Genomic DNA, 116,653 nt, shown 5'->3' with positions numbered 1-116,653 from the left:
CTCACACCCCTGGGGGGGGGGGCACCCATGTTGAGGGTGACAGGAGAGGGAAGTGCAGTTGTGCATCCTAACTGTCTGAGGTCTGTTGGTTCGGAAGTTCAGCAACCAGCTGTACAGCGGTGTATTTAGGCTGTTCAAAGCCTGTGGGAAAATACATTTAATAGTTAAATGGAAACAAATCATAGTTAAAGAGCTCAGAATTGGGCCTTCAGCTCCCTCTGCTCATGTTAAACATCATCTACCCATTTATACCGAACCAATTCTCTAGCACTTCTAAGCCTTGTTAATTCAAGTGCAAGTCTAGATATTTCTAATATTGTGTGTGTGCGCGCGTGTGTGTCTGCCTCAATTTGCCTCTTATAATTAGGGTCTGATCGCCTCTAAACCTCTTCTCCTTTACCTAAAACCATGTCCTTTAGTTTTAGACATTTCTGCTCTGTAGAGAAAAGTTGTTATTTTCATCTTCTATCTATACCCTTTGCAATTTTGAATCCCTCTGTCAGGTTTTCCCTGCTGCCCGCTACTCCAAGGAGAATAAACCCAACCCAGCTCCTCATACATTAAAATGCATCTTCCTGGCAGCACCCTGGTGAATTCCCTCTGTGCAATCGTTCCCTTATGGTATGACTAGCATAGCAGTGCACAGTACTTCAGCAGCAGCCGAACCAATATTTTATAAAGTTGTACCATAACCTTGTATTCTTTTTCCCAGCATATGAAGGCAAGCATCCAGTATGCTCCCTTAACTTCCTTTTATATATGTTCAGCCACCTTCCGGGCTCTAGTACCAATGTCTCTATCCCTCTAGAACCCTGCCATTCATTGTGTAAATCCTATCTCTGTCAGTCATTCCAAAGTCCATAACTTTGCCGTCATCAACAATGAATTCCATCAGCCATTGCTCTTCCCATCTTACTCACTAATCAATATCATTCTGACTATCAATATGTTGAAATATTAATATAATCTGACTATCCTCTGTACGATCAAAACCCACCAATTTTTGTCATGTGTGAACTTACCAGTTATCATCATTCATATCCAAGTTGTTAATGTTTGTAGCAAACAAAACAGATACAGAATGAGTCAATGTGACACATACTGGTCATAGGGTTCCAATCTGAAAAATGACCCTCCACTATCACCCATCTCATCTTGGATCCAATTTGCCTTGGATGCCATTGTGCTCTAACTTTTTGGACCAGTATCTCATGTGGGACTCTGTCAAAGGCCTTACTGATGTTCCTGCAGACTGCACCAATTATCCATAGAACATAGAATAGTACAGCACATTACAGGCCCTTCGGCCCACAATGTTCTGCCAACCCTCAAAGCCTACCTCCCATATAACCCCCCACCTTAAATTCCTCCATATACCTGTCTAGTAGTCTCTTAAACTTCAGGAGTGTATCTGCCTTCACCACTGACTCAGGCAGTACTTTCCACGCACCAACCACTCTCTGAATAAAAAACCTTCCTCTAATATCCCCCTTGAACTTCCCACCCCTTACCTTAAAGCCATGTCCTCTTGTATTGAGCAGTGGTGCCCTGGGGAAGAGGCGCTGGCTGTCTACTCTATCTATTCCTCTTATTATCTTGTACACCTCTATCATGTTTCCTCTCATCCTCCTTCTCTCCAAAGAGTAAAGCCCTATCTCCCTTAATCTCTGATCATAATGCATACGCTCTAAACCAGGCAGCATCCCGGTAAATCTCCTCTGTACCCTTTCCAATGCTTCCACATCCTTCCTACAGTGAGGCGACCAGAACTAGACACAGTACTCCAAGTGTGGCCTAACCAGAGTTTTATAGAGCTGCATCATTACATCGCGACTCTTAAACTCTATCCCTTGACTTATGAAAGCTAACACCCCATAAGCTTTCTTAACTATCCTATCTACCTGTGAGGCAACTTTCAGGGATCTGTGGACATGTACCCCCAGATCCCTCTGCTCCTCCACACTACTAAGTATCCTGCCATTTACTTTGTACTCTGCCTTGGAGTTTGTCCTTCCAAAGTGTACCACCTCACACTTCTCCAGGTTGAACTCCATCTGCCACTTCTCAGCCCACTTCTGTATCCTATCAATGTCTCTCTGCAATCTTTGACAATCCTCTACACTATCTACAACACCACCAACCTTTGTCATCTGCAAACTTGCCAACCCACCCTTCTACCCCCACATCCAGGTCGTTAATAAAAATCACAAAAAGTAGAGGTCACAGAACAGATCCTTGTGGGACACCACTAGTCACAACCCTCCAATCTGAATGTACTCCCTCCACCACGACCCTCTGCCTTCTGCAGGCAAGCCAATTCTGAATCCACCTGGCCAAACTTCCCTGGATCCCATGCCTTCGGACTTTCTTGTCAAATGCCTTACTAAAGATGAGAATTTCACAGAGTGAAAGATTCCCTTTTTCCATTAACATTGACTGTTTATTCCTCTCCTGAGATGCTGCATTCCCTGAGTTCTTCCAGCATTTTGTTTGAGTTGCTATTTATTTCCACTGTTTGAAATCCATGAAGATCACTTTTTAATGGTGTTTTAGAAAACATTTTGCAACACAAACACAGCTTTTTGATACTGATATGCAGTGAAGAAAATGATTAACTGCAAAATCAACAGTTTTTATGTACAATACTCTCAACATATTCTGAGAAGTCGTGGACCTTCACTTACATGATTGTCTCCAAGCTCTGGTTTGCTGAATACGGGGAGAGGTGACCAAATGACTTTCTTCTCCTTTTGCCTTTCTATTGTATACCTTGTGCATCAAACAGATTATTAATTTAGCAACATGAAGAAATGCCGTTGCTAACTTTATTGTACTTGTAAAAAATGTTAGGAAAGAATTTCCACAAGAATGTAAATGTCGACTCAGTGGGGAATAGCAATATACTGTAGTTGAACATTGATCGAAGCTCTGATGTAATTAAAAACTTTGAGATGAAATTGCTAAAAATTAAACTTAATTCTGCAAAACTGCCTTCTGAAGACAAATGTAACAACAGGAGTTTCAAATATGTAGTCTTAGAACCATATACTAACATAGTGGAAAAACAGATCCTTTTGTCCATCATGTCCATGCTAAGTACTATCCACACTAATCCTTATTTTCCAGCACCTGGCCCATAGCCTATGTGTTTGTGATTCAAAAGCTCATCCGGTTACTTAAGAGTTTCTACATTCACTAAGTTCTTGGACAGAGTGTTCTGTGTAGGTGGTGGGGGGAGCCCTTGCAAAGGCAAAGAAAATTTTTAGGTTGTTCTGATGGTTGAGTGTAACAGTTTTCTACCAGTCCAGATTTTACTAATCTAAAAACAGCAATACTTTTAACTTTTTTTGTTAAATATTTAGACAGTAAACATAATATGGTATCAAAAGTTAACTTCGGCCTGTAATGATTGAACAGTCCAGCAAGCTTCACATTGTGCTTTATAGTAATCCAAGTTATAGCATCAATAACCCTGATAACTATACCTTCATGAAGTGCATCGAACTGCAGCTCCTTCGAGGCAGTGTTCAGGAATGAGACCTTCAGCTCGAGAACCTTTGGCTCATACAGGAGAATGAGGACAAGATAGATACAGGAGACAGGTACCTGGGTGACTGCCAGGAGAGGGAAAGGGAATAGGCAGCCAGTGCAGAGTATCCCTGTGGCTGTTCACCTCAGTAAGTATACCACTTTGGATACTGTTGGGGGAACCGCCTACTGGGAAAAACCATAGCGACAGGGTCTCTGGCACAGAATCTGGCTATGTGCCTCAGAAGGGAAGGTGGGGAGAAGAGGAGGGCTAGGGGATTCCATAGTTAGAGAAGCAGACAGGAGATGTTGTGAATGTGAAAGGGACACCCAGATGGTATGTTGCCTCCCATGTACCAGGGTCAGGGGTGTCTTGGATCACATCCACTACATCATAAAAGGGGAGGTGAACAGTCCGAGGTTATGCTACATATTGGTATCAACAACATAGGTAGGAAAAGGGAGGAGGTCCTGAAGAGAGAATGTGGGGAGTTAGGCAGAAAGCTGAGGAGCAAGACCTCAAGGGCAATAATCTGGTTTGCTGCCTGTGCCATGCGCTATTGAGGGTAAGAAAAAGATGACTTGGCAGATAAATGCATGGCTGAAGAATTGGTGCATAGGGCAGGGTTTTAGATTTTTGGATCATTGGGGTCTCTCCTGGGAAAGATATTACCTGTACAAAAAGGATGGCTTCGACCTGCTCTCAAGGGGGACAAATACCCTTGCGGGCAGGTTTGCTACAGCTGTGAGGGGAGGGTTTAAGCTGATCTGGCAGGGGGATGGGAACCACAGGCAGATGATGGGGCAGTTGGCATACAAGCAGATGCAGTGTGTAGAGAAACTGTAGGGAAGGACTGGGAGATAATAGGGTAAAATTGCAGTCAGTGAATAGTAATATGGGGCAAAAATGAAAAGCGTGATGAATACAGGATTGAATGTACACAGTATATGGAATAAGGGAGATGATCTTGGAGTCATTGAGTATATTGAAAGTGTAGATTGATAAGTTCTAGATTAGTCACAGTGTAAAAGGTTACAGGGAGAAGGCAGGAGAATGGGGTTGAGAGGGATAATAAGTCAGCCATGATGGAATGGCAGAGCAGATCGATGGGCCAAATGGCTTAATTCTGCTTGTCTTGTGATTAATCTTCAATTAAACAGGACCAACATTGAAACTTAACACTCATCGCAAACTTTACATGAGGTATATCAGAATTAAATTGCATAATTGAATAATACTACATGCAACAACAAATGTATAAAATGGTAGAGAGCAAGTTGTACAATTCTCCTGCTAAGCATCTGAGCAATTCCATTTGCAATAAATAACTAACTATAATTCCTTTAAATATATTTAGCAATTTGAATTATTATCTACCTCACAAATCCCAGTTATTTATTAGGGAGAAAGATGAGAAATTGTTTTGAATTCACAATGTTGATCACTGTTTCAGGATCTAGGATCTTACTTCCACTCCAGTTGTGTGTGTTCTGGGTTGACTGATGAGTCCAAAGTGGGAACCAGCATCTTTTTCCAAAGGCGATGCATCAAATGTGACCTGTTACATCAACATGAATTTTGTGTTGGATTCCGCTGTAGTGCTTCTTCTCAGTGGCATAACTTGATGTTGCAGAGTTACACAAAAGCATTAGCTCTGATACTTCGTCATTATGTGAGTTCTGTCTTGAAGGGAGGATGAGATGGGAATTGAAGCTCAGAACGGGAATGTTCTTCAAAACCTTAGTTTTAATTAAATCTGCTTTAGTAAGTCTTTCACTTGATTACTCATTTAATTAACAAATGACGATGAAGTACATGATGAACCATTTCTCTTTGATGGCATTATGACAAATATACACAATGCCAATGATTCCTTTCCTCGCTGAAGGAAAGTAGTCAACCACTTTTCCTCAATGTCAATATGGATTCTATTAATGGGCTGACTTACTGTCTTTTACACCATTAGAATTTAGGGCAACAGTGAAGATCCTCCATCTCTGGCAGTGTTCGAGGTTTTGTTTATCATGTCAGTAGCTTCCTCTTGGTTTCCACTATCGTTAGCCATGCAAGTCCCTGGTGGAGGATCAGGAATACCGCTGCACTGAGATGTAGAAGGATTCTTCATTGCTATTTATATAACAATTTTATTTTACCAGTCCAGCCCTGAGCTGAACCTCCGAATCTAGAGGACTGGTGGACCACTACCCTCTACCCTTTAACCTTTAACATGGGTGATGCTGCCAAGAGCCAAAACATAAAGCCCTCACTTCAGCCAACACAGGTCTCCAGATCACTGAGGCACCCAAGCCTCCCAACCACGATAAGGTTGTGGTCCTCATGGAGTATCAGTGGGCTGAAGTGCCAAGTAAAAAGCATCATTAAGCATCAATTTTCCTATAGTTAGAGTTTAAATATGCTCTGTGTGGTATCATTCCTTATTTAACAAAGGTGTATTCTGCTATATTATTACCATCTGATCATGCGTGATAGCTACCATTGCAAGCTCAACATTAAGATAACCATTTACTAATTACCAGCTCAAAATTTAAACAATAAGTGATATCTAAGCTTGTTTACAATACAAAACTGATCACTGGTTGAAATGTCACTCCAACCTTGTAGTGTGTGGAGAAAATGGCATTGGGTAACATATCTAATTAGTGTGACACTAAATGGGTCATGGGCAAGGCTCCAAAACTTACAGACAGGGTGCTGCAGATCACAGCTGTCCCTCCTGACTCCCAAATGAAATCACAATATAGTATTAGAAGCAAGAAAGGCAGTGAATGTAGCAATCTGCCAATAACGCTCCTAATCAATTTGTGCCACTTAGTGGCTGAAAGATTTCATTTTTGCTTTAACTCCACTGACTGAAGCTACTGTCAATTATATTACAGTACTCTACAACAGTGGGAAGTAAGAATAATGCATGTTTTGTTTTGATGTACAACAGAATTATGAAGTGTCCATACCAAAAAAATGAAAGTACTAATTTGTGTCTTTTGAGAACTTTTAAATTATTACCTTTTTTAATAAAATGAAAATCAACCATCTCTTAAATTAATAAGATGAAAATAATATTGTTTGTAAATGTTTTTAGTTTCTGTAAAGATTCTAGGATAAAACCACAGGCAACCACTGTGAGAAAGTAAGGGTGAATACCCTTTTTTGCTCATGAATATTGAACCAGTAATTATCTAAGCGAACAGTGGCAGGGTGCACTGAAGTACTTTGCCACACCGAGCTACATATTGACCAACAGTTTCCGGTCAGTATCCAAGAGTACAACAGATGCTGTTTTGTTATGCCTCAGTAGAAACATTTTACTAATAGAATTAGGAACTGTTGTCAACTGATGCTACTACTGGCCTGAAAATCAAATCTGCTCAGAGCACAATGCTGCCTTGCTAGTCAAGAATTTTGCTGAATGGGGGAAGATTGCTCATAAATTAAATGAATAAGGTTTTAAGATGGGGATTGTCATTGTATTGAGGAAATTCCCCAAAATTCAAACAGATGTACTTTGTTGTCACTTCAGGTACCATCTTGTCTATATCTATTCTTAATTTCCCCATTCATGACCACCTCCTTGAACAGCTGTGATCATTCTAATGAAATTGGGTAGCCAGGTCTAGGATTTAGGCACAGTAATATATTTACAAATGACACTGTTTCTGTTCAGAACACTTTAAAAATTATAATTGGCTGATAGTTCGCTTCTGAATTCATCTGCTTGGTGAAAGTCATCTGAGCTCTCTTCTCAAGAGAATTGAAAGCTGCAAAATTAGTTTAGAACGAAGGCAATCCAAAGTGTCTATGTGACATCTAACATGGTGCCACCTAAAAGGTGTTTTCCTCACTAGGCTGTATAAGAAATGCAAACAACAGGAATTCTGCAGATGCTGGAAATTCAAGCAACACACATCAAAGTTGCTGGTGAACGCAGCAGGCCAGGCAGCATCTCTAGGAAGAGGTACAGTCGACGTTTCAGGCCGAGACCCTTCGTCAGGACTAACTGAAGGAAGAGCTAGTAAGAGATTTGAAAGTGGGAGGGGGAGGGGGAGATCCAAAATGATAGGAGAAGACAGGAGGGGGAGGGATGGAGCCAAGAGCTGGACAGGGATATGAGAGGATCATGGGACAGAAGGTCCGGGGAGAAAGACAAGGGGTGGGGGGAACCAGAGGATGGGCAAGGGGTATAGTCAGAGGGACAGATGGAGAAAAAGGAGAGCGAGAGAAAGAATGTGTGTATATAAATAAATAATGGATGGGGTACGAGGGAGAGGTGGGGCATTAGCAGAAGTTAGAAAAGTCGATGTTCATGCCATCAGGTTGGAGGCTACCCAGACGGAATATAAGGTGTTGTTCCTCCAATCTGAGTGTGGCTTCATCTTTACAGTAGAGGAGGCCGTGGATAGACATGTCAGAATGGGAATGGGATGTGGAATTAAAATGTGTGGCCACTGGGAGATCCTGCTTTCTCTGGCGGACAGAGCATAGGTGTTCAGCAAAGCGGTCTCCCAGTCTGCGTCGGGTCTCGCCAATATATAAAAGGCCACATCGGGAGCACCGGACGCAGTATATCACCCCAGCCGACTCACAGGTGAAGTGCTGCCTCACCTGGAAGGACTGTTTAGGGCCCTGAATGGTGGTAAGAGAGGAAGTGTAATGGCATGTGTAGCACTTGTTCCGCTTACATGGATAATTGCCAGGAGGGATGGGGGGGGGGGAACGAATGGACAAGGGAGTCGCGTAGGGAGCGATCCCTGCGGAAAGCGGGGGGGGGGGGGAGGGAAAGAGGGAAAGATCCCGTTGGAGGTGGCGGAAGTTACGGAGAATAATATGTTGGACCCGGAGGCTGGTTGGGTGGTAGGTGAGGATCAGGGGAACCCTATTCCTAGTGGGGTGGCGGGAGGATGGAGTGAGAGCAGATGTGCGTGAAATGGGGGAGATGCATTTGAGAGCAGAGTTGATGGTGGAGGAAGGGAAGCCCCTTTCTTTTAAAAAGGAGGACATCTCCCTCATCCTAGAATGAAAAGCCTCATCCTGAGAGCAGATGTGGCGGAGACAGAGGAATTACGAGAAGGGGATGGCATTTTTGCAAGAGACAGGGTGAGAAGAGGAATAGTCCAGATAGCTGTGAGAGTCAGTAGGCTTATAGTGGACATCAGTGGATAAGTATAAGAAATGCACGTTTGTTTAAAATATAGCTTCCACAGAAATCTGATTGTTGCATTGAAGGAGTTACCCTGTACATAATAATCTGATGGGAGACCTGCTGTAACATGTTGCCTGAACAAGGGATTATGAGTAAGAAATTCATGATTGACAAGAATTTCCCCAATTCAAAAGCATTCAACACATTTCCTAATATTAAATTGTACCGTTTTCATATTGATATTTAATATCTGTATATCAATAAACCATCCTAATATTTTTGCTTGATCATTTCAGCAAATTCTGAATAGATATTTAAATTGCTTTAACCTGTAAAATGATTGATGCTATTAACATTTTGGAAGATTGCAAGTAAAGTATACTAATTATGTTAATCTAGTGCAGCATGGTAAACAATTCTATAACAAAGACCCAATTCTGGGGATTCTGAAGGCTATAATAGGACCACTTTGCAGTTAAATCACTGTGCAATGATTACATTAATATGACAGAACAATTTTCCCCTGTTTTGTTTGATTCTCCTCAGATTAGCTTTCTTTATTTAATAAAACATGTTAACTGAGCTGATAATTGTTTTTGATCCAACTATTCATGTGACTTAGCCCATTAATGACTAATAGTTTATGCTTCAAATATTTATCAATCTCACTCAAGGCACAGTGAATGGTTTTACAGTACCCTGTTCTTATAAGAAATGTAAGATTAGGGTTTTACCTTTCATTTCTGGGTTTTAGACAGATTATAAAACTGTCATTTTAAACCTTTCTAAATGTGATTCTTAAGTTTGGCCAGCAAGATGTGATGAATGAGTAGTCTCAAAAACGAGCAAAAACACATTGATTACATTAAATGCAGGCTAATAATTAATAGTAGCAAATTCTTATTGCAGAATGGGTTAACTAGAATCAGCTTGAATGAGGCTTGTTGAACAAAGTCAATGGGTAAATCTTGATAACTTTAAAGGAATGGTTTGTGGAAGGCAGCCAAAGTAAATATTATAAGAGTAAATATCAGACTTTGACAATAGACTAATTGCCTCTGGGAGCCAGCATGGTTGATGGGCTGAATGTCCTCCTGTGTAAACTATAAAGTTCCATGTAAACCTGTGTTTTGGATTCAGGAACAAAGCAAATGTTTAAGTAGAATTTAAAATTGATACCAGAACTTAAATGTGCAAAAGAATCAGATAAAGGGTTGTTCAGTGTTTATTTAAAGGGTTACTGGATTTTGTTTTCTGTATGATGCTGGCACCATAACCTTGAAAATTAGCAGTGTTATCAGATGACAACCTGTTCAGTAGGAATTGAACTATCTTCATTTTTCTAAGTTATAAACTGGTTTCTTGTCAATTGCTACTGTACGTTATGTGAATAATTTATCAGTGTGCATTTTGAAATGACTGAGGAAAAATGGTGTATTTTCTTAACTAGATAATTTTAAGTCACATTAGTATGTCTATGATTATTGAAGTTCAACTTAATATATGTTATCTTGTTAGGAATGGGAGCAGTAATCTTAGAGAAATGTTTTAAATTGAAGACATGGATCACAGATTTATTCCAAATGAGTTGCTCAGTTGAATACAATTTTTTTAAAACAGTGCAAGATAATTTTCGAAAGTCATTATCTGGATGCGAATGTATCATTGACTCCACTTCCACTCCAGTGTTTTCACTCCAAAATAGTAATGTTATATTCTACACACTCAAATGTATGAAGGCAAGCATGATACCTGCCGCCTTCAGCCCTATCTACTATGTTTCACTTCATGGCAACTATGTTCTTCAACCCCAAGGTCTCTGTTTATCAACACTAACCTCCCATTTATGATGAATGTCCAATCCCTATTTCGGTCTGTAAAGTCTCAGCTATTTGAAAGAACTTACTGTACAAAAAATACCTTCATAAAAACATGCAAAACAGCAATTTCAAAAACTTACAATTCATTGTAACTCAGATACATATTCACATAGATTCCCATTTAAACCATTTATACTTGGGTGTTCATTTGAATAGCTCGATTTTTTCCTAATTTTGGAAACAGCTGTTTTCACCTATCTTTTATATATCTGGCACACTGTTTGTCTTCTGAACTATTGTGTATGGTCAAAATTGGGAATTAAATGGCTATATTTGCCACTGGAATTAAAACAAACCTTTGTTCAATTATTCCTTTGAGCAATTATCATTTTCAAGGGTCACTAAAAGCTTGAGAATATGCACATCCTTGCGCAGATGTGGCAAAATATCTTTGGAGAGATCATGGAATAGTATGAGGGTAAGTCTTGGAGATGACCTTGAGATAAAAACTTTTGTTATGCAGAATGAACAGTGAAAATAGGGGTCAACTAGAAACCCATTGTCCATTGAAGGATCCCTTATTTAAAAATAAATAATGATAAATGATTTTGATAAATAATTAGATGCCAATGAAATAAAAGTTCATTTATTTTAAAGAGAGACACTGGAGAGAAGAACAGTTCCCAACCTTAAACTGCCACCCCACTCAACCCCAATAAAACGGGAATTACCATGTCAGCTATGGCCCAGTTTCACCTCTGAACCAGAAGGCGCTGGCTTTAAATCGAAATCTGAAGTACTTTGCACAGAAGTTCCAGGCTCACATTGTGTTGCAACACTTTGACAGAGATATGTTAAACTGTTGCCTTGCTTGCTCAGATGGATAAGAAAGATGTAACTGCAATATTTCGAGAAAATTGAGAAGTTACTCTGAGCCAATGTGTCCCTAAATCAAAGCCATAGAACAGGACAGTTGGTGGGAGCTTAATGCAATTAGGTTAATAGGATCTGGTGGAAATGAAGCTAAAATCAATAATCAGCTTATTTGTGAATATTGATTTTTGGGTCTCTGACTTCGATCTCGAGATATTTGAATGTATGTAACACAAGGCCAAATTCTGGGTTTATCTCTCAGCACTAGTGACTAATTTTTTCTACTGTCTTAATTTAGTTTACATATTTTGCCTGCCAAGATGAGGCTATCCAACACTGAACTTTTGTTCTTCAAAGTTGGAACGAAATGTTGGAAAGTAGTTGCAGAGGGAGAAAATAAAGCCAGATGCATCAGTATTACAGTGGAGTGAAGGGGATTATAGAGGCATGAGAGGAGCTGGCCAAAGTTGATTGGAAAGGGAGATGCTGAATACACTAGCAGAGATGACGCCAGAACAGGAATGACGAGTTGTTGGGGACAATTGGGAAAGTGCAGGATAGGTACATACCAAAGATGAAGTAGTACTTTAAAGGGAGGATGAAGCAGCCGTGGCTGACTGGGGAAGTCCAAGTACAGTACAGCATAAGGGGAAACATATAGCAAAAATTAGTGGGAAGTAGGGTTGGGAAGCTTTTAAAAACGAACAGAAGGGAACTAAAAAAGCCATAAAGACATAAGCTAACCAATAATATAAAAGAGGATACCAAATGTTTTTCAGATAGATAAAGAGTGAAAGAGAGGTGAGGGGATATCGGGCTCTGGATAAAACCCTGGAGAGGAATTAGTAATGATCTTTCAAGAATCACTAGATTCTGGAATGGTTTTGGAAGACTGGAAAACTGCAAATGTCACTGCACTCTTTAAGAAGGGAGGGAGGCAGAAGAACAGAAGTTATAGGCCAGTTAGCCTGACTTCGGTGGTTAGAATTATGTTGTAGTCTGTTATTAAGGATAAGGTTGTTTTGGGATACTTGGAACCACATAGGACCACAAGACATGGGAGCAGAATTAGGCCATTCAGCCCATTGAGTCTGCTCTGCCATTTTATCATGGCTGATCCCAAATCCCACTCAACCTCATACACTTGCCTTCTCACCTTATCATTTGACTCCCTAACCAATCAGCTTCTACCTTAAATATATGCAGAACTTGGCCTCCACTGCAGCCTGTGGCAGAGCATTCCACAGATTTACCACTCTGGATAAAAAAAAATTCTCATAGTAAAACAGGCCAACGTGAGCATGGTTTTCTAAAGAGGAAATCTTGCCTGACAAATCTGGTGGAATTACTTGAGGAAATAACAAGCTGGGTAGACAAAGGAGAGTCAGTGGATGCTGTTTATTTGGATTTTCAGAAGGCCTTTGACAAGGTGCTGCACATGAGGCTGCTAAATAAGATAGGAGCACATGGTATTACAGGAAAAATACTAGCATGCATAGAAGTTTGGCTGAGTGGTAGGAGGCAAAGAGTGGGAATAAAGGGGGCCTTTGCTGTTTGGCTGCCAGTGATTAGTGGTGTTCTGCAGGGGTTGCTATTGGATTGCTTCTTTTCATGTTATATGTCAATGATTTGGATGCCTTTGTGGCCAAGATGGTGAATGTTAGAAAGAAAGGTGGAATAGCAGGTAGTGTTGAAGAAGAAGGAAGTCTGCAGAAGGACATAGACATATTGGGAGAATGGGCAAAGAGGTGACAGATAGAATATAGTATAGGGAAGTGTAATGGTCTTGCACTTTGGTAGAAGGAATAAAGACTAAGACTATTTTCTAAATGGGAAGAAAATTCAAAATTCAGTGGCGCACATGGAATTAGAAGCCCTTGTGCAGGATTCCCTAAAGGTTAAATTACAGGTTGAGATGGTAGTGAGGAAAGCAAATGGAAAGTTAATATTCATTCTGAGAGGACTAGAATACAAGAGCTAGGATATAATTTTCTGCCTTTATCAGGCAATGGTCAGACCACACATGGAGTATTGTTAGGAGTTTTGGGCTCCTTATCTATGAAAGGCTGTGCTAGCATTGGAGGCAGTCCAGAGGAGGTTCAGGAGAATGATTCTGGGAATGAAAGTGTTAACATATGAGGAGCATTTGGTAGCTCTGGGCCTGAGCATGCTTGAGTTTAGAAAAATGAGGGCAAGCTCGTTGAAGCCTATCAAATATTGAAAGAACCGGACAGTGTAAATGTGAAGGGGATGTTTCTTATAGCAGGTGAGTCTAGGATCAGCGACTACAGCCTCATTGCCTGAATTCATGAAAAATAAGGTTTATTTAGGTTTATCAACATCACAATAAATAGAAAACTAATAATTATTTTGCTTCAGCCAGGTTTGTACCTCAGTACCTGGAAGTATCAGGGAGATACTCGTCTTTATTTATTGTTATTAAACTCGTACATGAGTATTGACCAATGGAGTATTCAGAATTGCACTCATTTCCATTGACTGAAGAGGAACTCAACATGCAGAGATGAAACACATACCATACATGTCACCATGCAAGACGAACCTTAGGGTTGTATATGGTGACATACAGTGCCTATAAAAAGTATTCACCACCCCCTCCCCAGAAGTTGATTTAATTTGGCATTTTTGACACTGATTAACAGAAAAGACTGTCAAAGTGAAAACAAATTTCTATAAATTATCCAAGTTTATTACAATTATTAAACACAAAATTGATTGCATAATTACTCACCCCCTTCAAGTCAGTATTTAGTAGATGCACCTTTAGCAGCAATTACAGCCTTAAGTGGGTGGATAGGTTTCTATCAGCTTCACACACCTAGAGAATGAATTTTTTGCCTATTTTTCTTTACAAAACTGCTCAAGCTCTGTCAGGTTGCATGGGGATTGTGAGTGAACAGCCCTTTCCAAATCCAGCCACAAATTCTCAATTGGATTGAGGTCTGGACTCTCACCTGGCCATTCTTGCTTGTCCAGGACATTAACTGTGGTGTTTTTAAACCATTCCTGGGTAACTTTGGCTTTATGCTTGGGGTTGTCAACTTGCTGGGAAACAAATTTCCCAATTCACTGTTCTCATACAGACTGCATTAGGTTTTACCCCCCATGTTTTCACTGTATTTTGCCCTCTACCTTCACAAGCCTTCCAAGGTATGCTGCACATATCCCACAGCATGATGCAGCTACTACCATTCTTCATGGTAGGGATGGTGTGCTTTTGATGATATGCAGTGCTTGGCTTACAACAAACATAGCATTTAGTCTGATGGCCAAAAAGCACAATTTTGGTTTAATCAGACCACAGAACCTTCTTCCTGCTGAATTCAGAGTCTCCCACATGCTTGCTGGCAAACTCTAACCAAAATTTCATGTGAGTTTTTAAATCAACAGTGGCTTTCTCTTTACCACTCTCCCATAAAGCTGCAACTGGTGAAACACCCAGGCAACAGCTGTTCTTTGCATAGTTTCTCCCATCTCAGCCACTGAAGCTTATAACTCCTCCAGAGTTGTCATAGGTCACCTTGGTGGCCTCCCTCACTCATACCCTTCTTGCACAGTCACTCAGCTTTTGAGGACAGCCTGCTTCAGACAGATTCACAACTGTGCCATATTCTTTCATTTCTTGATGATTGGCTTAACTGTACTCCAAAGAATATTCAATGACTTGGAAATTTTCTTGTATCTATCTCCTGACTTGTGCTTTTCAATAACTTTTTCAGAGTTGCTTGGAGTGTTCTTTTATCTTCATGGTGTAGTTTTTGCCAGGATACTGACTCACCAGCAGTTGGACTTGTCTGTCTGTATCTTGTTTTACGGCGGTTGGCATCCAGCTTAATGGTGCATTACCGCCACCCTCTGCTCCAGAATGTGCACTAGACATACATTCTAAATCCCTTCACCCAATCTCTCACACACACACACATACACACACACTTCACCCTCCCATCTTTGACCATCCTAGTATCCTATTCCTGTTTATTCGTCATATTCTATAAAAAAACCCTTTACTCCTTAAAAATGCTAAAAATACCCGGACTTGTGCTCTCTCACCCATGCCCAGCAACCCTTTTAATGTGAATTCCTGCATCCCCAACTCCCTTAATTTATTTCTCATCATCTCTCTCTGTATCCCATACTTCCTGCAACTCAGAACTACATGTTCTACTGACTCCTCTTCCTGACATTCCTCACACAATCCTGTCTGGTGTTTCCCTATCATTTTCAATGTTTTGTTTAATGCACAATGCCCCAGCCTTAACCTAGTCCACACAATTTCCTCTCTTCTGTTTCCATTACCTACCCTAGTAACTGCAACACTCTTTTGTATTTGATATAAATGCCTCCCTTTCCCCTCCCTGTCCCATTTTTCTTGCCACATTCAGTTGACTTTTTCCCAGATTACACACTTAACCTCTGCTTTACTGATACTAATGTGCATTTCCACATTTTCTTTCTTTAACGCCCTCTTTGCCAACTCATCCACCTTCTCATTCCCCTTCACCCCTACATGTGCTGGAACCCATAGAAATTTTACCTGACCTCCCTGATTTGCAATTCTTGTAACTAACTGAAGGACTTCATAAAGTACATCTTGCCGACTGTTTGTGTGAAAAGACCTTAAACTTGCTAGAACTGAGGATGAATCTGAACATGTCAATGCTTTGACTTGTCTGGCTTTCTGCACCCATTGCAACGCAACCAACACTGCCAGCATCTCCACTGTAAACACTCCTAACTTATTAGATGTTCTTCTGCTGATTCCAATTTCTTTTGCTGGTATAACCACCCCAAACCCTGTCACTCCTGTTGCAGGTTCCTTCACACCATCCATATAAATGTGAGTATAATCGCTATACTTTTCCATCACATGACAGTTAAATGCATTTACCAAATCTGTTTTATATCTTTCTTTCCTTTTTACCTCTAACAAATGCCAGTCTATGTCAGGCCATACAAGCTTCCATGGAGCTACAACCGGATAAACTACTGAAGGACTTATCCTCAGATCAAACACTCCACATTCTTTCGCGATATCATTTCCTACCCGACTAAAGGTATCCCTCTGAAACCTCCCATTTTCCCAGCACTCCTGCAACGCTCCTTTAGTAGGGTGAGAATCATTGTGCCCCTGCAAGTTAGCCCAGTAGTTTGCCATCAGTTGCATCCTTCTTAGTTCCAAAGGCATTATTCCCATTTCTACCTGTAGGGCTGACACTGGTGACGTTTTAAAAGCCCCACTGCACACTCTCAAGTCCTGAGCCTGAATCACATCCAGTTTCCTTATAAGAGACCTAGCTGCTGATCCATATACTATATTTCTATAATCCAATACAGATCTTACTAAAGCCACATACATTCTCTTCAAAGCTGAACAACTTGCTCCCCATTCCCTACCAGTCAAACATCTCATCACATTTATTACTTTTTTACATTTCTCCTCAACTTTCCTGATATGGTCTGCCCATGTTAATCGTGAATCAAATACAACGACCAGAAATTTAAATGATGCAACCCTTTCTAATTCAACCCCATACATCCTTAACTTCTTCCCTACCTCAACCCTTTTCCTGGTAAAAAATACAGATTGAGTTTTGTCTACTGAAAATCTACATCCCCAATCATAACCCCACTCCACCACTTCATCAATTGCTTCTTGTAGTTTCCTGATTACATGGTCCATGTTCCTGCCTCTTTTCCACAAGGCCCCATCATCCGCAAACAGTGACCTACCTATATCCACTGGTACCTTTGTGAAGACATCATTGATCATAATCATGAAAAGTAATGGGCTAATCACACTACCTTGAGGTGTGCCATTTTCCACTATGTACTGTTTTGATAATTCTGATCCAATCCGAACTTGAATTTTTCTACCAAACAAAAAAATCTTTAATCCAATTAAAAACTCTCCCACCAACCCCCATTTTGTGCAGTTTAATTAATAATCCTTCCTTCCACATCATATCATAGGCTTTTTCAATGTCAAAGAACACTGCCACTACTGACTCTCTATTTGCCTGGGCCTTCCTTATTTCAGTCTTCTAACATAATCACTGAGTCCATGGAATTCCTTCCCTTTCTAAAACCACTCTGATAACTTGCCAGCATTCCCCTTTTCTCAAGCTCATATGATAACCTTTCTGTTATCATCCTTTCCATTATCTTACATATACTTGATGTTAATGCAATTGGTCTGTAGCTAGCAGGTTTTGACAGATCCTTGCCAGGCTTCCTTATTGGAATTACTACTGCTTCTTTCCATGCACTTGGTAATCTTCCCTCCTCCCACACTCTGTTATAAAAATGCAGCAACTTCAAGAGCGCTCCTTCTCCTAGATTTTTTAGCATCACAGAGCATATCAGATCTTTCCCTGGGGAGGTCTCTTTATTGCTCTCACCATTTCTGCTAATGTAAATGGATCATCAATTATATCATCTGTTCCTTCCCTCCTGCTTAACACACCTGGGTGTTGGCTCATTATTCTTTCCCTTCTTCAGACAAATTTTCTGAACTGTGTATCAGTACAAATGACTTGGCCATGACCTCAGCCTTATCCCTACTGGAGACTGCAGTTTCCTCCTCAGATATCATTACTGGATATTCCCATTCCCTTCTATCTCCTCCCATCCTCTTAATCATTCCCCATATCTCTCCCACAGGTGTTGTTCTTCCTACCTTGTCACAAAAACTCCTCCAAATTGCCCTTTTAGCTTGACGTATAGTTCTTCTCACCACTGCCTGTGCTTTCTTATATTGAACCAAATGCTGCATATTATGGGTTCTTTTAACTAGCCTGAATGCTCTATTTCTGTTTTTTTACAGCCTGACAACATTCCTCTGTCCACCATGGTACCAGTTTTCTATTCATCCTATTTTTACTCCTAGGTATAGATCCTTCTGCTGCCATGATAATTGCTGAAGTCACCTGACTGTTTAATTCATCTAAATTTCCAGAAATATCAATCTTTGTCAACTCTTCTTCACTCAACTTCTGGAACTTACCCCAATCAGCTTTTTCAAACACCCACTTTGGGGTTCCGCCACCTGGTCTTACTTCAACTCTTTCACCCACTGAACACAAAACTGGGTAGTGATCACTGCCTACTGTTGAAGCAGTCCAAACTCCCCAGTTACTAATGCCAGCCAAGGTATTAGACACTAACGTAATATCTAACACTGACTCAGTTCCTGTTGTTATATCTATCCTTGTGCCGCTACCATCATTCATACACACCAAATCCCTTTCTTCCATCAAATCTTCAATTACCTTTCCATTTGGATCTGTAATCTGATCCCCCCATATTGTGCTATGAGCATTGAAATCTGCACACCACACTACTTTGTCTGTTTTGTCCTTGTATCTTTAATAGGCTGTCCAAATCCAACCTTTTACATGGATTGTAGTAGTTAATTATAACCACTCCCTCCCCTCTCTCCCACACTTCCACCACTATGTATTCCTGATCATCTCCTTTTTCCAGTACCCTATATGGTATACCTTGCTTGATTAACATAGCACAACCCCCTCCTCCCCCTAGATTTCTATCTTAACTTATCATTGTATACCCATATACCACAAAGTCTAAAGTTGGTTTCAACCAAGTTTCCTGAATACACACTACATCCGGTTTTATAACCATTTCTTTAATAAAGTGCTTGAATTCCCGGCTATTGGCCAGTAAGCTCCTTACATTCCATTGTAAAAGAATCACCATAATTAGTATTAACCAACACATGACACTTCCTGGCTTGACTGATTACTGAGGTTCTCCCTCACTTCCTCCCATGTCAGTCCTACTAACCCTAAATGGTTTACTGCTGCTTTTACCACCAGCTGAATTTTGTCACTTTCTGACTTTACCTCAGCCGTACTATTAATCACTCCTGCAATAAATGTTAACAGAGCCTTTTTGTCTACATAAATCCTGTCATTTGTTCTTTGTTTCATCTCTCGTATCCCTATTGCTCCCTGTTCATTAGGAGCATTATTCTGTTCTCTTGACATTCTTACAGCTTCTGCATAAGTGATCTTTCTTTTCACTCTTATTTCTTGAATTTTAGTCTCCCGTCTCACAACCGCACACCCACTATATGCAACATTATGAGCTCCTCCACAATTGCAGCATTTTGGTTGAACTCCTGTTCCGCATTTTCCATATTCATGATCACCCCCACATCTAGCACATCTCCTCTGCCTTTTACAGTTTTTAGCCACGTGTTCAAACCTTTGACAATTATAGCACCTCAGTGGCTTTGGCACATACACCCTTACTGGGTAACTCATGAAACCCAGGAACACCTTCCTTGGCACTCTTTCTTCTTCAAATTCAATCAATACTGATTCACTTTCCTTTTTCACTCCCTCCTTTGTTGTTTTCAGTCTTTGAACATTCATCACTTTCCCTCCTTTGATATTCCTCTTTATCTACTCCACATTTATACTCATTGGTATCCCCATGATCACTCCTTTACAAACACTGTTTTGTGCTCCCACCCTCCCAGTGTATTCCACCTTGCATTTTCCTATCTCTTTTAGCTGGAGTGCTTTCTCAAGTTGTTCCTCATTCACACATCTTACCAATAAGTTGCCATCATTAAGGACTTTTGCAAATACTATTTCCCCTGTCTTATTTGTCAGAGTTGTTGTTAGCACAAATGGGTTAATTTTCTTCATATGCCCCTGAGCCTTCTCATTAAACCTAATTATGACAACACCTCCTCTCTGAACTTGTTCATCTTCCTCACTTTCAGAGCTTTCTCCACTATCATCTCTTATTCTTTTATTCCCTTTGTCTTGGTTTTTATTCATCCAACCCCTCACTACCTCCTCATTCCCTTTATTTTTCCCTTCACAATAATCCACCTCTCCCCAGCTGCCTACCTCTGGTCCCAAGTCTCTATCCCTCTCCTTCTCCACTTTCTTTCCCTCAACCCCACCTCTTATCTTGTCCGCCATTACCAGACCCACACAACCCCCTCCCAGCAATTTCCATTCCTTCCCCACTCTCTTTCTCGCAACAGGTTCCAAAACACACCCACACATCAAGCAAAACACAGCCAACTTCCAGTCAAGCCAACTCAGCCACCCTAGTGAGATCTCCACTCTCCTCTCCCAGCAGGTGGACCTTCCAGATACAGGTGTATTTTTACTACAATCAATTGAAACACCTTGACTGCACATAGGTGGTCTCCATTTAACTAATTATGTGACTTCTAAAACCAATTGACTGCACCAGTGATGATTTGGTATGTCATATTAAAGGGGTTGAAGACTTATGCTATCAATTATTTAGTGTTTTATATTTGTAATTAAGTTAGATCACGTTGTAGAGAACTGATTTCACTTTGACACGAAAGAGTTTTTTTCTGTTGCTTAGTTTAATCCACTGTGATTCAATGTTGTAAAACAATAAAACATGAAAACTTATAGGGGTTGGGGGGGGTTGAATACCTTTTATAGCCACTGTATATGTTCTTTGATACAAACAATTTCTGATAACTTTTGTACCAGACATATTTCTCTCACATTCATTTTTATAAACAAGATTGGGTACAACCACCAATCAGAGAACTCTGCATTTAAGCAGAATTGCATTGAAGCTTCTGAAACCAAAAGGTCTGTCTTCCCACACAAAGTACATTTCCCTTTAAGTACCAGTATTCACTTTACCCTTAGATGTTTTATTTAACAAGAGTTTAAATTTCACATTGAATAACTGCAGAGTGTGCCTTTGATGGGAATATCCAACCGTGAACTTAAGGTGAATACAATCTCTGTTAATCCACATCTCAGAGTATAGTATACACTCTGTATGGTGAAGAAACAGCCACCTTGAAAACTGGAGGACTTTTATTTCCTTTTTAATGTTTTGAATTTGGCTTTTTATATTCTGGTGCTGTATGCTGTCTTTGTCGTACTTAAATTTTATTCTTTTGATATTTATTGCACAAATTTTCATTCAAACAACTAAATGCACATTATTTAACATGCTTGCAGAGATTTTTTGTTATTTTTTAAATAGGCTTCTGCTTTGTAATGTTGTCCTTTCTCTGTCCTGCCCAAATAACAATAGAGAGTTTTACCCACGGTCACCTTTGTGGAGTTTCCCTTGGTTGCAGAGTGTTAGGAACACGGTATTGATCCCCATGACTGTCATATCCAGAGGGATGAAGGTGATGGATTTTTCAGTGTCAGGTTGCATTAACTGCTCTAATCATCAAGCCTGCAAACATTGAACAATCAGCCTCCTAACAAACTACTTTTGACATGCTCTTCACATCCCCACAAAATCACTGAACAAATGGTTCCCTAAGTTTCTTTCAAATGAACACTTGGTAATCAGACTCCCTCAATTACAGACATACACACACACACACACACACACACACACCATTCCTGTGCTTTAGACTTCATTCAGTTTCATATTCAGTGTACTTAAAAATATTACACTTACATTCCAACTGACCATAATGTTTTGTGAAAAACTAAATTGTTTGGAACTCTAAATAATCTTGGCTGCTTTCTCACTTTAGACATCCAACACCTGACTTTGACATTTGCTTGTCTTGTAGCAGTGCTCTCTCCCTGATTAGTTCTCTATGAGTTCATAGGATAATTTACAGAAAACTAATAGTATGAATCAGGGGAAAAGATACAGCATTATAATCATTACCCTAACAGTAACTCATACACATCTGCACCCTTATGCAAAAGTAGGCAGTATGATTGCAGAATAAAACTATCTCACTTTTGTTGGCATTACGAATAATGAAACCATGAGAAGGCCAGCTAGCATAGCTGACACGATTCTTACTCTGCAATGACTAGTTGTTCCTCTTTTGTCTTCTTGTCTATTCATGAAAATGGCATGAATGATTGTTCAGAGGACCTCAGCCAGTCGAGGTGGGGGAGGCGAGTGTATACCGAACCAGGATGTGTGTATTTAGGTGGCTCCATTTAGGAGACATTTACGTTCTCATTTGATATTTCCAATGACCAACTGAACAAACACAGGTTGCAAGGACATGTATGGAGAATTTATTAGTTTATTGTGAGGGGTTGACAGCGGAGGGGGGAATGTTTTCCATACACTCCAAGCTTTTTGCTGATGTTGAAAGGTGACCGGAAGTGATAAGTACAGGTCGACCTTCACTAATCTGGCACCATTGGGACCTGAGGAGTGCCGGATTAGTGAAAATGCCAAATTACAGAAGGATCATTTTAAGCATAATCAGTAATTCAATCCAGATTATCGAAGGAACTGGATTACAGGTAGTCGGATTAGTGAAGGTCGACTGTATTTTCATTCTATTCCTACTTCTCACCTGCTCCCCATCCCACAGAGAGCACATCATGTTATCTCCTCTCCCAATTTCTGTTTGTCGACCAACAAGAGTATGTTGATGAATGCTTAAGAGGTTTCAAAAGAGAAGGCAAGGACCAAAAGCTTCACACCATCAGGGCAGGAATCTCAGCCAAAGCCACAGTGGAATGACAATATTGAAGCCTTAGGAAATGTAAGTGAAAACATCTGGATTTAACCAAGAGAATTCATGTGGTGGCTGCCATATGTAATGTTTCAGAAATATGCCAGAAACTTCAGTGATTATCTTTGCTTTCACACGTAACTCAGAACAGTATATAGTGTGCAAAGAGACTTTTCACATGTTTTATAATCAGGATGTCCACAAATGGTTGGACTGTTGGGTTAACCTACATATTGCATGTATAATTAAGGAGTGGTTTTGTGCGGAGTAGTGTTGGGGGATTAGTAATTGGGCTTACGGGCAGTGGTGGTGTGGGGGACATCGATGGTGGGACTTTCATTCATTTTTGTTTCCTAATCAAAATAACTCAAATGTACCATTGAACTTGAGGAAATCCTACAGTAACTGCCCAAAGTTTCACTTCCCGTGCCCCTCTTCAGTTTCCTCTTTATCAGTTCTATACGTACCTTGGTTGGGCCGCACCTCTAGCCCTTAGCACTGTGTGATGTTGTGGGTGTTACCGCACTTGCTGTGATTTAACAAATCAGTGGTGGTACAGCAGAAGACCAGCTCTAGACATATCTGCACACTGGAAGAACACCTTCGTTATGGTTATGCCTTGTCCAGTCAACCCCCCTGTAGGTGTCCTGAGACATGTTTAAAATGTACCTCCCTTTTATGGTCCTGAGCTGGACATAAAGTCATAGCATTGTACAGCACAGAAACAAGCCCTTCAACCCACCATATCCATGATGGCCTCTATTTTGCCCATCAACACTATTCCAATTTACTTGCATGAGCTGTGTCTTTCTATGCTTCCCCTAATTTAATGGTTATCTAAATGTCTCTTAAACATAGTGATTGCCTCTGACTCCACCATTGCAACGGATAAGGGTAACAAAGAGTTTGATTTTGATTATGCTTTGACCTAAATGAGTTAATTTAATATGGAGTTAATGATTTTTAGTGTCCTTTCAGTTTTAAAATTTGTTCAAACAGTTGAAGATATTTTTTTAAATTAACAATATTTTTATAATGAAATTTATTAGTCACTTCTGAGTGCTTGTGAATATCAGATATGGTTGTCAAACTAAATGTGTGACTATATTAATGACCAGAAGGCCCTGTACTGTGTGGGACCTAGCCAATCAGCACATAGTCAGTTTCCTGGAGTAAGTTGGTAGCGGGTAAGAAAACTCACGTGTGTGATTTAAGTGGATAGGGAGCCAGCCCACCTTGATACTGTCCTTAAATCTGGAAAAATTCCAAGTCCTCAAATCACTGAAGATTAAATTGCACTTGCTGTAAGGAAACCTTCTCTAATACCTTGAATGCGCTGAATCATGAGGAGTGGAGAGTGAGGAACACAGCACCGTGTACACAGAGTGTTTGAAATGCCCTACAGAATGGGGACTATTTTAAACTTATGTAGAAACCAATGCGCAGGGTAAGTATGGACTATGCTGCGATTTGGCAGTATCTTTAATAGCATCTGAAAAAGACCACTAAAACAGTAGCCTAAATGGCATAAGGTTTTAGCTTGTTGAACTTAAGAGAGAAAAGCCTTTTAAATTAATTGTGGGAGAGGAGCACAAAGAGGACTCCATGATCATGAAGAGTACCCTTGTTCTTTCTGAATGAGGATAAACTCTGAAGTGGAACTAGGAGATGTAATTCTAAATAAAAATTATTGCGGACTCAATGTAATTCATTTTTGCATCATTGAAGTGTATATCTTAAGGAACTAATTCACACTCACTGAGATAATTCAGTCTTAAATGAAACATTTTACAAAGTGTCTGCAAACCACAGGACAGAGGTATGTCAGCTAATGCTTAAGTGGTGACAATGTCCTATTGGTCTTGAATAGTGAGTTAAATAATTGGAGTAGTTCAGTTGCATAGTTTCCTATTTTGTGATCAAGAACTTTATACATTTCCATAAGATCATTTTAATAGTGCTGGTGAATTCAGTTTGGATATCTTCTGTTCTGCATATTGATTGATGAAAGATTTATCTTTCAATTGTTTGATTTGTTCTGGTAAATGTAGTTGATGGATGTTACATTAACAACAAAGCCAATCATTTAGCAGATTCTAGCCAGGATTGTTTTTAGCAGTCATTGTTTTAAAATGATCATTTAGTGAGAAGCATGTTTATAGGTTGTTGAGGAAGAAATGTGTTCAATAAACACCTAACAGAAATTGTCATTTTATAATGGATAGGTAAGACAGAGGTCATTTTCTGGCCAACAAAATCTGAGTGATATTCTGAAATATTATTAAATACCGTCAATGAAATAATTTGTTTCATTTCTAAAACTCGGGTCAAAGCTTAGAAAATGAAGTGGAAAAACAGCTTTTACAAATTCCTCAGGTTTCTTTAGAATTGCATTTGGGTGATCTAAATGCATGGACTGCCCCGATGGTACATATTGGGAGAAAGGGTAGTCCCCAATAGTGGGAATCTGGCCTTGAAAATAAAGTTGTATTTTATCAAAATACCAGCAGGGCAGTTTCTACCAATTAGAACGGACAAGGCAGGAATTTCTTTCTGTGGCAGTATCAAATGGTGAAGAATCGTAACAGTAAAAACATAGCAACACACATCAAAGTTGCTGGTGAACGCAGCAGGCCAGGCAGCATCTGTAGGAAGAGGTGCAGTCGACATTTCAGGCCGAGACCCTTCGTCAGGACTAACTGAAGGAAGAGTGAGTAAGGGATTTGAAAGTTGGAGGGGGAGGGGAGATCCAAAATGATAGGAGAAGACAGGAGGGGGAGGGATGGAGCCAAGAGCTGGACAGGTGATGGGCAAAAGGGGACACGAGAGGATCATGGGACAGGAGGTCTGGGAAGAAAGACAAGGGGTGGGGACCCAGAGGATGGGCAAGAGGTATATTCAGAGGGGCAGAGGGAGAAAAAGGAGAGTGAGAGAAAGAATGTGTGCATAAAAATAAGTAACAGATGGGGTACGAGGGGGAGGTGGGGCCTAGCGGAAGTTAGAGAAGTTGATGTTCATGCCATCAGGTTGGAGGCTACCCAGACGGAATATAAGGTGTTGTTCCTCCAACCTGAGTGTGGCTTCATCTTTACAGTAGAGGAGGCCGTGGGTAGACATGTCAGAATGGGAATGGGATGTGGAATTAAAATGTGTGGCCACTGGGAGATCCTGCTTTCTCTGGCGGACAGAGCGTAGATGTTCAGCAAAGCGGTCTCCCAGTCTGCGTCGGGTCTCGCCAATATATAAAAGGCCACATCGGGAGCACCGGACGCAGTATATCACCCCAGTCGACTCACAGGTGAAGTGTTGCCTCACCTGGAAGGACTGTTTGGGGCCCTGAATGGTGGTAAGGGAGGAAGTGTAAGGGCATGTGTAGCACTTGTTCCGCTTACACGGATAAGTGCCAGGAGGGAGATCAGTGGGGAGGAATGGGGGGGACGAATGGACAAGGGAGTTGTGTAGGGAGCGATCCCTGCGGAATGCAGAGAGAGGGGGAGAGGGAAAGATGTGCTTAGTGGTGGGATCCGGTTGGAGGTGGCTGAAGTTATGGAGAATAATATGCTGGACCTGGAGGCTGGTGGGGTGGTAGGTAAAAACATACATTGTTAATATGGTGGTCACTGTCCTTCCCAACAGTAAAATCGTAATCAAAGTCTGAAATATAAGTAACAGTTAAAGAGAAGAAATTATAACATTTTACAACATTATTATTTTTGAAGCATTACTGATAAATAAACGGGCCATTCAATACATTGCTAAAACTGCATATTCCCATTTTTAGTAGGTTTTTTAAAGCGATGTGTTTATTTAAATAGAACTACAGGAATTTAGGGTGCGCATTTCCTTCACTGTTTGAACTTAAAAGACGTTATCAGGACATGGGAATTTGCAGGACTGCTGGGCAATTTAGTTAAGTGGGTAAATGCCCATGCCTGTTCTCGGTCCTCATCCTCAATGATCAATGTGTGTTCGATGTTTTCCGCACAAAGTGCTTCCTGATGCTTGTATAGGTGGGCACTAGGACCGCGCGTAACTCAATGGCCAAAGTGCTGAAAGTCAAAGCGATGGTTGCTCGGTGAACGGGCGTTTTGGTGATTCTGGATATCTGCAGAGTAGTGCTCACCATCTGCACTGTTTACGGTAAACCTGCAATTTTGCGAACGGGAAATTAAACAGAAAACTGAGTACTTTTTGTAATAAACTAGTAAGCGGGAAAGGCAAGGGGGTCGTATGCTAGGGTATTAAAAAGTAGAAACGGCGAGAACCTACGGTAATGGAGATACTAAAGTTAGCTACCGAAGAGAATATGGTAATATATTTGAGCTTTAAAAAAGTAGAAAGTAAAAAGGATTAATAAACTAGGAAAGGGGGATAGAGAGATGGCAATGGTGAAACAGCGGGAACCACGGTAACTGGGGAAAATGGCCTAAAGCAGAAAGGCCAAGGGAAGAGTGGGGAACCCTATTTACAAACTGAGATAAAGGAGTGAGATCAGGAACGATCTTTACCGAGTGGAGGATCTGTAGAAAAACAAGGATAAGAACGGGAAAAGAATTGAATGAACGCGTTGAATAAAACAATATAATTTTTTCTTGCAGAAAAAGTGAAATAATAGAGAAAGATATTGAAATTCTGGAGTGTACAAAATAAGCCAAGGAATTGTTTTAAAGGACCAGTCTACGAGTGCGCAGTTACATTGGAGAATGGGGAATTAACCACAAGAATAAAAGTCCAATACTGTATATTGAATAACAGGAGAAGGAAAGGAGTGACGAAATATGACAGAAATGGGTGAACTTACAGAAGAGGATCTGGACTTTTACCTCCAGAATCAGGTTGGTAGAGATTTGTGTGAGATGGAATATGCTGAACACCAGCAACAGAACAAAATATTTATGTTAAAAAGGAATTATTTGTATAGCCAGAATTATATTTTGTGCATTTTGTTAATAATATGCATCTGTATCCCTACACTTGTTGAACTTTCATCCATTCCGACAAATAATTTTTCATGGTTACTGCAACTCATTATTGCTGTAAATGTCGAGTTTCCATAACCAAAAGGAATTTTATATATCACAACTGGCATTTCCAACACACTGATAACAAGATTTAAAAAAAAAAAAATCCCAAGAAGAGTGTGATATCTGGGAATGAAACAAAATTGGCACCAAGCCAAGGGAATGATACTGGGGCAATTGAACAGATCCCCAGTCGAAGAAAGAGGTTTAAGTATATACCTTGAAGGAGAGAGATTTTGCAAAGGGAATTGGGACACTGAAAAGGTGATGGCCCAGCCTCCAAGTAATGGGTGAGATGAGATGCGATGCAGACAAGTTCAGAGTTAGAGAGGCCTGGTCTTTGCAGAGGTCTGTGGGGCAAGAGGAGGAAGAGAGAGAAGGACGAGGCCATGGAGGGATTAAACAAGAGCACGATGATTATAAAATTGAGATCCTGGTGGATTGAATCTAATACAGGTCAGCTAGATCTTGCAATTCCTAAACAAACTCTTGTGTAAGTTCGGATATGGGAAGCAGACATTATGGATAAGTTTATGGAAGAGACAAGGCCTGGAAAGCTTTGTGATGGGTTGATGGATTTACTGGAAGTTATAGTAGGTGGTCTTTTTAGTGGGGAGAATAGTCTTTAGTTCATCATCCAAGGCTCCAAGTTTCAAAGTGCCCAGTTCAGCTTCTCATCTCAGAGAATCTATCCTGGGCCCAACATATTGATGCAGTCACGACGAAGGCACGCCAGAGGCTGTACTTCATTAGGAGTTTGAAGAGATCCGTCATGTCAGCAGACACTCCAGCAAATTTCTACAGATGTGCTGTGGAGAGGTTGCATCGCAGTCGAGTATGGAGGCTCCAGTGCGCAGGATTGCAGGTTCAGCTTGCCCCATCATGGGCACAAGCCTTCCTACTAATGGAGAACTCTTCAAAAGCTGGTGCTTCGAGGAAGGTGGCATCCTCACCATCTGGGACATGCCCTCGTAACTACCGTCAGAGAGGAGAGCCAGGGGTCTGAAGATGCACACTCTCACTCTTTCATTAAGTTTCTTCCCCTTTGCCATCAGATTACTGAATGGCTGATGACCTCACAAGCACTGCCTTGCTTTTCCTCTTCTGCAGTGCTTGTGTGTTTTGTTGTTGTAACTTGTAGTAATTTGTTCTGCCTGTGCTGTACTTCTGCCGCAAAACAACAAATTTCACAACTTGTATCGGTGACAAGAAGTCTGATTCTGATTCAGCTAGAGAAACTGAACAGCAAGAATGTTTGTGTTTGCACCTTTACAAGATGTGGTTTTGCTAACCAATTGACATTGGCCAGCCCTGGCTGCTCTTGAACTCTCACAGTCGTTGTGATCAAGGGACTCCTCTGGTGCCATTGAGTAAGGAGTTTCAGGATGTGAGCACGTGCAATGAAAGGGCAGCCCTCATTTTCCAAGGTAGAGTGGTATATGACCTGAAAGGTTGCTTGCAGGTAGTGACATTCACATGCTTCTGGTTAGCATGACACCCACTCACGGTTTTGGGTGATGCTTTGGTAAGTGCTGTGGTGCACTTTGTAGATGAGCAACTCATGTCGGACTAACCCTATTGAGGTGTTTTGAATAGGTGGCTAAAATGATAGTCTGATATCCATGCAATGTACTTGTATAAACTTCCAGAGAGTATCTGATGTGGCTCTTTAAAAGATACTGTTGCTAAAATTTGTTTATTAAGCCAAAATCAATAGATTCTGGAAATCTGAAATGGTAATACAGATCAGTTAGCACCTGTGGAGAGAAAAACAGTTTTGTTTCAGGTTAATGCTTATGCTAGGCAAGTCATTGGTTGACTGAGAGACGTCAGGATGTAATGGCAAATTGCAAAAATCCTCAATAGAAGCCTCAACTACTTGTAAATAAATTGGGTAGAGTCTTTCTCCGCCAGATATGGTAATGGCTCAGGCTGTATTGTTTTAATACCATTTTAAGTTTTAAATTGCAATTAATAAACTATTGAGCAAAGTTATAGCAAATGGAATTCAATGCAGACAAATCTGAAGTCATCTATTTTGTACCAGACAAATGCAAAACAGAGTACTTTCTAAATGGTGATAAACTGGAAATATAAGTCCAGGGAGAACCAATGGTTGGAGTGATTGATGTCTGTGTCAAAGATTGGTTAAGAAAATAACCTCAACAAAGTGACATCTGGTCCTTAATATCTGGAATTTTTCTTCTTACAAAATTATGGTGTCACTCATTAGGCCGGTATTTTACATCCACCCCAAAATAATCTTAGATTGAGCGGCTTGACGTGTTCCATAGTCATGTGAAAATTAGACTGGGCAAGGATGTCAAATTTCCTCCCCTGCAGAATATTAGTGAATGTGGGATCTCTTTTACCACAATCAATTGTTTAGTGGTCGCCATGTTAGACTTTTATTCCAGAATGTGTTTGCTTAATCCAATTTAAATTTCACAGCTGCTGTAGCAGGATTTAGACTGGTGTCTCCAAATACTTTATAGAGGCTTCTGCAGTTTAACTGTTTGTTTTACTGCACCCCTCTTACAAAATATTGCAGCGGGGCTGCATCTATAGAACGTACAGGGTACATCTGTAGGTTTTCGCAAATAAAACGACTTTTCATTTATCGTACTCCAAAACCTGAACACAAAGCGTGGTAACCGAACTTCACATAATTATGTCATCACATCAAACCAGCCTCTTAGAGTGAGCCCCAACTCAATGTCGGTGGTTGTGAATTATATACTTTTTCACCAATTACATTACCGTACAATATCATTGCAAACAGTTGTAGGCACCAAGCCTTATGAAAGATGTTTTGGATTTGGAGAGAAGTCCATAAGATTACCAGGAAAATACCCCAAACCATTGAGGAAAACTGTTATGAGAGGTTACACCTTCCATGAAAGTATTCCTTGGAATTTGAAAAGTTAGATTGAAGGGAATTAAGAGAAGCTGAGGCAATGGATGGAAAGAAGCTATTTCCACTGGTAGAGCATACGATTGAGCTGCGCTGTTCAGTAGTGAAGATTCGGGATACCTTTCTAGCAATCGCAATTTATGATAAGTTAATTTTTAAGTTTATACCCGTGCTAGATATAACCGACCAAAAGTATTAATGAATATCTGAAACAAAACTGAAGAATGCTGTAAATTCTCTTTCTTTCTTTCTTTATTAATCTTTTTATTGATTCAGAAAGAGCATATATACAAACAAGAGAATTATCTCAAATATATATATCAATAACAATACAAACAGAAAGTGAAATAGACATTATCAAAATCATACATAGAATTAAGCAAATATGTAATATATAATAAAAAAGAAAGACAACTAATTCTCTTATCAATTCGTAGAGAGAGAGAAAAAAACCTTAAATTTTTAAAATGAGAAGATAAAAAAACCCACTACATAGGAAAAAAAGGGGACTGGGCAGTCCATTCTGAGGATACGACTTTCTGATCAAATCTAAAACTTTGAAAAGAAATGATTGGAAGAGTAATAAATCAAATTAAATGAAAATATTGAATAAAAGGTTGCCAGATTTGCTCAAATTTAAAGGATGTATCAAATGTGTGGGCACGTGGGGAGGGAGGGAGGGAACGTCGACTCAGACCATGAGGAGCCTGTGTCAGGCATTTTCATGCCTTACAAGGTGCAGATTGGAAGTCTATGTGGGGCGCCACTCCTCGCACAGACACTAGAGCAATGTGTGATTAAGTGCCTTGCTCAAGGGCACAAACGCGCTGCCACAGCTGAGGCCTGAACTAGCGACCTTGAGATAACTAGACGAATGGCTTAACCACTTGGCCACGTGGCTAAGGTCACTGAAGGTCGTGAGTTCGGGCCCCAGCCGAGGCAGCGTATTGTGTCCTTGAGCAAGGCACTTAACCACACTGTGCTCTGGAACTAGCTAGTGCTCATGATGGAGCTGCCAACTCTCTGCAGCTTATTTTGATCCTGTGCAGTAGCCCCAACCCGTAACAGACAGTGATGCATCCAGTTGGAATGCCAAGGAGAATGAAATAATTATTACTCTGGATCTGATGCAGCGCAAAAAAAAATGCAATAAGATAAATAACACAATAAATATTAATACTTAAGATAACTTATATACATAGATTGAATGCATATCTATAAAGTGATGCTAGGCACAGGGGTGCTTGTAAATAACGTGACTAAAGTAGTGGTGGTGAGGATTATAGAGAGGTGTGTTAGTGGGTGGAGGTGTTGATCAGCCTTACTGCCTGGGGAAAGTAACTGTTTTTGAGTCTGGTGGTCCTGGTATGGACGCTATGTAGCCTCCTCCTTGATGGGAGTGAGACAGACAGTCCATGAGCAGGGTGGGTGTGATCCTTCTTATGTTCCTGTTCCTTTTCTGGCGCCCTTCTGTATATATATCCTAGATGATGGTTCGGCAAGAGCCGGTGATGTGTTGCGCAGTTTACCCTACCTGTTGTAGAGATTTTGATTGGGTAAAGCCGGGATAACCATGGAGATAAGTTGCAAACATGGTTATCTGATCAATGAATGAATGGGAGAGCTTAAAGGATGAGAAAATAGACCAAAGAATGTAAGAGTTACAAACTACAGACCAGGAGGACAAGGAAGCAGCAGGTCAAGCCAGACATGTCCTTCACTCCCAGAGAGGGAAAAATGGAAGGGGCAAAAGAGAAATTGAGCTAATATTACTGATATGTGACTGATACAGACCAAGGCAACAAGGATCTGAAGTTATAGAGTTCAAAATTGAGTCCAGAAGGCCCAGATGGAAACTTAGCTTCTGTTCCTGAAGCTTGCATTGGGTTTGACTGTGACCGTGCAGGATAGGTTAGAGTGGGAGTGGGTGAGGAGTTAAAGTGGCAGACTCAGAGTCACCATCGGGAAATAAGCACAGGCGCTCTGCAAAGCATTCACCCACTCTGCATTGGTTTCCTCGGTGCAGATGAGAACATATTGTGAACACTGAATAGGTACACACGGCTGAAAGAAGTGCAAGTGGATCATTGTCAACCTGGAAATACTGTCTGGGTCTCTGGATGGTGGAAAGGGAAGGAGTGAAAGGACATTGCCTGCACTTGTAAGGAAAAGTGGTATAAGAAGGGAAGGGGGATGGATGGTAGATTGGGGTAGTAGGAACAGGGGAGTGGAGCAACGAGATCATATAAAGAACCCTGTCTCTGTGAAATGCTGAAAGGGAAGGGGGGAGAAGGGACAAGCTGTCCGGTGGTAGACTCTCTGTGAAAGTAGTGGAAATTGTGGAGAATGATAATTGAATGCAGTGGCTGGTGAAGTCTGGGGAACTCTATCCTTGTTCTAGCCCAGATGAAAGAAGGTAGGAAATGGATGAGATGTGGTCAAGGCTTAATTGAATGAATATGGAGTAAAGGTTGAAGGTATGAAGTTGGGCTACGGAACGTGCTTTAAGGCATAGGTTGATATTCTTCAAATTCACTTTTGGGAATGGAGCTGATGGGAAGGAACCCATTCCATAAATAACATCGCAAACACGAGGAAATCTGCAGATGCTGGAATTTCAAGCAACACAAGCTGGTGAACATAGCAGGCCAGGCAGCATCTCTAGGAAGAGGTGCAGTCGATGTTCCAGGCCTAGACCCTTCGTCAGGACTAACTGAAGGAAGAGTTAGTAAGAGATTTGAAAGTGGGAGGGGGAGATCGGAAATGATAGGAGAAGACAGGAGGGGGAAGGATGGAACCAAGAGCTGGACAGGTGATTGGCAAAAGGGATATGAGAGGATCGTGGGACAGGAGGCCCAGGGAGAAGGAAAGGGGGAGGGGTGAAGCCCAGAGGATGGGCAAGGGGTATAGTCAGAGGGAGAAAAAGGAGAGAGAGGAAAAAAAATTGTGTGTGTGTGTTAATACATAACGGATGGGGTACGAGGGGGAGGTGGGGCATTAGCGGAAGTTAGAGAAGTCAATGTTCATGCCATCAGGTTGGAGGCTACTCAGATGGAATATAAGGTGTTGTTCCTCCAACCTGAGTGTGGCTTCATCTTGACAGTAGAGGAGGCCGTGGATATACATATGGGAATGGGACGTGGAATTAAAATGTGTGGCCATTGGGAGATCCTGCTTTCTCTGGTGGACAGCGTAGATGTTCAGCAAAACAGTCTCCCAGTCTGTGCTGGGTCTCGCCAATATATAGAAGGCCGCACCGAGAGCATCGGATGCAGTATATCACCCCAGCTGACTCACAGGTGAAGTGTCGCCTCACCTGGAAGGACTGTCTGGGGCCCTGAATGGTAGTGAGGGAGGAAGTGTAAGGGCATGTTTAGCACTTGTTCCGCTTACAAGGATAAGTGCCGGGAGGGAGATCGGTGGGGAGGGATGGGGGGGAAAGAATGGACAAGGGAGTCGCGTAGGGAGTGATCCCTGTGGAAAGCGGCGGGGTGGAGGGAAAGATGTGCTTAGTGCTGGGATCCTGTTGGGGGTGGTGGAAGTTATGGAGAATTGTATGTTGGACCCGGAGGCTGGTGAGGTGGTAGGTGAGGACCAGGGGAACCCTATTCCTAGTAGGGTGGCGGGAGGATGGAGTGAGAGCAGATGTACGTGAAATGGGAGAGATGCATTTGAGAGCAGAGTTGATGGTGGAGGAAGGGAAGCCCCTTTCTTTTTAAAAAAAAAAAAGAGGACATCTCCTTCGTCCTGGAATGAAAAGCTTCATCCTGAGAGCAGATGCGGCGGAGACGGAGGAATTGCGAGAAGGGGATGGCATTTTTGCAAGAGACAGGATGAGAAAAGGAATAGTCCAGATAGCTGTGAGAGTCAGTAGGCTTATAGTAAGACATCAGTAGATAAGCTGTCTCCAGAGATAGAGACAGAAAGATCTAGAAATGGGAGGGAGGTGTCGGAAATGGACCAGGTAAACTTGAGGGCAGGGTGAAAGTTGGAGGCAAAGTTAATGAAGTCAACAAGCTCAGCATGCATGCAGGAAGCAGCACCAATGCAGTCGTTGATGTAGTGAAGGAAAAGTGGGGGACAGATACCAGAATAGGTTTGGAACATAGATTGTTCCACAAAGCCAACAAAAAGGCAGGCATAGCTGGGACCCATACAGGTACCCATGGCTACACCTTTAGTTTGGAGACTAGCTCTTCTTTCAGTAAGTCCTGACGAAGGATCTCGGCCCGAAATGTCGACTGTACCTCTTCCTAGAGATGCTGCCTGGCCTGCTGCGTTCACCAACAACTTTTATGCATGTTGCCATAAATAACATGCAGTCTCTCCTGATTTTTCAAAATGTGGCTAACAAAATAAATGATCCTTCAGTTGTTTTTCAGGGTTATGGGAATGTTGAGGGGGTATAATAATCCTGAATAATGTTCTCTGACAGGAGAGCTTTGTGCATTGGACCCACCCTGCACAATTGTCTCCTTAAGCTTCTGCAGTTGATAGCCACCTTTGTGAACCACCTTGTTTTATGAAGTTATATACATAAAAGGGAAAGATGGACCCTGCTGCAAGAATAGCACATTGAAGGGATATAGTGATGGTTAACATTAACTGCTTGCTTCCAGGAAACTTGACCAGTCCTGCTGAAGGGTCTTGGCCCGAAACATCAGCAAGGGGCCTCAAGTGGGACTTCTAAGTTCTAAAGATGTCAGGCAAGTGAAAAAGAAATCTAAGAAGAATTAGTTTTGAGTCAATTTTTGCTTCAATGAATTGTAAAAGAGATTTTCTTCAGCAAGATATACAACTTTGTTTGGACATATTGTTTAAACATCTTTTTTTCCATAGATGCTGCCCGGCCTGCTGAGTTCCACTAGCATTTTGTGTGTGTTGCAGTAGACTGTTGATTAATTGGTTGTCTTGCTAAAGGAGCTCCCTCTAAAGCTATTTTACTTTTCATTGTCTGAATATATAGTGCTGAATAGCCCTTATTTAAACTGTGGAGACTGCCACATGCTGTAGAATAGAGTGCATTTTGTACCTCTCATTTTACACTGCTGAATATGTCCAAACAAAGTTGTATATCTTGCTAAAGAAAATCTCTTTTACAATTCATTGAAGCAAAAATTGACTCAAAACTAATTCTTCTTAGATTTCTTTTTCACTTGCCTGACATCTTTAGAACTTAGAAGTCCCACTTGAGGCCCCTTGCTGTGTAGGAAGAATACCTTGCAAACACATTTTCCATGTTTATGATGTAAGCTTTATTTAAAATAAACAATGAAAGGTTTCTTTTGTGAAATTTATTGTCAATCAAGGTGTCGCTGATTGGACTTGCAGTACCTCATTCAGTGTTAGTGCATAAACAACCTGTGACTTTTGACACAGGCCTTTTAACTTCGAGTGAGTGTGTTGAATGAAACAGTCAGTAGTAACTTATTAATAGTATAAACTTTACTCACTTAAACCCCTCTGAGACGGCAGATCATTGCTCTGTCCGATGCACGGCAGTCATGCAGGCAGAAACATACAAAATGGTGAGTATGTTTGACTTTGATTTTTAAATAGCTTGCATATTTCTTATAAACCACCATTTGTACAGGAAAGTGTGCTTTATATTTTTCATCATTTCACTTTTAAAAGTGTGACAGTGTTCTCTCAGAAGGCCCCATATCTGGAATGAAAGCTATTGTCCATTTCCCTCCACAGAAACTACCAGGCCTGCTTAGAACATAGAACAGTACAGCACAGTACAGGCTCTTCGGCCCACAATGTTGTGCTGACCATTAAACCCTGCCTCCCATATAACCCCCACCTTAAATTCCTCCATATACCTGTCTAGTAGTCCCTTAAATTTCGCGAGTGTACCTGCCTCCACCACTGACTCAGGCAGTGCATTCCACGCACTAACCACTCTCTGAGTAAAAAGCCTTCCTCTGATATCCCCCTTGAACTTCCCACCCCTTACCTTAAAGCTATGTCCTCTTGTACTGAACAGTGGTGCCCTGGGGAAGAGGCGCTGGCTGTCCACTCTATCTATTCCTCTTAATATCTTGTATACATCTATCATGTCTCCTCTCATCCTCCTTCTCTCCAGAGAGTAAAGCCCTAGCTCCCTTAATCTCTGATCATAATGCATACTCTCTAATCCAGGCAGCATCCCGTGACTCTTAAACTCTATCCCTCGACTTATGAAAGCTAACACTCCATAAGCTTTCTTAACTATCCTATCTACCTGTGAGGCAACTTTCAGGGATCTGTGGACATGTACCCCCAGGTCCCGCTGCTCCTCCACACTTACAAGTATCCTGCCATTTACTTTGTACTCTGCCTTGGAGTTTGTCCTTCCAAAGTGTACCACCTCACATTTCTCCGGGTTGAACTCTATCTGCCATTTCTCAGCCCACTTCTGCATCTTATTAATGTCTCTGTGCAATCTTCGACAATCCTCTACACTATCCACAACACCACCAACCTTTGTGTCGTCTGCAAACTTGCCAACACACCCTCCTACGCCCACATCCAGGTCATTAATAAAAATCACGAAAAGTAGAGGTCCCAGAACCGATCCTTGTGGGACACCACTAGTCACAACCCTCCAATCCAAATATACTCTCTCCACCACGACCCTCTGCCTTCTGCAGGCAAGCCAATCCTGAATCCACCTGTTCAAACTTCCCTGGATCCCATGCCTTCTGACTTTCTGAATAAGCCTACCGTGTGGAACCGTGTGGAACCTTGTCAAATGCCTTACTAAAATCCATGTAAATCACATCCCCTGCACTACCCTCATCGATATGACTGCTCGCCTCCTCAAAGAACTCTATCAGGCTTGTTAGACATGATCTGCCCTTCACAAAGCCATGCTGACTGTTCCTGATCACACCATGATTCTCTAAATGCCTATAGATCCTACCTCTAAGAATCTTTTCCAACAGCTTTCCCACCACAGATGTAAGGCTCGCTGGTCTATAATTACCCGGACTATCCTTACTACCTTTTTTGAAAAAGGGGACAACATTGGCCTCCTCCAATCCTCTGGTACCATTCCCGTGGACAACAAGGACATGAAGATCCTAGCCAGAGGCTTAGCAATCTCTTCCCTCGCCTCGTGGAGCAGCCTGGGGAATATTCCGTCAGGCCCCAGGGATTTTTACGTCCTAATGTATTTTAACAACTCCAACACCTCCTCTCCCTTAATATCAACATGCTCCAGAACATCAACCTCACTCATATTGTCCTCACCATCATCAAGTTCCCTCTCATTGATGAATACCGAAGAGAAGTATTCATTGAGGACCTCGTTCAGTTCTACAGCCTCCAGGCACATCTTCCCATCTTTATGTCTAATCAGTCCTATCTTCACTCTCGTCATCCTTTTGTTCTTCACATAAGTGAAGAATGCCTTGGGGTTTTCCTTTACCCTACTCGCCAAGGCCTTCTCATGCCCCCTTCTTGCTCTCCTCAGTCCCTTCTTAAGCTTCTTTCTTGCTACCCTATATTCCTCAATAGACCCATCTGATCCTTATTTCCTAAACCTCATGTATGCTGCCTTCTTCCACCTGACTAGATTTTCCACCTCACTTGTCACCCATGGTTCCTTCACCCTACCATTTTTTATCTTCCTCACCGGGACAAATTTCTCCCTAACTTCCTGTAAGAGATCTGTAAACATCGACCACATGTCCGTAGTACATTTCCCTGCGAAAACATCATCCCAATTCACACCCGCAAGTTCTAGCCTTATAGTCTCATAATTTGCCTTCCCCAATTAAAAATTTTCCTGTCCTCTCTGATTCTATCCTTTTCCATGATAATGTTAAAGGCCAGGGAGCGGTGGTCACTATCCCCCAGATGCTCATCGACTGAGAGCTCTATGACCTGACTCGGTTAGTTCTCCAGTGTTTTGTTTTCTCCCTGAAAACCCACCTTGTTCACCAAAAAGCTTAACTTGTAAAATGTTTTTAAATGAATTAAATTATGTCAGTACGTTAATGGAAGCAATATCTTGTAGCCTGGCAAATCTTCCATTCTCGTACCACAAAGTCCATAGAGTGCCAGATGATCTGAGTTTTACTGTGTCAATTCCTCTGCTATCCCTTGGTTGTGAGTAAAGTTCTCTGAATATTTTAAAATTTCACTTGTATTAACAAGTACCTGTACAAACAGCTAAGCAGGTATGATTGGTTGATGTGTTTAAACACAGAAGTAGAAGATACAATTCTGATGACTCTCAGAATCGTGCTTGACTGGTATCCCCAACATGTCTGATGGTATATTTCAGTACACTATGTGGCCTCTTGCTTGAGAGGGAATTAGAATTGTCTAATTGATTCCTTTAACAGGTGGATTTGCGACGTCGAAAAGTTTCCAAGACTGAGGAAGAAGTTTATACCATTGTGGAGAAGCTGACTTCGGTGATCAGCACAGAAGATAGTCGTTTTCAGCCCATTTCTCATTCTGGAATTAATAATGATAATATCAAGGTAAATTACAGACTATTATCTGTGCTAACTTCAAAATTATAACACTTTCTTAGCAGATTATACCAGGAGCAAGGAAGTTGAACCCCAAGGTAATCAGTGAAGAATATTTGATTGCAATTACTGAGTGAGCAGATATAATTGCCAAAGCCCAATTTGAAATGCATTTGTTACTTTAATTGATAATTATAACATAATATTGTTGGATTAGATGTCAGTATGAAGCACGGTAATGTGATATTTAAGATATCACTACTGTACTGTGAACAATAGAGATGGTTACGTCAGTGTATGAGAACAAGTTAATTGGTTCCAGACACACAACTATTCCTTCCAGTAAGTGATTATTTTATTAGTTTTATTAGTTTCCTGCAAGAATGTATCCTTTACCAATGGAAAGACATGGCTGTGATTGAGAAGGCTTTGGAGTTCACTGGCTAAGTGAAAGATGTTGATTAGTAGATTTCCTTTCTTGGAAAGAAAATGAAAGTGGATTGAATTATATATTAAGTTTAAATGCTTGGAGAATGTGAATGTTCATAATGTATATACCATATATCATTGAAAGCATCAGGCATATATATTTTTTAACTAGGAAAGACTTCAAAAGTTGCATTTTGAAATTTGGCATCATCTTTGGTGGGAAATGAACAGTTGATGTTTTGGGCTGAGACCCTTCATCAGGGCTGCTATGGAAGGGGCAGAAGCCAGAATAAAAGGGAAGGCAGAGGGTGAGGAGCAAGATTTGGCAGGTATTAAGTGAGTCCTGGTGAAGGGGAAAGACAGGAGGTTGGGGGAGTGGCAAAGAAAAGGGGAATGATGTGAGAAGCTGGAAGATGATAGATGGAAAAAGAGGAAAATATGTGATGGGAGAGGACAGTGGACCATGGGAGAAAGGGGGTAGGGAACCAGAGGGGGAAAGATGAAGGTGATGGCATATTGTGAAGGCAGGAGAGGAGAAAGAGAAGGGGTAAATCAGCAACAGGGATAAGAGTAAGCAAAAAGGAGGGACCACCTCTCAGTTTGGAGACTACCAAGATGAATTATGAAATGTTGCTCCTCCAATCTATGTCTGTCCTCAACTTGCTAGTAGAAGCAGCCGTGGACAGACATAGATTGATTGGATCAGACATAGGAATGGGAAGTGGAATTAAGATGGCTGGCCACCAGGAGATCCTAGCAGTTATGGCAGACAAAGCAAAGGTACTTGACAAAGCAATGGCTCAGTCTGCTTTGGTTCTCACCAATGTAGAGGAGGCTGGACTGGGAACACTGATTGCAATAAATAGAGAGGGGAGAGGAATGGAAGATGTGCCTCGCATCAGGCACTGAAACTGACATGTCTGTTCACAGCCACTACTGCTCGTTGAGCAAGCTGCGGATTGGAGTAGCAATATCCATTTTGATCACCTCCAACCTGATGGCAGTTTCTCCTCCTCCTTTTGTTTCCCTTATTTCTGTGGCTCTGTTACCCCCTTCTCCTTTCCCTGCCCCTCCCTCATGACATGCCCATCACCCACACCTTCCTCCTTCCTCCTCCCTTTTCCTCCATGGTCCACTGTCCTCTCTGATAAGGTTCCTTTTTATTCAACCCTTTGCCTCTTCCACCTATCACTTCTCAGCTTCACATATAATTCCCTTTTTCCACCCTCCTGCCTAAATCCCACTGAGCTGGATTCACCTATCACCTGCCTCTAACCTTGTATTCTGCTTTCTGCTCTTTTCCTTTTCAGTCTTGAAGACGAGCTTTGGCCAGAAAGGTTGACTGTTCATTTTTCTCCATAGATGCTGCCTGACCTGCTGAGTTTCTGCAGTCTTGTGTCTCCTTTTGAGGCTTGTTATGTTACTTCATGAGCACTTTAAAAATGCAAGCATGAAATGAAGAGGCAACTCCTTTTCCTGGGCTGAGATCAGTTTGTTTATTTCCCTTGTGGTTTTTCTCTTTATGTACTTCCTAACTGTTGGTCAGATTTTTTAATATATTTGTGGCTGAGTTTTTATTTAATCTTGACAAATTCTTTAATGGTGGTCCACTCCTATTAGTTTTACATGCCAATTGTAAAGCTCACGTGATTTGCAGGTGTTGGAATATGTAACATTTGCTTGTGGTTGAAGACAGATGGAATGACAATTGAATTTCTTTACTTGACGCAATGACAGAAGCCAATTCCGCATTATCACTGGTGTTACTAGCTGATCTATCAGGTCCACTGGCTCCTTCTTTAGTGAAATATAATTTCACCTTTTTTTTAGTTTTGCATACTGTATGTAAGACAAGTTAAGAGTTTTGGGAAACACCTACAAGTAATCATTTAATGCCAGAAAAGAAGGGTGCAAAGACTCTATGATCATTCCACAGACATTGTGATGTTCCAACTGGCAACTGATTTCTGTAGAATAATGAGATAAAAAGGCAATGAGAATTGGTTTCACTTAGCTGTATTTATTTTGAAGCATCAATCAATAATGTAAAAATTGCAACAAAATACTGTACATTTATGAAATATGTCTCTTATGGATCTGTTATCTGTTCTCAGGATGAGGTTTTCCATTCTAGAACATCTGTGATTTTTCTCCTTTTTCAAAGAACAGGGTTTCACACCCACCACCATCAAAGCTACCCTCACCCACATCTCCTCCGTTTCCCACACGTCTGCTCTCATGCTTTCCTCCTGCTGCCATAGCAGGGATCGGGCTCCCCTTGTCCTTTGCTCCTATTCCATGAGGCTCTGTATCCAGCTCATTATTCTCTGTAATTTCCACCATGTACAATGGGATCCTATCACTAAGAGCAGTTTTCATTACCCTTCTCTCCCCCCCCCCCCCCCCACTCTCGGCTTTCCGTAGGGAGCTATGTAACTCCCTTGTTCACTTCTCTCTCCTGACTCTTATCCCTGCAAGTGGGACAAGTGCGACCCTTCTCTCTTTTTCCATTCCCCATTACGGTTCCCCTCTCATCCCTTCTCTTCTCCTCACCTGCCCATCATCTCACTAGAGTGCTCTTCTGTGCTCCACTGTCTTCTACCAGATTCCTTCTTTTTTAGTGCTTTACTTCTTCCACTGCTCACTTTCCAGCTTCTCACACCATCTCCTCAACCCACCTTCCCCCTCACCTGGTCTCACCCATCACCTGCCAGCTTGTAATCCTTCCTCCTCTCACCCTCCTTCCCCCCCCCCCCCCAACACCTTATTCTGGTTTCTTCCCTCTTCCTTTTCAGTCCTGATGAAGGATCCTGGCCCAAACCATCAACTGTTTATTCTCCTCCACTGATACTGCCTAACCTGCTGAGCTCCTTCAGCATTTTGTGCGTGTTGCTCGAATCTCTTGTGTTAAGGATTTATCTTCTCTGAGCACCATCACCTTGTTGAGGTGAAGAGGCTTGTGATCTTGAGAGTGATGCAGTCTGGAGTTTAGTTAGCTGGTGCTTAACTCCTGGTAAAGTCACCCATGGTGGAAAGGTCAAGGGGGAGGTTCTAGACAAAGAGCAATCCAACCAAGACCTCAGTGGTGGAGCTGGTGGGAGATGACGACACATCACAATGGCGGTGAAGGCGGAGGAAGGCTGTAGCAGTGAAGGGTCCCCAGTTGTCTTGCATTCCGTGCCACTGGACCCCGACCCCGATCTGTCAAGGACCATGTGGTGGCTGCCCATGCGTCAGCCTTGGCATGTTAGACAAAGTCACGCACAGGCCTTCTCCATTAAGGGAATCTACCCGAGCACCCTGGATTCAGTCCTGTTTCGATCAGCAACTGGTGAAGGGGGAAGGTTTGCGAGGTCTGGAAGCCCCTCAGAATAGGTGGATCTTGGATTGATTTCTACAGCCACCTGAGGACCCACCAACGGACAACCCCTTAGGAGAACATCATACTCGACTTGAGAAATCACACTACTACTATAGATTACATTTATTGACTTTTCCAAAGGGTTAGGATTTCTATATTCTTTCAAATATTTTGTCCTGAGTAATCATGTATAGGATAGTATTTGTCCATTTTCCAACGTTATGTTGATATTTTATACCCTGCAGGTTTTTGGTGTCCTTTCTAGGTATGTGTCTCTCAAAATCAAAGCCACGAACATTGTGAGATGGAACTAAATTATTTTCCTGTACTGTTTGTATTTGGGAAACTGTTGTTTAATTTAATGAAATTGAAAGGAATTCAATTTGGCACTGCCAAGATTAAACTTCTAGTTAATGATGCGGTGTTGCAATGTTTTTGTTTGCTTTTCTCTTTTCTTCCTGAGGGAAAATGTTCTTTTGACACCTGTACGCATTCCAGCCACATACTTATTTTAAAGCACGTTGTGTTAGAAGCAGAAGATCTTTAAATAATTATCACCCAGCGTACTTTGACCTACTCGTAATTCCTTCACATGAGAGCAGCTGGCATCGATATTGTCATTTGCTTCTACTACCTTTTCGGACCTGAAATAAGGTGAACTTTGGGATCTAGGACGGAACTGATCTAGGTGTAAAAGGCTGATCTTCATGGACTCTGCATGATATCTGACAATAGTGGGTAATCACACAAGCCTGCCTGGTTTTTCATGGAAGCTTGATTGCTACTTTAATGTACAAATTGGGACAACTGCAGAGTGGCCACTAAACAAATGCAGAAGTCTTCAACTGGCGTTCTTGAATAGGTGGAATGGTAAAGGGATGGATGAGTGTTTCATGTTGAAAAAACAAGTGTGGCAAATGTCAGTAAAAATCACCCAAACTTTCTTGACCTCCGATGCTGAGTGCAGGTTGTTGGTGCTAGGGTTGTATGTTGACAGAGTGAAGCCCTTCCTGTTTGAAAGCCTCTGGTGTTCTTGGAAACACTTGGTTGTAGTATGTTGTATGCTGATCACAAGGGGCAGTGGCCACGGCTGCAAATCCCCTAGTGTCCCTGCTGTGGCTACTAATGTCCATTGGGAAAATAGAGACCTGACCGGTTAAAAGTCTATGACAGATTGACATAATGTAGTTTTGCAATGTAGACTACGCGATGTGTGGCTCTGATGGCACTCTGGAAGGAGTCAGATATTTAAGAATGTTACATGGTTGTGGTGACTTCAGTAGTCAGGAGTGCCAGAGAAGGAGCTCCTATATTAGACGTGTCACAGCTCACCCAGTCTCCTCCTGCAGCACACCCAGCGATTTCCAGGAAAAGGGTGTGTGCTCTCACCACTGCTCCTCGTGTTATCTGAAGCTGCTCTTTCTGTTTGATTTGAACACTGAAAGTACAAATGTTCCCTGAAAGGGTTTAAACTAGGACACTGTGGCCTGCATCGATTATCTATCTTGGCTTGTTTACCACTGGGAAAGAAATAGCCCCAGAACCATCTTTTTGTCCCTCAATATTAACACATTCCTTGAGCAGTGGGGGTGCCTGAGAGTATTTACATCTTCAGTAGGAAGTCTGCCAGTGCGAGAGAGGAAAACAAGCTTCTGCTGCTGTCACAGTGATGTTCCGTCTGGCACGCGGGCAAGGACCATAGCAGACACTTCCCTGGCTTGTGTGAATTTGAAACAGGCTAACACAGAAAGCGCATGATCTGGCCTCCATAGAAGGAGGTGAATAAACATCAGAAATCTCTACATATCTCCATGGTTCTAAAAAAAGAGCAATGCTCTCTCTCCAGTTGAAAAGATACTAATTATATTGTGTTGCTATGTACAACAATAAGCAGCTTTGCTTCATAGTAGATACTACAATACCTTAACACCTTTTCATTCACTCTATTGTTCTTCTGCTCAGTGAAAGCATAGAGGGACTTGTGTTTCTTTTTCCTGGACCTATTCTGACTCCATTAAGGAATTCCTTCTGACTGCATTCCCTGTAATACCATGATACATAATCAGCGATGAACAGTTCTACTGCAATCCCCGAAGAGGATATATGTCCATGCATTTTGCAGTGAAGGTTTGGGGCTAGGTCTACAAGTCTGAGGTTCAATCAAAGTAACAAATCGTCGTCTAATTCTTCAGAATTCCCTGAGGAATGACCTGCAGAGGCACGAAAATTTCAGGAAGTTACAAGTAGGAGCTACAAAACTGTTCTTGTATGTTTGGTTATAGGTGAAATATCTTTTTGTTTCTGGTGAGTTTTTGGAGCATGAAATGGAGATACTACTGTACAATGGAGCTAACTAGATCCTCACCTTCTGAAGGGCAGAGGTAAAGCAGCCTAATCAGCGATGAACAGTTGAGCCTGTTATCCAAGGAGGCTTCTAAATCCCAAATGGTAGCTGGATGTGTTTCAGTTACTCTACATAGTCTGAAGTAGGGGGAAATCATCCTTTGCTCTGGGTTTGAAGAATTTTCGAATTTGCGCCTTTTCCAAATATATTCGAATCTCTGAGCAACTAGAATGATGCTGAAAGCACCTGTGATGAAAATTGTTGCCACTATATTTAAATTACAATGGCTAAAGGAAAATAACTTGCAACATTATTATTTTCCGTCCCTGTAGGAGCCAAGTAAGTTCATTCACTGTGACATTTTGACCGGCCTATAGTGTTCATAGGAGCATATTAACATCTGTCATCAACGTCAGCTAGTATCCAAATCTTTTGAGATAAACTATTTCTAAAATGATATGGGAATGATTTTTGTATATTTTTTCTCTTTTATATAATTAATGGTCATTTCTGTATTTCATACAGATGACTTGATTGTTTTAATCCAATAATTTTACATCTAAACTGTATATTTATTTGAACGAAGCATGAATAACAATTAGATAAAGTGAATTAAGAATTTTTGAATGAAAAGTAAATTGTACAAAAGATTGAAGAGTGAGTCACATTATCCTGTATGTTTAGTAACTATCAAGAGCTCAAAAATGTGTTGAATTAAGGTGCATTGTTATTGGCTTTATTTCCTATACATGAAAAACTCCATTCTTTCAATCTATCTGCTTTTCTCCAAATACATAACATTTTTCTTTGTGTCTTTGGTTTACTTTTTAATTTAATGGTTGATGTCATTTTTCTCTGATGTTTCATTTATTTTGATAGGATCAGCTGGCTGTTGTCACTAAATGGTCAGCTATTCTGACAGGAAAACGAGCCCAGAATGCTTCCATCCAGGTATACCTCCGGCAATTAGCTCCCACAGCCCAACCCTCCCATACCAGTACTTTTCCATTCTGTCAACTTCAATCCACATTCTGATGTCCCAGGATATTTCTACTTACTTAGATAACATCTTTCCCTTGTTTATCCATCTTTCCCATGTCCCTTCATTATTCAAATGTGTTAATGATCTGTACCCCACCATTTCCTGCAAGAAGATTCCTTTTTGCTTGAAAGCTCTTGCATTATTCTGTCTGATATGTTATTGTTTGCTCAAACCCTTGTATATTACAGGTAATTTTCTAACAACAAAAGCTATTTCAATGATTATGGTGAGCACAGAGAGCAGATATCTATTCACAATGTTCTGCTGATCGAATTGTTTTGGTGTTTTTCCTGCATTATGTTTGGAAAAGAGAATCAAATATATTCATCCATAGTGTTTGGGTGTACTTTGATGTTAGCTTCACAGAGTTTGAAGTGAGCATTTCTCATTACTCATAGCATCACGCCTAACAGTCATGAACACATTTTAATACTGCCTTTCAGTATGTTTGATTATAGGTATTGCCAGTGATACAGGGATTAGAATATTAGTATGACAGTGAGGGTAACTTGTCAACAAAATGCAACTTATCTGACATTTTATTTTGAAAAAGCTTAGCAACAAGAACGAAATGAGATAAGAACAACCTGTGAACAGATATTCAACAAAACCTTTACATTATAGGTACAGTGGAGTAGATGCTTTGTTGTGGAAACTACTTGACACATAACATTTGTATTCCTGTTAAAACAATCCCGGGCAGGGCTCATTACAAAGAGGGAACTGTGTTTTTAAAAAATGAGGGGGAAACAAATTGATTTATGCAAGATAAAGATGTTATTCCCAATATCATTCTTTCCTGTTCACCAAAAATAATTCCATCAATTGGGTTCTGTTAAGCAAGCATCTACTGCTGAGGGTTATGTTCTTGGTTAGTTCATTATTGCTCATTTGATATAAATAACAAAATTTGAAAGATACTACACAGTTAGACTTATTCTTAGTGAATCACATCAATCAGAACATAACCGTATGTAGTATTTGGTCTGTTATTCAGTCCTGAGTCAAACACAATTAATAGCCTCTTGGACACAATTTCTGACAGTATTGAATCTCAGTAAGGAATCAGTGAATCGTTAGCTGAGGAAATTTTGGCAAAAGAGAAAATGCAAAATGGAAAATGATTTCAGTATCAGAATTGGGTTTATTATCATGTTGAAAATTTATTGTTTTGTGGCAGCTGTACAATGCAAGACATAAAAAATCACTACATTACAATAAAAACTGGAGGAACAGAGAGGTAGTGTTCTTGGGTTTATTGTCTGTTCAGAAATCTGATGGCAGAGAGGAGGAAGCTGTTCCTAAAGCATTAAGTGTGGGTCTCCAGGCTCCTGTAAATCCTCCCCAATGGTAGTAACGAGAAGAGGCCATGTCCCGGGTGGTGACGATCCTTAATGACGGATGCTACTTCCTTGAGGCACAATCTTTTGAAGATGTCTTCAGTGGTGAGGTAGCTTGTGCCTGTGAAGGAGATGCCTGAGTCTACAGCCCTGTGTACGTCTTTTGACAGAGAATCAGTTTTGATTTATAGGTAGTTAATATTTTCCAATCTTCTGATTTTTGAACTATTTCTGTGTGCCATTCTCTTACTTAACACTCTACACTGGCTTGCTCCTCAAACTAGCTATCAATCATTAATGACATTGCTGTGTCAGTGACAGCGATATAAAGAACAAACCCAAAGTGGTAGCCTTGAGCTGTTTTGGTCAGATAGCTTTCGGAAATCGATGATCAAATCAGACATAATCTTATAAAGGCAATCCAGCATGTACACATTTTAATCTATTATTTCAGATATAGTTTGTAGTGTTCACAAATTTGTGCTTTTAATAGTCATGCCCAGATCCCTTCATTGTATTCAATTGTCCATGCTGAGTGAAACTGTGGAGGGGAATGGTAGTTTCCAAGCGGTGTCCTGCTTTTCTCGCAGGTTCAGTCACCATCACAGCTTTTCATTATGATTCCGGTGAGAGGTCTGTCCGCCTATACAGAACGGAGGCTGCGCCAGTGGCGCTATTATACGTTGAGTGGCTCCAAGCTCATCTCGCCTGTTCAAGAGCCGGAGAAGCTTCACCAGTGGTTGGAGGTCGATCAATTCCTTAAGAGTTCTCAAGAATGGCACCAATCAGATGTCACTATTGAAGGTGACATTGTTCCTTCTAAAGTAATTGCTATCTGCAAAGCACTGCTTGAGAACACAATCCAATCTTCTAATTTTCAAGGTAAGCAAGGTATGTATATTTTCATTCGCTTTAAACATCAACCCCTTAGTTTGGGTAATTTTTAAGATTAAGATTATTCAACCAAGGTTTGGATTTACACAGTCACTGTTAAAGAATTGCTTATTGGATGTGTAGGTGATGGCAGTAAGGTTATTTGCAGAAAGATAAGTAGGAGCAGGAGTAGGCCATATAGCCTGTCAAGCCAGCTCTGTCATTCAGTAGGATAACAGTTGCTTGTCTATAGCACAGCTCCAATTCTTCCTGGATCACTATCACTTGATTGCCCTATAGTCCAAAAGTTTCCCTCTTACTTTGAATGTACTAAATAACTTTACATCTCCTCTCAGGGCAGTGAATTCCAAAGCTTCCTTTCTGAGGACTAGTTCCTTTCCTTCTTAATCTTAAAAGGGAAACTTTTACCTCCAAGGCCAGGTCCCTTGTTATAGACTTTCCCACCAAGGTGATACGTCCACACAACCTTTATACCGAACAATTCCCCATAGAATGTTAAATCATCTAAACCTCAGAGAGTAGAGGGCCACATTTTTCAGTGTTTCCTCATAGGAAAAGTCCATAGTTCCCAAGAATCAAATGAGAGAAAGCCTCACAGTGCTGTTTCTCACGTAAGTATTTTCTTCCTTAAACAAGGTATTAATGCATATGATCCCACCAACACCTTGAACATTTGAGACAATGCTTCCTTCTTTAATATTCCATCCCCCTTTCAAAAAAAGTGCAAGATTCTGTTAATCTTAGTTAACTGGTTTATCTACATGTTAACTTTAGTAATTCTGTACAAGGATTCCTTAATTTTTCTCTACACCAGTATTTATTAACTATCCATCCTACCAAATTGGGTAAATTTATTTTTCCCTCTATGTATTCCATCTGCCATCTTTTTGCATAAATGGTTGCCTGGTCTTTTTTCATAGAATATACTGTACAAAAGCACAGAACAGGAACAGGCCACTTAACTCACTGTGCTGCCAACCTAATCAAATACAATACCTTCAGGTGGTCTATACCTTGTTTTCCCATCTGTTCATGTGTCTGTCTAAATGCTTCATAAATTTGGCTACCTTACTTGCTTCTACCAACTCCTTGGCAACACATTCCAGGCAGGTACCACTCTCTCTGTGTACCTGTGTATATATCAAAAAAACAATCTGCCTCTCACATCTCCTTCAAAATTTCCCCCTCTCACCTTAAAACAATGGCATTTCCACCCTGGGGAAAGAGAGTCTGTCTATCCTATCAATGCTGCTCCTAATATTGTACAGTCTATTTATATCAGGTGGGCACGTGGCCAAGTGGTTAAGTCATTGGACTAGCAACCTGAAGGTCGTGAGTTCGAGCCCCAGCCGAGGGAACGTGTTGTGTCCTTGATCAAGGCACTTAATCACACATTGCTCTGCGACGGCACTGGTGCCAAGCTGTATGGGTCCTAATGCCCTTCCCTTGGACAACATTGGTGTCATGGAGAGTGGAGACTTGCAGCATGGGCAACTGCTGGTCTTCCATACATCCTTGCCCAGGCCTGCGCCCTGGAGAATGAAGACTTTCCAGGCGCAGATCCATGGTCTTGCAAGACTAACGGATGCCTTTACTTATATCAGATAATCCCCTCAGCATCTGACACATTAGTGGAAACAATAACAGTTTGTTCAACCTCTTGTTATAGCTAATTCACTCAAATCCAGGCAATATCCTGGTTAACCACTTCTGCACTCTCTCCAAAGACTCCACACAGTTCCTATAGTGTAGTGATCAAAACTGCATGCAATACCCCAAATGTGGCCTAACTAAGACTTCCATGCTCAATGCCCCAGATGATGAAACCAGGCTTTACCATCCTACCTACTTGAGTTGACACATACAGGGAGTTATGAGCTTACACTCCAAGATCAATGCTCCTAATGTCCTTCCATTTTGTCTTACGTTTGGCCTACCAAAGTACAATGCCTTAAACTTAGCTGGATTAAACTCCATCTGCAATTTCTCCATCGTTCCTTGGCAGACAGTTTATGTCCTCCTCACAACGTAATTTACCATCTATCTTTGTATAATTACCGAGCAGATTCATTATGCTAAGACTTTTCAGATAAGCTATTAATATAGCTTAGGAGTAGCGAAGTCCCAGCACTGATCTGTATGGTGCCTTGCTAATGAGAATTATCCCACTCTTTTTGTCTTTTAACCATCTCCATATAAAATGTTAACTTCAATCCTGTGAACCTTCTCCTTTAATGTGATATCCTTTTTAGTAATCCAAATGCACTCCCTTTCCAGTTTAATGGCTTCCTTTATTATGTTAATCACATTATAACTAAATACTAATAATTTTATTATACACCATCTCACTTTGGAAAAGCCCACATTGAATCTGCCTAATCACATTATGATGTTCTGAGTACTCACTTTTTAATAATGGATTATTTGTTTAATATGTAAGTTTTTGTCAGCCCACTGCAATTTAATGAGTGAAAATGCAGCATACAGTCAGTAGATTAAGCAGCAGCCTTATGATTATGATCCATTTGTTGTCTGATTACTATCAGCTGTCTCTAGGAACACAATTAAATAAGTTCTGGTCGATAACTGTTTATCAGAAAAGTCACTCACCTGAAGACGTTACCTCCATTTTTTTCATGCTGCCTGACCTGTTGAGTGTTTCCAACATTCTTTGTTTCCTTTAGTTAAAATGATCTTCATTGTTTCTGCTGAAGAATTAAGGAAACTCACTTTATTTGAGGCACTGGTGTAAGCATACACGATAAGTAACACCATAAGACATAGCTGCAGAATTAGGCCATTTGGCCCATCGAGTCTATTCCACCATTCCATCATGGCTGATTTGTTATCCCTCTAGCCCCATTCTCCTGCCTTCTCCCCATAACCTTTGATGCACTAACTAATCCAGCACCTATCCACCTTCAATATACCCAATGAACCGGCCTGTGCAGCTGTCTGTGGCAATGAATTCCACAGATTCACCACCCTCTGGCTAAAGAAATGTTTCCTCATCTTGGTCCTAAATGACTTCCATCAATTCTGATGCTGTGCCCTCTGGTCTTAGACTCCCCCACTATAGGAAACATCCCCTCCACATCCACTCTATCCAGACCTTTCAATATTCAATAGGTTTCAATGAGATCCCCCCTCATTCTTCTAAAGTCCAGCAGTACAAGCCCAGAGCCATCAAATGTTAACACTTCCATTCCTGGGATCATTCTTTTGAACTTCATCTGGACCCCCTCCAATACCAGCACATCTTTTCATAGAGAATGGGCCCAAAACTGCTCTGGCCAATGACTTATAAAGTCTTAGCATTATGTACAGTGTTTGCTTTTGTATGTTAGTTCCCTTGAAATGAATTCTAACAATGCATTTGCCTTCCTCATCACTGACTCAGCCTGCAAGTTAACCTTTACTGAATCCTGCACGAGGGCTCCAAGTCCCTTTACAGTTCTGATTTTTGAATCTTCTCCCCATTTAGAAAGTAGCCTTTATTCCAAAGTGTATGACCATACACTTCCCTACACTAGATTGCATCTGCCACTTCTTTGTACATTCCCCAAACGTCTAAATCCTTCTGTGGAAACTGTGCCGCCCCTCCTATCATAGTCATAGTAGTCATAGTCATACTTTATTGATCCCGGGGGAAATTGGTTTTCGTTACAGTTGCACCATAAATAATAAATAGTAATAGAAATAGTAATAGTAATATTACTATTAGTAAATAGTAATAGTCATGGAAATAATAAATAGTAATAGAATAGTAGTAAAAATAGTAATAAATAGTTAAATAGTAATATGTAAGTTATGCCAGTAAATTATGAAATAAATCCAGGACCAGCCTATTGGCTCAGGGTGTCTGACCCTCCAAGGGAGGAGTTGTAAAGTTTGATGGCCACAGGCAGGAATGACTTCCTATAATGCTCTGTGCTGCGTCTCGGTGGAATGAGTCTCTGGCTGAATGTACTCCTGTGCCCAACCAGTACATTATGTAGTGGATGGGAGACATTGTCCAAGATGGCATGCAACTTGGACAGCATCCCCTTTTCAGACACCACCGTGAGAGAGTCCAGTTCCATCACTGGCCTTACGAATGAGTTTGTTGATTCTGTTGGTGTCTGCTACCCTCAGCCTGCTGCCCCAGCACACAACAGCAATATCGTCTGCAAATCTGGCCACAAAGCCATGAATTTCATCATCCAAATTACTGACATATTACATGAAAAGGAGCTGTCCAGTGTCCTAACACTGACCAGTGGCACACCACTAGTAACCAGCAGCTAACCAGAAAAGGCCCCCTTGATTCCCACTCTTTCTCTCCTGCCAATCTTCTACCCATGCTAGTTTCTTTCCTGTAATATCAGGGCTCTTATCTTTTTAAGCAGCCTCATGGTGGCACCTTGTCAAAGGCCTTCTGGAAATCCACATAATCAAAATCCACTGACTATCCTTTGCCTATCCTGCCTGTTATTTCCTCAAAAAATTCCAACAGATTTTCCAGGCAAGATTTTTCCTTTAGAAAAATATGCTCACTTTCGCCTATTTCATCGTGTGTCTCCAAGTACCCCAAAACCCTCATCCTGAATAATGGATTCCAAAACTTTCCAGCCACTAAAATCAGGCTAACTGGCCTATAATTTCTTTTCTTCTGCCTCCTCTTCTTAAAGAGTGGGATGATATTTTCCAGTCCTCCAAAACCATTTCAAAATTTAGTGATTCTTAAAAGATCATTACTAATAACCCCACAATCTCTTCAGCTACTTCTTTCAGAGCCTTGGGGTGTAATCCATCTGGTCCTGGTGACTAATGCACTTCAGACTTTTCAGCTTCCCAATCACCTTCTCCTTAGTAATAGCAACAACACTCACTTCTGCCCCCCGACACTCTAACATTTCTAGCATTCTATTCCTGAATTCCACACTGAAGACTAATATAAAATACATATTAAGATAATTCACCATTTGTTTGTCCCCTATTACTACCTCTCCAGAATCATGTTCCAGTGGTCCAATATGAACTCTCATCTTTCTCTTACTTTTTGTATATCTGAAAAAACTTTTTATATCCTCTTTGATATTCTTTCATATTTCATCTTTCCTCTTTTTATGGCTTTTTTAGTCGCCTTCTGTTTGGTTTTTAAAGCTTCCCAATCCTCTACTTTCCCACTAATTTTGGCAAAATTATATGCGCTCACTTTTGCTTTTATGCTGCCTTTGACTTCCTTTGTCAGCCATGTTTGTCTCATCCTCGCATTAGAATACTTCTTCTTCTTTAGGATGTATCTTTCCTGTACCTTTTAAATTTCCGCCGGAAACACCAACTATTGCTGTTCTGACATCATCCCTGTTAATGTCTTCTTCCAATCAACTTTGTTCAACTCCTCTGTGCCTTTGTGATGCCTCTGTAATTCCCTTTACTCCACTGTAATACTGATTCATCCAATTTTAGCATCTCCTTTCAAACTCCAAGGTGAATGATCACTGTCTCTTAAGGTTTCCTTTACCTTCAGTTCCCTAATTAAACCTGGGTTATTACTTAACACCCAATCCAGAATTCCCATTCCCCTAATGGGCCCAACCACAAGCTGCTATAGAAAGTCACCTCTTAGGCATTCTACAAATACTGTCTCTTAGGATCCAGCACCAATCTGAATTTCCCAAACTCCCTGCATATTGAAATCCCCCATGACTATTGTAACATTGCCCTTATTACATGCCTTTTCTATGTCCCTTTGTAATTTCTAGCCCACTCCTGGCTACTGTTCATTGACCTGTATAATTCCCATCAGTGTCTTTTAACCCTTGTATTTCCTTAACTCTTTTAGATTATGAAGACACGTAGTTCCCTTTTATTGTCATTTAGTAATGCATGCATTAAGAAATGATACATTATTTCCTTCGGTGTGATATCACAGAAACACAGGACAAACCAAGACTTAAAAAACTGACAAAACCACAATTATACATATAGTTACAACAGTGCAAAAATACCATAACTTGATGAAGAAGTCCACGAGCACAGTAAAGTTCAAAGTTTCTCAAATGTCCCACATCTCACGCAGAGGAGAGGAGGAAGGAAGAAAAACTCTCCCTGCCATGCTGACCACAATCCGACTCTGAGTCATCCGAAAACTTTGAGCTCTGATCAGCTCTCCGACACCAAGTACTGAGCGCCATCTCTGTCCGAGCGATTCGACCTCTTTCTCAGTTGCCAAAAGCAGACAAGGCCGGGGATTTTGAGGCCTACCCTCCGAAAGATTCCTGACCACACAGTAACAAAAGCAGCGGACGGGTGTTTCAGAAATTTCTCCAGATGTTCCTCTGTGCTTTCACGTCTGTCTCCATCAAATCAGAAATTGTCCACGGCCCCTATTTAACAGATACGACATCATTTTTCACCGGAGAGCTGCGCACACGCGGTGAGCTTCCATCTTCTCCTCCCGCCTTAATGCTACCCGTAATAATTCTAAGTCTTCTGATCCTATCTCACCTTTATCTAAGGATTTGATTTCATTTTTCACCAACAGACCCCCCCCATCCCTCTGCCTGCCTGCCTCTCTGCCTCTCCTATCAATACAATGTGAGTCCTTGTATGTTACGCTCCCCACTATAATCTTCTCTCAGCCACAACTCAGAGATGCCAACTTCATACCTGCCAACCTCTAATTGTGATACAAGATCACCTATCTTATTCTGTATACTGTGTGCATTCAAAAAATAACACCTTCAGTCTTGTATTCATCATCCTTTTTGATTTTGGCCCCCTGTTACACTTTAACTCGTCTCACTAACTGCATTTTTGTCCTATTACCTGCCTGTTCTTCCTCACAGCCTACTACACATTGCTTCCAGTTATATACCAATTGCCGCATTATCAGCCCTATCACTCCAGTCCCATCCCCCTGCCAAATTAGTTTAAACACTCCCCCACAGCTCTAGCAAACCTTCCCACAAGGATATTGGTCACCCTCACTTTCAGATGTAACCCACCATTTTTGTACCGATCATACCATCTCCAGGAGAGGTCCCAATGATCCAGGAATGAATCTGACACCCTGCCCCCTGCACCAATTCTGTATCCACACATTTATCTGTCAGATCATTCTATTCTTATCCTCACTGTCACATGGCACAGGGAGCAAACCAGAGATTACTAACTTGAAGGTCCCACTTTTTAGCATTCCTTATATTCTCTCTTCAGGACCTTTTCCCTTTTTCTACCTATGTTGTTGGTACTGATATATACCATGACTTCTGGCTATTCTGCCTCCCCCTTTAGAATCTGAGATGTCCCTGACCCTGGCACCTGGGAGGCAACATACCACCCGGGTGTCCCTTTCGTGTCCACAGAATCTGTGCTCCTCTAACTATGGAATCCCCTGTCACTCCTTTCTGCCCCTTCCCTTTTCAGTCACAGAGCCAGACTCAGTGCCAGAAACCAGGTCGCTACAGCTTCTCCCCGGTGGGTCGTTTCTCCCCACCCACCCCCCCAACAGTATCCAAAGCGGGATACTGATAATTGAGGGAAATGGCCATGGGGTACTCAGCATTGGCTGCCTTTTCCCTTGCCCTCTCCTGACCGTCACCCAGGTACCTGTCTCCTGCTACTTAGTGGTGATTACCTCCCTGTAGCTGTTATATATCACCTCCTTATTCTCACACGGGCTGCAGCTCCCGTTCCTTAACATGGTCTCTAAGGAGCTGCAGCTCGGTGCACTTCATGCAGATGTAGTTATCAGGGAGACTGGAAGGCTCCTAGAGTTTTCACATCTCATATGGAAAAAAAAACATACCACTACCTGAAAACCCATTTTCAGTGCACTAGCTATATATTAGCAGGAAAAAAATGTACTAGAAACGTGCTTAGTTATTTAGAACCTCTGCTCATGCTTGCCCAAGTCTGTTGAGCCAAAGCCTGACCACTCTCACGTTGCAAACGAGAAAATCTGCAGACGCTGGAAATACAACAACAACAACACAAAATGCTGGAGGAACTCAGCAGGCCAGGCAGCGTCTACAGAAAAAAGTACAGTCGACGTTTCGGGCTAACACCCTTTGGCAGTCTTACATCGACCCACTAGAAGAATGGCCACTCTGCTTATGCCTCCCTTCTTTTTACTGGCCTCTCACTGAATAGCCTTAGTGCATTGAGGAGAAAATAAAGTTTGAAGGAGTAAATTATAATGGCTCTTTTTTTTGGCAGACTTCAATAAAATGCTGACGGATCAGTGAAGTTCAAACACAGAGATTGTTATTTTTTGACCTTGTGTTGGTGACCAGCTATTTATGAAAAATCTTATTATTTGGCACATTTCTTTTGTAAAATGATTATTGAAAGTTTTTCTGAAAGTGGGATGAAATGCTTTATCCCCTGCACTATCTGCACTGCATATGTGTGGAAGCATATGAATGATTGTGTCCCAGTTGTAACTTCAATTTGTCTTTCTTTATGCTACACAATGCCAACTTGTACTCAACTTCTTAGTGACCGTGGCATAGGATATTGTCGTAAAGACATAATTGTTACCACTACATTTCAGGGACACCAAAAGATGAAACTAAAACTTCATGGGAAGTGGTACCTGTTTTCCCAGCTGCACTGGAAGGTACACACTTTACTCAGATGTTCCAGAAAGTCTTTTGGTTGCCAAAGTCTAAGGTCAGGTGACCATAAATAGTGAAATTTAATCATTGAAGAATGCATCACCTTTAGTAAATTGTATTGGCAAATACATCCATGTTTGTGTCACTGTGATATTCATGACAGGATTGAGTTCATGGTTAATTGGATCTGGATAGAAAGAATTCTAGCTCTTGGGTCATCAACTCAGTACTCCAATGAGGAGTAAGCCAGACAGATTGGAAGCTGAGGGAGTGCTATGTTGTTTGGAGGCATGAGTGACAACAGTCTCATCTGGTGCAGGACATCTAACATCTGAAGGGAAAGTAGTCTGTCCCATCTGATGTAATGAAAAGAATCACATTTTCCTTTGGGGCAGGGACTAGAAATCTTCAGGAGTGTTACAACTTAAAAGATGTAGTTTGCAGCATCACCACTGTCAGGGAACTGATGTGGAGACTAAAGTTGTGCTCCTTGGGTGAGAATAACCCTTCCCATGGTCTCCCCAAATTCTTGAAATCCACCCAGAACACAAAAGCTGATAATGGACCAATGACCATTAGGTACTGTCACCTTGCTGGCCCTAACCCAGGCTTGGTTCTGTTACTTAGGATCACGTCATGAAAGTACAAACAATTGTGTTTCTGTTACTAAACACAATTTCAAAGAACTATTTTAAATAGTTCTCAGTGAAATGCTGGATATTTAGACTCTGCCCCTCCCCTGCCTGGCTTCCGTCTCAGATTTTATTCATGTGAGAGATACACAGGTATGAAATCTGAGAGACTCCCCAAGAAAGTTATGCTTTGCTGGATGTGAGGAAGTGTATCAACCTTCCTGGTTTAAAGTAGAGGAAGAAGTTTGTCCTCTAAGAGAAAAGAAGTAGAAGTGAGTCACTAGTTTTTTTAAAATAAAATTACTTGGCTTTGGTGTAGATTTTTTTTTCTCTGGCAAGCCTGGAGTATTGCATTCAGAAGTAACATATAAATATAATTGCACACTCTGAGGTCGAAGGAGCTTTTGAAAACATTGATTTCAGGAGTGGTTAATAGGTATAACTTTGATTATAGTTTCTCTTTCCTCTTTCACTTATTAACATAATTTCATACAGTGCCCACAGTTCTAGGAAACCATTTACTCCTTTGAACCTGCACTACTCCTATCTTCAATTACACATTGGTTTGACATTGTTCTGCCCTCAGGCCTTATTAAAATATCCCTTACTGTTGGAATATAATGTTGGCCGCACTAGCTGGAGGTGATTGCTTTTGGATAAGTAAGTAAACCAAGGCCTCCATATTCATGGGTGGTTAATGGTTGGTATGGACCCAGTAGGCTGTATCTGTGCTTCTAGTAGCACTCTTAAGTAGATGCTCTGCAGCCCATAACACTTTTAAAAGCAAAACATTGGCTGTAACATACTTTGGGGTTACTTGAGTTCATGTAAGAATACTGGGCTTTAAGTAATGGGTGAAGACCAGCGTATGCACCTGTCAATTATATACCACATTGGGCTTTTAATGGAAGGCTGTAATTACCAGAATGAGTGCGCAGTGTCAAAGGTGTGGTGATATTTGGGCAATAAATTAAAGTGTGTTATCACTGTTGTAGCGTGGATGAAACTACCAGAGAGACAGAGTCACTGGTAGATACAAAGCAGCTTCTTTATTCGACACAGCAAGGTACAGTAGGCATCATATGGACGGAGACGCTTTCCGCGGAAGGGTCTGCTAGCTAAAATGTGGGCTCGATATTTATATGCTAAACACAAAGGCAATCGCTGCTTAAAAAGTTACGGACAATGCATAGACAATACTTCCTTTTGAAGTTACATACAAACATCACACCTTCGGATTTCATCCTTTCCTTCTGACGCCAACATGTCTGTGTTGGTATCCACAGCCTTTAGTTCAATCCACAATACATTTATTTGGCATTTTACTTGCTAACATAGAAGACAATTAATATTTATAATGTATAGTCAAGACAGTCTTCAAAACTACAGCATCAGGCACCAGAAGCATCTGGTATTTACACCTTTTAGGAAGCCCATTGTGGTGGACTCAATCCACAGTCCTTTGTCAAACAGTTAAAATAGAAGTCTGGTGGCCAAAGTCATTTAAGTGTAAACAAATCATCTACCCAAAAAGAAATCCACTCTAACAATCACAGGTGATTGAGGTACCTTTAAAATATTAAAAGTGTTAATATAATTTGCCATCAACGTTCAAATAGCCATTTTCAGTCTGTGCAAGTTGACGGAAAGACTTAGGATAAGTGGAGCCAGCATTACTGTGGAGAAGGAAGAACTGGCAGTATCAATGTTTTTGAAGCCTGATACACAGACTACAACTTAACGATAACAAAAAATTACATTGATTGCAGCATACTAACGATACTCCTTCATCACAGCACAATGACTCTCCTGTTATAATATAGTTGTGCAACGAGTGATCATTAGTGAGCGTGGTCTGTTCACTATTGAATAATGGACAAAGGATCTACTTCTACATAGTGTATATGCTGTTTGAAACATGATCTATGAAGGAGTCTAAATCTCAAATGTTAAGCAATGTAATACTGTCATGTGGAGGGGGGTAAATTTAGGGGAGATATGGGTGAAGCAAGTGATGAACCTTTGACAAATAACTAAATAGTACTCTCATCTAAAATTTATTCAAGAACAACTTCACAAAATTCATTGGAACAATTTTTAAAAATTGAAGCCCTTACTACACTAAAGCATTTAATTAAGCTCATTCAAAAAATATAAATTAACTAATAGTTAGTCATGACAACCTTTGTAGTCCCATTGAAAGAGAGAGGGAAAACAGCCTTTGTGGTCCCATTGAAGGAGTGGAGAAATAGCCTTTTGAGTCCTATTGGAGAGAGGGGAAAAGGCCTTTGTGGTCCCATTGAAGGAGTAGGGAAACAGCCTTTCGAGTCCTATTAGAGAGAGGGGAAATTGAAGGAGGGAGGGGAAATGGCCTTTGTGGTCCCATTGAGTGGGCACGTGACCAAGTGGTTAAGGCATTGGACTAGCCACCTGAAGGTCGTGAGTTCGAGCCCCAGCCGAGAGAACGTGTTGTGTCCTTGAGCAAGGCACTTAATCACACATTGCTCTGGGACGACACTAGTGCCAAGCTGTATGGGTCCTAATGCCCTTCCCTTGGACAACATTGGTGTCGTGAAGAGGGGAGACTTGCAGCATAGGCAACTACTGGTCTTCCATACAACCTTGCCCAGGCCTGCGCCCTCGAGAGTGAAGACTTCCCAGGCGCAGATCCATGGTCTCGCAAGACTAACGGTCCCATTGAAGGAGAGAGGGGAAACGGCCTTTGTTGTCCCATTGAAGGAGTGAGGGAAACAGCCTTTCGAGTCCTATTGGAGAGAGGGGAAAAGGCCCGTGTGATCCCATTGAAGGGGAGAGAGGAAACAGCCTCGGCAGTCCCATTGAAGCAGAGAGGGGAAACGGCCTTTGCAGTCCCAATGAAGGAGACAGGGGAAACGGCCTTTGCGGTCCCAAGGAAGAAGAGAGGGGAAACGGCCTTTGCAGTCCCATTGAAGGAGAGAGGGGAAACGGCCTTTGCGGTCCCATTGAAAGAGAAAGGGGGAAAGTTGTAAAAGGGACCTGAGGGGCAGGTTTTCCTACACAGAAGGTGGTGTGTATGTGTAATGAGCTGCTGGAGGAAGAGTTAGAGGTGGGATCTCTCAACAGGCACATTGATGTCAGTAACAAGTTGGGCTGATGGGCTGTTTCATTACTACGAATCTATGAAATGAATAGAGTTGCTATTCTTCCTGGCCTATGTTTAACTGACAGATTTGCCACTCTGTGTCAGAGAAGTGCCACAAGTTCATGTTCTGCTACTAGACTCTACAAGGTGTCCAGCATTGAAATGTAGTTAGTAAATCACCAGCAAAGAGTGGTGTGTGAGTTCTCTCTGGTATGGAAATGCTGAAGCTTCCCAGCAGCTTTCTCCAACCCACACCTCCACCCTACATATACTAGATAAGTTAGAATTTAACCTGTAGCTGATAAATGCATACTTTCCCTTGTTGATCCCTGTTCAGTTTAGTTTATATATTTTTTCTGATTCAAAAACCCACAAAATAAAATGGTTGTCATTTTAAAAACTGGTGGAAAAAGTGGCCCACTTCAAAGTGGTTGCCATGACAACTGCATTAGGTGAAGATAAGGGTGAATTTTGGGAAGGGCAGACCTGAAGCAGTAGAAACCATAGAAAAACTACAGCACAGAAACAGGCCTTTTGGCCCTTCTTGGCTGTGCCGAATCATTTTCTGCCTAGTCCCACTGACCTGCACATGGACCATATCCCTCCATACACCTCCCCTCGATGTATCTGTCCAATTTATTCTTAAATGTTAAAAAATAACTCGCATTTACCACCTGGTCTGGCAGCTCATTCCATACTCCCACCACTCTCTGTGTGAAGAAGCCCCCCCCCCCAATGTTCCCTTTAAACTTTTCCCCCCTCACCCTTAACTCATGTCCCCTGGATTTTTTCTCCCCTTGCCTCAGTGGAAAAAGCTTGCTCGCATTCACAAAGAGAGTAAGAGAAATAAAAGTTCCTTTTCAACTATTTTGAATTCCAAGCCTTTTTGTTTGTGTAATAGCCTAGTAACTTTGCCAAGTGCACACCAGAGATCATCTCCAAAAGGAACTTCCAGTGGAAAACCTGCCAATTACACAATGACAGATGGAAATTCATTCAGGGCGTGTATCTGAGCATGTGGGGCCAGATTGTTTGGTATCTTGTAGACCTCTATTAGTCACCTGTGGTGAGAATGTTAATCATACATAAATGTTGCATTTGGCTAGTTTCCCATCAACATCATACTTTTATGTTTTATTTCAACACTGGCACTGGACGAGTAGAGTTGCAAGGCAAATCATAACTGATATAAATTAAGCTGTCGGAATCACATTGTAAAAATTCCAACTATGCTAAATGTGAATTATTTTGGATTTGGATGAGTTTGTCTGCACAATATAATATAGCTGTCCTTTATGCAAAGGAAAAGTAGGCCCTTAACTTGTCTGCAGGTAACAATAATTACTGAAGTGGCACTATCTGACTCACTCAAGAGTGAGAGTGGTATTCTAATGCCAATGTTGTGAATGTGTGAGCAAATGCAAAATGATCCTGACAGTCATGGGACATCATTCCTCTAGAAGTGGCCACTGGAACAGTGCATCTCTGTCATTACAGAGCAGACCTTGCTATAATTCGTTATTGCGTGGCCATACAGTATTGTTGCTGTTTGCATTTAGTGATTTTAGGGCTTTTCATACAAGATCTGTCAGCTAGAAATGTTATATTAGTAAATTTTAGAATTTCTAGCTCGTAACTTGTTCCTTTTGAAATTTGTTTTTGTATTTATGTGCATGATATTTTAGTGATTATGATTTCCTATAGACCACTGTTCAGGTTAGTTTAAACTGTCTAGATATATTGAAAAACTTATCTTTATCCTTTTGCCTTATACGAATACAAAGTCTTTCATGTGGACCTAATCTGCAGATTGTTGTAGACTCTTTCCCTTTTTCCTTTCTCTGCATTTTCTTTTATCTTTCTTCCTAACCCCAGTATACTACCTCCAGGCGTTAATCCAATTTCTAAAGAAAAATGCTGCTCTGGCCTACAGGAAAAGTCAATATCTTGGAAAGTGTTGGTCCTACCATCCGACTTGCTGTGGAAACCTCAGAACAACATGTGGAAGTGGAGCTGGTACCAGCCATCGAAATTGCCAACCACTGGCCAAAAAAGGCACGCTGGCCACGGTTCCTGAAGCGTTGGCCATCAAAAGAAAAGGCTCGAACTGTTAAGGTACTAAACAAAGAAACAATATACAAAGTATGATGATATAGTAATAGGATGAGAAATTTGATCAGTTTAATAGAAAGTTGAATATGAATTACGTATCAAGAATATGACGATGTTTATAAAAGTGCATACCTATTAAGTTAGGTTTAGAATAAAAGAGAACTTTATTGTCATTGCTCAAGACAACGAGATTGCAGTGCTACTCCAGTCAGTGCAAAACAGGTATTTACAATGCATGTGGTGCAGCTGAGTTTAAAAAATAAATCCCATATTTACAAGTATTAAGTGATTTTGATTGTCCATTACACTCAAAGGCCATTGGTAAGCCGGGATGCAGCATTATTCAACCGCACAATAGCTCTTGCTTTTCAGTCTTACTGTCTTGGCTAAAATGCTTCTGTATCTCCTACTAGATGGCAGGAGATTGAATAGACAGTGTCCAGGATGGGATGGGTGTTCAATGATGTTATGAGGCATTGAGAATTATAGTTTGTCTCCACTTCTGGTAGTTGAGTCTCAATGATGTGCTGAGCCGTACTAATCACCGGTTGGAGTGCTTTGTGATCTGTCTTGCTGCAGCTAGGGTACCACATTCTCATCCTGTATGTCAGTAGGCCCTCTATCACACAACAATAGAAGTTGGCCAGCAATATTTGGGGCAGATTAGCTCTCCTCAAGCACCTCAGGTCGTCTGGTCACTGTTGTGTCTTCCCTACTATCAAGGTTGTGTTGACAGACCAAGAAAGCTCCTTGGTGATGTTCACCTCAAAATCTTGAAACTGGGGACCACATAATAAATAAATAGTGGGGCTTATTCGGGATCTCTTGCCTTTCTGACGTCAATTATCATTTCTTTTGTCGTCTTGATGTTGAGTGATAGGTTGTGGTTCCTGCACCAGACGGACAGTTTCAGCACTTCCTCTCTACATGCAAGTTCATTATTGTTTGTAGTTAGGCCAGTCACAGTTGTGTCACCTGTAACTTTGGTGACTGAGGTTGCAGCGTGGGGCAGGAGTGTAGTCATTGGTGAAGAGGTCATATGGTGCTTTTGGGGAGATGTGAGATGTTGTGCTGGAAAGAAGAACAAGCTGTATGGTCTCTCCATGATAAGGCTACCTTGATATATCATTCAGAATAAGGATGCACTGGAGCTGGAAAAATAGAACCAAAGAGAGGGAATTAGTAGGAGGGAGGTAATTGAAAATAATTTCTTTTGCTTTTTTGTGTAGGGATGAGGTATACAAGGTGTGTTTTCAGAATTAGGCCATTCAGCCCATCGAGTCTACTCCACTATTCCATCATGGCTGATTGATTACCCCTCTCAACCCTATTCATCTGCCTTCTCCCCATAACCCTTGACACTCTGATTAATCAAGAACCTATCAATCTTCATCATAATTATACCCAATGACTTGGCCTACACTGCGGTTTGTGGCACTACAAATCTATAGAAGTTTGCCAAGGTTTTAGATGTCATGCGAAATCTTCACAAACTTCTAAGGAATTAGAGGTACTGCAGTGCTTTCTTCGTAATTGCACTGTCATGCTGGGCTCAAGACAGATCCTCTGAAATGATAACATTGAGGAGTTCAAAGTGTCTGATCCTCTCCACCTTTGATCCCCCATTGAGGACCTTTGGTTTCCTCCAGCTGAAGTCAATATCAGCTCCGTGGTCTTGCTGACATTGCATGAGAGGTTGTTGTTGTGGCACCACTTAGCCAGATTTTCAATCTCTCTCCTGTATGCATCACCACCTTTGACTCGGTCTACAACAGTGCTGTTAGCAGCAAACTTAAATATAGCATTGGCGCTGTGCTTAGCCACACAATCGTAAGTGCAAAGCAAGTAGAACGGGGGACTAAGCACACAGTCTTGTGGTGCACCTGTGCTGATGGAGATTGTGGAGGAGATGTTGTTGCCAATCCAAACTGAGTCCTTCAGAAACTCGTGAACCACTAGTTCATTAAGGCAGTCCAAAAGGATGTTGCTGAAGGAGAAATTGCGGGCTAAAGATTGCAGTGAGAGTAATTTAGGAGAGGTATACTTAGAAGTTTGTAAGCAGTTCACAACATCACTGTGGTTCACCGGCACCATTTTGGAGTAGAAGACCAGGCTCAGGATAGTGCCTTCCAGTTTTGTAGGGTGCTCGTGATTTTAAAAAAGACTCATTCAAAAGTTTTGTGGTTTAATTGTAAAACCAATTCATTTAACTGTAGGTCACTCAAATGCTCATGGAGTGAGATTTTGTCTGGACCTTTGGGGATTCCAGATACATGCTCATAATTAATTGAAATAGATATTAAAGAACAATCTTTACTGTGTCATCACTTCACTATGGGTATAGTACTATTTTAGCATTTATAGAAAAGTGAATGAAGCTGGGTTCTGTGGGTGTGGTATAACTGCTTAAGTGTTTAACTCTCAATGGATAATCCAATATGTTACTTGCAACTTGCCCGCCCATGCCTGTCTGGGGTCTACATCTTGTTGCATACAAGTATGGACTTGTTAATTTGCTTTGGACTTGTGAGTGGAATTGAGTTTCATAAGGAGGTTATTTATGCTGCCTCTGAGCATTCCCATCTGTCCCATTCACCTACAGTCCACTACAGGCATTAACAGACAAGGTCGCTGCTGAAAATTGAAAATGTTAGGGTCAAGGACAACACTCTGAGGAACTCCAGTAGTAATACTGTTGGCTTTCAACAGCAACAATCATCATGTGTGTGATCTATGACTTCACACATTAGAAATATTTACCCTTGATGCTCGTTGTCTTCAGCTGCCTTCACATCTAGAGCAGTATTTTTAACTTTACCTTTGGAATGCGGCTCTTGATTATGGTGAGATTGAACCAAATAGATTTGTAAAATTCAAACAAGGTATGCCTGCCAATTTCTAACTGTGCTACAGTGTACAAGCTGGGCATTGGATTTTACAGGTCTACTTGTCAGTAAGTCAGTCCTACTTGATGGTGCTATCGAAAACATCTTTAATCGCTTTCCTAAAGGTGAGAGTTAGTTGTGGGGTTAGTGTGTCCTGTTTGTTGTTAGCTGGACATATCTGGGCATTACTCCAGTTGGTCAAGAAAGCTTTGAAGATCCCCACCCTGAATATGTTCTGTACCCTTGCTACTTTCAGTGTGTTTTCTAAGAGGACTTCAACCTGGAAGAAATAATTCATCCGAGGGTGGATGATAGCTAATAAGGGCTTTGACCTAATGCCATGAGACTTTTGGAAATCTGGAATCATTTGTGGGGATTCTCAGTCCGACATTTACCCACTCTGCCACCACCTCTGAGTCTGTCCTGTTGGTGGGACAGAATATACCAGGACGGGTTAGAGGAGTCTGGCACATTGTAGCATATAATTCTGTAAATCTCACTTTACTAGGACATTGCTTGACTCACTTATAGGACATCTTCAACATTTTGCATATCGGTCTCCAAATGTAATGAGAACTTTGCAAGGTTGACAGGGCAGGGAATGACTACATGTCTGATTTTAGTGCCTCATCAGTGCTGGTCGGTGTGACCAGTTTTATTCTTTCCTTTTTGACTCCACAAATTTAGAAGAAGGTGAATGACTCCTTTCATTCCCAGTACAAGTAGCTGAAGCAGTTTGAAAGAAAACTCATATCGTTCATGGGAATATTTCCTTTATGACTGTAACACTTAGGTTTATTAAAAAAAACAGGGATATGACATGCTGAAAGGTCTACTATTGTTTCTGTAGTGCAGACAAAGAAAAGAAGAGGTTAAATATGGAGTCTGGTGAGGTTACATAAATAAAGAGAATTTGCTAGAGATGATTTGGGTGCAATTGCAAAGGGAAAACTGTGTGAGGGCAGGGATAAAAGGACAACGTGGCTAGGAGAAGAGAAAAGATGAAACCTTTTATGATATCAGAATCCCTAAGTTCCTCACAATCAGATAACTTTTTTTGGATTATATTCTCAAAATGAACTGTGGCAATTATGAAACAACAGGCAACCTGCTGATTGAGATGCATTGCTTCCCCTGGTGATCATGAATTGTCTCGTACTCCACGTAGAGGACTGTCCCTGTGGTAATAAAGGCAATCTTGGGCCTGACGGAGATTATTTATGTGGAGAAGTAAAAATAAATGTAAAATATCCTCCAGTGATAGTCCCTAATTAGTGTAATTAAGTAAGACGTTCATGCTGACATTTTTTTCTAGTTCTTTGCTTCTGCGAACAACAAGATGGCCTGTATGTGGCTATTTATCAATGTGTAGGTGCTAACATATGAAATATTAATAATGAATGTTATACCTTGTAGTACTGGGTAGAAAACCAGTCTTGGAGCAATTTCTCAGTCAATTAAAAACATTATGTTTTAGATGGAGAGCTTGTCAGGGGTGAGCTACTTCACCTGTATGGTGTACATTGGGTGGGGAATAAGTTGCAGTTTAAATAAAAATAAGAACAAGAAGACATCATGAGTTGAAACAAAATATTTGATTTGTTTAGTTGGGGATTTTTATAACACTAAACTTGGCCCAGTGATCAAGTATTTACTTGGCCTAAGAACAAAGCTTCCTTACCTTTCTGTTACTGATCGTGTTGGCACGTGGCCAAGTGGTTAAGGCATTCGTCTAGTGATCTGAAGGTCAGTAGTTCAAGCCTTGGTTGAGGCAACGTGTTGTGTCCTTGAGCAAGGCACTTAACCACACATTGCTCTGTGACGACACTGGTGCCAAGCTGTATGGGTCCTAATGCCCTTCCCTTGGACAACATCGTTGGCGTGGAGAGGGGAGACTTGCAGCATGGGCAATTGCCAGCCTTCCATACAACCTTGCCCAGGCCTGTGCCCTGAAAACCTTCCAAGGCACAAATCCATGGTCTCACGAGACTAACGGATGCCTGTAAATAAAGAAAAGTCACAAGTGAATTTGCCTTCACTGCCATCCCTGGCAGACCACCTTCGTTCTACATTCCTAGTTCTGGTCACAGTAAGAAGTTTCTCTGCTATTTATACAGACATAATTGTAATCGCATGGTACAGGTCGACCTTTACTAATCAGGCACCACTGGGACCTGAGGAGTGCTGGATTAGTGAAAATGCTGAATTACAGAAGGATCACATTAAGCATAATCAGTGCCGGATTATGGAAGATGCCGGATTACAGGTCGTCGGATTAATGAAGGTCGCCCTGTATTATATTCATCCCAAACAACATTTGGGGTCCTTTTTCAAAAAGACTCATATGGATGTAAGCATCACTGGCAAAACCTGATTACATGGCTGTCTTCTAAATATACTTCAGTAAGTAGTGCTGAATTGTCTTCTAATGTGAATTTCCCCTTCATCAGTTCTCCTTTCCTCCCTTAAAGCACTTTTCTTTCCACCCCCCCCCACTGTTTCTCCTCCTCTCCCTCTGCCTCATTTCTTCCACTTCCATTCTTCTCACTCTCTCGTGGCCTTCTCTTTCACCAGCTGTGCCCGCTCCGATCCATTAAGCACCACCCGTACCTTGATCTGTAATGTATTTGTTCTTAACTAGCTGTGCCCTAGGAGATTGGTTATTATATGCAAAGGATGCTCTGAGCTAAAGGATTACATTGACAGGAAGGATCAGATGGCAAATACTGATACTTTTAAATCAGGTTTTTGAGCATGCGTAAATGCCACACAGTAAGTTTTTACACCATCACAACTGGAGGTGGGGGGGGGGCGGGGGTGTTGTTCTTTAATAATATTGTGATAATCTAATTATCAAGTTCATGGAGAGGGTGGAGTGAAGAAGTGAAGAAACTCTGCATATTAGCTGGATGTAGGACTACAAGCAATGCTCAATTCCCCAAATTCCACTTTGGGCTGCTATTGCTGGGTGAGGAAGGAGGGAAAACAGGTATCTTAAAATGTGAAGCGTTATTTTTTTTAAAGAAGTTGCAAACCACTCCAATGAACAATGCCAGATGATGTTTACATCTCACTGACTATTGATTCTCCCTGCTGTTGCCTTCTCCATTAATTCAACTCAGCAACAAATGGCGCTAAATCAGAGAGCTGTGAAGTGAGTGGTGAAAGTCAGGGAAAGGCTGTGAGGAGTTTTAAACATGAGAGGAATCAAGAAATTAACTACAACAATGACAGTGATTTTAGTTCACACCTTTAGTATTTCCTGCACAATTCGAAGGACAAAAATTGGCACTGAAGAGTAACAATGTACAAACGTTTGTAGTTTGTTTTTGTGATATTTTGCATCAATTCAAGGTGTACTGCCATAAGTATGTGAATCCAATGCTATCATTGTTCTAAAAGCACATTCAGCAATCAGGGCTATCAAATACAAAGGTAATTGTATTGCCAAATTTGCTTGTTTTGTGTTTGGAGAAACTGAAGAAATTGGCGCATATACCCAAGTTCACATCTGATTGGAGTTCCATTATAAAAGTCCCAGTTTGTGGTACATTATGGTCCATATAAAACCAATGATGACAAAGATAAGGAGACGAGAGACTACAGACACCACAAAAAATGTCGTCAAGATGCCAGACACAAACTGCTGGAGGGACTCAATGGGTCGGGCAGCTTCTGTGAATTCAGATAGATATTCTTTTTTCCAAATTGAGACCCTGAAACTGTAGAGGGGAGATAGTCTGTATAAAGTTAAGGGTGAAGCAGTAGCTGGTTGGTAATAGGTGGAACCGAGTGAAAAGCGGTATGTTGGACAGATGGAGCCAGATAGCAATGATAAGAGGAGGAGGTAGAGGCAGAGACTGGGAAGTGTTAAGTGGAGACAACAAAGGGCTGCACATTCTGGAATCTGATAAATAAGGACAGAGAGGAATGAAACCACATAACGGAGGGATGATGGGTGAAAGGAACAAGTGGAGGAGGCAGTAGTTAGTCCTCTGGATTAAGTGTGTGAGTGAAAAGCAAATGGTTCCACAGTAGCCATCATGAGTTCCAATTTGCATAGCATGTCAACTCCTCTTCCCATTGCCACATAGACATTCTATCCTCAGCCTTCTCCACTCCAGAGCAACACTAAACACAAGCTGGAAGAATGGTACCTCATATTTACCCACCAGTATTCTACAAGCCAATGGGGTGAACAGATCTCAGGTAATACATATCTACCAATGTCTACTTTACTCAGCGTTTGATTCACCAAGATTCTCTCAAACTCTGCACGCCCTCTCTCCGACCTTCTGCCATCGAGACTCCACAGGTGATGCCTGACTTGCTGAGTTCTTGCTTTATGGCAAAGGGAAGATCATTTCTAGGAATGATTGATGCCACTGAAGTTGAGGTAACAGTTGTATCAAATCAGCAGCATTATTTTCTGAAGAGAAATTGATACAAATACACAAGGATGAAAATAGTAAACCAGCAATAAAACCGAGAGCTTCTATCAGGCATTGCTTGATTGACCTGATTTGCTGCAGCACTAGGATTGCCATTTGTTAGATTTGACTCTGTGATGTAAAGAAAAATTCCCCTCACAGCTGCTGTGAGTGTGGGTGCCTGAGGTAAACAGGGCAATAGGGACCTGAATGCCGGCCAACATGTCAGCCAGCAGGTGTTTTCCTCAAACTCTTGGATTTAAGGGCAAGGAAATAAATGAAGGGACTGAAAAGAAGGGAAGTCAGAGGGGCCAGTCGTTCACTGTCAAATCAAGTACAGAAAGAGAAGCAAAAATGAATAAAAGATTAGAATAAAAAGATTGTTTTAATGAAGTTTAAATTGATATTTGAGGGTACAAGCCCCCGTTTTACAACATTCAATGTAAATAGTGAAATACTATCTTTACACAATTAAAGTGAGACTAATGAAATTCTGATGGCAAATTTAGATGTGTTTACTGTATGTGGATATTTACTTCTCACTAGAAACTGCAGAGTAACTTGCGCAAAAATTGTTTTCACTCGGTTTTGCTTTGACAGCATATTTCTATCCTTCCTTTAATCTATGGCTAGGTATAATTGTCATTGAAATTATTGTCAGTACATAAACTTTAGATTTTGAAGGCCCACCATTAGAATAGGGGAAGGTTATTTAGCCTCTTGAAACTGACCCCCCCCCATTCAATTAGATCATGAATAACTAATATTCCAGTTCCAACTATCTTGTCTCCATATGCCTTAGTATTCATACATTACTAAAATCTGTCAATTCACATTAAAAATGTTTAATTAACCTAACATCTGCTGCCTTTAGAGAGTTTCAATCTTCTTCTAACCTCTTGTTGTGCCTGTGACTTTGTCACTGGAGAATGGAAGCTGATAGATGCAAAAGGTCTTTATTCATTATGACAAGCATACGTTCTCTTTGAGACCCTTTCTGCATCTCTCCAAACTCAAAGTTCATCAGGTTTTCACCCTATTAAGAACAAATAACAGGTGATACAATACAATTTCAACAGCTACGGTGACAGCGTTTATTTCAAAATTTGGAGTCTAACATAAGGTTTAATTGAATTACATACTTACAATAGGAGCACGCTCCAACCAATAAGACACTTCAGGATGTTCAAACACCTTCGCTGGGATAAAGAAATTCACACTGACATCTAAGGACAGCCAACCCAGAAGTAGTGTTCTGAGGGCTGACTCTCAAAAATCCCAATTATTGATAGACAGAGCTAATATGCTTTTGATTATGTTTGATATCAGAATCAGTTTTAATATCATCAGCATATATTGTGAAATTTGTTGTCTTCGTGGCAGCAGTACAAAGTAATATATATTAATAGAGGAAAAAACATGAATTACAATAAATATATATTAAGTAGTGCAAAAATAGAAATAAAAAAGTAATGAGGTAGTGTTCATAGGTTCAATGTCCATTCAGAAAACAGAATGCAAAGTAACAAATTAAATCTGATTTGGAAGCATCCTTAATCTCATACAAAATAATTTGAATGAAGGTGTCCGGTACCTGGTTTAATGTAGGTCAATTAACACATGCCCATTGTCTATTTGGCTGATGCACACCAGAATATCACATGATCATGCCAGTTTGCAAACCATTTCTCTGATAAGCCAGTTTAGGCCAGTGACCTGGATTCTGTAGACAGTACTGTTTGCTCACGTAGCCAATCAGAGACACAGCAGATTCTGCAACTTTTGGAAATCTTGAGCCACACAGACAACAGTTGAGCAGCAGTCCTGATGAAAGGTCTCGGCCCGAAACATTGACTGTTTATTTCCCTCCATAGATGCCGCCTGACCTGCTGAGTCCTCTGGCATTTTGTGTGTGTTGCTCATGCAGCTGTCCTTTTAATTTCAAAATTGATAACCAGCAAGCAGTAACATTTGAATAGTTTTTATTTAAAGACTGGCCCTCGTCTGTATTAATGCCTGCTGGCCATATAATTCCTGAAAGATGTGCTATGTCTAACAATCTCTAGCAGTCGGCATCATGGACACTTGCCAAGTTGGACCAGTTCATCGCAGGTTTTGTGTAATGTTAAATCCAATTGGAAATTTGGAAGAAAAATACTTTTCAGATGACTGTAATTGATGCCTACTTCATCAGCAACATTCAAAAGGAAAAAAATATTGCCCATATTTTCAATCCTCCATTTTTTAAAAAAGTCTGTACCTTTTATAGAGCCTTCAAGAGACCTTCAAATGCTTCTGGGTAAATAAACTATAATAGAACATAGAACAGTAAAATACAGGAACAGACCCTTTAGTCTTTGATGTTTGTGCCAAGCTTGATACCAAATTAGTCCCCTTTGCCTGTATGTGATCTATATCCCTCCATTCCCTGCTTATCCAAGTCCTATTTAAGAGCCTCCTAGTTGTTACTTTTGTATGTGCTTCCACTACAACACCTGTTCCTACCACTCTCTGTGTGTTAAAACAAGAATTTGTCCCACCTATCACCTTTAAACTCCACCCCCCCCCCACCTTAAAGCTGCGTCCTTCAGTATTTGACGTTTCTAGCCTAGGAAGGAAAATTCTGACTGTCTACTCTATCTATGCCTCTCATAATTAAAAATAAATTCTATTAGGTCTTCTGTGATGCCCCAGAGAAAACAATCCAATGATATGGCACTGTAGACTGAAATGGGAACATGAATGTGTTGTTTATATCTGTAGATGCAACCAAGGCTTAAAGTTATAGAACGGAGGGGAAAGATACTGCAATTGATTTTCCAGTCTATGACCATATGTACAATTTCACTATCTTCCTTGAAAACAGACTCACTTTCACAGAAGGAAAACAAGTCCCCATTTGTTTGTCCTTCAATTGCATTCTTTTTGTTAAATATTGGATTGGAAGATATTTTTGTTTGTAAGAGAAGTAAATGCTAAAATCTGCTTGCCAGAAGAATTTACATGTTGTATTATCTGTATAAATTCAATATGCATTACTTTGTTCTGGCAGTCTTTTGGATTTAATTTATTGGCAAGATCAAATTACCACTGGCAGCTCTCATTCACACGTGCAGAGCAGGAGCTATTAGAGGATATGGATGATGATGGTGGCTGTCGTCTGAAGTGTTTACAAGTCATAAGAAAACTGAAGGAAGATCACTGGTGTCCTGGAAATAAACCAGTTATTACATCCTATCATCTACAGGTAGAGATGTTCTTCAATTTGCAAAATAGTTGACCTAATGCGCATGTCTAATACAGACTCTCAGTCTTTATTCTCGTGCATGGATTTAGAGAAAAATTGGGAGCAGTGATTTTAGTTTAAGCATAATACTGATAGCTGCTAGCTCCTCTATTGAGCTGTCACATTTCTCAGGATTGTTGACAAAAGTAAATCATTTTTATCATCTCTGCCATGCACTGATCTCAACATTTTCTATTTAAATATCCCCACACGGCTTTTGGGGTCTCAATTGGAAGATTAAATTTCTTCTTCAGACATTAGTAATGGCCTAATCCTGGGACAATTTACAATGACCAGTTAACTACCAACCAATCCAGGCACCCGGAGGAGACCCACGGGGTCTCAGGGAGAACGTACAAACTCCCTACAAGCAGCGGTAGGAATTGAACCCAGGTCACTGGTACCGTAAAGCGTTGTGCGAACACTGTGCTACCGTGCCGCCCTCACTGGGTTCACATAAATTCAGGCTTGCTGACATGACACTTGCTAAGTGCCAGTATGATTCAATCCAGTAAGTGTGACTGTGCGGAGGTCAGTCCTACCAGCAGCCAATCCTCAGATGCTCATTTGTTGCTGGTGGCCGTGACCTGAAACTTCGCCACTGTTCCTCTGCCTGTTGGAGCTGCCTTCCATTCTTCTCCAGTGTGATTATTTTAATGTGGGCTGAAGTAATTGCCTAGAGATTTATCGCCAGTCAATAGCATTAAATATACTTGACGATTGTTGCTGTGCATTCACACATACTAGCTATTAGTGAACTAAATTGACTACAGTTACTGCAGGTATACGCAGCCTGTTAAACAAGAACCATCATTGCTATTGCCTAGTGAGAGAGGTGAATGAGGATTGAGTATTGGCGAGGTTGAATACAACATTGGTCAGTGGTAACCCGAATAGAGATCAGCAACCCCTGTGTACACTGACGAACTAAGCTGATCATTTCCAACCAGCAATAGGAATTCAATAGAGTCATCAAGCAGCATGGCATGGATGCAGGCCCTTCAGCCCATTGAATTCCTGCTGATCATGGTGCCACTTAACCTGTCCTAATTCCCCGCATTCGGCCAGTATCCCTCTAAGCCCTGTCCCTCCATATGCTTCTTAAGTGATACCCCTATACCTGCCTCAACTGTTTCTTGTGGTAGCTCGTTCCATGTACTTGCCTTTGTCAGTGTGGCAGTGTAGGGGGTGGGGGGAGATAACCCTCAGATCCCTTTTAAATCTTTCCTCCCTCTATGCTGTCTAATTTTAGACTTCCCTATCCTGGGGAAAAGACTACTACCATCCACCTCATCATTGCCTCTCATAATTTCAGACATCTTCATAGGGTCACTCACTCTCCTACTTCAAAGGAATAAAGACCTAGCCTGCATGATCTCTCTCTAAAACTCAGGCCTTCCAGTCTTGGCAACATTCTGAAGTCCTTTCTGCACTCTTTCCAATTTAACCATACCTTTGCTATATCAGTGTGACCAAAACTGTACACAGCACTCCTAATGCGGCTCGATAACAACTTCTACAACTCCTATGCCCAATGTCCGGACTGAATGCCTGGTGTCTGCAGGCCCACGTCTATATCCACTGGAGCCGGAGGCCTCTCCTGGGGTTAAAGGACTGTACATGTGCATGGGTGGGAGGGAGGAATGGGGCTTGCTTTTGCTGTGTTGCTTGTTGGGTTCTGTGTTGTTCTGCCAAGCATTGTGGGTGTGCTATGTTAGTGCCAGAATGTGTGGCGAGACTTTGCGGGCCTCCCCCAGCACATCGTTGGGTGCGTTGGTTGTTAAGGCAAACACTGCATTTCACCGTGGCTAATGAACTTGAATCTTAAAGGCCAACGTGCTAAATGCTGTTTTTCACCACCCTACCTGCTATTAATGAACTATGCACATGTATTCCTAGGTCCCTCTGTCCCATTACACTCCCTTGTGCCCTACTATCCATAGTCCCAGTCCTATACTGGTTTGACATTTCAGACTGCACCACCTCATGCTTATCTGCATTGAAACCCATTTACCACTCCATAACTGATCGGGGTAACCCTCTAACCTATGATGACCTTCCTCACTGAAAATTAGTAAGGAAGTAACCACTTAATTCTCTCTTTCCAGACATTATTGTTTTGGACCTGTGAGAAATATCCACGCTCTAAGGATTGGAAAAACTTCCAGAAGTGTTTTCTGCGGTTGGTAAAGAAACTACAGAAATGCGTGCTGCAGAGATATCTCCGACATTACTTTGTAAAGAGTTACAACCTATTTAAGTATGCTAACACAAATGAACTGGACATAACATCCCAGAAAATTAATGACTTCTTGATGAACCCTGGTGTGTTCTTCCATTGAATTTGATCAGCTTTGATGTTAGCAAATGACAGGTTCCACTGCACTAAATATTTTGAAACCCCATCTTTTACCAATCTTAAAATTGTGTTGTTATTTTTAATACTGGGACCAGTATACCAATAGATATTACCAATGAATTAGTTACTATACAACTATTTCTACCAGGTTTCTTTCCATAGTTTTAATAAGACTCTAACCTCCACTAAAATTTAAGAGACAGAAACTTAAAATTCTTAAGCATTTATTTGTTTACATTGCTAACATTCTTTTCTGTAATGTGATAAAAGGTTTAAATATCTTTGTTTAAAATGATTCGTTGCTCTGGACACTTATTCTATAAAGAATAATTAGTCTTTTCAAATTAAGCATTTTTTATCTGCTTTTGCTGTGCAATGCTTTTTTAAAAAAAAAGATGTGTTACCTGCAGCCACTGTTCAGTATTCAATGAATTGCTAATTTCCAAGGAGCCACCAATTGCCATTGAGTATCTAAAATATTTAGTAAACCAAATTAAAGACACTTTCCAAACCTCTAATTTAACTTATTTATTCCCACTGCTGCACTTTGCTAATGATACGTATTTCTTCTTTGGGAATCCTACTGTTCAGCCCAAGTACCAATGAAGATGTGTGTTAAATAAAGGATTTACAAACTGAAAGGAAATTCCAATAAATTTCACTGTTGCTTTTAAAATTAAGGTATATTCTGAATAGCTAAAGAGTTGATAAACTTATTGTATGTAATTTGGTGAAATGGAAGTTGCTGCTACTCCTTTGCAGTTCCGGACAGCTCAGTATTGGATTGGTGGAGAATTATTTATATATCTGTTTCAAGAAGAATTTTAGATGTTTAAAGTTTTGCTTAAAATTTGAGGTTTGAGATGCTTTCATCCTTAGAAGTATTTTAATTTCTTTTCAATGTTATGGACAAGTTTGTAGTGGAGTAAGCCAAAAGAATGCAAATAAGCATGCCAGAGGCTCATCAGTCTACTCAAAGATAGAGCTGCCCAGTTGCATTTCAAGAGGATTACACTGATGCAGCACAGTGGCAGCTAAATTTGCATCAGTGCTGGACTTTTCTTACCACAGCTTTACTATGAAGCAACACACACAAATGCTGGAGGAACTCAGCAGGCCAGGCAGCATCTATGGAGAAAAGTACAGTCGATGCTTTTTACTATAAAGAATGTTGCCACACATTTTGGTGCCAACATGCCTGGTGGAACAACACAGAACACAACAACAGCAGTAAAACATCCTTCCTCCCCCTCCCTTTTCCTTTCTCTCTCTCTCCCCCCCCCCCCCGAGCTGTACCCCTAAATAAATGAACTCTGCCGGTCATTAAATCTTGAGGCATGGATAAATAACAGTTTGTACCCAAAATCTTACACTTGGAAGTGCATGGTGTTTCGAAGGACAGAATATTATAAACAGAGAAAATGAAAAAAGGGTTAAAGACATGGTTAGATCTGAATTCGTGGCATGTGCCCCACAGTTTGAATGTTGATGATCGAAGATAAAGAGAACATGTAATGGAAAGACATGAAAGTAAACAAAGGTGATGTTGGGTCTCTGAGTGTTACGAAAAGTTCAAGACCAGCAATGGCTTCACTGAATGGTTTGAATGCTTCAAAAATGTGCAATGCTTCGGCATCTTCAATTTGTGGGGGTGGGGGGATAGCAGGTGCCATGGATTGAAACCAAATCATCAAAGAAGATCCTCTCCTGAACATACTTTCAACAAGAATGAGAGAAGGCACTTTTGGGAGGCCATGTTCACCTCCAGGGATGAGAAGATTACTCCAGGCTTCAGGGCAGCAAAGATGGCCTTATCCTCCTTCTTGAAGGCAATTTCCAACATGAGTGCAACATGTTAATCTACCACTCAGAGAATCCAAATGTTCTAAAGGGATAGTTGAAGGCTAATCTCCCAAGGGTATTATGATTAAACAAAACCTGGAAGATGGTGCTGCTTTTTTTGAGATTATATCTTGTTATTTCTCTCCCTTCATTGAACTGTTGTGGAAGATATAATCTGGACAATGACAAGTGACAATGCTCCTAGACATTTTATTATTTTCATGGAAATGGCTGACAGTTTGCCTCCTGACCTCACTACATTGTTACCAATATATTAATTGTTCCTTTTGAGACTTTTCAAAAGCAGTGTTTAAGGAGGGTTGTCATTCAGAGTGGAAAAACAATGACAGACAACCGTTCTGGAAACTTGAAAAAGTTTCAACCTAAGCATAGCTAAGGCTTAGATCTGTGTCACTTGTGATGAAGTAACCAGTTCAACAATGGATGGTGTGGGAAGGACATAGCGGCAACAAAGTGTGCACAACTCCCCTGCATTTTCAAAAAGTCAAAAAGCACAAAAGACATTGTCAAATTAGTAATCGCGGCTGAGTTTGTTGTAGTAACCAGAATGACCTGGAACAATTTTTGGACTCTCACATGGATCTGTTTAGAGTTTTGAGATGAATAAGATGCTGCCAACATAGCCACCACTACCGTTGCAAAAACAGCTTTCTACAAAAAGGCGTTCTGCTAGTGCAAGTCCATGTACTTTGAATGCATATCATTCAGTGGAAGGAGCCTCTCAGGTAAGTCAGACGAGGGATTATGAGCAAGATCTGGTAAAGGACATAGATCAGTACAGCACAGGAACAGCCTCTTCAGTGCACAACATTGTATCAAACTACATTACTAATCAAATGTCCAACTAGACTAATCCCTTCTGCCTACACTGTGTCCACATCCCTCATACTCATGTGCTTATCTAACATTCCTATTATACTTGCGTCCTCCACCAGGGCTGTCAGTGCATTCCAGGCACCCTGTGCAAGAAACTGACCCTGTGTCAGTGCATTCCAGGCAGTCTGTGCAAGAAACTGACCCTGTACATCTTCTTGGAACCTGCCCCCGCTCACTTAAATGTATTAGACACTTCAACCCTGGAAAAAGATACTGGCTGTCTAGCTATGCCTCTTGTAATCTTGTAAACCTCCACTGGATCTTCCCTCAGCATCCACTGCAGAAAAAAAATCCTAGTTCATCCAGCCTCTCCTTACAGCACATGCCCTCTAATTTGGGCAGCATCCTGCTAAACATCGTCTACATCCACATCATTCCTATAATGGGATGTCTAGATGTGACCCAATCAGAATTTTATAAAGCAGCAACATAACTTTTGAACTCTTGAACTCAGTTCCTCCACAAATAAAGTTAATCATGCCTGATGTTTTCTTTACCACCTTTTCAACTTGTGTAGCCATTTACAGGAACCTGTGGACTTGTGCATCCATACCATGAAAGGTTCTGTCATTTACCCTTGATCTCCCTTTACAATTTACATGTCCCTTTACCTTTGAAATCCTAAAGTGCACACTTAACATTTTGCTAGGTTAAAATCTATCTGAAATTTCTCTACCCACATCTTCAACTAATCTAAACCCTGTTGTATTCTTTGCCAGTCTTTTGCACTATCCAAAACACCACTCATCTTCAGATTGCCTACAAACTTACTTACCCATCCATCTACATTTTCATCCAGGTCATTTATATATATCACAAACAGCAGAAGTCCCAATATGGGTCTCCAGGGAACAAAACTAGTCAAAGACTTACAGCCAGAAGAAGTCTGATTGACCATCATAGCCTAATTTGGAATCCAGTTAGCAAATACGTAGTGGATACCATGCATCGTAATGCTTTGAATGAGCTTCCCATGAGGGACCTTGTCAAACACCTTGTTAAAATCCATGTAGGCAACCTCCATAGCTCTATCTTCATCATTCACCTTCCACACCTCCTTGAAAAACACAGTCAAGTTAGTAAGACATGACTTGCCTTGCACAAAGCCGTGTTGACTGTCCCCAATTTGGTCATGGTTTTCCAAACTCATATATCCTGCCGGACTGCGCAGGCGTGTGACGTCGGGCAGTGCAGCGCGGCAGATTTAAAAGGGCAGACATCCTGCTTCGGGTTTGATTCGAAGAAGGAGTCTGGGAGTCTGAGAGTCTGAGAGGGAGTGCCGAGAAAGACATTTTTGAAATTTTCGTTATTTTTTATCTCCAACGGCGTTCTGAGAGGCGGGACTGCGCAGGCGTGTGACGTCTGCGGGGAAACTGCTGGAGTCAGTTATCAAGGATGTGATAACAGCACATTTGGAAAGTGGTGAAATCATCGGACAAAGTCAGCATGGATTTGTGAAAGGAAAATCATGTCTGACGAATCTCATAGAATGTTTTGAGGATGTAACTAGTAGAGTGGATAGGGGAGAACCAGTGGATGTGGTATATTTGGATTTTCAGAAGGCTTTTGACAAGGTCCCACACAGGAGATTAGTGTGCAAACTTAAAGCACACGGTATTGGGGGTAAGGTATTGATGTGGATAGAGAATTGGTTGGCAGACAGGAAGCAAAGAGTGGGAATAAACGGGACCTTTTCAGAATGGCAGGCGGTGACTAGTGGGGTACCGCAAGGCTCAGTGCTGGGACCCCAGTTGTTTACAATATATATTAATGACTTGGATGAGGGAATTAAATGCAGCATCTCCAAGTTTGCAGATGACACGAAGCTGGGTGGTGGTGTTGGCTGTGAGGAGGATGCTAAGAGGATGCAGGGTGACTTGGATAGGTTGGGTGAGTGGGCAAATTCATGGCAGATGCAATTTAATGTGGATAAATGTGAAGTTATCCACTTTGGTGGCAAAAATAGGAAAACAGATTATTATCTGAATGGTGGCCGATTAGGAAAAGGGGAGGTGCAACGAGACCTGGGTGTCATTATACACCAGTCATTGAAAGTGGGCATGCAGGTACAGCAGGCGGTGAAAAAGGCGAATGGTATGCTGGCATTTATAGCGAGAGGATTCGAGTACAGGAGCAGGGAGGTACTACTGCAGTTGTACAAGGCCTTGGTGAGACCACACCTGGAGTATTGTGTGTAGTTTTGGTACCCTAATCTGAGGAAAGACATCCTTGCCATAGAGGGAGTACAAAGAAGGTTCACCAGATTGATTCCTGGGATGGCAGGACTTTCATATGAAGAAAGACTGGATGAACTGGGCTTGTACTCGTTGGAATTTAGAAGATTGAGGGGGGATCTGATTGAAAAGTATAAAATCCTAAAGGGATTGGACAGGCTAGATGCAGGAAGATTGTTCCCGATGTTGGGGAAGTCCAGAACGAGGGGCCACAGTTTGAGGATAGAGGGGAAGCCTTTTAGGACCGAGATTAGGAAAAACTTCTTCACACAGAGAGTGGTGAATCTGTGGAATTCTCTGCCACAGGAAACAGTTGAGGCCAGTTCATTGGCTATATTTAAGAGGGAGCTAGATATGGCCCTTGTGGCTACGGGGGTCAGGGGTTATGGAGGGAAGGCTGGGGCGGTGTTCTGAGTTGGATGATCAGCCATGGTCATAATAAATGGTGGTGCAGGCTCGAAGGGCCGAATGGCCTACTCCTGCACCTATTTTCTATGTTTCTATCTCTAGGAATCCTCCCCAGTATATAAGACCATAAGACACAGGAACAGAATCAGACCATTTGGCCCATCGAGTCTGTTCCACTATTCTCTCATGGCAGATTTATTATCCCCCTCAAACCCATTCTACTGTTTTCTCCCCAAAGACTTTGATACCCTTACCTATCAACTTCTGCTTTAAATATATCCAATGACTTGGTGTCCACAGCCATCTGTGGCAATGAATTCCACAGATTCACCATCCTCTGGCTAAAGAAGTTCCTCCTCATCTCTGCTCTAAAGAGTGTCCTTTACTCTGAGGCTGTGCTGTCCAGTCCTAGGTTCCCCCACTATAGGAAACATCCTCTCCACATTCTCTCTATCTATGTCCTTAAATATTTGACAGGTTTCAGTGTACACGCCCCCCCCCCCCATTCTTCTGAACTCCATCAAGTACAGGCCTAGAGCCATCAAATGCTCCTCAGCCATTACCCTTTCATTCCTGGGATCTTCCTCATGAACCTTCTCTGAACCTTCTCCAATGCCTTTCTTAAATAAAGGGCCAAAACGGCTCACCATATTCCAAGTGCAATCTGACCATCACTTTATCAGGCATTGCATCTAGCTTTTTTGTTCTAGTTCTCTCAAAATGAATGCTTAACATTGCATTTGCTTTCCTTACTATCAGCCTGCAAGTTAACATTTAGGAAATCCTGCAATAAGACTGCCAAGTCCCTTTGCATCTCTTGTTTCTGGATTTGCTCCCCATTTAGAAAACAGTCTGCTTCTTTATTCCTTCTAGCAAAGTGCATGACCACTTACTTCACCACACCGTGTTCCATCCGCCACTTCTTTGTCCATTCTCCTAATCTGTCCAAGTCCTCCTGCAGGCTGCCTGCTTATTCTACATTCTCCGCCTGACCTCCTATCTCTGTATCTTTGCAAACTTGGCCACAAAGCCATCAACTCTGTAATCCAGATCATTGACAAATAACCTGAAAAGAAAAGGTTCCAACACCAACCCCTTACAGAACATTACTAATCAATGGCAGCCAACCAGAAAAGGCCCCCTTTATTCCCACACATAGCAATTCAATAATACTTCTCAACTGTACTCACCAATGAGAAGGAGATGAAAGACAGTGAGTTCAGGGACCTGGATTTTTTTTAATTAATATCATTTCTAAAAAGAAACAGTAGAAAACCTTAGTTTTGTAAGTCATCCATACAGATCATTTGAAAATGTAAATACATTGAGGTAGTACAAGGACAAGGAATAACAATGTAGAATCCGAGGATTCTTGGAACATGAGTGCATAAACCCCCAGGGCTGATTGAGGTCTTATGAAGAGCTAACTGAGACTGATGAATCCAGTTAGTGCAGATGGACTTTGTCTATATGGACTTTAGCAAGGCATATGTTAAGGTTCCACATGGCAGGCTGATCTGGAAGGTTAAGCACAGGGGATCAAGTTGAATTGGATCCAAAATTAGGAATCAATGGGTGGTGATAGAAGGATGTTTTTTTCTGATTGTAAGTTTGTGACTAGTAGTGCATCGCAGAAAGTGGTGCTGAAACTTTTGCTGTTTGTAACATATTAACAATTCGGGAGGAATGTGAGAAGTACAGTTAGTTAGCTTGTGATGACATGAAAATTGGCGGTGGTATTGATGGCGTGGAAGTTGTCTAAGCCACAACAGGATATAGATCAGATGGGAATGCTGGATGGGGCATTGGTAAATGAAATTGAATTCTGACAAGTACAAGATAATGCATTTTGGTGAGTTAAATGGGGACGGGACATATGAAATGTTGATGCACAGAAGGAAGTTAGGGTTCAAGTTCAGTCCTCCGTAATGGGATGGAGAAGAAGGCAAATGGCATGCTTGCTTTCATTGACTGGGGACATCTACATAAACATTGGGAGTTTATGTTGCAGCTTTACAAAACACTGGTTCGACTGCTGTTGGAGCACTGGGGGCCGTTCCGGTCACCACACTGTGAGTATGCTGGAGAGAGTGCAGAAGTGATTCATCAAGACGTAACTTGGATTGGAGGACTTCTGTTATGGTGATTGAATAAGCTGGACTTTTTTTCCCCTGGAGGAAAGGAGGCTGAGGATGACAGAGGTATATAAAATTTTAAGAGGCACAGATATAGTAGATAGCGAGTTTCTTTCTTTTGCATGGTAGGGATATCAAAGGCAAGAGAGAATAGGTTTCAGGTAAAAGGATGGAGTTTGAAAGGAGATCTGAGAGGTAAGTTTTCTTGTACTCCAAGTAATTAATATCTGGAACTCATTGTCAGATGAGTCAGATACAATCACTACAAGAGACATATAATCCTTTGAGGCATTTAGACAGGCACTTGAATTAGCAAAACACTGAAGGATATGAGCTTAATGTAAGCAAATGTGATGAGAGTAGGTGGGCAAAAAAGGCTGGCATACAGCAATAAAAAGTCAATGGTGCTACATCCAGTGATAGCACTCTCCACAGTTTGAAGATGTTGATGTACAGTTGTGATGACAAACCAAGTTATCCAAAGATTGATGCTAATGAGAAAGAGATAAGGGAGACAATGGAGGAACGTTCAAAATGTTAATGAGAGAGAAGAGAGAGATAACAGAAAAGAAACACAGTTCAGAATATTGACAGACTGGTTGCTTTGAACCTGAACTATTTGAAGTTTGATGGGCAGGCGATACCCTAGCAGGGAGATAAAAAGAACAGGTTCGCTAAGGCATGACACACACCACGAGATCACGAGATAACGATACCCTGGAAGAGCAGTGAGCCCCCACAAGCTGGTGGGAGTTTGGAGGTCTGGTTGCGGGAACCGACCAGGGATGCACAGGGTGAAAAGGGTACAATCGGTGGGAACCTGGTGTGTGTGTCCGCCCTTGCCTGGGTGCCGGGTTCACTGCGGAAGAACAGTCGTATCCGGAATGGAGGGGTCACAGTCAGTGACCACAGAAGACATAAAAGGGTCTGCCCGAAAGCCAACTGCGAAGAACATCAAAGGTCTGCTTGAATCAAATTTGCATTCTCTCTCTCTCTCTCTCCAATAGCACAACAGCGATTACTGCGAATTGTACTAAGCTGAACTGAACTCTGTCACTTAGACTGATCATTTTACCCCTAGACTGCGATAGAGCTTGGTTGATTCCTATTACCCTAGTTCTGTGTACATGTGTGTTTCATCATTGCTAACCTGTTGCATTGATATCCTTACGATTAGAGTACTATGTTACTTATTTCTTTAATAAAACTTTATCAGTTTCTAATAAACCAGACTCCAACTACTGGTCCATTTCTGCTGGTTTGGCAACCCAGTTACGGGGTGCGTAACACAGTCAACATCAGAATGGCTACATGATGGGAAATGCCATCCTTTGCTATAAGGAGCTTTACTAAATAAAGGAGTGCATTCTTTTTGCCTCTTAAGTCATCCACTCAAGGAGAACTGTTGCTATCAACATTGCTGATAATATCAAACTTAGTTTTATCACCACACCCACCATTCTGTCACCAGCAATAATTTACCTGCCACTCTGCATGCAAAGTCATTTCTATAAATTACATATACGTAAAGGCACAAATTATAAACTGGAGTAGATCACTTGGTAATTCAAGCCTACTCCACCGTATAATACAATCAGACTTACAATCAGATACCTGCTTGATCTGATTCCATACCCAACCCTTCACTTTGGCTTATCTGAGGCAATCTGTCACTCCACCCTCCACCCTACTTTAAAGAACTTCATCGTTTACCAAAAAGAATCTGCCTTAAAGACCGCTTCCGGGAGTTCCAAACCTCTTAACCATCCAAGTGCCTCCACTTAATTTCATCTGTTTTAGATGGTGAACCCTTACTCTGAAGCAGTGAACCCCTAGGCCCAGATTTTTATTTAATGGCTAAGAAAATATTCTTATGATGGTTACATATGTATATTTGCATGTGTTTATGCTTTTTCTGACTAAATTTCTCCAATTTTGGAATGGAACTGGAGTCATAACATTTGAACTAATAAGAAATTATTTTTTGATTTATAAACTTTTGCTTAATGAAACATATTTTAGGAAATCAACTCTCTCAGTAATCAAGGAATATGGTTTAATTTGTGCTTACCAGAATATATTTATATGCACTAAAATATTAAAATAAGAAGTTTCCTCCCCTGTCCTTCAGAGAACATCTGCCAACTACAGTAAAACTCCAGTGATCTAGTATCCTTGGCACTTTGATGGTGATGCAGTGGCAGATTTTCATTAAATTCACTTTAAGAAAAGGCATCAGTATAGTGAGATGTTCCGTGAATTTCAAGAGAGCATAGGAAATGGCCACAGTGAATTGAAAAGGAGCACAGAGAGCAGATCCCTTGTAAGTTTAATGGAAGAATGCAAACCAATGTCCTGGTGGATTTAAAGGTAGCATGGGAATAGAACCTGCTGAACTCATTTACACTTTTACTCTAAACAGATCTGATTATGTCAGTATTCACAAAAGACACTGAACTGAAATCTGTGTCACTCTTTTTGATTAAGGAAAATTTACTATAGGTCATTCTATACTTTTAATCTTCCTTTATAGATTGAAACACTCAAAAAATTAAAATTCTGTAACTGATGAACTCATTACATTGAGTCAATATGTTATTCAGTTTTTTTTAAAATGCACAGAAACTTAACAACTTGTTTGGTCAGAAGCCTAAACTTCTAATTGAAGTTTTGCTCTATGTGGTGAAACTCTATGATGATAATGGTTGTAATATCTATGTTACTTATTGTAATCCCAAAACATAAAACTAGTTGAAAGAAAACAAGGAGTTGGGAATAATGTGTACACTTTATTTTTACTTCTAGCCATTCACGCAAATATGATGCATAACAACGTATAGTATTCATGTACTTCTACATATAACCCATAATGAAATATTTAAACAACAAAGAATGTTTAATCAAACAATATATTTACAATATTATTCAAATATTATTGAAATATTAAATACATGACATGCTCCCTGCTTAGCTATAAACTCCAACTCAATATAGAATGCATCTCAAATTAAACATACACATACACAACTGTACAGCACACTATATAATACAACTACTACATAGACATCCACAGCACAGTAAAATTTAAATTGTCCCGTTCAGGCCTAAAGATTTAATCGCTATGGTGAGTTTCTTATTTTTCTGGGATAACGTCTTTCCTGACAAGCAGGATCACTCTGCCTGGCATGTGGGACTTGTGGCTGTGAAATAATCTCAGGATCTGAAGCCTTCCCCTTGGTAGTTGTAGGAGTTGACTCTGGAACTGCAGCAAGAGGTGCTGACGGATTTGGACACCTCTCTTCTCTAACAATGGACTCTGCTCTCCCCAGCTGATTGATGTGTCGTCTCCAGATGATATAAGACACATTCTCCGCTGTGTAGGAGAGTGGTCCAGTTCTGTCCTTAATCTTTCCAAGTACCCACTTTTGATCACCTCTGTAGTCCCTCACCAGGACTGCTTCTCCAGGAGTGAAACATCAAACCTCCTTGTTTCAAGATCCCTCAATTTGACTCAGCTATTTATCCTGCATGCCTCTTCTGAGACTGGATTTGAGGAGAGCCAGGCATGGACACAAGGGACGACCCAGGAACAGCATGGCTGGTGAGTTGTTGGTTGTGGAGTGTGCTGCATTGCGAAATGCAGGGAGAAAATCGGGCAGCTTCTGACTCAGTGTTAGTGTAGTGAGCTCTGCTGACACAGCTCACAGTGCGTTCTTTTGGCTCTGGATAAACATTTCCACCAAGACATTTGTAGCTGGGTGGTACAGTGCAGATGTAATATGTCTTACTCCATTCATTGTTAGGAATGATTGAAACTCTTCTGCCGCAAACCATGGTCCATTGTCACTGATTAAGTGTTCTGGAGCACCAGTCCTTGAGAAGAGACGTCTAAACGTATCACCAATGTGTGAGTGTATTGGGAACACTTCTGGCCACTCTGTAGCTGCATGCACTACTGCCAAGAAATTTGTGCCCATGAATGGTCCGGCAAAATCCACTGCCAGGGCATTGCAAGCCATTCCCAAGGATGGAGTGGCACTGCTGTTGGCATTTTCTGAACGTACTGGCACCCCAAACAGTGCATGGTCACCTGCCCATTCTGCTGATCTATTCCAGACTACCAGACAGAGCTTCGAGCTGCTTTAATTTTGACCACACCTAGATGACTGGCATGTAGGCTCTCCAACACATTAGTTCGCAGCTTGGGTAGTACAGTATAACAACTCTCAATCCCCACATAAGGCAACCTCCGTCAAGGGCAAATTCATCCTGGCACTAGTAAAAATTGGGGAACTGGAATTTCTGCTGTACATTCCAGCCATTTTGCATCACCATGTAGACCTAGGACATTGTGGGGTCTGTTCTTGTTTCCATTTGGATCACCTCTGCTGTAATAGGGGCACTATTGATTTGCATTAGGGAGGATATATCAAGAGGAGTTTCCTCTTCTGTAAATTCTTCAGCTATTTCCTTGTCCAAGGGTAAATGGGACAATCCATCATGATCCTCATGATCAGTTGTCCTCTTGAATTTGATCTTGTAATTGTGTCCTCCAAGAAACAGAGCCCATCTCTGCATTTGTGCCGCTGCTGTTAGTGGAACAGCCCTCTGTGGATTGGAAATGGACTCTAGTTGCTAATGATAGATAATGAGGGAAACTCTCCCATACCAGTACTGGTTGAAATGTTTTAAACCCCAGACCAGACTCAAGGCCTCTCTGTCAATCTGCGTGCAATGTTTCTCTGTAGCTATAAGGGAACATGATGCAAAGGCTATAGGGTTTTCACTTCCATCATTCATAACATGTGACATGACTGCACCTATGAGGTGAGGCAACACAGGCAAGGTTCACTGGACAATGTGGATCATAATGTGTGAGTGGAGTGTCTGATGTCACCATTTTGAAAGCCACCTTATACTGCTGTGTCCATTGCTATTTCTTCCCAACCTGTGGTAACGCATTTAAGGTGTGGAGCACAGTGACTGGGTTTGGCAAGAACCTGTTATAGTAATTATCAAATCCTAAAAAGAAACACAACTGTCACACGTGCTTTAACGATGGACATCCATCATTTTCTCAGTGCATTTGTATAATTCTTGTACGTCAATGGTGTGACCCTTGGTTTAAAGAATTCACATTTGTTGGGTTGTGCTCTAAGGCATAACCTTCTTATCTTTTTAATAGGGTGTTTGAAATGTTGGAGATGCTCCTTGTCATCCTTACCAATAACAATTATGTCATCTGCATGTGCAGATGCTACTTGGAAAGTAAGCCTATTGTAGTGATAAGGTCCTTTGTGAGTATTTATGGTGAACGGCATTTTGGACTCTTCTTCCTTCTCCATCTGTAGGTAGGCCTCAGCTAAGTCCACTTTGCAGAAATGTTTCCCTCCAGAAAGGTTTGCAGAGATAACCTCTATCCTGGGCAGAGGGTATTGATCAGCTTTCAGTACTGGTTTGACGGTGACCTTAAAATCACCACAGATCCTGACAGCCCCATTCTTCTTGACTACTGGGACCACTGGCATTGCTCATGGGCTCCACTCAACCTGGGAAAGAACTCCTTCAGCCTCCTTGTGATCTAGTTCACTGGCTTCTTTATCACAGATGGTATAAGGAACTGGATGAGATTTGCAAACCTTGGGTGTGGCATTTTCATTTAAGACTTTCTTACCCTCGATGTGCTTGAGTTTTCTGGTGCCATCCTTGAACACTATTGTGGTATCCTTCAGTACCTTTCTTAATTCACTTCCTGTTGATTCTATTGCAGGGGATATGGTATGTAAATTGTGGATGAATCTCTAATCAGATTAAACTTGCCTCAGCCAATCATCCCCCCCCCAGAATGCTGGCCCTCCTGTTTTTACCACATACAACCCCACTGTGGCTCGTTTGTTATTGTATTTCACAGCTACGAATGTCATACCCAAAAGAGTTATCTTTTCTCCAGTATATGATCTTAGTTAGATATCTGCAGGCTTCAATTTAGTACCTTCAAAATGCTGTTCAAACTCATTTTGTGGAATGGCTGAAACAGCTGAACGAGTGACCAATTCTATTTTAATTAATGTGTCGTTCATTTCTGGTGTAAGCCAGTTTGCTTGTCTATTGTTAGTTTTCACATTGTATATCTTAAGGCTACTTAGTCCTGTGTCACTCTCATCATTATCAGATTTTTCATGAACAGCATGCAGATTAGTGCTCTTTTTGAACCTGCAATTTGACTTTATTTTTGTCCGCCCAACATGCTCTTTGTATGTGTCCTATTTTGTTGCATTTTCATTAAACTTCCATTGATCTAGTGTACGTGAGCCCCTGCCACAACAGTAACCCAGTTTGTTCAGCCAGGTAGGTTTCTGTTTAGACATTGCAATTTTGTTTACACTCACTTTTATTCATGACTGCAACTCAACAGTGTCTCTGTCTGCTGTTTCCATTGATACAATGATTTAAACTGCCTTTTTAAATGAGAGTCATGCTTCAGTTAGGAGACATTTTTGAACGCCTTCTTGTAAGATTCTACAAACTAAACGATCTCTCAGTGCATCATTAAGCCCATCACTGAACTGACAATGTTCATACAACTTCTTCATTTCAACCCATATGCTGAAATGGACTTCCCTTCCTTTTGATTCCATTTATTAAACCAAAAGCATTCTGCAATCAACAATGGTTTTGATTCTAAATGTTCCTGCATTACTTTCATGATATCAGCAAAGCTCAATTCAGCTGGTTTGCCTGGAGCAGTTAAGTATATACTGTATGTATATTAAATAGTTAAAATTATAAATAATGCAAAACAGAAATAATATATAAAAAATATATGAGGTAGTGTTTATGTTCAGTATCCATTTAGGAATTGGATGGCAGAGGGGAAGAAGCTGTTCCTGAATCACTGAGTGTGTGCCTTCAGGCTTCTGTACCTCCTTCTTGACAGTATCAATGAGAAGAGGGCATGTGCTGGGTGATGCTGCCTTTCTGAGGCATTGCTCATTGAAGTATCCTTTGGCACACACTCATCCATGTGAAGAGATTATGGAAGTAAACTAGCATAAAATATTTTAAAAAAGATAGCAAAAGATTTTATAATTATATAAAGTGGAAAAGGGTGACTATGGTGAATAAGGTGAAAGGGTCTGGCAGATGGACTGCAATGTTGGTAAATGCAAAGCCATCCCCTTTGGAAGGAAAAAGAGAAAATCAATTTACTATTTTAAAAGGTGAAATATTTCAGCATTCTGTTCTCCTGAGGAACTTGGAGGTGCTTCTGCATGAATATCAAAAGGTTGGTTTTCAGGTGCAATAGGTTATCAAAAAGGCAAATGGAATGTTAGCCTTCATTGCTAGAGGATTGAATTCAAAAGCAGGGAGATGATGCTGCAACGGCACTCAGTACTGCTGAGGCTGCATTTGGAGTACTTCGTGCAGTTCCGGTCTCCTTACCTGAGGAAAAATATACTGGAGTTGACGGTGATGCAGAGGCGGTTTCCCAGGTTGATTTTAGAGTTGATGAACTTAGCCTATGAGGAGGGATTGAGTCACCAGTGACTATACTCACTGGAATTCAGAAGAGTGAGAAAGGATCTTACAGAGACCTATAAAACTGTGAAAGGGATAAATATGATAGAGACAGGAAAGTTGTTACCACTGGTAAGTGAGACGAATTAGGGTACATCGTCTCAAGATTACGAGGATGAAGATGAGGAGAAAATGCTTTTCGCACAGTAGACAATCTGTGGAATTCTCTACCCAGGGAATCAGTAGAAGCTACCTCATTAAATATATCTAAGGCAGAGTTGGGTAGATTTTTGCATTGCAGAGGAATTAAGGGTTATGAAGAAAAGGCAGGCAGGCAAGTGGAGCTGAGTCCACAGCCAGATCAGCCACCAATGGCAGAGCTGGGCCAATGGGCCAGAAAGGCCGAATACTTTTCCCATGTTTTTATGTTCTTATTCTTATAGAAACATAGAAAATAGGTGCAGGAGTAGGCCATTTGGCCCTTCGAGCCTGCACCGCCATTTATTATGATCATGGCTGATCATCCAACTCAGAACACCGCCCCAGCCTTCCCTCCATACCCCCTGACCCCCGTAGCCACAAGGGCCATATCTAACTCCCTCTTAAATATAGCCAATGAACTGGCCTCAACTGTTTCCTGTGGCAGAGAATTCCACAGATTCACCACCCTCTGCGTGAAGAAGCTTTTCCTAATCTCGGTCCTAAAAGGCTTCCCCTCTATCCTCAAACTGTGACCCCTCGTTCTGGACTTCCCCAACATCGGGAACAATCTTCCTGCATCTAGCCTGTCCAATCCCTTTAGGATCTTATACGTTTCAATCAGATCCCCCCTCAATCTTCTAAATTCCAATGAGTACAAGCCCAGTTCATCCAGTCTTTCTTCATATGAAAGTCCTGCCATCCCAGGAATCAATCTGGTGAACCTTCTCTGTACTCCCTCTATGGCAAGGATGTCTTTCCTCAGATTAGGGGACCAAAACTGCACACAATACTCCAGGTGTGGTCTCACCAAGGCCTTGTACAACTGCAGTAGTACCTCCCTGCTCCTGTACTCGAATCCTCTCGCTATAAATGCCAGCATACCATTCGCCTTTTTCACTGCCTGCTGTACCTGCATGCCCACTTTCAATGACTGGTGTATAATGACACCCAGGTCTCGTTGCACCTCCCCTTTTCCTAATCGGCCACCATTCAGATAATAATCTGTTTTCCTATTTTTGCCACCAAAGTGGATAACTTCACACTTATCCACATTAAATTGCATCTGCTATGAATTTGCCCACTCACCCAACCTATCCAAGTCACCCTGCATCCTCTTAGCATCCTCCTCACAGCTAACACTGCCACCTAGCTTCGTGTCATCCGCAAACTTGGAGATGCTGCATTTAATTCCCTCATCCAAGTCATTAATATATATTGTAAACAACTGAGGTCCCAGCACTGAGCCTTGCGGTACCCCACTAGTCACCGCCTGCCATTCTGAAAAGGTCCCATTTATTCCCACTCTTTGCTTCCTGTCTGCTAACCAACTCTCCACCCACACCAATACCTTACCCCCAATACCATGTGCTTTAAGTTTGCACACTAGTCTCCTGTGTGGGACCTTGTCAAAAGCCTTCTGAAAATCCAAATATACCACATCCACTGGTTCTCCCCTATCCACTCTACTAGTTACATCCTCAAAAAATTCTATGAGATTCGTCAGACATGATTTTCCTTTCACAAATCCATGCTGACTTTGTCCAATCAAAATTATGAGTGAAGTTCTAGTCTGCCCAGCCTCTCCCTGTATAACCTCCTCATTAGTTTTCTTTGCCCTCTTTCCAGCTCAATGACACATTAAGGTGAACAAAACCATCTACAATACTCCTGACTGATAAAGGACAGCACGACAATATCCTCTTTTACCACTCTGTCTGCTGTGACATCACTTTCAGCGAACATTGTACTTGTGCTATGAGTCTTTGAGTATGACTTTACTCCTAAGCCCCTCTATTTCACAACACTCTCCAGGACCCTACTGTACACTATGAAGGTCTTACCCTGGTTTGACTTCCCAAAATGGAATACCTTCCACTTATCTGAACTGAATGCCTCTGACTAGCTAGTCGAGATCCCCCTGTAATGTTGATAACCTTATACATTGTGATCTCTTCAAACAGATTTCCACCTGCTCAGTTGCTTAAGTTTGTAGGAATGTCGTGCCAATAAATCTCAAAGTCTTCAAGCCAAGGTACTGTCCTAGAAAACCCCAAAAAGCATGGCAGCTTTGTTTCTTGGTCTTTCAACTATGTTAAACATAGAAACATAGAAAACCTACAGCACAATACAGGCCCTTCGGCCCAGAATGCTGTGCAAACATGTACTTACTTAGAAATTACCTAAGGTTACCCATAGCTGTCTATTTTTCTAAGCTCTATGTACCTATCCAGGATCTCTTAAAAGACCCTATCGTATCTGCCTCCACCACCCTCGCTAGCAGCCTATTCCACGCACTCACCACTTTCTGCGTAAAAAACTTACCTACTTCCAAGCACCTTAAAACAGTGCAACACACATCAAAGTTGGTGGTGAACGCAGCAGGCCAGGCAGCATCTCTAGGAAGAGGTACAGTCAACGTTTCAGGCCGAGACCCTTCGTCAGGACTAACTGAAGGAAGAGTTAGTAAGAGATTTGAAAGTTGGAGGGGGAGGGGGAGATCAAAAATGATAGGAGAAGACAGGAGGGGGAGGGATGGAGCCAAGAGCTGGACAGGTGATTGGCAAAAGGGATATGAGAGGATCATGGGGCAGGAGGCCCAGGGAGAAGGAAAAGGGGGATGGGTGAAGCCCAGAGGATGGGCAAGGGGTATAGTGAGAGGGACAGAGGGAGAAAAAGGAGAGAGAGAAAAAGAATGTGTGTATATAAATAAATAAATAATGGATGTGGTATGAGGGGGAGGTGGGACATTAGCGGAAGTTTGAGAAATCAATTTTCATGCTTTCAGGTTGGAGGCTACCCAGACGGAATATAAGGTGTTGTTCCTCCAACCTGAGTGTGGCTTCATCTTTACAGTAGAGGAGGTAGTGGGTAGACATATCAGAAAGGGAATGGGACTTGGAATTAAAATGTGTGGCCACTGAGTGATCCTGCTTTCTCTGGTGGACAGAGCGTAGGTGTTCAGCGAAACGATCTCCCAGTCTGCATCGGGTCTCACCAATATATAGAAGACTGTATCGGGAGCACCGGACGCAGTATATCACCCCAGCCGATTCACAGGTGAAGTGTCGCCTCACCTGGAAGGACTGTCTGGGGCCCTGAATTGTAGTGAGGCAGGAAGTGTATGGGCATGTGTAGCACTTGTTCCGCTTACAAGGATAAGTGCCAGGAGGGAGATCGGTGGGGAGGGATGGGGGTGACGAATGGACAAGGGAGTCGCGTAGGGAGCGATCCCTGCGGAAAGCGGGGGGGGGAGGGAAAGATGTGCTTAGTGGTGGGATCCCTTTGGAGGTGGCAGAAGTTACGGAGAATTATATGTTGGACCCGGAGGCTGGTGGGGTGGTAGGTGAGGACAAGGGGAACCCTATTCCTAGTGGGGTGGCAGGAGGGTGGGGTGAGAGCAGATGTGCGTGAAAAGGGGGAGATGCATTTGAGAGCAGAGTTGATGGTGAGAAGAGAAGCCCCTTTCTTTAAAAAAGGAGGACATCTCCTTCGTCCTGGAATGAAAAGCCTCATCCTGAGAGCAGATGCGGTGGAGACGGAGGAATTGCGAGAGGGGGATGGCATTTTTGCAAGAGACAGGGTGAGAAGAGGAATAGTCCAAATGACTGTGAGAGTCAGTAGGCTTATAGTACACATAAGCTGTCTCCAGAGATAGAGACAGAAAGATCTAGAAAGGGGAGGGAGGTGTCGGAAATGGACCAGATAACCTTGAGGGCAGGGTGAAAGTTGGAGGCAAAGTTAATGAAGTCAACGAGCTCAGCATGCGTGCAGGAAGCAGTGCTAATGCGGTCGTCGATGTAGCGAAGGAAAAGTGGGGGGACAGATACCAGAATAGGCACGGAACATAGATGTCCAGTCCCTATATACTTCCATCCCCCATCAGGAAGGTCTCAAAACTCTCTGCATCTTTTTGGATTCCAGACCTAACCAGTTCCCCTCTACCACCACTCTGCTCCGTCTAGTGGAATTAGTCCTTACTCTTAATTATTTCTCCTTTGGCTCCTCCCACTTCCTCCAAACTAAGGGTGTAGCCATGGGCACCCTTATGGGTCCCAGCTATGCCTGCCTTTTTGTTGGCTTTGTGGAACAATCTACGTTCCAAACCTATTCTGGTATCTGTCCCACATTATCCACAACACCCCCAATCTTTGTTTCATCAGCAAATTTTTCTTGACAGACGGAAGTGGTGCACTCTCAACAGAGCGAGAGCAGGAGTTTGTAGGACGGGAGACAAAATGGTAAAGTGGGGTTTAAAGATCAGCGAATCCTGCGAGTGTGGCAAAAAGGTGCAGAACGTTGAACAGGTTCTGTGCAACTGCCCACTCTCACCTGATTTAGCTGACACTGACCTGCTCAACATCAACTAAACAACACTAGAGTGGCTGGCTGTCTGCTGTGACAAGCTACGATGATGAGTGAATTTACTAACCAATCCCTCCACTTCTTCATCCAGGTCATTTATAAAAATCATGGAGAAGGGGTTCCAGAACAGATTCCTGAGGCACACCACTGGTCACCGATCTCCATGCAGAATATGACCCATCTACAACCACTCTTTGCCTTCTGTGAGCAAGCCAATTCTGGATCCACAAAGCAAGGACCCCTTGGATCCCATGCCTCCTTCCTTTCTGAATAAGTCTTGCATAGGGTAACTTTTCAAATGCCTTGCTGAAATCCATATACACTACATCTACAGCTCTACCTTCATCAATGTGTTTAGTCACATCCTCAAAAAATTCAATCAGGTTCTTAACACACGACCTGCCTTTGACAAAGCCATGCTGACTATTCCTAATCATATTATATCTCTCCAAATGTTCATAAATCCTTCCTCTCAGGATCTTCTCCATCAACTTACCAACCACTGATCTATAATCACTGGTCTATAATTTCCTGGGCTATATCTACCCCCTTTCTTGAATAAGGGAACAGCATCTGCAATCCTCAATCCTCCAGAACCTCTCCTGTCCCCATTGATGATACAAAGATCATTGTCAGAGGCTCAGCAATCCCCTCCCTTGCTTCCCAAATATGAAGGTAGGAAAATATTGTAAAATTTTGAAAAATTGCTTTTGTAAAGCAATAGAGAAGAGGCTAATGGATGGATTTAATGATTTGACTTGATAGAGATCTGACAAAGACACTATGGGCTGAATGGCCTCCTCTGCTGAATTTCATTCAACACTATCACAATAACACCTGTGCCAGGTGTCTACATACGAAGACTGCTAATCTGTCTGTATTGCAGTTCGATATCCAAATGGCAAATCACATTGGCTCAATTTGCTCCCATGTTCCTCATTTTTTTTCTAACCAGACCTGCCAATTTAATCTCAGAACGTAAAGGGTTATTTTTAACACTAGGTGCCCAATAGAAGTGGCAAATAATCGTAACATTGGCTGGAAGTAGGTTTGATGAATCTCCCCAAGTGTTCAATTATTCTCCTCCAACAATAAGAGACGTTCCCTTTGCATTAAGCTACTTCACCACATTCTTTTCTGTTGCAGCCGATGTACTACCGTGAGAAAATTTAGTGCATATTGTAAAAGTTGGAAAAGAACATTAAAACATGAAGCAACTTGTCAACTGCCTTTGTGCCACATGTATTATCACTGGCTGCACATTCTAAAGATGTCCTCAGCTGTAACAGACAAGCACGCAGAAGTCTTTCAAACCTCACCTATTTTGAGCTCCAAAAGTGGCCCTGTTAAAATAAGCCAAAATTAATCTAAAGGGCTTTTGTAAATTTATACTACATTTTGTATCCGTGGTCCATTTTAATCTCCCATCCAAAATATGGTTAATTAAGTTCATCAAACTTAATAACATGGGAATATTTGCTTTCAGAATTTGCATCACCAATGAAACATGACTGGACTTCTGATATTGTTCATTAGACATCCCCAACAGAACACATTTCAATGGCTTATTTTCTTTGTCAGTGATGATGATCTATTAAGATTGATGCATATCATATGCCTATAGATGAAAACACGATGTAACTTCCAATAGCACAGCCTTTTAGCTCACTAAACAAAACACAGAACTTGACTGAAGTATGTACAAAAATCTTGATACTGCAGTTAACTCTTAATTTACTGCAGTTCGTACCAGTGAACAGTGAGCAAGGTACGAATGTGAAAGAGAGGAGCAGGGGAATAGAAAAATATAACTGACTCTTAAAGGTGCATGTGCAATATTAAAGAAATTAATGTTGTGTAACAAACCCCAAGTCCAAACAGAGATGAAACCGCAATTTATTAATTCCTTTTTCATTCCACTATGCTTTAATCTGTAGAAGAGCAAACTGCCTGCCTTAAACCAATTGTGTCTTTACTTTACAACACAGATAGACAGATGTCTGACAACAGTTTCCTGACTAGAAAAGATAGTGAGATGAGAATTTGGGGCCAAAACATGTCAAAGAGAAATGAGATTTAAGTGGTCCTTATTTAAAATTCAGCTACATCTCCCACTGCTCCCAGCCCTCCCCCATGTATACTATTCACTAACCCAGAACTTTCTAGACAGTTAAAGCACTCCTGTCAAAGACAAGAAAAAAATTAAAGCCTTTCATAACAGATGGAGTACTGAAAGTATTGGTTATAGAAACTAACTTTAGTAGAAGTTGTGGAGTTAATTATCTTGTAGAAACTATTTTGCTTCACAACAGACTGCTTTGCTCCACTTTCCAGTAGGTGGCGCTTTAAGCCAGGATATAGACAGACATCGGTTGTGTTTCTAGCGAATCCTTCCTAATTTATGGGAATGTGAAAATCGTCAGATTACAGGATGCAATTTGACAGATGTATATAGTGTAGGAGACAGAACTAAATATCTGCCAATTCTATTATTCTCTAGTTGTGCTGCTGAGAACAAGCATTCCAGAGGCAGCAGTCTGTCAGGTATTTTGTTCACAGAGAGCCACGTCCATAAACCTCAGTTGTTACTTTTGATAGCATAACCTCTAACTCTCTTAGATCAGACCATTTCATAAGCAATCAATAAGAAGTGCCTTTAACACAACCAATTAGAGGGTTCTGAATTTAAACGCAAACAACAGGAATTCTGCAGATGCTGGAAATTCAAGCAACACACATAAAAGTTGCTGGTGAACGCAGCAGGCCAGGCAGCATCTGTAGGAAGAGGTGCGGTCGACGTTTCAGGCCGAGACCCTTCGTCAGGACTAACTGAAGGAAGAGTGAGTAAGGGATTTGAAAGTTGGAGGGGGAGGGGGAGGGGGAGGTCCAAAATGATAGGAGAAGACAGGAGGGGGAGGGATGGAGCCAAGAGCTGGACAGGTAATAGGCAAAAGGGATACGAGAGGATCATGGGACAGGAGGTCCGGGAAGAAAGGCGGGGGGAGGGGGACCCAGAGGATGGGCAAGGGGTATATTCAGAGGGACAGAGGGAGAAAAAGGAGAGTGAGAGAAAGAATGTGCGTATAAAAATAAGTAACAGATGGGGTACGAGGGGGAGGTGGGGCATTAGCAGAAGTTAGAGAAGTCGATGTTCATGCCATCAGGTTGGAGGCTACCCAGACGGAATATAAGGTGTTGTTCCTCCAACCTGAGTGTGGCTTCATCTTTACAGTAGAGGAGGCCGTGGATAGACATGTCAGAATGGGAATGGGATGTGGAACTAAAATGTGTGGTCACTGGGAGATCCTGCTTTCTCTGGCGGACAGAGCGTAGATGTTCAGCAAAGCGGTCTCCCGGTCTGCGTCGGGTCTCGCCAATATATAAAAGGGTTCTGAAATACATCAGAGCAATTTTTTGGCCACATTTATAAGTTTTGAAAATGCAGTGGAATACACTGGAGATGTTAAAAAGGATACAATATCTGGCAAGCCCAAAGGGTCTACTGGCAATTATTCTATGGCAGGAAGAGTAAATCAGGAGATATGATAAATTGATATCAAATAAATGTAGTTTGTGGAAAAGGCTTAAAAATAGATACGAAGCAACATCAAACCTATTGGCCATGGTACTATTGTCATAGAACTGATTACCTGCAGTAAAAAGGGAATTATGCAGTTTCAACATCGCACACACAGCAAAAACAGGTTCAGGAAGATGTATGACACTGCTCTTTGGAAAAGCAGGGCAATCTGCTCAAGGTTTGAAAGAGGCAAGCAAGAGGCAAGGAAATTGTGCAAAACAAATGCTACTCCACAACTTTGTTTTATGCATCCTATCTAGTTGATCATTTGGAAGCAGGGTGATGTGGATGGAAGGAAAGGCTTTTTGACTCCATGTACATGCCTTGGTGATAAAGTAGTAACTCAGTTGAACTGTGGAACTCTATCACATTCTGTACTTTGACTTACAAATATGCTTTTGATAAATGTCTGCACAGAAGGCTCAAAGCCACGGATAAAAACTTGACCAGTTGGCAATAAATTTCCTCAGAGTTATAGGACAAGTTCTTTTCGGCATACTACATCAATGTGGGGAGGTACTAATTTTAATCTTCAGTCTTGAACCACAACTGCACTAGTTTCTACCAAAGTTCTAGTTTCAGAACCATAATCATTGTTGGGTTGCATATGTCAAAGACTGTGGATGAAGGGCAAGCTAAGGGACTGGGAATGGTTGTGGGGTGATGTGGGCAGAGACAACTCTAAATTTAAAACATGTTGGACAAAATGTGTATTTGGGCAGACAAAGTGGAGGAGAGTAAAAGACCTGCAAACAGTAAGGAAGACTTGTCAATAGACAATGACCGGTGATGTTACAACTGAAGTTGAAAGCTATTTACAAGTTTTAAGACTGATGATGGCCACCAATATCTGACAGCAATCAATAGAACTTGCAGGTGAAGCCACGAACTTTTATTACATCAGAAAGTAGAAACTAAAAATGCTGAAACTACTCAGGAAGTCAAGTATCATGTCGAGAGAAACAGTTAATAATCTAAATTGATCTCCTTACATGAAAACTAAAAGCATTAACTACAGTATTTTTCTCTCCACAAATGCTGCCTGACTTGAAGAGTGTTTCCAACATTTTCTGTTTTTAGTTCAAGAGCTGAGCTGATGCTTCAAACAGCATAAATATGTGTTTAGATCCTGCACTAATTGAAAGCACACTGTGCTTATCCAACTGGGTTATGGAATACAGATTTTCTATGCAGATGGATGGAAGTGGTCCTGCTGTGAAGAGGACAAGAAGAGGAGTGATGGCCCGGCAGGAGCCTGGGGGGGAGGCTCATGCAACCGTTAAATTACTTTCGATGGGCCTATGTAGAGACATAAGAGAATAATTGACTCAAAAATATGTTTGCATTATTCTTCGCAGAATGGAACTGTAATTGCAATGTTGTCATTCTCACTTAGCTGACGTCACATGGCAGTTGCAGTTTTAATGACACGGGAAAAGTGCTTCCGCAGCTTTTTAAAGCTACATGAGGACAGGAGAAAATTGCTGAGGCAAAAAGCCACAAATGGGTGGCATAAGATCCTATTTTAGTAAGTAGCTGACCAAGAACCAAGAGACTAGCATTGCTCAATATTTCTATCACATGTAGATCTAAAGCTACAAAATACGATTTGCAGTTGACTTGCTGGCTGTTGTTTCCATCAGGTTTCATTGCCTGCAGAGGGAGGAGATTTCCAACTATTTCAGACCATTGAAAAGGAAGTCAAAAAACTATAACTGTTTCTTTGCAATAGACAGGAATTTACCATTCATTTACATCCCCTGAATTAAGTGGTTTATATTGATAGACTGGTTGACGTCCCAAGTTGTTTTTCTTCTTAGAATATGAATTGAATTTTGTTTATAGAAACAAATATATTAGTTAAATATAATTAAGTTGCCATTATAAAATTGATATTTATCTTGAAAAAAAAATGATACTCTCCACTTGAAAGGTGAAAATAGGTTCATTTAATCATATTCCATTCACCTCCCACACTTGTTAGACATTTGGAGCCCAACACTATGCCTTCATTTCAATGAGTAATATTTACATATTGTTTTTAATGTGGTGAGATACATAGACCATAAGACAAAGGAACAGAAGTCGGCCATTCGGCCCATCGAATCTGCTCCACCATTTTATCATGAGCTGATCCATTCTCCCATTTAGTCCCACTCCCCTGCCTTCTCACCATAACCTTTGATGCCCTGGCTACTCAGATACCTATCAATCTCTGCCTTAAATACACCCAATGACTTGGCCTTCACTGCCACCCATGGCAACAAATTCCACCGATTCACCATCCTCTGGCTAAAAAAATTTCTTCGCATTTCTGTTCTGAATGGGCGCCCTTCAATCCTTAAGTCATGTCCTCTCATATTAGACTCCCCCATCATGGGAAACAACTTTGCCACATCCACTCTGTCCGTGCCTTTCAACATTCAAAATGTTTCTATGAGATCCCCCCTCATTCTTCTGAACTCCAGGGAATACAGTCCAAGAGCAGACAAACGTTCCTCATATGTTAACCTTCTCATTTCCGGAATCATTCTACCACCACCAACTCAACCTGGAGGTTAACTTTAAGGGAATCCTGCACGAGGTCTCCCAAGTCCCGTTGCATCTCAGAACTTTGAATTCTTTCCCCATTTAAATAATCGTCTGCCCGTTTATTTCTTCTGCCAAAGTGCATAACCATACACTTTCCAACATTGTATTTCATTTGCCACTTCTTTGCCCATTTTCCCAATCTATCCAAGTCTCTCTGCAGACTCTCTGTTTCCTTAGCACTACTGGCCACTCCACCTATCTTTGTATCATCAGCAAACTTAGCCACAAAGCCATCTATTCCATAATCCAAATCGTTGATGTACAATGTAAAAAGAAGCGGCCCCAACACAGACCCCTGTGGAACACCACTGGTAACTGGCAGCCAACCAGAATAGGATCCCTTTATTCCCACTCTTTGTTTCCTGCCAATCAGCCAACATTCTATCCACGTATGTAACTTTCCTGTAATTCCATGAGCTCTTGTCTTGTTAAACATCCTCATGTGTGGCACCTTGTCAAAGGCCTTCTGAAAATCCAAATATACAACATCCACTGCATCTCCCTTGTCTAGCCTACTTGTAATTTCCTCAAAAAATTGCAATAGGTTTGTCAGCCATGATTTTCCTTTAAGGAAACCATGCTGAGTTCTGTCTTTCTTGTCATATGCCTCCAGGTACTCCATAACCTCATCCTTGACAATTGACTCCAACAACTTCCCAACCACGAATGTAAAGCTAACAGGTCTATAATTTTCTTTTTGCTTCCTTGCCCCGTTCTTAAATAGCGGAGTGACATTTGCAATCTTCCAGTCCTCCGGAACCATGCCAGAATCTATTGACTTTTGAAAGATCATCACTAATGCCTCCGCAATCTCCACAGCTACTTCCTTCAGAACACGAGGGTGTATTCCATCTGGTCTGGGAGATTTATCTACACTTAGACTATTCAGCTTCCTGAGTACTTTCTCTGTCGTAATTGTGACTGGGCACACTTCTCTTCCCTGACACCCTTGAGTGTCCGGTATACTGCTGATGTCTTCCTTAGTGAAGACTGATGCAATATACTCGTTTAGTTCCTCCGCCAACTCCTTATCTCCCATTACCATTTCTCCAGCACCATTTTCTATCGGTCCTATATCTACTCTCACCTGTCTTTTACTCTTCATATACTTGAAAAAGCTTTTAGTATCCTCTTTGATATTATTTGCTAGCTTCCTTTCATAGTTCATGTTTTCCCTCTTAATGATCTTCTGAGTTTCCTTTTGTAAGCTTTTAAAAACTTCCCAATCCTCTGTCTTCCCACTAATTTTTGCTTCCTTGTATGCCCTCTCCTTTGCTTTAAGTTTGACTTCTCTTGTCAACCACGGTTGCATCCTTTTTCCATTCAAAAATTTCTTTTCTTTTTGGAATATATCTGTCTTGCACCTTGCACACTTCTTGCATAAACTCCAGCCATTGCTGTTCTGCCGTCCTTCCCGCTAGTGCCCCTTTCAAGTCAACTTTGGCCAGTTCCTCTCTCATGCCACTGTAATTTCCTTTACTCCACTGAAATACCAACACAACAGATTTCAGCTTTTCTTTCTTAAATTTCACAGTGAACTCAATCCTGTTATGATCACTGCCTCCTAAAGGTTCCTTCACCTCAATCTCTCTAATCACCTCTGGTTCATTACACAATACCCAATCCAGTACAGCCAATCCCCTGCTGGGCTCAACAACAAGCTGTTCTAAAAAGCCATCTTGCAGACATTCTACAAATTCTCTCTCTTGAGATCCAGAGACGACCTGATTTTCCCAATCCACTCACATGTTAAAATCCCTCACAATTATCATAACACTGCCCTTCTGACAAGCCTTTTCTATTTCCAGTTGTAATTTGTAGTCCACATCACTTCAGCTGTTAGGGGGCCTGTATATAACTGCCATCAGGGTCCTTTTACCCCTGCGATTTCTTAGCTCAACTCATAAAGATTCTGCACCTTCCGATCCCATATCACCTCTTTCTAATGATTTAATATCATTTCTTACCAATAAAACCACGCCTCCCCCTCTGCCTACCTGCCTATCCTTCCGATACACTGTGTATCCTTGGATGTTCAGCTCCCAGAGACATGCATCCTTTAGCCACGTCTCAGTGATGGCCACAATAACATACCTGCCAATCTGTAGCTGTACAACAAGATCATCCACCTTATTCCTCGTGCTGCATGCATTTAAGTATAACAACTTAAGTCCAGTATTTGGTACTTTTTGCTTTGATTGCACTGCAACTTTATTGCACTGCAACTCATCCCAATGGCTACAAATTTGCCCCATCACTTGCCTGTCTTTCCTGACATCTTTACTGCTCACTATCTTAGATTTATTTCTGTTTTCCCCTTCATCCGCTCTATCATTCCGGTTCCCATCCCCCTGCCAAATTAGTTTAAACCCTCCCTAACAGCTCTATTAAACCTTCCCACCAGGATATTGGTCCCCTTCGGGTTCAGGTGTAACCTGTCCTTTTTGAACAGGTCATACTTCCCCCAGAAGAGATCCCAATGATCCAAGAATCTGAAGCCCTGCCCCTACACCAGTCTCTCAGCCAGGCATTCATCTGCCTGATCCTATTATTCTTGCCCTCGCTAGCACGTGGCACAGGTAGCAATCCTGAGATTACTACCCTGGAGGTCCTGCTTCTCAGCTTCCTTCCTAGCTCCCAGAAATCTCTTTTCAGGACCTCCTCCTTTTTCCTATCTATGTCATTGGTATCAATATGTACCAAGACAACTGGCTGCTCACCCTCCCCCTTTAGAATATTCTGGACCCAATCCAAGACATCCCGTACCCTGGCACCTGGGAGGCAACACACCATGCGGGTATCTCTGTCAGGCTCACAGAATCTCCTGTCCATTCCCCTGACTATGGAATCCCCCACGACTACCACATTCCTCTTCTCCCTCCTTCTCTCCTGCACAACAGCGCCAGGCTCAGTGCCAGAGACCCGGTCACTGTGGGCGTCCCCCGTCAGGTCATCCCCCTCAACAGCACCTAGAACAAGATATTTGTTGCTGAGGGGGACAGCCACAGGTGTGCTCTCCACTATCTGGGCATTTTCCTTCCCTCTCCTGACAGTCACCCAGTTTTCTGACCCCTGTAGCCTAGGGATGACTACCTCCCTGTAGCTCCTGTCTATCACCTCTTCACTTTCCCTAATAAGCAGTAGGTCATCAAGCTGCAGCTCCAGATCCCTAACACGGTCTCTGAGGAGCTGCATCTCGGTGCACCTGGCACAAATATGGCCATCAGGGAGGCTGAAGATCTCCCAGGATTCCCACATCTGACACCCTGAACAAAGCACTAACCCTGCAGACATGCTACCTAATTCTACAGGAATGAAGTAAGGAAAAATAAATCTACTCACCCACTTACCTCGCCAAACACACTAACTTTTTAAACCGTTAGTTCGTACCATTAGCTGTGTGAGCCCTACTGTTCCTCTGTCTGTCTGGGCCAAATCACCAAGGGAAAAAAAAACAGTTGGTGCCTCGCTCTCACCTCTTCCTGGTACCGCCTAAGCCCGTTGAGTCAAAGCCCTACACTCTGCTACCACTCACTCCGCTGCCTGCTGTATAGGGTGGTCTTCTTTTTAAACTCTCCGCACTGTCCTGTCTACGTCATGCGCCTGTGCAGTCTCGTCCTTCTTGTATTCGAAAAAGTTTTTTTAAAAAAAATTGCCTTCCTTCAGAATTCAGCTCTCACACTGCTCTTCTTGTCCCAATCCATTTTGAAAGGTTTTCCCATTCAGAAACATGTTAGATAAGATTGTGAAGACTCAAGCAAGATGAGTTGACAGTGGAAAGAGTAATCTTATTGAGATGCATAAAATCTTGAGGGCATAGATATGAAAGATAGACATAGGCATGGAAAACCTACAGCACAATACAGGCCCTTCAGCCCACATTAAGTATTAAGTATTTTTCCCAGGGCAGGGGAATCAAAAACCAAAGGGCATAGGATTAAGGAGAGAAGGGAAATTTTTCAGAGGGACTTCGGTGGCAACTTTTTAATATACTGTATATGCACAATGGGTGGTACGTGCATGGGAAAAAGATGGTTGAGGCAGGTATAATAACAGCTGTTAAAAGACAGATGGACAGGTACATTGACAGGAAAGTTTCAGAAGGATATGGACCATATGCAGCCAAGTGGGACTAACACCAATGGGCACCTTGGTCGGCAAGGACAGTTGAGTTCAAGGGGCCAGTTTCTGTGCTATATTACTATAACTCCCAAATCAGCTCTCAAATACAACAGACCCTGTCCTCTCCAGGAAGGAAGATTTCTTGGGGTAGGCCAACAATAAAAACTAGAAGTAAACAGAATTTAAATATCATTCTAAATCAAAAAGTTATAAGGAGTGGGATTCTTTACATTAATCACTTTTTCTAAGTACTGACTGCATCATTTAGCACTGGGGAGCTTGGGGGTGAGAGAGAAAGAAAAGAATAGTTATCATTTCAAGTCAGTAACTTTTCATCAGAAGGCTTTTTCATAAAAAATATTAAACTCTCTTCCTTCCTTTACAGGTAGTCTGACCTCCAGAGTACTTTGAATATAATTGACAGTTTAATGTTGCCGAATTTCAAGGTTAACTGCCAAATTTTCTGTTAATCCTGTTGCTTAATAGCTATGAATGTTAAGTTTAGTCCTCTGTTTTGAGTGTTAGCTACAAACCCATTACTTATTATATTTATAGAGTTCAAGCCTCTGTCATAATGTGATCATCTCAATCAAATCTTAGTCAAAGAAATTCAAATCAGTCAATAGATAGAGTCAATGCCAAGACTTTGAGGATTGCTACAGGACAACTAGTGAGTGGAATGAGATAGATTGTGTTGTTAGTGTGTTCAGAGAAACTTGAAAAAGTACATCAATTCTCTGGACCACACCACGCTGACACTCCAAAGCTGGGTAGAAACCAGAATTGTAAATGAAGTGAGGACCAGCACATAATTATTCCAACAACAACTGCGGACATATTAATCCATCTTGTAAATGGGGAAATGCCAAACGTGACACATTTCCCACTGATCACTCAATAGCAACACAGTGCTCAAGGCATAGGGTGGTCTAGTGTTTTGTAATTGACATCAATATTGGACCCAAAACTGTGCTTAAATAGACATTGTTTGTGCACATGTTGGCACAAGTTCATTGGAGGTAGACAAGTGGGTCACGGTTAGGAGGGGGAAGGGGAAGAGTCAGGTAATAGGGAGTTCCCCGGTGGCTGTGCCCCTTAACAACAGGTACTCCTGTTTGAGTACTGTTGGGGGGGACAGCTTACCCGGGGGAAGCGACAGTGGCCGTGCCTCCGGCACAGAGACCGGCCCTGTAGCTCAGAAGGGTAGGGCAAGGAAGAGGAGGGCAGTTGTGATAGGGGACTCGATAGTAAGGGGGTCAGATAGGCGATTCTGTGGACGCAGTCCAGAGACCCGGATGGTAGTTTGCTTCCCTGGTGCCAGGGTCCGGGATATTTCTGATCGTGTCCAAGATATCCTGAAGTGGGAGGGTGAGGAGCCAGAGGTCGTGGTACATATAGGTACCAATGACATAGGTAGGAAAAGGGATGAGGTCCTGAAAGGAGAATATAGGGAGCTAGGAAGGGAGTTGAGAAAAAGGACCGCAAAGGTAGTAATCTCGGGATTACTGCCTGTGCCACGCGACAGTGAGAGTAGGAATGCGATGAGGTGGAGGATAAATGCGTGGCTGAGGGATTGGAGCAGGGGGCAGGGATTCAAGTTTTTGGATCATTGGGACCTCTTTTGGCGCAGGCGTGACCTGTACTAAAAGGACGGGTTACACTTGAATCCTAGGGGGACCAATATCCTGGCAGGGAGATTAGCGGGGGCTACTGAGGTGACTTTAAACTAGAATGGTTGGGGGGTGGGAATCAAATTAAAGAGGCTAGGTGTGAGGAGGTTAGTTCACTACAGGGGGATGGGAACCAGTGCAGAGAGGCAGAGGGGTGTAAAGTGAGGGTAGAAACAAAAAGTACTATGAGGAAAAGTAAAAGTGGCAGGCCGACAAATCCAGGGCAAGCATTAAAAAGGGCCACTTTTCAGCATAATTGTATAAGGGCTAAGAGAGTTGTAAAAGAGCGCCTGAAGGCTTTGTGTGTCAATGCAAGGAGCATTCGTAATAAGGTGGATGAATTGAAAGTGCAGATTGTTATTAATGATTATGATATAGTTGGGATCACAGAGACATGGCTCCAGGGTGACCAGGGATGGGAGCTCAACGTTCAGGGATATTCAATATTCAGGAGGGATAGACATGAAGGAAGGGGAGGTGGGGTGGCGTTGCTGGTTAAAGAAGAGATTAACGCAATAGAAAGGAAGGACATAAGCCGGGAAGATGTGGAATCGATATGGGTAGAGCTATGTAACACTAAGGGGCAGAAGACGCTGGTGGGAGTTGTGTACAGGCCACCTAACAGTAGTAGTGAGGTCGGAGATGGTATTAAACAGGAAATTAGAAATGTGTGCAATAAAGGAACAGCAGTTATAATGGGTGACTTCAATCTACATGTAGATTGGGTGAACCAAATTGGTAAAGGTGCTGAGGAAGAGGATTTCTTGGAATGTATGCGGGATGGTTTTTTGAACCAACATGTCGAGGAACCGACTAGAGAGCAGGCTATTCTGGACTGGGTTTTGAGCAATGAGGAAGGGTTAATTAGCAATCTTGTCGTGAGAGGCCCCTTGGGTAAGAGTGACCATAATATGGTGGAATTCTTCATTAAGATGGAGAGTGACATAGTTAATTCAGAAACAAAGGTTCTGAACTTAAAGAGGGGTAACTTTGAAGGTATGAGACGTGAATTAGCTAAGATAGACTGGCAAATGACACAAAGGATTGACAGTGGATATGCAATGGCAAGCATTTAAAGGTTGCATGGATGAACTGCAACAAATGTTCATCCCTGTTTGGCAAAAGAATAAATCAAGGAAGGTAGTGCACCCGTGGCTGACAAGAGAAATTAGGGATAGTATCAATTCCAAAGAAGCAGCATACAAATTAGCCAGAGAAAGTGGCTCACCTGAGGACTGGGAGAAATTCAGAGTTCAGCAGAGGAGGACAAAGGGCTTAATTAGGAAGGGGAAAAAAGATTATGAGAGGAAACTGGCAGGCAATATAAAAACGGACTGTAAAAGCTTTTATAGATATGTAAAAAGGAACAGACTGGTAAAGACAAATGTAGGTCCCCTGCAGGCAGAAACAGGTGAGTTGATTATGGGGAGCAAGGACATGGCAGACCAATTGAATAATTACTTTGGTTCTGTCTTCACTAAGGAGGACATAAATAATCTTCCAGAAATAGTAGGGGACAGAGGGTCCAGTGAGATGGAGGAACTGAGCGAAATACATGTTAGTAGGGAAGTGGTGTTAGGTAAATTGAAGGGATTGAAGGCAGATAAATCCCCAGGGCCAGATGGTCTGCATCCCAGGGTGCTTAAGGAAGTAGCCCAAGAAATAGTGGATGCATTAGTGATAATTTTTCAAAACTCGTTAGATTCTGGACTAGTTCCTGAGGATTGGAGGGTGGCTAATGTAACTCCACTTTTTAAAAAAGGAGGGAGAGAGAAACTGGGGAATTATAGACCGGTTAGCCTAACGTCGGTGGTGGGGAAACTGCTGGAGTCAGTTGTCAAGGATGTGATAACAGCACATTTGGAAAGCGGTGAAATGATCGGACAAAGTCAGCATGGATTTGTGAAAGGAAAATCATGTCTGACGAATCTCATAGAATTTTTTGAGGATGTAACTTGTAGAGTGGATAGGGGAGAACCAGTGGATGTGGTATATTTGGATTTTCAGAAGGCTTTTGACAAGGTCCCACACAGGAGATTAGTGTGCAAACTTAAAGCACACGGTATTGGGGGTAAGGTATTGGTGTGGGTGGAGAGTTGGTTAGCAGACAGGAAGCAAAGAGTGGGAATAAATGGGACCTTTTCAGAATGGCAGGCGGTGACTAGTGGGGTACCGCAAGGCTCAGTGCTGGGACCCCAGTTGTTTACAATATATATTAATGACTTGGATGAGGGAATTAAATGCAGCATCTCCAAGTTTGCGGATGACACGAAGCTGGGTGGCAGTGTTAGCTGTGAGGAGGATGCTAAGAGGATGCAGGGTGACTTGGATAGGTTGGGTGAGTGGGCAAATTCATGGCAGATGCAATTTAATGTGGATAAATGTGAAGTTATCCACTTTGGTGGCAAAAATAGGAAAACAGATTATTATCTGAATGGTGGCCGATTAGGAAAAGGGGAGGTGCAACGTGACCTGGGTGTTATTATACACCAGTCATTGAAAGTGGGCATGCAGGTACAGCAGGCAGTGAAAAAGGCGAAGGTATGCTGGCATTTATAGCGAGAGGATTTGAGTACAGGAGCAGGGAGGTACTACTGCAGTTGTACAAGGCCTTGGTGAGACCACACCTGGAGTATTGTGTGCAGTTTTGGTCCCCTAATCTGAGGAAAGACATCCTTGCCATAGAGGGAGTACAGAGAAGGTTCACCAGATTGATTCCTGGGATGGCAGGACTTTCATATGAAGAAAGAATGGATGAACTGGGCTTGTACTCGTTGGAATTTAGAAGATTTGGGGGGGATCTGATTGAAACGTATAAAATCCTAAAGGGATTGGACAGGCTAGATGCAGGAAGATTGTTCCCGATGTTGGGGAAGTCCAGAACGAGGGGTCACAGTTTGAGGATAGAGGGGAAGCCTTTTAGGACTGAGATTAGGAAAAGCTTCTTCACACAGAGAGTGGTGAATCTGTGGAATTCTCTGCCACAGGAAACAGTTGAGGCCAGTTCATTGGCTATATTTAAGAGGGAGTTAGATATGGCCCTTGTGGCTACGGGGGTCAGGGGGTATGGAGGGAAGGCTGGGGCGGTGTTCTGAGTTGGATGATCAGCCATGATCATAATAAATGGCGGTGCATGCTCGAAGGGCTGAATGGCCTACTCCTGCACCTATTTTCTATGTTTCTATGTTTCTATGTTTTCCTATTAGTACCTCAACACCTGAACCAAGATGCACAATCTGCAGGTGATGTGTGTGTGTATATATATATATATATATATATATATATATATCTACATCTACAAATTCTACGGCAATGTGAATGACAATAAACCTGATTCTGATATGAGTCTCTATTGTTGCCTGGAGTGGGGAAACAGGCAGGGAGAGGTGAAAGGGGAAGGAGAGGGGAGGGAGCGAGAAGCACCAGAGGGACATTCTGTAATGATCAATAAACCATTCCCCTTCACCCTTACCATTCCCAACATCCTTTGTTTCTGCCAGATTTATAAATTCCATGTTGTCAAATACAGTACTGTGCAAAAGACTTAGGCACCCTAGCTATATATATATGCCTAAGACTTTTGCATAGTATTGTATGAATGTTGAAATTCACCACAATCTCCAGTGTACTGGCAAAGCCCCACAATTTATAAAAACGAGTGTCAAAGACCAACATCTCAAATCTGACACTAAGCTCATGGTCTATTAAGCAGCAATGATACCTACCTCTCTGTGCACTTTGGTGACTTGTTCAAGAGCTCAAAGCAGCCTCTACAAAGACAAGAAAATCTGCAGGTCCTGGAAATCCAAGCAACACACACACAAAATGCTGGAGGATCCTTATCACCTTACCTGCCCATCACCTCTCCCTTGTGCTTCTCCCCTTTCTTCCATCTTCTACTCTCTCCTATCAGATTTCCCCTTCTCCAGTCCTTTACTTTGTTCACCAATCAACTTCCCAGCTCTTTACTTCAGCCCACCTCCTCTCCTGGTTTCACCTATCACCTACCACCTTGTACTTCTTCCTCCCCTTCCCTCCACTTTCTTGCTCTAACTTCTCACCCTTTTTACCAGTCCTGATGAAGGATCTTGGCCCAAAATGTCGACTGTTTATTCTTTTCCACAGATGCTGCCTGGCCTGCTGAGTTCCTCCAGCAAAGAAAATGCTATGTCTCTGCAAATTGTTCCCAATCTATTAGGATATAAGAGCCAGTCAGCATCCTCTCCAAGGCCAACATTGCCAAAGTCAAGAGGTCTAATGACTCTCAACCAACTCTGGTGGATAAATCCCATCAGCTACTTGTCCAATACAAGATTTGCTGAGCTCTGCAAAGGCAAGAGAAAGGCTTTGGAAAGACAGAGAAAATGCTTCAAAGTCATGATCAGCATTCCTTGTTAAACATGTAATTTTCTCACCAGTGTGGAATCTCCTGCCCATAATTGCATAAAATGAAGGAAGATGACCAAGGAAGGAACCTCAAGATTTACAAAGAAGTACTCAGAGGGCAAATGTAAACAGCAGAAGTATCTCAAACTACCTACCTGTCCCCTCCAGTTCCACCCGTGGCAGAGTCTTCAGATCCCTCATAGCTACTTCAAAACCCAGAGAATAGCCAAGAAAGAATTGTCAAAGCAAATTCGTAGATGAACACAGAATTGCTAGTTAGCGTAATGTTTAATGCTCATCCCTAATTACGCTGGATTTTGCTGGTAGACAGGGATTTCTAAGGTTGTTTCCAGAGATGGGGAGGGACTGTTGGTGATGTGCTGTACTTCATCTTCATGATGCAGTCACTTTGCCAATGGAACAGGGAGGGAATCTTCAAGGTGACGAGTTCCCAGTCAAATGGCGGCATTGTCATGGCCGCTGTCAAACAGTCTGGAACTACGCTGAGTCATGCAACAACACAGACAAAATTAAAGTCACCTGTCTACAGACAGCCAGGAAATGTGAATTCTGGTTTATTAATTAACCTACATTTAGAACAGCCCATTACTACAAGACGACTCTGGAACCCTTGATTGAACATGCAAATATTTTAAGAGTCTGTATTATCTTTGTGTTATCAAAACCTTTTCTGCCTTTCTCCATATGAGAGTCCAATTCCACCAGGGTTTGAGAACACTAGCCTTTCCCGTCATGTTGGATGTCAGACCCACTTCTTTAACATCTGATAAATATGTGCAGAACCAAATTTCTACATCTTAAATTTCTACCGATGAGTAATTGTAAGAGCTGTTAGCTCTCTAATAACACTTGTGCTGTGTGGAAGTCATTATTTCTGCTTTATTACAATTTTGGTATTCTGACACAGATCAATGTTTTGATTGTCTTTTTCTTAGGGTATTAGAAAATTGATGTTTATTGCTGGTCCCTAGGTGACTACATAGCTCTTGTTTTCACAACTGTTATTCAACAAACCTTAAGTCTAGTGGCAGATTATTTTTCTTGGAAATCCTTAATGAACTATTACAGGTCAGTTTTCAAGAACACTTATTCAGATAGTAACTCCTAAATTTCCAAATTTATTGAATGTGTTAATTCATTTTTTACATTGTGGGATTTGAATTAAAAATCTCCAAGCAATTGGATATACAATAACCACTACACTGCTGAAATTATAGGGCAAAGTTATATGATTGTAACATAATCTCCCATGAGCAAACCATGCACAACTTATCTTGTCAAAACCAAATCTGAACAACTGTTCTAAAACCACTGAACAGGAAAATACTGCTCTTAATACTTGAATCACAATGTGAGGTACATATAATTACTGGGCACCTTAATTGGTCTTTGAATGAAATACTCATGTTCTTTTTTTTAAGCACCGTCTAAGAACCTCACTGTACTTCTAGATTTTGATAAATCTTAAGGCAAAGTATGTTTATGAAATATGGCAAAACTCGTTACCGTAGACTAATAAAGCTGGGTTAATCAGCCGCACAACTAAGCACCCCTATCGATCTTCATTGCTGGTCTGCTGCAGAACTGGACGAGGATCTCCAATTTGGAGCTTATTATTTTATCTTGTTATGTAAAGCTATTGTTGCATTTATCCACTTACAAGAAAAATGTTGCCAATGAAGGCATAAGAAATAAGAAATGTATAGGCAATTCAGCTCCTTCAACCTGCACCACCACTGAACACAATTGTAACTACAGTATGTTAGAGTCCTAGCTATATAACACAGAAGTAGGCCTGTTGGCTCACCCAGTCCACAGTGACTATCAGCATCCATTATAAAACCAATTCTAAATTAATTCTTTTTTTCAATGTCTACTCATTCCCATCAAATATCCCCACACTCTACTGCTCACCTACACACTCAGAGCAATTTACAGTGGCCAGTTAACTGAACACCCCATACCTGAGAACATGCAGACAACACTGTAAGGAAGAGTTAAATCCAGATTACTGGAGCTGAGGTAGCAACTCTAGTATGTATGCCACATCAGTTCCTGGCCTCCATTCTGAGGAATAACCTCCTACCGCTCAGCCAATTTTAAATCTACCAACTAACTCTCCTTGGATCTTTCAGATCAGCCATGATCTTATTGAATTGTGGAGCAGGCTTGATGGGCCAGATGGCCTACTCCTGCTCCTATTTCTTACGTTCTTTCCCTGGAGTCCATGGGACCTAATCTTCCAGACCAGTCTACCTCGCAGGTCCTCGTCAAAGGCCTTGCTAAAGTCAGGCAGTAAAATCCACAGTCCTACCCTCATCATTCCCATGCACAAAGTCATGCTGAATGCCCCTAATCAGACCCTCTTCATCCAAATGAGGGTAAATCCTGTCACCCGGAATTCTCTCTATTGACGTCTGCAATGTTGTTGTCAAGGTGACTGGCTTGTAGATCCTTGGCTTGTTCTTGCTACCCTCTTAAACAAGGGAACAACACCAATGGCTAACGATGAAGCAAATGTCTCTGCAAGAGCATCTACAATTTCCTCTCCAGCCTCTCACAAAATCCAACGATGCACTGGGGATTTGTAGGCCTCAAGGTACTGTAAGACTGCAAATATCTCCTGTCTGGTAATATGAATATCCTCCAAAACATCTCCACATGTTTCCTTTATCTCTTGAGCAACCATGGTTTTACCTTCAGTAAACACTGAAGAGAAATATCAATCAAAAATCCCACCCATCTCCTGCAGCTTAAGACATAGGCAGCCTTGCTCATCATTAAATATACCTACTCTCTCCCTAACACCCTTCTACTTCTAATATAGTGATAACATCTCTTGGGATGTTTCTTAAATTTACCTGCCAGATCCATTTCAAACCCTCTCTTTACTCTCCTGATTTTCCTCTTAAGAACATTCCTAATCTTGTTACAATCAAAGGGATTGAACCCTTTCTTGTTTGAACCCAAGCTATCCCAAAGTATGCTTCCTTCTTTTTCTTGACCAGAGACTCAATATCCCTTGTCAGCCAAGGTTCCATTAACTTGCCAGGTTTACTCTTCACCCTAAAAAGAAATTCTGCCCCTGGACATTTGATATCACACTCTTAGAAGCCTCCACACCATTCATTCCCTTCCCTTCAAACAGGCTCACCCAGTTGACCTCAGTTAGATCTTGTCTAATTCCCTCAAACTTAGCCCTGCTCCAGTTTAGGACTTTAACCTTTAGACCTGTCCTCTCCTTTTTCATCACTACCCAAGCACATGAGCCAATCAATACCAGGGAAATTAACATCTCCCACTAATACAGCCCTATTATTCCTGCTACTATGAGCAATTTCTCTACACAACTGCCCTCGAGTTCCCACTGACTACTGGGGGATGGGTGGGGAAGAGTCTATAATACAGACCCACTAGAGTGACCCTCCCCCTCTTTTATCTAAGTTCTACCCATATCACCCATCTCTGGATGGTCCTCCAAAGAGTCTCCAGTTTGAAACTTGTTCATCTACTTTGATATAAACACAAAACATCCTTTTACTAAGCTACTTTCGTTCAGCTGAACAGTCTGTCAAAATTAGCCAGTTAGGTTCACTATGATAAATAGTCATCAAAAAACATTGCTACAAAGGAAATTGTGATTATATGGGAATACAGTGCAGCCATTTCCTGATTTAGGGAAGAGACAATACTGGAAAATGCTTCATTAGCAAAATGTTATAACTATGAAAAGTCCGTTTGATGGGAATGTTAGTAGTGTATCCCATGGGCAGAGTAGGCATGCTATTGGTTCAGAGAGCAAAGATGTACTCCAAAAAATCAATGGCAAGATGGTAAATATTTGTAAATAAAACGTTCGTAAACTAAAAAATTCAGTGGTTCATAGAGACAGCTTTCCAGTGCCTTCATATGCAGTCAGGGACAAACAAACTTTTCCCCTTCCCAATGACCTTCGCGCTCCCTGAATGAGCAAACAAAAACCTGTCAACAAATACACTCATCCCTAAACTTGTATGGAAACAAATCAATAATGTGAGTTAAGTTTCTGAGCTGGGATGAAGGATACTTTGTTGAAGCAGTGTAACTTTGCCCTTTATTTAACCTTTGCTATAATGCATGCCTTCAGACTTAGAGTGGAAAATTTTCTCTTCTCTGCCATTCATGTAATGTCACTCAGATATAACAGCAGAAAATTATAACTGGGCAAACTCTTTTGTAGTTATGCTTGAGCAACAGTGCTTTGTGTCCACATCCTGGATCAGAAGTCTTTGTAATAGTGCAGTGAAGTATATGATAAAGGGCACTGCCTAATGTTGGCGAGATGTGTGCCAAATCCACTGCAAAATCTTGTGGTTGCTTTTATTTAAAGGAATATCTTTATTTTGAAGGAATGATTGACTAACTTTTGGTCTAAGGTAAAATAAAATATCATTTACTGTATACAGCACCTTCCACAGCCTTGGGCTATGAATACATTTTTGAAATATATGTACACTGTCGCAATGTAGGACAGTCAGCTACTAATATAAACTTAGCAAGCACGTACATGACA

At 41.5% G+C, this 116,653-nt stretch overlaps 1 protein-coding gene across 4 annotated transcripts; it reads left to right on the top strand.

The window, feature by feature from the left end:
- Positions 1–26,926: 26,926 nt before the first annotated feature.
- mab21l3 (mab-21-like 3) lies at positions 26,927–76,809 on the top strand. Of its 4 annotated transcripts, none has more exons than XM_072260393.1 (7): positions 26,927–27,029; positions 27,488–27,724; positions 39,161–39,301; positions 48,399–48,699; positions 62,995–63,176; positions 73,541–73,735; positions 75,883–76,809. In XM_072260393.1, the coding sequence occupies exons 2-7, from the start codon at positions 27,668–27,670 to the stop codon at positions 76,114–76,116; spliced, it is 1,110 nt and encodes a 369-aa protein (XP_072116494.1). In that variant the 5' UTR covers positions 26,927–27,029; positions 27,488–27,667; the 3' UTR covers positions 76,117–76,809. The 4 variants fall into 4 exon arrangements, with proteins under 4 accessions (XP_072116494.1, XP_072116496.1, XP_072116495.1 ...); XM_072260394.1 differs by lacking the exon at positions 26,927–27,029 and adding an exon at positions 27,090–27,198 and having other exon boundaries at positions 48,399–48,690; XM_072260392.1 differs by lacking the exon at positions 26,927–27,029 and adding an exon at positions 27,090–27,198.
- The last annotated feature ends 39,844 nt before the right edge of the window (positions 76,810–116,653 follow it).

Source organism: Mobula birostris, chromosome 6 (genome assembly GCF_030028105.1).
Source record: "Mobula birostris isolate sMobBir1 chromosome 6, sMobBir1.hap1, whole genome shotgun sequence".
Lineage (NCBI taxonomy): Eukaryota > Metazoa > Chordata > Chondrichthyes > Myliobatiformes > Myliobatidae > Mobula > Mobula birostris.
This window is presented reverse-complemented; position numbering and strand designations above follow the sequence as displayed.

Excerpts from the sequence above, each read along its gene's own strand:
- mab21l3 (XM_072260393.1), top strand. The coding sequence starts at position 27,668 with ATGACAGAAATGGGTGAACTTACAGAAGAGGATCTGGACTTTTACCTC. Across the intron at positions 39,302-48,398 it reads TTAATAATGATAATATCAAG|GTTCAGTCACCATCACAGCT; the intron begins GTAAATTACAGA and ends CTTTTCTCGCAG. Across the intron at positions 48,700-62,994 it reads TAATTTTCAAGGTAAGCAAG|GAAAAGTCAATATCTTGGAA; the intron begins GTATGTATATTT and ends TCTGGCCTACAG.